At 31.8% G+C, this 132,611-nt stretch overlaps 10 protein-coding genes and 1 non-coding gene across 15 annotated transcripts; 3 read left to right on the forward strand and 8 right to left on the reverse strand.

Moving 5' to 3' along the window:
- Nucleotides 1-1,804: 1,804 nt before the first annotated feature.
- On the reverse strand, nucleotides 1,805-3,325 carry LOC145949414 (uncharacterized). The gene is made up of 3 exons (XM_083059376.1): nucleotides 2,858-3,325; nucleotides 2,304-2,725; nucleotides 1,805-2,192 (listed from the first exon to the last, which is right to left on the reverse strand). Exons 1-3 carry the CDS (start codon nucleotides 3,323-3,325, stop codon nucleotides 1,805-1,807), a joined length of 1,278 nt encoding a protein of 425 aa, XP_082915502.1.
- A 2,130-nt stretch (nucleotides 3,326-5,455) lies between these two features.
- Nucleotides 5,456-10,824, reverse strand: LOC109819364 (putative indole-3-pyruvate monooxygenase YUCCA10). Of its 2 annotated transcripts, XM_020385074.3 has the most exons (4): nucleotides 9,586-10,824; nucleotides 9,258-9,491; nucleotides 8,824-8,949; nucleotides 8,522-8,611 (listed from the first exon to the last, which is right to left on the reverse strand). In XM_020385074.3, exons 1-3 carry the CDS (start codon nucleotides 10,195-10,197, stop codon nucleotides 8,830-8,832), a joined length of 966 nt encoding a protein of 321 aa, XP_020240663.1. In that variant the 5' UTR covers nucleotides 10,198-10,824; the 3' UTR covers nucleotides 8,522-8,611; nucleotides 8,824-8,829. The 2 variants fall into 2 exon arrangements, with proteins under 2 accessions (XP_082932498.1, XP_020240663.1); XM_083076372.1 differs by lacking the exon at nucleotides 8,824-8,949 and having other exon boundaries at nucleotides 5,456-8,611.
- A 4,545-nt stretch (nucleotides 10,825-15,369) lies between these two features.
- LOC109809850 (nicotinate N-methyltransferase 1) lies at nucleotides 15,370-58,812 on the reverse strand. 3 transcript variants are annotated; one of them, XM_083076501.1, is made up of 4 exons: nucleotides 58,259-58,812; nucleotides 57,265-57,607; nucleotides 55,794-55,858; nucleotides 15,370-15,720 (listed from the first exon to the last, which is right to left on the reverse strand). In XM_083076501.1, the coding sequence occupies exons 1-4, from the start codon at nucleotides 58,805-58,807 to the stop codon at nucleotides 15,421-15,423; spliced, it is 1,257 nt and encodes a 418-aa protein (XP_082932627.1). In that variant the 5' UTR covers nucleotides 58,808-58,812; the 3' UTR covers nucleotides 15,370-15,420. The 3 variants fall into 3 exon arrangements, with proteins under 3 accessions (XP_082932627.1, XP_082932626.1, XP_029129469.1); XM_083076500.1 differs by lacking the exon at nucleotides 15,370-15,720 and adding an exon at nucleotides 41,437-43,466 and having other exon boundaries at nucleotides 58,259-58,793; XM_029273636.2 differs by lacking the exon at nucleotides 15,370-15,720 and adding an exon at nucleotides 54,956-55,440 and having other exon boundaries at nucleotides 58,259-58,799.
- LOC145958905 (histone H3.3-like) lies at nucleotides 31,781-32,681 on the forward strand (the record flags this gene model as incomplete). Its single annotated transcript, XM_083076499.1, has 4 exons — nucleotides 31,781-31,886; nucleotides 31,991-32,066; nucleotides 32,153-32,243; nucleotides 32,338-32,681. Coding segments are annotated over 4 exons (411 nt in total), but the record flags the coding sequence as incomplete, so codon positions are not given.
- Nucleotides 36,810-41,334, reverse strand: LOC145958906 (putative indole-3-pyruvate monooxygenase YUCCA10). Its single transcript, XM_083076502.1, has 4 exons — nucleotides 38,502-41,334; nucleotides 38,175-38,408; nucleotides 37,737-37,862; nucleotides 36,810-37,530 (listed from the first exon to the last, which is right to left on the reverse strand). Exons 1-4 carry the CDS (start codon nucleotides 39,111-39,113, stop codon nucleotides 37,357-37,359), a joined length of 1,146 nt encoding a protein of 381 aa, XP_082932628.1. The 5' UTR covers nucleotides 39,114-41,334; the 3' UTR covers nucleotides 36,810-37,356.
- Nucleotides 58,813-62,401: 3,589 nt separating the features above from the next.
- On the reverse strand, nucleotides 62,402-64,938 carry LOC109809715 (putative indole-3-pyruvate monooxygenase YUCCA10). The gene is made up of 4 exons (XM_020373099.3): nucleotides 64,225-64,938; nucleotides 63,898-64,131; nucleotides 63,465-63,590; nucleotides 62,402-63,258 (listed from the first exon to the last, which is right to left on the reverse strand). The coding sequence occupies exons 1-4, from the start codon at nucleotides 64,834-64,836 to the stop codon at nucleotides 63,085-63,087; spliced, it is 1,146 nt and encodes a 381-aa protein (XP_020228688.2). The 5' UTR covers nucleotides 64,837-64,938; the 3' UTR covers nucleotides 62,402-63,084.
- Nucleotides 64,939-72,558: 7,620 nt separating this feature from the next.
- LOC109807441 (phosphatidylinositol 4-kinase beta 1) lies at nucleotides 72,559-85,935 on the forward strand. The gene is made up of 16 exons (XM_020369956.3): nucleotides 72,559-74,629; nucleotides 75,115-75,303; nucleotides 75,437-75,485; nucleotides 77,480-77,612; nucleotides 77,719-78,205; nucleotides 79,784-79,864; nucleotides 79,943-80,062; nucleotides 81,640-81,709; nucleotides 82,681-82,778; nucleotides 82,860-82,964; nucleotides 83,677-83,730; nucleotides 83,842-83,985; nucleotides 84,105-84,158; nucleotides 84,460-84,534; nucleotides 84,959-85,042; nucleotides 85,127-85,935. The coding sequence occupies exons 1-16, from the start codon at nucleotides 73,151-73,153 to the stop codon at nucleotides 85,226-85,228; spliced, it is 3,324 nt and encodes a 1,107-aa protein (XP_020225545.1). The 5' UTR covers nucleotides 72,559-73,150; the 3' UTR covers nucleotides 85,229-85,935.
- Nucleotides 85,936-88,598: 2,663 nt separating this feature from the next.
- LOC109808119 (uncharacterized) lies at nucleotides 88,599-92,158 on the forward strand. Of its 2 annotated transcripts, none has more exons than XM_020370973.3 (5): nucleotides 88,599-88,719; nucleotides 88,809-89,230; nucleotides 89,314-89,591; nucleotides 89,987-90,895; nucleotides 91,684-92,158. In XM_020370973.3, exons 2-5 carry the CDS (start codon nucleotides 89,074-89,076, stop codon nucleotides 91,969-91,971), a joined length of 1,632 nt encoding a protein of 543 aa, XP_020226562.2. In that variant the 5' UTR covers nucleotides 88,599-88,719; nucleotides 88,809-89,073; the 3' UTR covers nucleotides 91,972-92,158. The 2 variants fall into 2 exon arrangements, with proteins under 2 accessions (XP_020226562.2, XP_020226563.2); XM_020370974.3 differs by having other exon boundaries at nucleotides 91,687-92,158.
- Nucleotides 92,159-95,257: 3,099 nt separating this feature from the next.
- On the reverse strand, nucleotides 95,258-97,877 carry LOC109807107 (BTB/POZ domain-containing protein At2g13690). Its single transcript, XM_020369634.3, has 2 exons — nucleotides 97,100-97,877; nucleotides 95,258-96,361 (listed from the first exon to the last, which is right to left on the reverse strand). Exons 1-2 carry the CDS (start codon nucleotides 97,664-97,666, stop codon nucleotides 95,414-95,416), a joined length of 1,515 nt encoding a protein of 504 aa, XP_020225223.1. The 5' UTR covers nucleotides 97,667-97,877; the 3' UTR covers nucleotides 95,258-95,413.
- Nucleotides 97,878-101,220: 3,343 nt separating this feature from the next.
- Nucleotides 101,221-117,379, reverse strand: LOC109807445 (callose synthase 5). The gene is made up of 43 exons (XM_083076503.1): nucleotides 117,246-117,379; nucleotides 116,913-117,144; nucleotides 116,727-116,827; nucleotides 113,734-113,855; nucleotides 113,549-113,645; nucleotides 113,300-113,410; nucleotides 113,081-113,209; nucleotides 112,883-112,975; nucleotides 112,623-112,714; nucleotides 112,378-112,504; nucleotides 112,126-112,263; nucleotides 111,962-112,038; nucleotides 111,777-111,855; nucleotides 111,573-111,698; nucleotides 111,373-111,487; nucleotides 110,879-111,213; nucleotides 109,800-109,852; nucleotides 109,648-109,708; nucleotides 109,480-109,561; nucleotides 109,353-109,402; nucleotides 109,162-109,248; nucleotides 108,696-108,818; nucleotides 108,519-108,614; nucleotides 108,301-108,384; nucleotides 108,064-108,224; nucleotides 107,452-107,575; nucleotides 107,249-107,343; nucleotides 107,032-107,149; nucleotides 106,776-106,927; nucleotides 106,295-106,404; nucleotides 106,087-106,212; nucleotides 105,931-105,999; nucleotides 105,513-105,702; nucleotides 105,290-105,401; nucleotides 105,093-105,212; nucleotides 104,894-105,009; nucleotides 104,731-104,814; nucleotides 104,197-104,309; nucleotides 103,839-104,068; nucleotides 102,792-103,589; nucleotides 102,424-102,474; nucleotides 102,154-102,339; nucleotides 101,221-101,738 (listed from the first exon to the last, which is right to left on the reverse strand). Exons 2-43 carry the CDS (start codon nucleotides 117,091-117,093, stop codon nucleotides 101,508-101,510), a joined length of 5,745 nt encoding a protein of 1,914 aa, XP_082932629.1. The 5' UTR covers nucleotides 117,094-117,144; nucleotides 117,246-117,379; the 3' UTR covers nucleotides 101,221-101,507.
- On the reverse strand, nucleotides 105,922-106,002 carry LOC114916586 (small nucleolar RNA J33). Its single transcript, XR_003805143.1, has one exon. It is a non-coding gene; the product is annotated as a small nucleolar RNA J33 (small nucleolar RNA).
- Nucleotides 117,380-132,611: the final 15,232 nt, after the last annotated feature.

Here is a 132,611-nt window from a genome sequence, read left to right on the forward strand (position 1 = left end):
TATCAATCCCTTGAGTACCCAATACCTACACCCGCATTACGGGCTAGGGTTTAAGACTACTAATGGGTCAAGCTCTATCCCTAGATACAATCTCCACTAGGCATATGTTCCAGAACTAATTTCAAAGGTATTTCCCAATACTCAATGGAACCTTAAATCATGCAAAGGGTGATCAATCCAAAGCAAGCATTAAGCAAAGAAACAAACACAACAATGAATGAAACAGCAAATATATATATCATTGAAAACGTAAGGATTACAATAGAGTATGTTGGCTACATCTAACCCCACAAAATGGGTGAAACCACTCAACAAATAGGGCAAATACAAAATAGAGATGAAAGGAGGATGAAGAACCGAAGGAAAGATCCGCACACGGACGATCCCAAGCCCTGGGAATCCCTTCCGCAGCTCCTGGAGGCGCCCAATGTGAGAATGGAGGTTTCTCCCCCGAAAATGGCTTCAAATACGAGCCTGGGAGATCAGATTAGGGTTCCGCGCCCGGCGCACAATTCTTCGCGCCCGGCACAAGTTCTTCCAGAGAAGTCAAGCACTCTCTGTCTCAACACAAGCCCGGTGCAATTCCTTTTGCGCCCGGCTTAATTCCTTTTGCGCCCGACTCAATTCCTTTTGCGCCTGGCGCAATATAACTGGCAGAGATGAAATACTCTGTTTTTGTCACACCCAGCGCGGGTTATATTGAGCCCGGCGCAGAACCTCTTCTCTGCTCCTTAGCTTCTTAGGTTTCCAATCCTAAGAGTCTTCAATCCTCAAGTCCCTAGCTCAATACCTGCACAAAAAATGAGGTGTATTAAGGTATTGTTAGCTAAATTTGGGTTAGTTATATCTGCACACAAAAAGAACCAAAAAGAGAACAATTATATTGCAATGGTTCAGAGGATGACCGGAATTTGTTTAATAAGTCTCATCCAAAAAGAAGTAAAATTGAGACTTAACAACTCCCCCAAACTTAGAACCTTGCTTGTCCTCAAGCAAAAGGTAATTAATCTAGCAGATAACAAGCAATGCAAGTGAGTCAATTTCTACATCCTAGTTCACTTGTATCTTCTTTTTGCAAGCATGAACCTCAGATGAATTTCCAATCACAATTATTACAATAGAACATGACAAGGTGCAAACAAAGGTTTCAAAAGAGATCAAAGAGCTGAGAAGAGTAATGACTATCTGTGTATGCATCCTCACTAGGAAAATGTTTCTCTCTATGCACACTAGTGTATCAGGGTGAGTGTTTCTTTCTAGTCTACTACTCACGCCACATAATTCAACTTTGCTCTTCGTTTCCAAATGAAACCAGTGGTAAAACAAATGCAGACACTTATCATAAGGTCTTTATTAGGGCAATCTGGGTCAAGCAGGGTCAAGCGGTAGCAGTTTTATGGTTTTTCAAGGATTGAAGGTGCTATAGCTTAAGAGAGCAAATAAGATTTTACAATGATGTCCCTCTCCATACCCCATTACAACAATTTGGCACATGCCCTTTACCTGATCCAAGCCATTAGCCTTTATGAGATGCATATTTACATTTTTGCATCTTAATATTTTTGTTTTTGTTTTGCTTTGTTTTTCTCTTTTTTTTATTATTTTGTTTTGTAATGGCTGACCACATACTTTCTTCTTCCCAAAATTCCCCATTCTTCAACTCCCCCAAACTTATTTGATGTCATCAGTTTGCTCTCTTAACCAAAGCAAGGGTTATGGTTAATTTTTCATGGTTTGGGACAAGTGGAAGGTGTGGTGTTTAGGCTTAGAAAGGTATGGGTCAAGTGAAGAGTGGAGATATGACTTACAGTCCGATCTCATAGTGAGCTCTAGAATGCATACCACAGATACCACGATGGATCTCATCCATTACATATTTGGCTTGGTCCGTGTCTAAGCATTTGAGGAGAGGTATAGAGAAGCCTCGCTTGAACAATTCATCAGATTCAATCGTGAAGTGGCATGATTTGGTTTTAATTTTGGAAGCTTCCACCTTATTATCTGGTAAAATCCCTTCTTTAAGGTATCTCCAGATATCGGCCATCCAACCTTGATGATAAGGACTGTTAGCAAGGACTGTTGTAACTTGGCAGCTAGGAGCAACTATTGTTTCTTGGATGATGGTCTTATGTTGGCCAGGGCGTTTAGTGCTAGCAAGCTTTGATAACAGATCAGCTCTAGAATTTTGTGCTCTTGGAATGTGTTCTATTTGAAAAACATCAAAAAAGGACGTTAGACGAGATACTAGGAGGTTATACCTTTGAAGTTGGGGTTCTTTGGTTTGGTAACTTCCTCCTACTTACTCAGTGATCAACTTGGAATCAGTGCAACACTTTAATCTTCTAACTCCAATGTCTTTGGCCAGCGTTAAACCTGCTAACAAAGCTTCATATTCAGCTTGATTATTGGTAGCTTTGAAATCAAACTTGATGGCAAGTTCAAGCATCATTTCGTTTAGCCCTTCAAGAATAATTCCATCACTGCTACCTTTCACATTAGACAATCCATCCACATGCAACGTCCAGATTTGTTCATCTAAAGCTGGGACAGGAGTAAGCTCAGCAACGAAGTCAGCAAGACATTGGGCTTTTAGTGGTACTTGGCTTTCATACTTTATCCCATATCCAGATAGTTCAATTGACCAAGCTATTATCCATCCAACCAAGTCAGGTTTTCTGAGTATTTGCTTAATAGGATAATCCGTCTTAACAACAACTTGGTGACTCTAAAAATAGGGACGAAGTCGGCGAGACGAGACCACTAAAGCCAAAACTATTGTCTGATATCTTCTTTCGATTTCTTGCAGCACCCGGCTGATGAAATAAACAAGAGTTTGCTTTTTGTCGTTCTCTTATACGAGTGCTGCGCTGAGGGCGTTGTCGGCCACTGCAAGATATAATAGGAGATCAGCTCGGCAATCTGGTTTGGACAAAATAGGAGGAGTTGACAAGAACTGTTTGAACTCGGTAAAAGCTTGCTTGTATTGGTCGCTCCAATGGAATTCCTTTGGCTTCTTAAGTAAGTTGAAGATTGGCCTAGCCTTCTCTACCAACTTGGGAATGAAGCGAGATAATGAGGCAAGCCTTCCTGTCAACCTCTGCACTTCTTTGTGATTTTTGAGACTTCTCATGTTAATCAATGCTCGACACTTGTCGGGGTTTGCTTCATATCCTCTACAAGTGATCATGAATCCTAAAAATTTGCCTTCGTGGACTCCAAAGACACATTTTTCCAGATTTAACCTCATGTTATGTTTTCGGATTTGCTTGAAAATCTCCTGCAGATCATGGACGTGATTTTTGGTGGATTTTGTCTTAATAACCATATCATCAACATACACTTCCAGATTACGGCCAATCTAGTTTGTGAAGACCTTGTCCATGAGTCTTTGATAAGTAGCTCCTGCATTCTTGAGTCCAAAGGGCATAACATGGTAATAGAAATTGGCTTGCTCTATGATAAAAGCAGTGTGTTCTTCATCTGGAGGGTACATCAAGATTTGATTGTAACCTGAGTAGGTGTCCAAGAAACTGAGCATGGCATATCCAGAGGCTCCGTCAACTAATCTGTCAATACTGGGAAGTGGGTACGCGTCTTTTGGGCAGGCTTTGTTCAAATCAGTGTAATCAACACACATGCGCCATTTACCATTGGATTTTTTGACCATTACCACGTTGGCTAGCCAAGTGGTATATTTGATTTCTCTGATAAACCCTGCACTCAAGAGTTTTTTCGTTTCAGCCTTGACAGCTTCTCTCATTTCACCACCGATTTTCTGTTGTTTTTGAGATACAGGCCTTGCTTCTTTGTGAATGGCTAATCGGTGGCAAATGAAGTTGGGATCTATTCCAGGCATATCTGCACTACTCCATGCAAAGAGGTCAACATTTTTAGTAAGAATTGACATGATTTTACCTTGAAGATTAGTTGCAATATGTTTTCTAATCTTGGTACAATGATTCGGTTTCTTGCCAATCTAAAAATAAATTAAATCGTCAATAGGATCAGGTCGGTGGTCATGCATATCGACTCGAGGATCCAGGTCGGCTATCTCCTCTGTGCCGATATGAGCCACGATAGTAGAGGTTGACATCTCGAGTTGAAGATTGGTAGGTGTGATCTTCAAGCTTTCCGCATAGCATTTTCTTACTATCTGTTGGTTGGCTTTTACAGCTATTATATGGCCATTTGTGCCTGGGAACTTCATAGTTAAATAGGGTGTTGACACAATTGCTCCTAATTGATTTAATGTTGGCCTCCTAATAAGAATATTGTAAGAAGTGACGACATCGACCAACAGGTACTTCACCAAGATTCTCCTTGAATTTTGACCTGTGCCAAACGAAGTTAATAATTCAATGAAACCACGAGTATGGACTCACTCACCTGCGAACCCAACAAGAGGTTCGGAATATGGTTGAATCTTGCTGTGAGGAATGTCATGTTTCAGGAAGGTGGGCCAATACAACACATCAGCAGAGCTACCTTGGTCGATCAACATTTTTTGAACCTCCCAATTAGCAACCTTGACTGAGATGACCATAGGATCATCCTGGTTTAGGCTTATGCCTTCATAGTCGTCATCGGTGAAAACAATGGGAGTAGTTGGTGTGGCTGGCTTAGATTCCGAGTTGTGACAATTGTTGACATTTTGGACATTGCATAAATGTCGCTTCCTGGCGGAATTTGAACTTCCTCCTCCGGCAAATCCTCCAACAATGGTATTGATGAATCCGCGTATGTTATTTCCTTCTGAAGATTTGTCTATGTGTTGCGGGTCGGTACTATTTGTACTCGGCTTGTTTTCTTCTCGTGCATTTGCTTGATCATAATTGCTTTGTTCAGATCGGCCTGGGTAACCTTGATGTCGTCCTTGATATCGATTCGAATATGTACCTCGTCCTCTGCCACGTCCTCGGAAACCTCCTCGAGAAGCTTGGCCACGTTGGATATATTGCCCAAGTTGACCAGCTTGAATCAACTCTTCGATCCTGTCTTTGAGACTCCAACATTCTTCTGTTGTGTGTCCGTAATTCCTGTGATAGCGATAATGTTTGCTCTTGTCGGCATTGGCCGAGTTATATGCCGGGGGGGTAAGGAGATCAGATCTGCATGGTTAGCTTCCTCTAAAATGTTAACTCGAGGAGCATTAAGGGGTGTGTAAAAATCATACCTGGGACCTCGTGCTTGACGAGGTCTTTTAGATCTTTGATCGAAGTGACTTTTTTGCTTCTCCTTACTACTCGATTCTCCCTTGACAGTGAGGCCATCTCGAATATGGTTACAGAATTCAGCATGTTCTTCCATTTGGATGTATCCGGCCGCGCGTGCTCTAAGTTCGTCCATACTTGCTGGCTGGTGTCAGCAAAGGCTATCAACAAAGGGTCCGGGCTTGAGTGCCATAAGCATAGAATGGAGGGTGACTTCAGGATTAAGGTTACGGATTTTGATGGAAACGCTAGCAAAATGTTCCATAAAATGCCTCAAAGATTCATCGTCTTGTTGTCGCAGGTTGGACAACGCGGCCGAAGTAATGTGATGAGGTCTGCTAGTGGCATATTGGGCAGAGAAAAGGCGAACCAAGGTGTCAAAATTATCAACAGATCTGAGTGGTAGTTGTGTGTACCAACTAAGGGCAGCCCCTTTGAGTGAGGTTGGAAATACATGGCACATGATGGCGTCATCATTCGTGTAAAGGTTGATCTAGGTAACATATGCGTCGATGTGCTCGTCGGGATTAGTGGTTCCGTCGTATCGGTCAATGTTTAACGGTTTCCAAGCAGGTGGAAGAGGGACTTCCATGATTCCATCAACGAAGGGATGTCGTCGAGTGGAATGAGGATCATACATAGGACGACTGATGTGAGTGTGTTCAGATCGATGAGTCCGACTGGGTTTTGGAGGGTATGTAGGATTGGGAGAAGATTAATGCTCTTCTGCAGTAGGAGGAACATGGCTGGCGTGGTGAGTGTATGGTGGCGGTTGATTTTGCTGCCATTGGGCTCTGAACGCGACATGTACGACACGTAACTGTTGCAAGTCGGCTTCATGCTATTTACGAAGATTTTCCATCGCCGCCGTATGTTGTTGTTGCATCAATTCTATCTGTTCAAGTAACCGTCGCAGGGCCGAATTATCTTCCATATTTGGTGTGTTTGGACGCGGTATACTTGTCGCTCTGTTGGTTTGACTTCAGGTTGAAACCATAAGGGTGAAGGAGGAAAAGTTTTACCAGGCCCTCCTTCTAGTGCCAAATGTTCTTACAAGAATCAGGTTGGTTCTTAGCTCGGGGAAATTACATCCTTCCTCTTCATCTCGGTTTTGCTCTTGTAAGGAATTGAATGAAGTTAGTCTCCAAGATTAGACTTCTCGGTTGATCTTTTCCTCATGCACCTTGGATGTACCTGCAAAAAGGACTCCGACGATCAAGTTAGTTATCTGAATATCCCTCATGTTTATCATTATATCCTTACCTATTCTTTGTGGTTATTCCTCAGGTAACTGCATAACTGCTTACGCGGTTATTTCCTTCTCGGCAGTTGAGCCGATTATCATAAATGATGTATTCAATGTCATTAACATATTGAGATATATTGCCCTTCTTTATGCCTAGTGTAACACATATAATCTTTACGTCAACTCAGCTCGGCATGTATTATCATCAACTTGCCCGAGCTATGATCTCGGTCAAGCCGTGCTATGAGCTCGGTTAAACTCGGCTTTAAGTCAGGTTGGTACAGAAAGGATTTTATCAATAATTTTGGACACTTAATTTTGTGTCATTATTTCTCTATTTTTACTTCTGTGTCAATTATTTTTTCTCCTATCTCACATAATTTGATGACTTTGAATCAGCAAGTCCAACATAAAAATCTATGTGTTTGCTACAATACTGCAATTTGCTGTGAGTGAATCTATGTATTTGCTATTCTTTGACATTACAGTATTGAAATGTGGATTCAATGATACTATTGTACTTATCTCAATTGGCACTTCTTGTGCGCAATTGACTTTATTTAATAAAATTGTTGCTTTCCAAAAAAAAAAAGTCCAACATAAAAATGAATAAAAGAGAAACAAGCAAAAATGTTATTTTGCGTATGCTATTTTTATGTTTCCACACCCGTTGCTTTTATATTTTAGGTTTCTTCGTTCATCGCTTGTATGTTTTGGATCCTCACACTAGTATATGTTTTGTGTCGATTTTTCTACTATTTTTATCTTTTGGCTTGGTTCAATACACATTGCTTTTATGTTTTGAGTCTTTATACTTGTTACTTTTGTATTTAGGGCTCTTGCGCGCCTACTATCTTTATATTTCGAGTTCCTACTCTCTATCTTTCATATTGTTGGGTCTCTATATTTATTATCATAATTTTATTTTAGAATTCATAGATGTACTTATCTTTACAACAATAATTTGAAAACATAATTTTTTTTTTCATATTTATTATTTATATTTATAAGAAAACTCATTCTCAGCTTGAAATGTGTGTTGCATTTGACCATTTTCTTCTCCCAATTCTTGCCCTTTTTGCCACAATTATTTCTCACAATTTCCTTTCAAGTATGCTTTTTTAAACAAATCTTATCTATAAAAGAACTATCTTTTTGTGTCATTCAATTCTTCCTAGATACATGAATGTATAAATACATAAGTCATATTTCAAAGAATCTTGCAAGAAATTTATTCTAATTAAGTAATATCTCATCAAAGAATATTTTTAAAAATTTCTAAAAATCTCTTTAGAAATCTCTCTTAAAAATTTATCTTATACACTAATTGATTATATACATAAAGATAGTATCATTAGTCAAATAATTAAAGATAAATTTAATTTTACATGTTTGGACATTGTTAAGACAACATCCAAACTAATCACAAACATAAAATATTGTGACAAACTTAAAAGTGGAGGTAGTGTTTTTTACATCGATTTCATGTCAGGTAGAAAAAATAATTTTCGTTCTACAAGAGTATGATCAACATCAACAATTCTATAACCAATATAAAATTTTCATTTTAAGTAATATTAAATATTGTTACTTTAATAATGAATATTTATTGCAGAAAATTTTCGAACCACTAATTTCCTCAATCTATATCCATTGTTACCCCACTACATCTCACTGTTTAATGGTTATGGTAAAGATATAAACAATGTTAATCATCGAAATAAGTTGTTATGTAGCTATGGAGTGAATGAAAGATGAATTTAATGAGATGCATTCTTTTAGAACTTTTAAGCACATTGAAAGAAAATTTTGAAACATTTTATTCAACTTCACTATTATATGATGAATTTACATATCATGGGTCCTTTAGTTTTCATGTAGTACTACAATACATGAAATTAAAAATATATTCATCATAACTAATATATTGTAATCTCATTTATGAAAATTATGTGCAAGAGACTCGTAGGAAAGACACTTTCTAATGTAAGTTAAGAGTTTGATTGATATCATCGACAATAGCTTCAGCATCCATTTTAACTCCAAATAAACCTCTTTTTGACAGTCCTGTGCAATACAATCCATATTCACCTTTCCAGTGATTTGGAAATTCATTTTTTGGCATCCCCTCATCGTTTAGAATATATTTGTAATCCTGCAATATAAATTAACACCAATCAATTAATTAAAATCATTCTTAATTACTATATATTATCTTTTTGCTTGACTAAATGGGTAAATATATTCTTTACTATTTGGCAATGTAGATAAGGAGTGGAATATTAGAATTTGTTTAAGAGATTTGAAAAAAATAAAACTTTTGCTAAAAAATTACATATTAATAACTACAACTTATATATCTCATACCTTAAGTCACATATTAACTATGCTTCTATAGCCAGTAGCAAAAACGATCGCATCAAACTCTTTTGTTTCATTATTTCCAAAAATGACTTTCTTGTTCTCAATTCCCGCTATAGGAGAAGGAATTACCTGTTGAGAGTTCATAAGAAAAATCTTGAATTAGGAGATCCCAATACTAAAGTGAAATTTAATATTGTAATTAAAGAAAAGTTCCAATCTCAACTATTAATTATAAATTTTGCTTTGATTCAATTAAAAAATTTCTTAAGAATAATATATTTATATCGTCAATTATTAAGATAAAAAGTTGAAGAAATTTGTACTTAAATATCATCACTGAAAAAATGTTTTCGATTGCTGAGAAGGTATGCATTCTAAGAATCTTTTATTTTTAAAACTACATAACAATTGCATGCATGGTTGTGACTTGTGAGTACCTTAATTGCCCCATCCTTAATCTTTGCAATGGTTCCGACATCGATAACTGGAGACCTTCCAATAACACCCTTAAGATAGAATGGTCCCTTTTTGGGGCGATAAATTCCATACTCAGAGAGATCGCCATATTCCATGTCTGCCAAAAAGGTAACCATAGTGTCCACAACATCAACCGATAAATGCTTCAGCGCACACATACCTTGATGAATCAATTCTTTGGTGAGGACATGAACCTACAAATTATATTAATCATAAACATTTTAATTTTATGTAGAAGGAAATTAATCTATACTATATACGGGAATAAAATAAATAAATATTTTTTACCGGGTTTCGGATAACAATAGAAGTTCTTGCACCAAAATCTTGGAGATCATAAGCAATCTCCATGCCAGAGTTACCACAACCAACTACTAAAACCTCTTTGGATTCATATTTTGAACCTGATTTGTAGTATTTGGAGTGCACTATCTCTCCTTCAAAGCTTCCTAGTCCTGGCACATTAGGAATATAGCCTTCACTGTTTTCACCTGTGGCAATCACAAGAAACTTAGCCACGTAAACTTCCACCTTGTCTTCTTGAGTGTTCTTTGCTTCTACCCTCCACTTGTTCCCAACTTGATCGTACTTGGCAGACTCAACAAAACGAGAGTAAAGAGGGTTTATGTTGAAACGTGCAATGTATGTGTCTATGTATTGAAGAAAGTCTGCTTTGGATAGGAATGTTGGGGCTGAAGGTGGGTGAGGCATGAGAGGCAAAGAGCAAAACTCGCTAGCCAAATGAAGGTTTACTCTATCATAAGCATTTTTTCTCCAAAGAGAGACACTACAATCCTCTTTCTCAAGTATTATGTGAGAGATACACTTTTCTGATAGGCATGCTGAAATTGCAAGCCCACCAGGACCTCCACCCACAATTACCACTGTTGCTTCCTCCATTTTCTTAACTTTCTTGATCGATATTACTCACAATTACTTGTTTATGTTCAAAGGCTTCCAAAGTTTATATTATATACATTTGGCATTGCTAATTTGCGTGCAGTAGTTCATGAACCAAGGAAATTTTTTTGTTCCGGTGGGATTCATTATTTTAAATGAATTTCTATTTATGATTTACTAAAAAAAACCTACCATAAGGAGATACGTATAGTCAATGTTAAGGGTTGTAAAATTAATGAATAATATTAGCCTTTGGACTTTAGAGCTAAATGCATATAATTTAGTTAATCACATTTAATATATATATTAAAAATATTAAAAGTATACATGACCCTTTTTTATAATAATTGATTAAGTATCTTATATTGCATATTTTCTTAAAAATAACTTATTTTTCTTGCATTTGATATCTCGGTCAATGGAATGAATCTTATCATCATTAATCTTGACTACATACAGAACTATAGATGAATATTCATATAATTGAATTAATCTTATTTATATTTTGAAAAATGTTGTGTTTGATACAAAACCAGTGTTTTCTAAACAATGACCATGTTCTTTTGCTTTGTATAGAAATTAAATAAGACTCCTATTAATCATCTAATATTAAATATACTTTCTAGTAAAAATTTAATAAGATTCCTTATGTAGTATATTAAATTAGGATATATATATTTTCTAAGAAAGTGACTTATTTTTGTTGAAAAATATGAGGAAATGAAATATTAGAGACAACTTATTTAATGGATTGCAAATTTACGGTGGAAGTAAACTTAGGTATATTATTATGGCAATCACCTTTTATGATGGGTATTTTGGATATTTTTTGTTGATCAGGAATGTAATAGATCTTGATAACATAAAATGTTTGCACATTCTATATATGACGGATCAATATCTAACATAAAAAGTTCACTTTCTATGTTGTATGGTTAGTGTCTCTCATAGTAAGTGTAGGTCAAGATGAATATTAATACATTAACACCTATATTCTATGACGGGTATGCTATTACCTGTCATAGAAGGTGCACTTTCTATGTCAGAAAACGTTACATCCATCATAGAATGTGTAATTTTTTTAATATCCTATTCATTTTTTAAACTTTTCAAAACTTGCACAACAGAAATACATTTCAGATAGTTCAAAACAACATATTATTGTCCAATTCAATACAAGTATAAAATATAATATCTATTATTTAAATTAAAAATGTACAAATTAAACTACATAGCAAACTAATTAAGAGAGTTAACAAGAAAGTTAAATTTAACAATAATTGTCATTAATTAATAATAATGACAATTTGATGGAAAACTTGTTGGAGAATCCGGATTGATGTGAATCCTCTTCAAGTTCCTCCCTAGATCTTTGGCTCCTTGATTCTTCCTAAGCTTTGCTAAGGTCTCCAATGGAGGAGGAGACCTTAGAACCACCATGGTTTGGTGGAGAAATCTCCCAAGAGACGCCACTCCTTGATGAAGAGATAAGTCTCTTCAATTCTCACCACACTCTTCTAGTGAAGGGATAAGAGAATTGGATGAATATCAAAGAGGTTTAGGGACTTTTAGAAGAGAGAAATCTGAACAATTATTCAGAAATGAAATCTCAATATCTCCAAAATTGTTTTATAATGAAGGAAAAACGAAAATATAGGAGTAGGAAGCTTGGAGAGCAAGCTAGCCTTAACCGTGGTTCACTAGGAACCATGGTAAGGTCTAGCTAACCATCCATGGTCTAGAGGCTTGGAGAGCAAGCTACTCACTTAGCTTGCTTGGTAAGCAAGCTAAGGAGAAGCTTGTGCTTCAAGCTTCTAAGCTTGAGTGTGAACAAGCAATGTGAACACAAATCAAGGTGGGCGGCTCATGGACTTTATTTTACTCCAACCGGTTTTGAAAAAATGTTGATTTGGTTTAGTTAGATTCATCCAATGTGAATGAAACCTAGCTAAATCAAATCTATGAAAAATTAGGAGTAAAATGAGTCTAATATGTAAAATTTTGCCTAGGCCCATCTCTAGGTCCAATTGCTAGTAACACTCTCTAGCTTGCTAGTTACACTCTCTAGCTTACTAATGTCACTCCCAATCCTACTACTAGAAAACTAAGAAAAGAGTGTATTTCTAGATTAGGTTAAATGGAGTCAAAGTGTCCAAGTAACCTACCCTAGAAACAATATACAATAGCTAATAAAAAGAAATAAAGTGCCTCACAAATACAAAGGCAAAAATACACCTATACAAGTATATACTATATACAAGGTACAAGAAATCAAACTATACAATGTATGTACAATAGAGACTATGAGACTAAAAAGAGGAATCATACTCAATACTCATATTGAGCATAGGTCTAAGAAGCACCTCCTCTCTAGATGCCTCCTTTAGCCTCCTAACCATGGACCTAGTTAAAGGCCCAATGGTCTTCAAGTGTGAGCCTCCTTGGATCAACCTTCACCCTTCTTGGTCTTACCTCTTCCAAAGGGATCTTTGGGGATTAGATTTCCATCACAATTACTATAACATAATACAAATATTATCAAATAACAATGAATCTAAACTAAACTAGTCAATGTACAAAAAGAAAACTAAAAGAATTTAGAAAAACATAAATCAACCTTCAATTGCCTCAAGAAAAAAAAAAGTCCATCTTCTGTGGATATCTTTCATGTCTTCATAAGCAAATGGAGTTGAATTTTTGAATATCTACACAATTAATTCAAAATAGAGATAAGTTAAACATTAATTGATCATTAAACTTTTGCATAATCATTTAATGTAATTAATTTAATTTAAAAATATATTACCTTTCTCCATGACTTTGTAATGTTGTCAGTAATGATGGTGAGCATGTGCATTTATCATGTAATAGTCACACTTATGATTACCAACTTGACGTACTTACTATAATTTAGTGAATATAAAACATAAATAAATCATATTTAAAATATATTTTAATTGAACTTTGACTATACTATTTGGTTGATAGTTGACTTATTTTAGGGGCAATATATTGAGTCTTCTTCCTAACTTTCAAAGGAAGCCCCTACAATATCAAGCTTGCTTCCAAAGACTTATGAAAATAAATGATAAATAGAAAATAGTTAAAGAATACAATTTTTGTTTCATAAAATTATATATATATATTATAATAATTATTAATATTAATAGTCGCACTTATGATTACTAACTTGACGTGCTTACTATAATTTAGTGAATATAAAACATAAATAAATCATACGTAAAATATATTTTAATTGAACTTTGACTACTATATGGTTGATAGTTGACTTATTTTAGGGGCAATATATTGGAGCTTCTTCCTAACTTTCAAAGGAAGTCCCTGCAACATCAAGCTTGCTTCTAAAGACCTATAAAATGATAAATAGAAAATAGTTAAAGGATACAATTTTTATTTGTTTCATAAAATTATATATAATAATAATAATAATAATAATAATTGAGAACCCAATTAATATTAATAACTAGTTTATAAGTTTAAGATCTGTGTATGAGTGTACATCAATATACATAAGTATACATGAATTATTCTTTCAATAGAAAATGATTCAAAATTTCTCCTATATTTCTTTTAAAATTTAAATTTTAATAATATTGAGTAGATTTTAAAAATAATTTTATTTATTTTTAAAAATTAATTTTATTGACATAATTAATATTAATAATTTAAATAAGTTAATAGGTTAAATCAAACTTTAAAAAAGTTAGCTTAGACTTATAAATAAAATTTATGATAAATATTAATAGACCGAATTTAGACTAATTTTATATAACGAGTCTAAGCTATATATTTGAAATTTAGCCTAATTTAACATATTCACATCCCTAACTATCATTTGGTGGACATGAAGATCCCGAAATGCCCAAGTTTTTTCCAATGAGAACCCCTCATTGTTTAATACTGCCCTTATCCAACAAATGAGATAGGTCGCTACTATGCCACAAATTCTCCTAAATGTTGGGTCCATTGACGATGTGACATACTTTCCAGGATGACATAATGGTGGAGAATGTCGACAACAGTTTCACTGACAATCTTGATCAAGTTGGTTTCGGTGGACTTATGAAGAGCACAAATCGGGTATGGCATTTCATTTCTATCCTATTACAAGTTTTAGAAGACTCCCTCCTAGTATTAGTTTTGCACTTCATGTCGATGAAGTAGACACCAAGTTCTTGCGCATGTAATCTTGTTTTTCTGGTTGTTTTGTTTTATTTTTCTTCAATTACCAAAAAAAATGACAATGTAAAATACTTTCCAGGATGACATAATGGTGGAGAACGTCGACAGTAGTTACACTGGCAATCCTAATCAAGTTGGTTTCGGTGGACTTATGAAGAGCACAGACGGGGTATGGCATTTCATTTCTATCCCATTACAAGTTTTCGAAGACTCCCTCCTAGTATTAGTTTTGCGCTTCATGCCGATGAAGTAGACACCAGGTTCTTAGGCATGTAATCTTGTTTTTCTGGTTGTTTTGTTTTATTTTTCTTCAATTACCAAAAAAAAATGACAATATGACATACTTTCTAGGATGACATAATGGTGGAGAATGTCGACAACAATTACACTGGCAATCCTGATCAAGTTAGTTTCGATGGACTTATGAAGAGCACAAATGGGGTACGACATTTCATTTCTATCCCATTACAAGTTTTAGAAGACTCCCTCCTAGTATTAGTTTTGCGCTTCATGTGGATGAAGTAGACACTAGGTTCTTGCGCATGTAATCTTGTTTTTCTGGTTGTTTTGTTTTATTTTTCTTCAATTACCAAAAAAAATGACAATGTGACATGCTTTCCAGGATGACATAATGGTGGAGAATGTCGACAGTAGTTACACTAGTAATCATGATCAAGTTGGTTTCGGTGGAATTATGAAGAGCACAGATGGGGTATGACATTTCATTTCTATCCCATTACAAGTTTTAGAAGACTCCCTCCTAGTATTAGTTTTGCGCTTCATGTCGATGAAGTAGACACCAAGTTCTTGCGCATGTAATCTTGTTTTTCTGGTTGTTTTGTTTTATTTTTCTTCAATTACCCAAAAAAAAATGAGGGACTCAATTCCAAATTTATTATTAGGAGGAAGATTTATTCATATAATCATGGAGCAGTCTCATGATTTAATTTTTGCCCACCATTCATGGTGTTAGTAGACTTAATTAGTAACATCACATAGAGTTCAAAGGCTAGCTACTCCTCACTTGTGAAACTCGAGTATAGCAAAATAAGAATCAATATAGAAGGCACGAAATCGAGAAAAACCAGCAGAAAGACCAAGCTGTTTGAATTGTTGTTCAGTTCTATGCTTTCCCTTAGTTATGTACATTATCATTACGAATATGTCACCACTCAGTAATGCTCTTGTTCGGTGACTCTCGTCTATTAGCTCCGGTAGCACGGGTTCGCAAACTATTATTTTTCCCTCATCTGGAAGTGCCTTGTAACAATTCTGCAGCACTAGCTTAGATTCCTCGTCTGTCCATCCTAAAAATACCCACTGCATGTTCAATCAACACAAAAAATAATCGATATACGTGAATTAAATTAATTGGAAATTCCACTGATTTTAATTATGAAGACTTAAAAACCATTGTTAAGATGGTATTTGTAACGAGAAATTACAGTAAGAGAAAGGAAGAATAGAAGGCTGAAATCAAATTATTATTGAGTTAATGAAATATAAGAGGATGAGAGTATTTAAAGGGTTGTAATATTACAACTAACTGAAACATATATATCTCCTAAAATATGGGAGTAAGAAAATTAACTCTTAATTCACATTTGGTTTCCTTATACCTCCTTTCAAACTCAGTAGGTTTCTGATATACATTATAAGAAAGACGCAAATTTCCAACGAGAATAATCCGTCGGTAAATTATTATTCAACTTAATATATTTATTTATCTTAAATATAAGATATAAAATTCAAAAGATGTATTTATCCCTGTTTTATTTTCTAATTATTAACCATTAATAAAATACTAATTTAAAATCTTATCTAATTATATCATATTATGTTTATATCAAATTAAAAACCAGATATTAGTTATACAAAATTATTAAGATCATATTATAAATTATCAATAAGATTCAAGTTAAATAATTTAAAATAATTAATCTTTTAATTATATTATTAGCAAATAATTTATTCCAAAGCTAATCAATTTTTTCTATATTAATTATTAGTAAAATTTAATAACTTTTAATTTAATAGTTGAATCAATGAAATTCAACATGTACCATGAGTTATTGAGCGAAGTAACTTTACAAAGAGTTACTTTGTAAGTCATTTGATTCCTTTTCTCTCTCTCTCTCTCTATATATATATATATTTAAAATTTTATTGATCTTTTTTAATATATGATTGTCAATTATCGTCAAAAAATTATTACATTTTTTTGACAAATATAAATTAGTCAAAAATATTTCATGAGTAGTATAACTTTTCTTACGAATTTTTTTCATTAGAAATATAAGTTTTCTAATAGATTTATATCTGTCAGAAATTATCGACGAATAAATCCATTGGAAATTATCGATAGATATATCTGTTGGAAATATAAATTTTTTGACAGATTTGTATCCGTCAAAAATATAAATTCTTTGACAGATTTGTATTTGGCAGAAATTATCCGTCAGTAATATAACTTTTCCTACGAATTTTTTTTGTCAGTAAAATCTATCGAAAATATAAATTTTTTGACAGATTTATATCCGTCGATAATTTGCATTTTTCTTGTAGTGATACTTTGAGTTTGGGTCGCAAATCCAAAAAATAGTTGTTGTAGGAGCCTTTGTTAATAAATCTGCAATTTGAAATTTGGAAAGAATGTATTTTATTATCAATTTGCCTGTAGCAACTCTTTCTCTAATGAACCAAATATCCAATTCAAAATGTTTAATTTTTATTGTGAAGGACAGAATTAGCTATTAATAGCACTGCTCACATATTGTCACACCATACAATAGGTGTTCTTTTTAGAGGAATTTGTAGTTCATTGAGTAAGGATTGTATGTAGGAAATTTTTGCAGATAGGGATGCCAAACTGCTGAATTCTTCTTCTGTACTACTTTGGGATAGCACCTTTTGTTTATTAGGTTGCCATGAAATAATGTTTGATCCAAGATAGAGACAATAACATGTGGTTGATTTCATATTTGTTGGGTCTGCAGCCCAATCAAAGTCACTATATCCACTTATATCTAGAGGTTGTGAAGCTTTGAAATGAAGACCATAATCAAGTGTTCCTGCCAAATATCTTAAAACTCTTTTAGTAGATTTCCAGTGCTCCTCCAAGGGTTTGTGCATGAAATGGTAGAGCTTATTCATAGTGTAAGCTATATCTGGACGAGTGATTGTTGTATATTGTAAAGCACCTACCACACTTTTGTATAGAGCTGGATCAAAAGCTTTTATGGTTCCATTTGACACAAGTTTGCAGCTAGAGGCAAGAGGAGTTTTAACAGGTTTGGTAGTTAACATGTTTTGTCTGGTTAAAAGGTTAGCAATGTATTTTGTCTGATTGAGATGCAGGTTTCCATCTATGTCCCTTTGAACTTGTATGCCAAGGAAATAGTGTAGAGGTCTTAGATCTTTAAGGGAAAATTTAGTCTTTAGTTTAGAAATTAAGTAATCAATGGAAATTTTAGAGTTGTTGGTGATGATTATATCATCAACATATTTAAGGGAGGTATAACATCTAGCTTGCTTGAATCAAAAGTATTTGAGAGTAGAGGCCAGTTTTTCAAACTAGGCTCTTGGAGCCTGTTTTAACCCGTAAATATCCTTCTTTAACTTGCATACAAGACTTGTATTATTTGATTGAAACATTGTAGGTTGCTGCATGTATATGTCTTCTTTTAGATCTCCATTAAGAAAAGCGTTATCAATATCAATTTGATGTATGGGCCACTTCTTGTAAATAACAATAGTCAACACAACTCTGAGTGTAATAGGTTTGATGATCGGACTAAACATGTCAAAATAATCAAAACCTTCTTGTTGACTGAATCATTAAGCTACAAGGCGAGCCTTCTTTTTCTAAACAGTTCCATCAAGATTATATTTGACCTTGAATATCCACTTGGATCCAATAATCCTTCTGTTTGCTAGAGTAGAAACATTAAATGAAGATTATATTTTTTTTATATTTGTTTACTACAAAAAAAATAACTTATGCCTACAGACACTTTTACCTATAGACCTGAATTAGTGTAGGTAAAACTAAAAAAAAAATTTACCTACAAATATTTAATGTAGGTATAACTCAAAAATCTATACCCACTTTTGATTAGTGTAGGCAAAACTCAATATAACTTAAAGTTCTTCTACCAACAAATTGTCAATGTAGGTAAAACCTTCAAAGACTTATTTCTACTACTATTTTAGGCATAAGTCTTTATTCCTTTAATCACCTCTTAAACTATATTTTTAAAATTATTCTCTATCTCTTTTATATTTTTCAAAAATTACCTTTACAAATTATAATTACATCTATTCAAAAATTTATTATTAATGACATTTTTACGCATTATTACAAAATTGACGATGAATAACTAATTTATGTTTTCAAAATATAATTTTGGTTCAGCAAATATTATTTTAAACTTTTAAAAAAATAATAAAAAGCAGAACAAATTCCCTCCAACTCCAAGTGATTGGGCAGAGGAAAGGAAAGCAGGGCAAGTCTACTAATCTCCTGGCTCCCCACACCTCTGTGCCCCGCCAAAAGGAATGCCTTGGTGACGATACTATGTCTGCCAAATGCGCACTCTCTCTCCCCTTTCCAATATAAACCCTTCGCTTTCTCTCTTCTTCTTAGTTCTCACATAACAAACCATCATATTTTCTCTCCCTCTCCGCGAATCGCTCAAACTTCTCCCTTTTCACTCCACCGAATAACCATTCCACTTTCCACAACTTCGCGCCATTCAGGTCAGATTTCTCTTCTCTCTCTCTCTCTCTCTCTCTCTCTCTCTCTATATATATATATATATATATATATATATATATATATATATATATATATATTCTTCGAACGAAGCGTTGTTTCTAATTTTTCTCGTTCCAATTTTCGGCGACGATTTCACTGCGACTTTAATGAATTCTGATAAGTTGCTTCTGTTTGATTGGCGATAAATTTTGACCAAAATCGAAAACGACCTCTATTTTTTTGCATGCGTTCTTCAGTTCGATTTTATTGACCGAGTAAAATGCAATTTGCATGTGAAAATCCAATGTTTGTTGTTTTCGGTTATAATTTTTTGTTTGTTTGTGAAATTAAGTCATCCTTGCGCCACCATAATTACTTCTAGAAATGTGACATATTCTAATAGAAATGTGAAATGTGAAATGTGAAATCTCTCCGTGAAGTGAAGGATGGATGAAAAATCCAGAACCAGTTATTTCATATTTGAGCCTTTGAAATGAAGGATGAAAAATCCAGAACTTAATATGGCGAAAATTATTCCGAATTGTTTATAGGAGTTTCTCCTGGTAGGTTGGACCTATAGAAAGCAACCTTGCATAAGGTTGATCTCAAGACTTGAATCTGTGGTGTCCAGCTCACTTTGTGATAACTCTAATTGAATAAAATTGGTTTGTTATTTGTAAAATATATAAATGATCTTTGTGAATCACGTTCTGTAAATAAAAAATCAAAGGTTTAATATTTCTTTCTCCCAGTTGAATAAATTATCTTGATATATTTTATGTCTGATAATGGTTTTCACATTTTCTTGTTTTTAATTGGTGTTTTTTTTTGGTTCAGGACATTGATTTCATGCCTTTGAATCCATTAGATAATATGCCAGAAGCTCTGAGGACGCAGGTTGGTGCCGGAAAAGCCTCTTTTATGACTAAAGAGCCACCGATTAATGGAAATTCAAATTTTGGGGGGTGTGAAACACATTCTTCACCGGTGAAGGTACATATCTCAAGTGCTTTTGTAATTTGAAATGTTAGATTGCTAACAAGTATCAATGTACTAATATTATGCCTCAATGGCTTGATTTGGTGCATAAACTTTTATTTTTTACATTCCATCTATAGTATATACTTGACATTGTACTATCTATCATGTATTGTCACTTCATTAAAGGAGTTTGACTATAATAATAGTTACTTGAAAAGTTAAACTTTTAAATTTTAATGTGTTAACATATGATTTGACTAGTGTTAAAATCATTTAAATCAACAATACGTCAAAATTAAATTCTTAATTTTTTCATTGCAAGTCAAATATTTTTGTGTTCTTTTATGCTTGCATAAAATAATCTTGAACAATTAATAGTAGAACTTTATAGTTATTACTTCTAATGGTTGACTAGTGGACAAACCTTCACCATCTCATATCTTACAGATGTAGTAGTGATTCTGTTGTATCTTGCATCATTTTTGCTTGGATTTGCAATCCAAATTTCTACTACCAGTGGAGAAATGTTGATGCTAGAAGCACTAAAACATTATGTGCTCTAAAAGTTATTACCTCATAATTCCATTGAAATAATACATGGCCGTGTTAACTTTGTTGTTGCCCAGGAAAAGGTTGCTACAGTCGGCAACCTCTGTGCACCAGCAGGTTGTGCTCAATCGTGTAAAATGACACACCATCAAGCTAAGGAAGCTGATATACAGGCACTCTCTGAACTAAAGCGTGTGTTAGATAAAAAGGTTTATACTTTTCATGCACACAAATTAATTATTTTGTGCGGTTCTTTTTGAAACTGATTAACTTATTTTTCATGTTTTCTAAATATTGCATTCATCTATCTCTATATGTAAATTTTCCTTGTTATTGGTGATCTTGCTCCAACTTTTGGGCCTGCTCTTACAGGAGACATTGTTGATGGAGCTTCAAAGTGCGAACAGTAACATAATTGAAAACCAAAGTGGCATAGAATGCTTAAAATATTCTGAGGTTTTCAAGAAACATTACGCCACGGTACTGGTAGAGCTTAAGGAAGCCAGTGGACAGGCATCTGGCTTCCAATGGATTATTTCTTTAATTACAAAATTCTTCATTAATCTTGAAGCAACATCTGAGTATTTGTATTTTTCAGGTTTCTGATGCTATGTTACAACTGAGGCAACAAAATACTTACAAAGGAAACTCCTTGCCACCATGGATGAAGCCCCAAGCAAGTTCCAATGTTTATGACAACCTTACCAATATGTTGGATAGTTCTCTGACACAAGAGTTAGGGTCAACTATTTTTCAAATTAAGGATCCAGGCTAAGGGCACATGCAATGGTAGATGCCACATTTCAGGTACAAATGGTCTATGGATCTTCTTTGCCCCCCTGCATTATTAATTTATTATGAATTGTATATAAAATCGTTTTTTACTTGATTTTCTCTCCCCACTGTTCTCGATCCAACATTGCATCCCCTCTCTGTATATAAATTAGGATAACTATATTGAAGAACATTTTTATCAGCCATTCTTCATCTAGCGTTTTTAGGAATTTATTTGTTGTTGGTTTAGCCACAAATCTTAAAATGGTCATGGTGGATTTAGGTCACATGTAATGGTAGCTCTAGATTGTCGTGAAACATGTTATTCATCAGAGCATCATTTAAGTACTATATCAAGCTCTGACTTTCGTTAAAAAATTTTGACACTTTGATGCTACAATTCAGGCATTGTCTTTAACAAAGAAGGTGAAGATGCATTCATGAAGATTGGGCAGGCATTGGATTCTATTAATCACCAACAATTGGCCTCTGTGTCTAGATTACCTGTGATCAGATCTCAAGAACAAGTGAATGTGAATGGAAGTTTTTATCATAATAATCATTCACAAACTGCATAATATGTGTACTGGTTAATCACTGTTTACTGCACTTGTACACATTTTTATTGGTACACCATTGCTATATTTTGAGTTGTATTGGCTAATGAAATATTATTGTCCATATTTAACCTGCTGTGAATTGTGATTATATGTTGAATTGAACAGATTTTTAGCACTTTCTTACACTCGGAATATGGAGGTCCTGCTACACTCTTGGTCCTTCCTTTCGTTGACATGGCTGATGCCATAAATGAACGAGGATTGCCTGGTGGGCCACAAGCTGCACAAATGGCATCTTTCATATTTTTTTTAGGATTGGTGAAGGATGTACATGCAGTGGATCGACATAGATGGAAATACTTATAGGATGACATTTATCAATGCAATATGTTTTCCTTTTTTATTTCTAATTAGCAACTTTAGCATCATGAATTTGTCATTTTTTTAACATATTTTGGATACTTATATGTCTAGCTCTATGAACAATGATACTTGAAATATAATACAAACATGATGTTTATAATAACATGATAACAATTACTAGTTGTTGACACTGATACTTATCTTTTCCTCTTTTTTATGTTTTGTATATATAGTTTTTATTATTTAATGAAATTTAGCAAGAACAAAATATTAAATTAAATATATTAGTTAATGAAATTTGACTTTTTTTTATACTTTAATGTCATTTTTTGTATACAAGATAATAATAAAATTTGAACTACACTTCATATAGAGTACACATATTCTCTACAAGAGATATTATATATATATATATATATATATATATTTATTTATTTATAGGTACAATAATGATAATAATAATAATAATAATAAATAAATAAAAATATTTTTACCTATAGTCAGAGCATGTAAGAATAAGTTAATGACTTTTACCTATAGTCATGACATGTAAGTACAACTTAATAGTGTTTACCTATAGTAGGGAGTGTAAATATAAGTCAATGACTTTTACCCCCGCATATTGCAAATTGTAGGTAGCTCTTATAGTGACAGTCAAATGTAGTTGTAGGTAAAATTATGTTTGTAGGTAAAACTTATAGTGATAGACTATTAGTTATAGCTATATGCCCCCTCAAAGTTGACAACTTCAATGTCTGTAGGTCAAAGTTCATGATACCTTTACCTATGGAATTTATATTTTTTGTGACATTTTTTGTGTGTAGGCATAAGTCATTTTTCTTGTAGTAATTTAAAATAATTATTATGTTATTAGTTAAAATATCTATATATGAAATCAATTTTTTTTTTTACTTGTAATAGAAAACAAAGAAAGTAATTTCTAATTTGTGTGTAAAAACTATAAACCGCAACTATATATTGTGGGAAGGAAAAAGTATTATAAAGTTGTCTCTATATATATTTTTTTTCGTACGTGTTAATGTCTTTATGTAAAATGTTATCCAATGTCCTAAAAGCATTGATTAAAAAATATTATAAAAAAAGTTCTATGGAGAACTATATATCTGTACATTAATTCTTTAAAATAACTTTATTATAATTTTTAATAAAATTATAAAAACCTTTTACTTATTGATTTCTTAAACATTGTTTTTAGGACACAGGTTGATAAAATCCTTTCTTTAGAAGGTACATGACTTTTACACATAGCACCCAAATACTACAATAACTCTGACTTTAATTGAAGTCCCTTTTGTAGTTACAATTGTCACTTGCAATCTTGAAGACTAAGAATCGGATACTAAAGATCAAGGACCAAGGAATTAGAGTTTGAGATTCTCTATGTACATTTGGCGCCTATCATGGAGTCGTAGAAAAATTATTCCTACAAACTCTATTGACTATAGAACATAGATGGCTAGAGTTGGAGAATCACCCAATAGGAATCTTGATATGCTAGGTAACATCCATATGTTGGCTGATTTTTAAAAGGAGTTACAGAAATGGGGTAAATTAAGTGGGTAGCAAAAAAAGCGACATAAGGAGGAGATGACCCTCCTCAGGCAATAGAATTTTGAGTTGTGATAGTTGATCAAGTAGTCACAATCTAACACCAAGATTATTACTCCTAGACCAATCCCACTTGGCAACCAAGTTCATCTGACTCTTCAGGTGATTCTTTTTTCCCTTTTCGGAATGCTAGTAACTTAGGTGTTGTAAACTATGAGAACTTGAGTTGCCCAAGCCTCTCAGTAAGATAGAACATTGGCACCAATGTCTCGGCTAGTTGGGACATTGGTGCCTCACTTTGTTGCTATATCGAAAGAGTTCCGCAAGCACCCCTTTATTGATGAAATCATGAAGGTCCCTTTTCCAAGGAGATGGAAGAACTTGGGACTGGACAAGTATGACAAAAACTCTAATCTTGATGATCATGTTAACCTATATGTATCTCATGTTAGCATGCTTACTAGTACTGATGCAGTCATGTGCCAACTATTCTTTATTTTCCTAAAGGGAGTTGCGTTAAGGTGGTTCATTCGTATGCCATCATGTTCACTTAACTTTTTTCACGTACTGGTCACCCAATTTACTATGCAATTATGATATAACCTTGACTACCCTTATTAGTGTCAAGCAAGGTAAGGATGAGTCTTTGAGGGCCTTCATGGACAGGTTTGAAAAAGTAGCTTTCAAAATTTCCAATTTGGCCATGGAAGTTGCCCAACACCTTTAAGGCTAGGTCCTTTTTTAGATAGCTTGTATAAAAAGTAGACTTTTTTTAATGGAGGAACTTCATAGAAGGGTTACAAAATATATGCAAATGGAAGAACTTATTGAGTTTCAAGAACATTCCAACGAGGAATGAAACAAGTAGAAAATCAAATCTCAAGGTGACAAGATAGAGAAAGACTGCTCTAAATGTGCATGAGAACACAAACAACCTTGATTTTCTCACTACACTCACTACTAGAAAAATTAATATTTGTGACGAATTTTGTGACGGAAAAAATAGCATCGCAAATAGTGACGGATTTTGTGAGAGATTTTTAAGTTTTGTGACGGACAAGAATTTAATGACTTTTGTGACGGATTTTGTGACGGAATATATTCTGTCTCTAAAAATCCGTCACAAATTTCGTCACTGAATCAAAAAAAAAATATTTGTGACGGATTTTGTGACGGAAAAATTTCCGTCTCTAAAAATCCGTCACAAATTTCATCACTAAATTAAAAAAAATGTTTGTGACGAATTTTGTGACGGAATGAACTTCGTCTCTAAAAAATCCGTCACAAATTCCGTCACTAAAATGAAAAAATTTAGTGACGGATTTTTCCCTCTCAAAATTCCGTCACAAATAGGTAAAAATATTTTGTGAAAAAATTTGTGACAAATTGTTCCCTCTCAAAATATTAAATTTTATTTATGAAACTTTTATATTTAAGAATTATGCATAATTAAAGAAAATATGTTAATTTTTTTTAAAAAAAATAATAAAATTAAGAATATTTTATTTCATTAAAGGACTGAAAAAATTATAAAATTCATTTAATTAAATAAAAAAATTGTCAATTTTAAACATAAGAGACTAAGACATTCATTAAAAATATTTTAAAAAAAACTTGTGAAAAAAAAAATATTAATTTAATTTTGGCTTAATTATATTTTTGATCCCTCAAGTATTGTAATTGTGCAATTTTGATCCCTAAGATTTTAATTGGATAATTTTAGTCCCTAAAGAATTGTAACTGTGCAATTTTAGTCCTTTAATTTTTAATTGAACAATTTTAGTCTCTCAAAAATCATAATTGTGCAATTTGAATCTGTCTCATTAAAAATTTAATAATTTTAAATTTTTAATATATATATATATAATAATTTAAAATTATACCATTATTTGCTTATTTAAGTTAACATATACTATAATTTTTATTAATGTAACAAATGATATATATTTATTGTTACTAAATAAATAAAATTTATATATTATTAATAATTTAATATTGCTAATAAATTAATATCAATAATATTTTTAGTATATTTATAGATAAATTGATAATTTGATAAATATAACTTAGTACATATTAATATACTTTTACAAAAATATAAATATAGTAGATAAGATATGTATATTTATATTTTTGTAAAACTATATTAATATATAATAAGTTATATTTATCAAATTATTAGTTTATGTATAAATATACTAATAATATTATTGATATTAATTTATGAATAATATTATAAAAATATAATATATATGAATATGAATAAAAAAACTAAGAAAACATAATATCTTGAAACCCTTCATTGAGTCATATCAGAATATTTATTATAATTTTAATTATGATTTTTATAATCTTTTGATTTAATACTGGATTTCTTTCGATTATAATATTTTAATGTATTTTATTTGAAGTATCAGTTAAAATATTTTATTATCTTTTCATTTTAATTTATTGTAAAATAATTAGAATATTTAATTTAGTATCATAAAAAAATAATCATTTTAAGATTTAATTTATTTAATTTCATTATTTATTATAATACTTTTATTTATTGTATTGATAATTTTTTTAATTAAAATATATTTTAAAATTTTAGTTAATTCATTATCATTCACTTATTTTATTAAAAAGTGATCAAATATAATTTATTTTCAATTAATTTAATAAAATAAAAACTTTAAAATATATATTTAAAATCTGTAACAATTTCTTAAATACTAATATTTAATTAATTTTAATATAGACTAAATTTAATATTAGAAAATTTATTGTGATTTTAGTTATAATTTTTATTATGTTTTGATTTAATATTGGATTTCTTTTGATTATAAAACATAGTAAATAAATGAGTGATGAGTATCCTCGATTTGTTTTGATTTGTTTCTAGATTTGTTTTGATTTCAATTTCAATGTTTACTTAAATGAGTGATGAGTATCCTCGATTTCCATATTTCTTTTAGAATTAGGCTATAAATATAACAAAAAATTTAGAATTAGATTGATTTTCTGGATTTTATCTTCTGAATTTATTTATCTTGATTTTGTTTTCAATTTTTATATAATCGGGTGATAAATATGAATAAAAAATTATATATAGTTAGCTTTAATTTTTCTAAATTTATGTGTTGTTATATATATATATATATATCATAATTTTTCTATAATTTATGATATATTATATATATATACATACTAAATCAATTATTCATCTTTCGATATAAGATTGATTTCTTTTGGTTATGATATTTTAATATATTTTATTTAAAATATCAATTAACATATTTTATTATTATTATTATTTAATTTATTGTAAAATAATTAAAATATTTAATTTAACATCATTTAAAAAATAACCATTATAAAATTTAATTTTTTTTTAGTTTAATTATTTATTATAATACTTTTTAGTTACCGTATTAACCAAAAAATTATTTTTAATTAAAATATATTTTTGAATTTTAGTTAATTCATTATCATTCACTCACTTTATTAAAAAGTGATAAAATTTAATTAATTTAATAAAATAAAAACTTTAAAATAAATATCTAAAATCTTTAACAATTTCTTAAATACAAATATTTAATTAATTAATTTTAATATATACTAAATTTAATATTAGAAAATTTATAAATATTTTAGTTAGAATTTTTATTATCTTTTGAATTAATATTGGATTTCTTTTGATTATGAAAGATAGTAAATAAAATTTAAAATCTGAATGAGTTTGTTTGATAAAAATATTTAATTAATTTTAATATAATAAATTTAATATCAAAATATTTACCTATATTTGAGTTATGATTTTTATAATGTTTTGATTTAATATTGGATTTTATTTATTATAAAACATAATAAATAAAATCTAAAATCTGTTAAACGAATCCACACTCCCTCTTGCCCTTGCAGACCTCTTTCTCTTCTCTGTTAAACCAATCCACACTCCCTCGCCGGCCACCACAGCTCCTTCTCCGTTTAACCATTATAACAGTTCCTCACCCGACCACCACACCTCTTATACTAATAATACTAATAATAAAGAAGATTGTTTCATTTGGTGTCCACATATTTCTTTACTTATTTTATTCTTAATTGGTATTTCAGTGTGTGTATTACACATGCTAAATATTTACCATATATAACATAAATTTATAATAAATTATATATACCAATCAATATTAGATTTGAATATGTAAAACATAATAAATAAAACCTAAAATCTATAGCAATTTCTTTGATACAAATATGTAATTAATTTTAATATATAATAAATTTAATATCAGAATATTTATTATAAATTTAGTTATGATTTATATAATCTTTTGATTTAATATTAAATTTCTTTTGATTATAATATTTTAATGTATTTTATTTGAAATATCAGTTAATATATTTTATTATATTTTTATTTTAATTTATTATAAAATAATTAGAACATTTAATTTAACATTATGAAAAAAATAACTATTATAATCTCCTCTAATTAAAAAATATTTTTCCACTTAAATGTTTTTTCTCTAAAAGATAAAACAAAAAGAAATTAGTATGTGACTCTACAAGTACTTCCCTCTCAAAAGATAAAAAAATCTTTTCATTTCCCTCTTAAAAGAATCAGAAAAAGAAATCCCTAAACCCTCTTTATCAATCTTTTCATTTCCCTCTTAAAAGAATCAGAAAAAGACCCTCTTTATCAGTACATGGCTCCTTAATGTTTCCTAAATCCTGTGATGATTCCTGTGCCTCCAAAGTGAACCCTAAATCCCGTTTGCATCATTTTGATTCCTTTTGACGCTTAAGATTCCGGTGAGGGTGAGGGAGGACGAACGAGAATGCCCGTTACGTGACTGAAACGTGTCTCGACACCGACTGGATGGGCCGCGAGGTCTACGGAGGAACGGTTGGGGACTAAAATTGCACAATTGTAATCTAAAATTACCCAATTAAAATCTTAGGGATCAAAATTGCACAATTGCAATACTTGAAAGATCAAAAATACAATTAAGCATATAATTTTTTAGCTAAAAAAGTTAAAAATGAATGTGTAATTAGAAAAGTTTAAAATATTTATTTTTTAATTTAATAATTTAATTATAATATAATAAATTTTAAAAAAACTTATAAATTAAAGTAAAGAAATCAGAAGTGTCAATTAATTTTTCTAAGTTATTGATTTGTTATTTTTTAGTTTAGCTGTTTATTGAAAAATGTCTTTCTAATGTCATAATTTTATAATTTTAAAGTGTAAATTTTTAGTTAAAAAATTAAAAGTTTCTTATTTTATGTTAATAAAATAATATCTTTTAATTTCTTTATTTTTATGTTTAAAAACAAACTATAAATTAATGTAATTTAAATTTAAAAGTGACAAGGATAATTTACAAGTTTTTAATAATTTTTTTTAACTTTAATTGCTTCTAAATGAAGGAAAAAAAGTAAGAAAACAAGATAACTTGAAACCCTTCATTGAGTCATATCAGAATATTTATTATAATTTTAATTATGATTTTTATAATCTTTTGATTTAATACTGGATTTCTTTTGATTATAATATTTTAATGTATTTTATTTAAAGTATCAGTTAAAATATTTTATTATCTTTTCATTTTAATTTATTGTAAAATAATTAGAATATTTAATTTAGTATCATAAAAAAAATAATCATTTTAAGATTTAATTTATTTAATTTCATTATTTATTATAATACTTTTAGTCATTGTATTGATAATTTTTTTTTAATTAAAATATATTTCAAAATTTTAGTTAATTCATTATCATTCACTTATTTTATTAAAAAGTGATCAAATATAATTTATTTTCAATTAATTTAATAAAATAAAAACTTTAAAATATATATTTAAAATCTGTAACAATTTCTTAAATACTAATATCTAATTAATTTTAATATAGACTAAATTTAATATTAGAAAATTTATTATGATTTTAGTTATAATTTTTATTATGTTTTGATTTAATATTGGATTTATTTTGATTATAAAACATAGTAAATAAAATCTAAAATCTGTATCAATATCTTTGATAAAAATATTTAATTAATTTTTAGTTTCCCTCTAAAACCCTAGGTGAAATTGGAGAAGATCAGCAGCGGTGTGCCTGTAGCTCATCCCTGACAGTGGATATTATCCGTAGATAAATTCTGTAGGTAAAACATATTTTTATTATCTTTTCATTTTTATTTATTATAAAATAATTAGAATATTTAATTTAACATCATTAAAAAAATAATCATTATAAAATTTATTTATTTTTAGTTTAATTATTTATTATAATACTTTTTAGTTACCATATTTATCAAAAAATTATTTTAATTAAATATAGTTTAGAATTTTAGTTAATTCATTATCATTCACTCACTTTATTAAAAAGTGATAAAATATAATTTATTTTTAATTAATTTAAATATAAAAACTTTAAAATATATATCTAAAATTTGTAATAATTTGTTAAATACAAATATTTAATTAATTAATTTTAATATATAGTAAATTTAATATTAGAAAATTTATAAATATTTTAGTTATAATTTTTATTATCTTTTGATTTAATATTGGATTTCTTTTGATTATGAAAGATAGTAAATAAAATCTAAAATCTGTATGAGTTTATTTAAATCAGTGATTAAGTTTGATTTCTTTCACTAGATGATTACCCTCTATAGTGTTTTTTGTTTTGACAAGATTACCCTCTATAGATTAGAATAGAATAGTATGTTAATTACTATATGAAGTGATTTCTTGTAGATTTATTTGACATATCAGTTAACATATTTCCCTTAAAATTACAAAATCATTTCAACAAAACTATATTACAAAATCATTTCAACAAATTTATAACAATATAAAACTACTCCACAAACCCGTGTTTTATAGCATTTACTTTAGATGAGGCTTTCTCCTTGTTGGTTTTAGTTGGAGAGTTGAGTGATTTCCAAATTTTTTTGCATCCATTGTGTTTGTATGAGAGTTTTGATGGATGTTACGGCCAATGCGAGAGGTTATCTAATAGAGGTTATGGTTATGATTTTTCATGATTGGAAGTGCAAGGTTTTTCTGAACTTCAGCCATGTTGTTGTAATTGTAGTAATTGTGTATGAAAAAGCTTATTAGTGCAGTTGTGACTATTAGGGTAGAAAGAAAATTGATTTCAAGATAGTTTGATTGGCTAGGAACTAAAATTTGTAGTCCTTTTTCTTATATACTGATTGATGAGCCGTAATTTAGTGCTTCAATTCATATCATCAAGACATTGATTACTTCTCACATTTAGGGTTAATTTCGTAGTTTTATCATGTTTGCTAATTGTCATTTGAATTATGGGCCTAATTGCAAAACTAATCAAATTTTTGTTTCTGGACAGTTTGACCTTCGCTCGGTTTTTTGGCCATATCTGGAGCTACAGGACTCTGAATTGAGCAATCTTGGTGGCGTTGGAAAGCTAAGAGAAAAAGCTACAAATGTCTCACTAATGTGCATCTCCTAATTCGAAGCCTAAGATGGTCAAAATGGAGCGCGAAAATGACCCACGGAATCTGGAAACGTTTTGGGCCTTGTTTTACAATGTTCAAATCAGTTTGGGCCCAATTTGACCCAAGCCTTCTAGAAGGGCAAAAGAAACACAAAAGAAACACAAATGATCCACGCTGGCAATCCTCTCATGGACGAAGCAACCAATTAGAAAGAAGCACACGGATTAGCATAATTTATCAAATCCAAATTACCTTTGAATTTGAAGTCTTCAAAGTCCACGGTCTCGGACCCTGTTCCCTTCTTTTCATTATTCTTCCTTCTCACTTTCCAAAATTTAATCTTCCAAATTTCTAATCTTTCAATTTTCCTCTCTCTTCATCCATGGCTCGTACCAAGCAAACAGCTCGCAAGTCCACCGGTGGAAAGGCTCCAAGGAAGCAACTCGCCACCAAGGTATTAGGGTTTTCAATTTTTCAATTACCACTTTTTCTCAATTCCCAATTATTCAATTCACAATTTTTTCTTCAACCCTAATTGAATAAATGTGATATGTGTAGGCTGCGAGAAAATTGCGCCAACAACCGGTGGAGTCAAGAAGCCCCATCATTATCGCCCCGGAACCGTTGCTCTTCGGTAATTAGCTATTTTCTTCAATGGTTTTTATTCTTGTTTTTCAACACTTTTTGCTAAAAATTGAATTTTTAATATCGTGATTTCAGTGAGATCCGAAAGTACCAAAAGAGCACGGAGCTTCTGATCCGCAAGCTCCCCTTCCAACGTCTCGTTCGTGAAATTGCACAAGACTTCAAGGTATGTTCAAATCTGTGAAGAACCCTAATTTTTCATTTTTCTTTTGTTGTTTGGTTTTGTGACTAAGCTTTGTTTGTTTGAATTGTATTTGCAGACTGATTTGAGGTTCCAGAGTCACGCGGTTCTTGCTCTTCAGGAGGCTGCAGAGGCTTATTTGGTGGGTTTGTTTGAGGACACCAACTTGTGTGTCATCCACGCCAAGAGGGTCACCATCATGCCCAAGGACATTTAACTTGCACGCCGCATCCGTGGAGAATGTGCTTAGGCTTATAGGATAGTTTTTACCTTTCCGTTTTGCAATACTTTTATTGTTTTTAGGTTTTTAGTTAAATTTCAGTTTGCTATGCGATGTATAGATAGATATATGGAGACAGCATTTTACCTATTGTAGTTCCTAGACACCAACATTTGGATAATTGGATTCTGCTCATTTTATAAGTTTTGTGTGGATTTAGCTTGGTCATTTTCAACTGTTTGCATTTTGGTTATTTGGTTATCATATATACTGGGGACTTAAGTTTTCATTGAATCTGGCACGACTGGTAGAGAACCTTTTAATAAGTAAATTTCGAATATATGATTTTCCATTGTCTGGTAATCGATTACATGTATAGGTAATCGATTACCAGACTCTTAAAAACAAATGGTTCCCTCAAATTTAGTGATCAACAGTTAGTGAGGGATTCATCCCAGTTAGTGACGGATAAAATCCGTCGCAAATTGTGACGGATTTAATCCCTCACAATTTGTGAGGGATTTAATCCCTCACAAACTGCGAGGGATTAAATTCCTCGCAAATTGTGACGGATTCTACTTAATTAAAGTCATCACAGTTTGTGACGGATTTAATCCCTCACAAATTGCGAGGGATTTAATCCCTCACAAATTGCGACGGATTTTTATTAATTTCTAAACATTTATTATTAGAAATTAGTGACGGAAATTATACTATTTGTGATGCCTTAATTCCGTCACTAATTGTGACGGAAAAAATAATCCGTCACTAAATATTTTGTGACGCCAAATTTTGTGACGGAATATTTTTCGTCACAAATTCCGTCACTAATTGATTTGTGACGGATTTTAACAAAATTAGTGACGGATTTGTTCCCTCTCTAATTTTAATTTTTCTAGTAGTGACTCTTTTGAATGATAGTCGGTCAAGGCTTTTGGATGAAGCGTTGAGTAGTGACTTTAGTCCATATATATATAAGAAAATCTTTGTGTTCCCGTGCACATCTAGACCAGTCTCTCTTTATCTTGTCACTTTGAGACTCAATTTTCTCCTTACTCCGTTCCTTACCAAGACATTCTTGAAACTCAATTAATTCTTCCATTTACATATACTTTACAACCCTCCTATGAAGTTCCTCCATTGAAAGAGCTGACTTCTTATATAGGTTATCCAAAAAAGGACCTAACCTTGAAATTTTGTTTATATGGAATTAAAACATAATAATAACTTAGTTTATAAAATTTAATAGGCAAAATAGTTAAAATAATGAAGAGAATAGTAGATAACACCATTATAATAGTTATATATACTACATACATTGATAATCATTGTCACACACTCATCCATATATATATATATATATATATATATAAAAGAAAGGATTAATTTACTCTAAGAGTAGGTTTATTTAAGCTTACTTCATTGAATAATTCATATTTTATATTAAATTTTATGATCCAATTGGTAAATAAAAAATTCATAATGCATAGATCAAGTTAACAAAATTAAAAAAAAAATAAAAATTATTTGATATTTTGTTTCATTAATTCAAATTAACAAATAAAATACTTTTATGATTAACCGTTAATTTGAATTAATGAAACAAAGTATCAAATAACTTTCAGTGTTTTTTTAAAACTTTACAAACTTGATCTAAGCATTAAAATATTTAATTCAATGGTTGAATTGTTAAAATTTGATGTAGAACATGAGTTGTTGAGTGAAATAAGTTTCAGTAGACTTACTTTTAAAATAAGTAGATTCCCTTTCTCTCTCTCTCTCTCTCCATATATATATATATATATATATATATATATATATATATATATATACATATATATATATATACATATATATATATATATATATATATATATATTAACTTTAATGATTATATTATTACTTTTATTATCTTTTTATGATATATTTATAACTATGCATAGATAATATTTTTAATAGGATTTCAATTAGAATTTAATTAAAATACACTCATAATGCAAAAATATTCTTCTACTATTGTTTAATCACAAATTATCATATATCATAAAATTGTTGATTTGGTAATAAATATTTTTCAAAGTTGTATTTAGGATAATTTTAATTATTTGTATTGAAAAAATAAATTACACTGATAATATATAATATTACATTGAAAATTGCATTCATCGTTTAACTAAAATGTAGGAAATGTGTTTCTCTTAAAGGCACAAAGTGTCTTATTTTCATGCTAGTTACTAATAAATTAAGGTGATATCACTTTTGATAATTATCTTTCATGTTTACTTTTATATGAAAATATTTGTTTTTATGTAATTAAGTTCAAGTTATTACACTCATATGTAATTCATTTGAACTTCAATTTTATAAGTCTTTTGTCACTTTGACGAAAAAGTTGTGATATAATATTTTTTATTTTTATTTTAAATAAAATATATAAGAAGGTAAGAAATGTCTCTTTTATACTATTATGTAAGAAAAACAATAAAGACTCAAATAATAATTTTCACTAAGCTCCTGTTTTAAATAAAATCCTTTAGTTGAAGAGGGTTTAGGTCTTCCTTTTAGGCATGCTTGGAACTAGAGTTGTCAAAGTGAGTTAAAATCTGTGAGTCATCCTGGCCCATCACGAGTTTGAGCTGGGTCGTGCCAGAAAATTTTGTCTTGTTTTAGTTATAGAGAAAATTCGGCCCGACTCACCACAAGTCAACCCGTGGTGAGTTGAGTTGGCTCACGGGTTAGCTCACCTAATAATATATTTACTTTTTATGGCCCCAAATATTAATTTATGTTATTATATATTTATACCATTGACTAAATTTTGTACATACTAGTTATCAATTATGATAATTAGTGTCACTTTGATATTATTTGCTAATATTTTATGTAATAACTTTGATTTTGTAAGTTGGTTGTGAATGATATCTAATTCTTTTTTGACATTTTATTTGTCTGATTTATTAACATAGTTGTAATTCTAAAATATGAGATTATAATATATATTTTTTTATAAAGTTCAATAGTATTTTAATTTTTTTAATTTAAGTGAGCCAACTCATTTAATCCACCAACCTGTGGTGAGCCGGGCATGGTTGATTTTTTTGTCACCTAAAGGTGAGTAGAGCCAAATTGGCTCACTTATAGCTCAACCTGTGGTGGATTGGGTCGGGCTAGGCCGAGCCAAATTATCCACTTTGACAAATCTACTTAGAACATGATATTTTTCATTGGGCTTCAACAATCTCAACCCTTAGGACTACTATTATCCAGAGCCTATACAATGAAATTAGGATATGATTGGTTCCTCAAAGTAAAAAAAATGTCTATTGCTTAGTGTACCAACCTAGTAGAGTTAATGAGCTTGGGCAAGGACATAAGACATCAATACCATGAGCCAAGTAACATTGATATATCACATCGGCTCAACAAGGCCACGACATTTAAAGATCCTATTAACGAATATATGGTATGGTTACAGGCCCATACCATAAAGATCGTAACACCCGCAAAAAATCATATATCTAAAATGGTACGTGCATTATAAATAAAAGACATCTCCATCATCATAAACTAACTTAAGCATCAGAATCTTTTTTGCAGGTACTTCCTCCCATTGAAAACCAAGATACTAGGCAGAAGAGACTCGGGGATCTCGCTAGGAAAGGTTGGCATCTAGATCGTTCCAGGTGAGAGCACCTAATATCACAATCTTAAATGGAATGAGAAACTTGTCTTGAAATATTTTATATACCTATATAATTTTTTTATTCACATTAAAATACATCAAGACACTAATATCGTGAAGGATGGAATTTGTTCAATATGATTGTATCCATATTTATACAATGAGATGTTTTGGTTTTACATAGACTACATGGCAATTATAATTTTCTTTTAAGAGAAAGAATCTTATATCTTTGCATATATTTTATAGTATGTTGTCTGAATCCTTATCCTTTTGTCTCAATTATTTCTTAGAATTTCCTTTAAAGTATGCATTTTTTAAAGAACTCTTATTTGGAACAGATATATCTTGTTATGCCATTCATTTCTTTCCGAGATGTATGAATATGTAGATACATAAGTAATATTTTGAAGAATCTTGTAAAAAATTTGTCCTAAAGTAATAAATCAAAAAATCTCATTAGAAATTTGTACTAGAATCTTTTAAGAATTTCTTTAGAAATTTATTCTAAAATATGCTTAATACATAATTGATAATGTACATAAAGATACTCTCATTAGTCAAATAATTAAAGATAAATTTAATTTTACATGTTCGAACAATGCTAAGACAATAATCACTTGTCTTATCCAAATTGATCACAAACATGAAATATTCTGACAAACTTAAAAGTGGAGGTAATATTTTTTTTACATCAATTTCATGTCCAATATAAAAAGTTCTTTGTGTTTTGCATCAATATGATTAACTTCAACAATTTTATTACCAATATAAAACTTTCATTTTAAGTAATATCAAATGTTGTTTTAATAATGAATCTCAATTGTAAGAAATTTTCAAACCACTAATTCGTTTGGCCTATATCTATTGTTTCCCCCACTATGCCTCACTGTTTAATGGTTATGGTAAAGATATAAACAATGTTAATCATCGAAATAAGTTGCTATGTAGCTATGAAGTGAATGAAAGATGAATTTAACGAGATGCATTCTCTTAGAACTTTTAAGCTTATTGAAAGAAAATTTTGAAACATTTTATTCAACTTCACCATTAAATGATGAATTTACATATCATGGGTCCTTTAGTTTTCATGAAGTACTATAATACATGAAATTAAAAATATATTCATCATAACTAATATATTGTAATTCCATTTATGAAAATTATATGTATGAAACTCCTAGGAAAGATACTTTCTAATGTAAGTTAAGAGTTTGATTGATATCGTCGACAATAACTTCAGCATCCATTTTAACTCCAAATAAACCTCTTTTTGACAGTCCTGTGCAATACAATCCATATTCACCTTTCCAGTGATTTGGAAATTCATTTTTTGGCATCCCCTCATCGTTTAGAACATATTTGTAATCCTGCAATATAAATTAACACCAATCAATTAAAATCATTCTTAATTACTATATACTATCTTTTTGCTTGACTAAATGGGTATATATATTCTTTACTTTGGCAATGTAGATAAGGAGTGGAATATTAGAATTTGTTTGGGAGATTTGAAAAAAATAAAACTTTTGCTAAAAAATTACATATTAATAACTACAACTTATATATCTCATACCTTAAGCCACATATTAACTATGCTTCTATAGCCAGTAGCAAACACGATCACATCAAACTCTTTTGTTTCATTATTTCCAAAGCTGACTTTCTTGTTCTCAATTCCAGCTATATGAGAAGGAATTACCTGTTGAGAGTACAAATTTATAAGAAAAATCTTGAATTAAGCGATCCCAATGCTAAAGTGAAATTTAATATTGTAAAGAAAAGTTTCATTCTCAACTATTAATTATAAATTTTGCTTTGATTCAATTAAAAACTTTCTTAAGGATAATTTATTTATATATCGTCAATTATTAAGATAAAAAGTTGAAGAAATTTGTACTTAAATATCGTGAGTGAAAAAATGTTTTCGATTGTTGAGAAGGTATGTATTCTAAGAATCTTTTATTTTTAAAACTACATAACAATTGCATGCATGGTTGTGACTTGTGAGTACCTTAATTGCCCCATCCTTAATCTTTGCAATGGTTCCGACATCAATAACTGGAGACCTTCCAATAACACCCTTAAGATAGAATGGTCCCTTTTTGGGGCGATAAATTCCATACTCAGAGAGATCGCCATATTCCTTCTCTGCCAAAAAGGTAACCATAGTGTCCACAACATCAACCGATAAATGCTTCAACGCACACATACCTTGATGAATCAATTCTTTGGTGAGGACATGAACCTACAAATTATATTAATCATAAACATTTTAATTTTATATAGAAGGAAATTAATCTATACTATATACGGTAATAAAAAAAAAAAAAAAATTTACCGGGTTTCGGATAACAATAGAAGTTCTTGCACCAAAATCTTGGAGATCATAAGCAATCTCCATGCCAGAGTTACCACAACCAACTACTAAAACCTCTTTGGATTCATATTTTGAACCTGATTTGTAGTATTTGGAGTGCACTATCTCTCCTTCAAAGCTTCCTAGTCCTGGCACATTAGGAATATAGCCTTCACTGTTTTCACCTGTGGCAATCACAAGAAACTTAGCCACGTAAACTTCCACCTTGTCTTCTTGAGTGTTCTTTGCTTCTACCCTCCACTTGTTCCCAACTTGATCGTACTTGGCAGACTCAACAAAACGAGAGTAAAGAGGGTTTATGTTGAAACGTGCAATGTATGTGTCTATGTATTGAAGAAAGTCTGCTTTGGATAGGAATGTTGGGGCTGAAGGTGGGTGAGGCATGAGAGGCAAAGAGCAAAACTCGCTAGCCAAATGAAGGTTTACTCTATCATAAGCATTTTTTCTCCAAAGAGAGACACTACAATCCTCTTTCTCAAGTATTATGTGAGAGATACACTTTTCTGATAGGCATGCTGAAATTGCAAGCCCACCAGGACCTCCACCCACAATTACCACTGTTGCTTCCTCCATTTTCTTAACTTTCTTGATCGATATTACTCACAATTACTTGTTTATGTTCAAAGGCTTCCAAAGTTTATATTATATACATTTGGCATTGCTAATTTGCGTGCAGTAGTTCATGAACCAAGGAAATTTTTTTGTTCCGGTGGGATTCATTATTTTAAATGAATTTCTATTTATGATTTACTAAAAAAAACCTACCATAAGGAGATACGTATAGTCAATGTTAAGGGTTGTAAAATTAATGAATAATATTAGCCTTTGGACTTTAGAGCTAAATGCATATAATTTAGTTAATCACATTTAATATATATATTAAAAATATTAAAAGTATACATGACCCTTTTTTATAATAATTGATTAAGTATCTTATATTGCATATTTTCTTAAAAATAACTTATTTTTCTTGCATTTGATATCTCGGTCAATGGAATGAATCTTATCATCATTAATCTTGACTACATACAGAACTATAGATGAATATTCATATAATTGAATTAATCTTATTTATATTTTGAAAAATGTTGTGTTTGATACAAAACCAGTGTTTTCTAAACAATGACCATGTTCTTTTGCTTTGTATAGAAATTAAATAAGACTCCTATTAATCATCTAATATTAAATATACTTTCTAGTAAAAATTTAATAAGATTCCTTATGTAGTATATTAAATTAGGATATATATATTTTCTAAGAAAGTGACTTATTTTTGTTGAAAAATATGAGGAAATGAAATATTAGAGACAACTTATTTAATGGATTGCAAATTTACGGTGTAAGTAAACTTAGGTATATTATTATGGCAATCACCTTTTATGATGGGTATTTTGGATATTTTTTGTTGATCAGGAATGTAATAGATCTTGATAACATAAAATGTTTGCACATTCTATATATGACGGATCAATATCTAACATAAAAAGTTCACTTTCTATGTTGTATGGTTAGTGTCTCTCATAGTAAGTGTAGGTCAAGATGAATATTAATACATTAACACCTATATTCTATGACGGGTATGCTATTACCTGTCATAGAAGGTGCACTTTCTATGTCAGAAAACGTTACATCCATCATAGAATGTGTAATTTTTTTAATATCCTATTCATTTTTTAAACTTTTCAAAACTTGCACAACAGAAATACATTTCAGATAGTTCAAAACAAAATATTATTGTCCAATTCAATACAAGTATAAAATATAATCTCTATTATTTAAATTAAAAAATGTACAAATTAAACTACATAGCGAACTAAGAGATTTAACAAGAAAGTTAAATTTAACAATAATTGTCATTAATTAATAATAATGACAATTACTATAACATAATACAAATATTATCAAATAATAATGAATCTAAACTAAACTAGTCAATGTACAAAAAGAAAACTAAAAGAATTTAGAAAAAGATAAATCAACCCTCAATTGCCTCAAGAAAAAAAAATGTCCATCTTCTGTGGATATCTTTCATGTCTTCATGAGCAAATGGAGTTGAATTTTTGAATATCTACACAATTAATTCAAAATAGAGATAAGTTAAACATTAATTGATCATTAAACTTTTGCATAATTATTTAATGTAATTAATTTGATTTAAAAATGTATTACCTTTCTCCATGACTTTGTAATGTTGTCAGTAATGATGGTGAACACGTGCATTCATCATGTAATAGTGACACTTATGATTACCAACTTGACGTACTTACTATAATTTAGTGAATATAAAACATAAATAAATCATATTTAAAATATATTTTAACTGAAGTTTGACTACTATTTGGTTGATAGTTGACTTATTTTGAGGGCAATATATTGAATCTTCTTCCTAACTTTCAAAGGAAGCCCCTACAATATCAAGCTTGCTTCCAAAGACCTATGAAAATAAATGATAAATAGAAAATAGTTAAAGGATTCAATTTTTATGTTTCATAAAATTATATATATATATATATATATATATATATATATATTAATTATTATTAATATTAATAGTCACACTTATGATTACTAACTTGACGTGCTTACTATAATTTAGTGAATATAAAACATAAATAAATCATACGTAAAATATATTTTAATTGAACTTTGACTACTATTTAGTTGATAGTTGACTTATTTTAGGGGCAATATATTGGAGCTTCTTCCTAACTTTCAAAGGAAGTACTTGCAACATCAAGCTTGCTTCTAAAGACCTATGAAATGATAAATACAAAATAGTTAAAGGATACAATTTTTATTTGTTTCATAAAATTATATATATATATATATATATATATATATATATATAATAATAAAAATAATAATAATAATAATAATACTTGAGAACCCAATTAATATTAATAACTAGTTTATAAGTTTAAGACCTGTGTATGAGTATACATCAACATACATAAGTATACATGAATTATTCTTTCAATAGAAAATGATTCAAAATTTCTCCTATATTTCTTTTAAAATTTAAATTTTAATAATATTGAGTATATTATATTTTTAAAATAATTTTATTGACATAATTAATATTAATAATTTAAATAAGTTAATAGGTTAAATCAAACTTTAAAAAAGTTAGCTTAGACTTATAAATAAAATTTATGATAGATATTAATAGATCGAATTTAGACTTTAATTTTATATAACGAGTCTAAGCTATATATTCAAAATTTAGCCTAATTTAACTTATTCACATCCCTAACAATCATTTGGTAGACATGGAGATCCCGAAATGCCCAAGTTTTTTCCAATGAGAACCCCTCATTGTTTAATACTGGCCTTATCCATCAAATGAGATAGGTCGCTACTACACCACAAACTCTCCTAAATGTTGGGTCCATTGACAATGTGACATGCTTTCCAGGATGACATAATGGTGGAGAATGTCGACAGCAGTTTCACTGACAATCCTGATCAAGTTGGTTTTGGTGGACTTATGAAGAGCACAGATGGGGTATGGCATTTCATTTCTATCCTATTACAAGTTTTAGAAGACTCCCTCCTAGTATTAGTTTTGCGCTTCATGTCGATGAAGTACACACCAAGTTCTTGCACATGTAATCTTGTTTTTCTGGTTGTTTTGTTTTATTTTTCTTCAATTACCAAAAAAAATGACAATGTGACATACTTTCCAGGATGACATAATGGTGGAGAATGTCGATAGTAGTTACACTGGCAATCCTAATCAAGTTGGTTTTGGTGGACTTATGAAGAGCACAGACGGGGTATGGCATTTCATTTCTATCCCATTACAAGTTTTCGAAGACTCCCTCCTAGTATTAGTTTTGCGCTTCATGCTGATGAAGTAGACACCAGGTTCTTGCGCATGTAATCTTGTTTTTCTGGTTGTTTTGTTTTATTTTTCTTCAATTACCAAAAACAATGACAATATGACATACTTTCTAAGATGACATAATGGTGGAGAATGTCGACAACAATTACACTGGCAATCTTGGTCAAGTTGGTTTCGATGGACTTATGAAGAGCATAGATGGGGTATGGCATTTCATTTCTATCCTATTACAAGTTTTAGAAGACTCCCTCCTAGTATTAGTTTTGCACTTCATGTCAATGAAGTAGACACTAGGTTCTTGCGCATGTAATCTTGTTTTTCTGGTTGTTTTGTTTTATTTTTCTTCAATTACCAAAAAAAATGACAATGTGACATACTTTCCAGGATGACATAATGGAGGAGAATGTCGACAGTAGTTACACTGGTAATCCTGATCAAGTTGGTTTCGGTGTACTTATGAAGAGCACAAATGGGGTATGACATTTCATTTCTATCCCATTACAAGTTTTAGAAGACTCCCTCCTCGTATTAGTTTTGCACTTCATGTCGATGAAGTAGACACCAGGTTCTTACACATGTAATCTTGTTTTTATGGTTGTTTTGTTTTATTTTTCTTCAATTACCCAAAAAAAAATGAGGAACTCAATACCAAATTTATTATTAGGATGAAGATTTATTCATATAATCATGGAGCAGTCTCATGATTTAATTTTTCCCCACCATTCATGGTGTTAATAGACTTAATTAGTAACATCACATAGAGTTCAGAGGCTAGCTACTCCTCACTTGTGAAACTCGAGTACAGCGAAATAAGAATCAATATAGAAGGCACGGAATCGAGAAAAACCAGCAGAAAGGCCAAGTTGTTTGAATTGTTGTTCAGTTCTATGCTTTCCCTTAGTTCTGTACATTGTCATTACGAATATGTCACCACTTAGTAATGCTCTTGTTCGGTGACTCTCATCTGTTAGGTCCGGTAGCACGGGTTCGCAAACTATTATTTTTCCCTCATCTGGAAGTGCCTTGTAACAATTCTGCAACACTAGCTTAGATTCCTCGTCTGTCCATCCTAAAAATACCCACTGCATGTCCAATCAACACAAAAAATAATCGATATACGTGAATTAAATTAATTGGAAATTCCACTGATTTTAATTATGAAGACTTAAAAACCATTGTTAAGATGGTATTTGTAAAGAGAAATTACAGTAAGAGAAAAGAAGAATAGAAGGCTGAAATTAGATTATTATTGAGTTAATGAAATATAAGAGGATGAGAGTATTTAAAGGGTCGTAATATTACGACTAACTGAAACATATATATCTCCTAAAATATATGAATAAGAAAATTAACTCTTAATTCACATTTGGTTTCCTTATACCTCCTTTCAAACTCAGTAGGTTTCTGATATACACTATAAGAAAGACGCAAATTTCTAACGAGAAAAATTCGTCGGAAAAAGAAATATCCTTCAAAAAAAGAGAGCTCGGAAAAAAAATCCATCGAAAACAATGTAATTCGTCAGAAATTTTTGACAGATATATTTGTTAGTAATTATCCTTCAGAAATTTTTGACGGATATATCTGTTGAAAATTACTGACTGATAAATTTGTCAAAAAATTTCTGTTTAATTTTAATAAATTTATTAATGTAACACCCATTATATTTGACTTCTCAAGGTTTCCATTTCATGATAATTCACTTTTTAGCATGCTTTGTCTTTACTTGCACAATTTCTGGGAAACATCCCAGAAAGTCATCCATTCTTATATTACTCCAAGTCAATGACGCTTAACTATGGAGTTTTGATGAGATAAACTACCAAAAAGTAGATGCATGTTGTTAGTATAGATAGTACAAATTAATTCAATTAAGTCATCTTCAACTATACAATCTTATATTTGCACTATATCTAGATCCCTCTCATTCAGGTGTATTCGGACTGTTATAAAAATAAAATAATATATATAATAATTATATTACCAATAATAATAATTATATTATATTTAATTAATCTTTATTTGTATATATTCTTACTTTTATAATTAACAATCTACTTATTTATATTTAAAATTAATATTATGATACAATTTTAATTATTTATTATAAATTAAAAGTTTAAATAATAATTTATATATTTTAAAATATTATTTTTTATAATTTATAATGATACTATAATTTATAAATTATAAATATTTATTTATTACACATTTATAAATTAAATTTTAACATTTTAAATAAATTATTAATTAACTTAATATATTGATGTATCTTAAATCTAAGATATAAAATTCAAAAAATGTATTTATTCCTGTTTTATTTTCTAATTATCAATCATTAATAAAATACTAATTTAAAATTTTATCTAATTATATCATATTATGTTTATATCAAATTAAAAACCAGATATTAATTATACAAAATTATTAAGATCATATTGTAAATTATCAATAAGATTCAAGTTAAATAATTTAAAATAATTAATCTTTTAATTATATTATAAGCAAATAATTTATTCCAAAGCTAATTAATTTTTTCTATATTAATTATTAGTAAAATTTAATAATTTTTAATTTAACAGTTGGATCAATGAAATTCAACATGCACCATGAGCTATTACGCGAAGTAACTTTACCAAGAGTTACTATGTGAGTCATTTGATTCCTTCTCTCTCTCTCTCTATATATATATATATTTAAAATTTTATCGATATTTTTTAATATATGATTGTCAATTATTGTCAAAAAATTATTACATTTTTTGACAAATATAAATTAGTCAAAAATATTTCATGAGTAATATAACTTTTCTTACGAATTTTTTTCATTAAAAATATAAATTTTCTGATAGATTTATATCTGTCAGAAATTACTGATGAATAAATCCATTGGAAATTATCGACAGATATATCCGTCGGAAATATAAATTTTTTGACAGATTTGTATTCGTCGAAAATATAAATTCTTTGACAGATTTGTATCCGTCAGTAATATAACTTTTCCTACGAATTTTTTTTGTCAGTAAAATCTATTGAAAATATAAATTTTTTGACAGATTTATATCCGTCGGTAATTTGCATTTTTCTTGTAGTGATACTTTGAGTTTGGGTCGCAAATCCAAAAAAAATAGTTGTTGCAGGAGCCTTTATTAATAAATCTGCAATTTGAAATTTGGAAAGAATGTATTTTATTATCAATTGGCCTATAGCAACTCTTTCTCTAATGAACCAAATATCCAATTCAAAATGTTTAATTTTATTGTGAAGGACAGGATTAGCTATTAATAGCACTGCTCACATATTGTCGCACCATACAATAGGTGTTCTTTTTAGAGGAATTTGTAGTTCATTAAGGATTGTATGTAGGAAATTTCTGCAGATAGGGATGCCAAACTCCTGAATTCTTCTTCTGTACTACTTTAGGATACCACCTTTTGTTTATTAGGTTTCCATGAAATAATGTTTCATCCAAGATAGAGACAATAACGTGTAGTAGATTTCATATCTTTTGGGTCTGCAGCCCAATCAAAGTCACTATATCCACTTATATATAGAGGTTGTGAAGCTTTGAAATGAAGACCATAATCAAGTGTTCCTACCAAATATCTTAAAACTCTTTTAGTAGATTTCCAGTGCTCCTCCAAGGGTTTGTGCATGAATTGGTAGAGCTTATTCATAGTGTAAGCTATATCTGGACACACTAAAATGAGAGGGATCCAAAGATAGTATAAGTATGAGATTTTATATTTGAGGATGACTTAAATGAATTAATTTGTATTACTTATACTAATAACATGCATATGCTTTTCGGTAGCTTATCTCATCAGAACTCCACAGTTAAGTGCGCTTAACTTGGAGTAATATTGGAATGGGTGATCTTTTAGAAAGTTTCCCAGAAATTGTGCAGTAAGGACAAAACACGTTGAAAAGTGAAGTGTCATGAAATAGCATCCTTGAGAGATCAAATACGAGGGTAGTTACATTAATAAATTTATTAAAATTAAACAAAAAAATTTCGAAGGTTATCTACGGATAAAATCCATAGGTAACAACTTTCGTGGGTTATCTACGGAAAACTTTTCGTAGATAACATTATCTACGACCCTATTACCTATGGATTTTTGGCTGTAGATAATCCGTAGATAATTAAGACTTATCTACGGGTTTTCATGCTTATCTACGGATTTTTTTCTTAGATAATTCTGATTTTTAGTGTTCCTAATTTTCATACGCCTATGTGATCTTTTCAATGATCTTATCTCCTTCTTTCTAGAATTTCTTTGGAATTGATTTCGCACCAAGAATGTATTTTGTAACACCCCAGTTTTTATTTCATTATTTATTTATTTTTAATTGAGGGTATTTTGGTAATTTTATAAAGGTATAGGGGTGATTTAGTAGCTTGGAACGGGCTGTTCCAGAATTGGGACGGGCCGTTCCAAACTACCAAAATATATGTGATTTAGTAGCTTGGAACGGGCTGTTCCGGAATTGGAACGGGTCGTTCCAAACTACCAAATTGTATGAGAGTTAATAGCCCAGAACGGGTCGTTCTAAAGTTGGAACGGGCCGTTCCAGACTATTAAAAGCTACCTTAAACTTTAAGTGGGAACGGGCCTGGAACGGGCTATGGCAGTTGAGTAATAAATGCACACCAGAACGGGCCATTCTGGTTTGGGAACGGGCCGTTCTGGGTGTAATTTTTACCCATGATTTTGGGGTCCATAACGGGCCGTTCTGAAATTGGAATGGGCCGTTCTGGTGAAGTCTAAGGCCTATAAATTGAGCTCTCTGCCACTCTGAAAAAGCACACCTCTCATTTCTGGTTTCTTTTCTTCTGCTCTCTCTCTTCTTTCCTCCACTTTCTGCTTCAGACCGAGGGGAACCCAACGAGGGAGATCAACCAGATCTAGTGTAGATTCAGCTTCTACATATTTAGATTCAGCTTCTACATATCCAGGTACGGGGGAAAAGGGAATTATTTATATGTAGAGTTACATAAGAGAATTGGGTAGAAGAAGAACCCTTAGGATTATGAGCAATTTTATAATTATTTCTGTTAGGAGAATTATTGGTCTTACGTGATTTTGTATGTATTTAGGACTATGAATATATGATTAATTTGTAAAAATGATGCTCTGGGAGAGAGAACGAAATCATAGAAAAGTGTCTGTTAGTTAGGTTGTGAAAAATTGGATGATTTCTATTTGAGGAATTGATGATCCCATTAGATTCTGTATGTGTTGAGGATTATAAATATGCTAATAATTTGTAAGAATGATGATCTGGGAGAGAGAACGAAATTGTAGAAAAGTGCCTGTGAGCTAGGTTTTGGAACAATTAGGGGTTTTACTGTTTATGTTGAAATTATATTAAATTGGTAATTCCATTAAGTATTATATTAACTTATGAATGTTATTGCTATATTGCTTGATAAAAATTGGTGATTTAGATGTGAATTGCTCAAGGTGTATGAAACCCATTATTTTGGGCTTATTTGATATGTGTATGGAATTGAACTATGAGATGTTGTGTGAAATGTGAATGAGATGTGGTTGTGGTTCTTCACACCTATGACCAGGGGTGAGCACGGCCCGAGATTATTACATGATCGAGTATCGTGACCTTGGTTAACATGTCAGGGGTGGGCACAGCCCTAAGTTAGGGGTAACGTGACCTTGGCACAGTGTTATATCAGGGGTGAGCACGACTCTGGATTGTTACGTGGGTATCGTGACCTTGGTTAACATGTCAGGGGTGAGCACGACCCTAGGATAGGGATAACGTGACCTTGGCACAGTGTTATATCAGGGGTGAGCACGTCCCGAGATTGTTAAATAGGTAGCGTGACCTTGGCATAGTGTGAAGTGCAAGATTTGTGATGATTGGTGTGATTGAGAATTATGACGTGATGACAATGCATGATTGATTGAAATACGATATGTTGAAATATTTATGAATATTAAATTATAATGAGATAATATGTTGTGTTTTCTTATGTGTTATATATATAGATGTTTTCTTTTCTCACCGTGCGATTTGTGGATATTTTAGGTGAGGAAGATCTGGCTACGAGTGGTATCTAGAATGCCAACGGTTGAATTGTCGGGATGCTCTGATATTGTGACATCGTGGCAAAAGATTTTTTTTAGAACATAGGTTTTTATTGTAAATGTTATTTTTGAAAACAATTTGAAAACTCTTGCGTTTCATTTTTGTTATTGTGGTTAATGAAGGATAATTTTGAAGATTCTCATGTCAACCCTTTTACCGATATTGAAAAAAATTATTTATAAGTTTTTATTGTTACAATATATATGTTGGGGTAGTAAGGGTGTCACATTTAGTGGTATCAGAGCAGGTCGATCCAATCGGCCGCGAGTTATGAGTCTACTATGCTTGTTTAGTAGATAATTGATGGAATGAATTGATTGTGGAATTTGTTGATATGTTAGTGCTATGATTGATTAAGTTTGTTGGTTACTTATAGTATAATTGTTAACTTTTCTGGTGATCCATAAAAGTAATGGCAGGAGGTAGGAACGATCGTGCAATCGCTGATGCTTTACAAGCGATGGCTCAGGCTCTTGGTAATATGAACCAACAACCAGAGATAGATTGGTTGGAGAGATTCTAGCAAAATAATCCGCCAAGCTTTCATGGGGGTTATAATCCTAATGGAGCTGCTGACTGGATATTCGAAGTTGAAAAGATATTCCAAGCTATGGGATGTCCTTTGATACAGAAGGTGACTTTGGCTGCCTTCATGCTTTCTGGAGAGGCTGGCATCTGGTGGCAAGGTGCTTTACAAAGAATGATAGCTGCAGGTACCCAAGTGAATTGGGAGAATTTCAAGCGGCTATTCTTGGAGAAATACTTTCCCCGGGATGTGAGACATAAGAAACAGGTGGAATTCCTTGAATTGAAGCAAGGAGAGGATTCAGTGGCTGAGTGTGTGACTAAGTTTGAAGACTTGGTCAGATTTTGTCCTATGTATGATGGTGTGGGCAATGAGGAGGACAAATGTGTGAAGTTTGTGAGTGGTCTTCGCCCTGAGATTAAACAAGTTTTCAATTATCAAGGGATCACTCACTATCATGAATTGGTAAACAAGTGCCGAGTATATGATGAGGACAACCGTGCTAGGGTAACTCATTATAAGAGTGGAGGACCCATGAGGAATAATAAGTTTGGTTCATCTAGTAAGAGTAAACCTTACACCAAGTCTGCTAGGGACTCAAGTTCGAAGGTGAATAATCAAGGTTCTGTGCAACAAAGGAGCCAAGTTCCCACGGCTAGCCAAACTTCTAGAGGGGGAAGTGTGGGTTCTGTTCCACACAACAACTGCTACAACTGTGGGAAGCCAGGTCATAGGGCATATAAATGTTCGTTTCCCAGAGTAATAACGTGCTTCAAATGTCAAGAGAAGGGACACAGAGCTCGTGATTGCCCCAAGAATAAGACAACAGAGGTTGGAGGGAGTGCTAGCAAACCTCGAGCGTCAGGAAGGGTGTTTGCCTTGAGTGGTGTTGAAGCTTCACAATCCAAAGACTTAATCCAGGGTATGTGTTTCATCAATAGAACTCCTCTAATTGTGTTGTATGACTCTGGTGCGACTCACTCTTTTATATCACATGCGTGTGTGTCCAAATTAAAATTACCTGTTTCTTCCTTGTCTTTTGAATTAATAGTAGAGACACCAACTAGTGGTTCAGTGTCTACTTCTGATGTCTGTTTAAAATGTCCTTTGATTATTGAGGGTAGAGATTTCATGGTTGACTTAATTTGTTTGCCTCTAATTCAGCTAGATGTTATTCTGGGTATGGACTGGTTATCTTCCAATCATGTCCTTTTGAATTGTGCTGATAAATCTATTATTTTTGGTGAGCCTGTTGAAAAAGTGAGTAAGGATTATTTGACTACCAACCAAGTTAAGATATCTTTACAAGAAGATGTCCAAGTGTACATGTTGTTAGCTTCTTTGAATTCTGAGAGTAATGTTTTGGTGAATGAACTGCCTGTTGTGTATAACTTTTCGGATGTCTTCTCTGATGATATGTCTAGCTTACCACCTAGAAGAGAAGTAGAATTTTCCATAGACTTAGTACTAGGAACAGGACCTATTTTTATCGCACCTTATAGGATGTCACCCGTAGAGTTAGTGGAGCTTAAGAAACAAATAGAAGACTTGTTGGAGAAGGGGTTTGTGAGGCCTAGTGTATCACCTTGGGGAGCACCCGTACTATTAGTTAAGAAGAAGGATGGTAGCATGAGATTGTGTGTAGATTATCGCCAGTTGAACAAGGTGACCATTAAGAATAAATATTCATTGCCTAGGATAGATGATCTTATGGACTAGTTGGTGGGTGCTTGTGTATTTAGTAAAATTGATCTTAGATCGGGGTACCATCAGATTAGAGTTAAGGGTGAGGATGTACATAAGACAGCATTTAGGACTCGTTATGGACACTATGAGTATCAAGTAATGCCTTTTGGTGTGACGAATGCTCCTGCAGTTTTTATGGATTACATGAACCGAATCTTTCATCCGTACTTGGATAAATTTGTAGTTGTCTTCATAGATGACATACTAGTTTATTCCAAGACTAAAAAGAAACATGAGGAACACTTAAAGGTAGTACTTCAAACCCTTAGGGAGAGACAACTTTATGCCAAGTTGTCTAAGTGTGACTTTTGGCTAGAGGAAGTGAGTTTCTTAGGACATGTGATTTCAAGTGGGGGTATAGCAGTAGATCCATCTAAAGTTGAGGCGGTACTTAAATGGGAGACACCTAAGTCAGTTAGTGAGATTAGGAGCTTCCTTGGATTGGCTGGATACTATAGAAGACTCATAGAGGGATTCTCTATATTAGCGTTACCCTTGAAAAGTTTAACTAGGAAAGGAGTTGTGTTTGTATGGGATAGTAAATGCGAGAATAGTTTCCGAACCCTTAAGGAGAAGTTGACTAGTGCACCTGTTTTAGTGTTGTCTGACCTTAGTAAGACTTTTGTGGTTTATTGTGACGCTTCTAAGATGGGTTTGGGTGGAGTGTTAATGCAAAAGGGAAAGGTCGTATCTTATGCGTCTAGGCAATTGAAAATACATGAGAAAAATTACCCCAGCCATGATCTTGAATTAGCAGCTGTGGTATTCACACTTAAGATTTGGAGACATTATTTGTATGGTTCAAAATTTGAGGTGTTTAGTGATCATAAGAGTCTTAGGTATTTGTTTGACCAAAAGGAATTAAATATGAGGCAAAGGAGATGGTTATAGTTCCTTAAGGATTATGATTTTGATCTTAGTTATCATCCGGGCAAAGCCAATGTGGTGGTTGATGCTTTAAGTAGGAAATCTTTGCATTTGTCTTCTCTTATGATTAGGGAGATGGACCTTTTGGCTCAATTTAGAGACTTGAGTTTGACTTGTGAGGTGACCCCTAGTAGTGTGAGACTAGGTATGACTCGGGTGACTAGTGAGTTGTTGAGGGAAATTGGAGAAGCACAGTTAGTGGATTCATTTCTAGAGGCTAGACGTGATGCTATAGGACAAGGTAGTGGAGGAGAGTTTACCTTGGGTGTAGATGGAGTGTTAAGATTTAAAGACCGAGTGTGCGTGCCTAGTGACCCTACACTTAGACGTTTGATCCTAGAGGAAGGTCATACGAGCAAGCTTAGTTTTCACCCAGGAGCAACTAAGATGTATCAAGACCTTAGGAAGATATTTTGGTGGCCTAGGTTGAAGAAAGATATAGTTGAATTTGTGAGTGCCTGTTTAGTGTGTCAGAAGGCTAAGATAGAACATCAGAAACCTTCAGGACTACTTCAGCCTTTGAGTATACCCGAGTGGAAGTGGGATAGCATTTCTATGGATTTTGTAGTTGCTTTGCCTAGGACTAGGAGAGGGCATGATTCCATTTGGGTTATAGTTGATAGGTTGACTAAGAGTGCACATTTCTTACCTATTAACATTAGGTATTCTCTCGAGAGATTGGCTGGACTATATATTGATGAGATTGTGAGATTGCATGGGATACCATCTAGCATAGTTTCAGACAGAGACCCTAGATTCACCTCTAGGTTTTGGGGGAGCCTACAACAAGCTTTGGGAACCCAACTTAGACTTAGTTCAGCTTACCACCCTCAAACTGATGGTCAGACTGAGAGGACTATTCAATCTTTAGAGGATTTGCTTAGAGCCTGTGTGTTGGATCAAGGGGGTAGTTGGGATAGTCTTTTACCTTTGATAGAGTTTACCTATAATAATAGTTACCACTCTAGTATAGGTATGGCACTTTATGAAGCCCTGTATGGTAGGAGATGTAGGACCCCTTTGTGTTGGTGCGAGCCTGGTGATAAGGTTATCTTAGGACCTGAGATTGTGCAAAAAACCACTGATAAGGTTAGATTGATACAAGAGAGGATGAGGACAGCTCAGAGTAGACAGAAAAGTTATGCTGACAGGAGAAGGAAGGACTTGGAATTTCAAGAAGGTGACCATGTGTTTTTGAAAGTCACTTCGTGGACTGGGGTTGGCAGGCCATTGAAATCCAGAAAACTTACTCCTCAATTTATTGGTCCTTTCCAAATTCTAAAAAGAGTCGGTAGTGTTGCCTACCAAATTGCTTTGCCTCCTAATCTGTCAAATCTCCATGATGTTTTCCACATTTCCCAACTTCGTAAATACATCCATGATCCTTCGCATGTGATTGAGTCGGATCATCTTGAGGTTAAGGAGAACCTAACTATGGAAGCTAACCCGGTGAGAGTCGAGGATCGAATGGTGAAGCAACTTAGGGGAAAGGAAATTCCTTTGGTGAAAGTTATTTGGGGAGGATCTACACCTGAAAGTGCTACTTGGGAGCTATAGGAGAAGATGAAAGCGTCATATCCATTTTTATTTGCTTCAGGTAATTTCGAGGACGAAATTTCTAAAAGGAGGGGAGAATTGTAACACCCCATTTTTTATTTCATTATTTATTTATTTTTAATTGAGGGTAATTTTATAAAGGTATAGGGGTGATTTAGTAGCTTGGAACAGGCTGTTCCAGAATTGGAACGGGCCGTTCCAAACTACCAAATTGTATGAGAGTTAATAGCCCAGAACGGGCCGTTCTAAAGTTGGAACGGGCCGTTCCGGACTATTAAAAGCTACCTTAAACTTTAAGTGGGAACGGGCCTGGAACGGGCTATGGCAGTTGAGTAATAAATGCATACCAGAACGGGTTGTTCTGGTTTGGGAACGGGCCGTTCTGGGTGTGATTTTTACCCATGATTTTGGGGTCCAAAACGGGCCGTTCTGAAATTGGAACGGGCCGTTCTGGCGAAGTCTGAGGCCTATAAATTGAGCTCTCTGCCACTCTGAAAAAGCACACCTCTCATTTCTAATTTCTTTTCTTCTGCTCTCTCTCTTCTTTCCTCCACTTTCTGCTTCAGACCGAGGGGAACCCAACGAGGGAGATCAACCAGATCTAGTGTAGATTCAGCTTCTACATATTTAGATTCAGCTTCTACATATCCAGGTACGGGGAAAAAGGGAATTATTTATATGTAGAGTTACATAAGAGAATTGGGTAGAAGAAGAACCCTTAGGATTATGAGCAATTTTATAATTATTTATGTTAGGAGAATTATTGGTCTTACGTGATTTTGTATGTATTTAGTACTATGAATATATGATTAATTTGTAAAAATGATGCTTTGGGAGAGAGAACGAAATCATAGAAAAGTGCTTCTTAGTTAGGTTGTGAAAAATTGGATGATTTTTGTTTGAGGAATTGATGATCCCATTAGATTCTGTATGTGTTGAGGATTATAAATATGCTAATAATTTGTAAGAATGATGATCTGGGAGAGAGAACGAAATTGTAGAAAAGTGTCTATGAGCTAGGTTTTGGAACAATTAGGGGTTTTACTGTTTATGTTGAAATTATATTAAATTGGTAATTCCGTTGAGTATTATATTAATTTATGAATGTTATTGCTATATTACTTGATAAAAATTGGTGATTTAGATGTGAATTGCTCGAGGTGTATGAAACCTATTATTTTGGGCTTATCTGATATGTGTATGGCATTGAACTATGAGATGTTGTGTGGAATGTGAATGAGATGTGGTTGTGGTTCTTCACACCTATGACCAGGGGTGAGCACGGCCCGAGATTATTACATGAGTATCGTGACCTTGGTTAACATGTCAGGGGTGGGCACGACCCTAAGTTAGAGGTAACGTGACCTTGGCACAGTGTTATATCAGGGGTGAGCATGGCTCTGGATTGTTACATGGGTATCGTGACCTTGGTTAACATGTCAGGGGTGAGCACGGCCATAGGATAGGGATAACGTGACCTTGGCACAGTGTTATATCAGGGGTGAGCACGGCCTGAGATTATTAAATGGGTAGCGTGACCTTGGCATAGTGTGAAGTGCAAGATTTGTGATGATTGGTGTGATTGAGAATTATGACGTAATGACAATGCATGATTGATTGAAATACGATATGTTGAAATATTTATGAATATTAAATTATAATGAGATAATATGTTGTGTTTTCTTATGTGTTATATATATAGATGTTTTCTTTTCTCACCGTGCGATTTGTGGATATTTTAGGTGAGGAAGATCTGGCTACGAGTGGTATCTAGAATGCCAACGGTTGAATTGTCGGGATGCTCTGATATTGTGACATCGGGGCAAAAGATTTTTTTTAGAACATAGGTTTTTATTGTAAATGTTATTTTTGAAAACAATTTGAAAACTCTTGCGTTTCATTTTTGTTATTGTGGTTAATGAAGGATAATTTTGAAGATTCTCATGTGAACCTTTTTACTGAAATTGAAAAAATTTATTTATAAGTTTTTATTGTTACAATATATATGTTGGGGTAGTAAGGGTGTCACATATTTCTTCAATCGAAACCCCCTGAAACCCCCTGATGGTTGCTTCAACTTGATGACACCAAGTGAGGAAATTATCCTCACTAACACATGACAAAATGGGATTAGAGAAAGTTTAGGGCACGAAAGTTGGTGTTGCGGAAGTCATGGATCTTTGAGCTCTGGATACCATGTAAAGAGAAATTACAGCAAGAGAAAGGAAGAATAGAAGGCTAAAATCAGATAATTATTAAGTCAAGGAAATATAAGAGGATGAGACTATTTAAAGGGCTGCAATATTATAACTAATTGAAACATATATATCTCCTAAAATATATGGGTGAGAAAATTAACTCTTAATTCGCATTTGTATCCCTTATAGTATTTAGTATCTATTCTTCTAGTAACAATTTTTAGAGGTTTCCTGAAAAAAATGTTGCATATATTAATTTTTAATAAAAAAACATTTAATTTTTATCAGCATATAACTGGTTAACAATATGCTCAAAATATTTTGAGATATGAATTGCTTTACCTTGATGAAGGTAGCATCCCCACGGGGAACAAATTCAAACGCGTCCCCAGCAACATGTGTTACACCTAGAATATGACATAGGAAAATGTTTCTTGATACACTACTAGAAAAGTGTCATTTTCTTGTAAATTTTCCTGCAAAAAAATATTCGCAGAATTTTTTTACAAATTTCGTTGCAAAAAAATATTCGCAAATTTTTTTGCGAATTTTCCAGCAAAAAAATATTTACAGAAATTTTTTGCGAATTTATTTGCAAAAAATAATTTACAGATATTTCTTAAAAACTTTGCTACAATTTTAATAATCATAGAAATTTTTTCTATGGTAAAAATTTACAAAAAATATTGTAAGAATTTTATTTTGTTTCTTGCATATTTTCTTGCAAAAATAAATTCGCAAGTAATGTTTACTAAATGATAGAAAAATTTTGCATGTAACTTTTCTTGCTGATTTTCCTGCAAATTTTAATCTGCAGGAAAAATAAAAAAAATTAAATTTATAAGTTTAATATTTTAAAAAAACTTAAAGTCCCACATCGATTGAAAATAAAGCAATTAAAGAGTATATAAGTTAGGGCAACACTTACCTTATAAGTTGATTTGTATGGTTGAGTGTTAGACTTATAATCTACAATCTTAGAATTTAAAAGATTATGTATCACATGTTGGAGGCATGGAAATAAATGTTTCGGATAAATTCATTATGAGCATTTGAAAGTTGAAAAATTATTGATAGAATTTATAATAATTTCTTTATTTTTTTCGTAAAAAATATTCCTACAAAATTTCTTGCGAAAAAATTCGCAGGAAACTTTCTTGCGAAATTTATTTTGCAGGAAACTTTCCTGCAAATTTTTTTTTTGTAGGAAACTTTCTTGCGAATTTTTTTCGCAAGAAAATTTCCTGAGAATTTTAAAATTCACAAAAAAAATATTATCCACGAAGGTATTACTTGCAGATAAAATTTTGCAGAAAAGTTTGCAAGACGTTTCTTGCGAATTTTTATGAAAAATTCGCAGGAAAAGTCGCATGTCTCTATATATATTGTGTACATTAATTAAATCTATATATGAAATCAATTTTTTTTTACTTGTAATAGAAAACAAAGAAAATAATTTCTAATTTGTGTGTAAAAACTATAAACCGCAACTATATATTGTGGGAAGGAAAAAGTATTATAAGGTTGTCTCTATATTTTTTTTTTTTCGTACGTGTTAATGTCTTTATGTAAAATGTTATCCAATGTCCTAAAAGCATTGATTAAAAAATATTTTAAAAAAAAGTTATATGGAGAACTATATATCTGTACATTAATTCTTTAAAATAACTTTATTATAATTTTTAATAAAATTATAAAAACCTTTTACTTATTGATTTTTTAAACATTGTTTTTAGGACACAGGTTGATAAAATCCTTTCTTTATTTGTATCCTAAAATGAAAATGATCGAGAATATAAATATACGTATATACCTGGGATGTTAGGTGCACGAGCCACCATGTCAGGTAGGTCAAAGTTGATGCCCTTGCGTACATTAGGGTAATTGTCCATGATCATACGAAGGGTGATACCAGAATTGCCACCAACATCAACTAGTGTTTCCACTCCTTTAAAGCCATCGTAGACTTGAAGCATTTCCATCATGAAGGGTACACACATTCCAGCGAAGGACTTATAAATTGAGGGCATAACATTATCATCTGGCTTCTTCGTGTGGTATTCTATCGCTGACACTCCGTTCGCCTTCACAAATGGTTCCACACTTGGATCTTCCACTGCTTCTCCCACCAATGGCCAAGCTCGCATCAATGCATCCTGTAATAGAAAAAACATGATCAAGAAGATAATTATCATTAAATTAAGCTGGTTAATCTAACTTTAATAGAATTACTCATTAACAAAATAGATAAATACTTCATAATAATATATAATAGAGAGAAGCATCAAAACAAATAATAACAATAGTAGACGGTTAAAAATACTCTCTGGGCTAAAAAGAAAATACTCTTCATGCATCTTTTATTATTGGTTAGTATTTTTTTTAAAAAAAAATCATTTACTGTTAACAAAAATTAATCCAATTGATAAAAAAAACAAACTCAAACCACAAAAGAACACGAATTTGATTCTTATCATGTGAAAAAACCATGTTTGTAAGTAATTTTTATGAAGAAAAGTCAATGGAACTCATTACGATCGATCAACTTAATGATAAGAGCTTGAAATAATATACAAAAGATTTTAAATTTGAATCCTCATACAAATATTGTAATTCCAATAGATAAAAATAAATAAATCTTATATACAATTAAATATGAGTTTTCGGAAAAGAATACAGTAGAAATTAACATTGCTCTAATATTTTCGTTGTTCTTTAACAATTAATATTATATTGGCGTATTATTTTGGTTGTTATTTATTTAAGAAACATGAAAAGTAAGAAAAAAAATAAAAACAGAAACTAACCTCATGGTGCTGGAGCATATAATATGCATAGGATAGACCTTGGTCATCGTCGGCGAGAGATTTTCCGATGTGAGTGAGTGAGTATTTCCTTTGGCCACTGCAGCTTAAGTGCTCATCAAAGATGTCATAGCTAGTCAGCAAGCGGAGGAGGCGCTGGAGGTTCTCGGCGTCGGCGCCGCCGTGGGGACGAATGCGAGCGAGAATTTGGGCGGCGGATAGGGGAGTGTTGGAACCATCTTGCATTATGGCCTCGGGGACCTTAAGGTTAAGCACAGCAATGAGGGACATAGGAACACTCATCATGTGGGCTAGTTCCAAAATGGCAAGCCTTGCTTCGTTTTCAGACTTTCCAATGGTATTGCTAACGTCCTTCTTCATCTCAACTATTTGCGGCACCTCTCCCATTATTATTGCCTGCTTCTTTCTGAACTCAATCGTCTTGTTTACTCTTGACTGTTTTTGGAAGATAAGAGACGACACGAAATTTATAGAAATACTAATACCTACTATTACCGATTGCAAAATTATCCACAATTGAATTAACGTCATTTTTCTAGAGCTATTTGTTTATTGAAAATATTACTTTAATATGGCTTTGGCTTTTCTGAGATGGAAAGGATAATTTCTTCTTGCGTGTTGATTAATTAATCATCTGTGCGTTAAGGATAATTTCTTCTTTCGTGTTGATTAATTAATCATTATAGTGCGTTATACATATATATCCACGGAAACAAGGTGTATCGAGTAAGTATTACACTCCCATGTCGGTAACTTATTGACTTAGTTAAACATTAAGGATACGTTTGCAACTACAAGACAAGGATTTGCATAGCATTCGCCTAGTCTCAATAGAATATTCCCATAGGTTGAAGTTCTTGGCCTATCGAATACCTTCCTCTACGATCAAGTTTGAGTAAAAAATAACGTTCGATCATTACATGGTAATTAAAAGCTTTGAATGCACTTAAATAATTAGATCTTTAATGGTAACACTTTCTCACTTATATATACATGCATTTCACCTTTAGAAGGTACATGACTTTTACACATAGCACCCGAATACTACAATAACTCTGACTTTAATTGAAATCCCTTTTGTAGTTACAATTGTCACTTGCAATCTTGAAGACTAAGAATCGGGTACTAAAATCAAGGACCAAGGAATTAGAGTTTGAGATTCTCTATGTACATTTGGCGCCTACCATGGAGTTGTAGAAAAATTATTCCTACAAACTCTATCAACTATAGAACATATAGATGGCTAGAGTTGGAGAATCACCCAATAGGAATCTTGATATGCTAGGTAACATCCATATGTTGGCTGATTTTTAAAAGGAGTTACAGAAATGGGGCAAATTAAGTGGGTAGCAACAAAAGCGACATAAGGAGGAGATAACCCTCCTCAGGCAATAGAATTTTGAGTTGTGATAGTTGATCAAGTAGTCACAATCTAGCACCAAGATTATTACTCCTAGACCAATCCTACTTGGCAACCAAGTTCATCTAACTCTTCATGTGATTCTTTTTTCCCTTTTCGAAATGCTAGTAACTGAGGTGTTGTAAACTATGAACTTGAGTTGCCTAAGCCTCTCAGTAAGATAAAACATTGGCACCAATGTCTCGGCTAGTTGGGACTTCGGTGCCTCACTTTGTTGCTATATCGAAGGAGTTCCGCAAGCACCCTTTTATTGATGAAATCATGAAGGTCCCTTTTCCAAGGAGATGGAAGAACTTGGGACTGGACAAGTATGACAGAAACTCTAATCTTGATGATCATGTTAACCTATATGTATCTCATGTTAGCATGCTTACTAGTACCGATGCAGTCATGTGCCAACTATTCTTTATTTTTCTAAAGGGAGTTGCGTTAAGGTGGTTCATTCGTATGCTATCATGTTCAGTTAACTTTTTCACGTACTGGTCTCCCAATTTACTATGCAATTCAGTATTAGTTGACCTTATGATATAACCTCGGCTACCCTTATCAGTGTCAAGCAAGGTAAGGATGAGTCTTTGAGGGCCTTCACGGACAGGTTTGAAAAAGTAGCTTTCAAAATTTCCAATCTGGCCAAGGAAGTTGCCCAACACCTTTAACGCTAGGTCCTTTTTTAGATAGCTTGTATAAGAAGTAGACTCTTTTTAATGGAGGAACTTCATAGAAGGGTTACAAAGTATATGCAAATGGAAGAACTTATTGAGTTTCAAGAACATTCCAACGAGGAATGAAACAAGTAGAAAATCAAATCTCAAGGTGACAAGATAGAGAAAGATTGCTCTAAATGTGCATGAGAATACAAACAACCTTGATTTTCTCACTACACTCTTTTGAATGATAGTCGGTCAAGGCTTTTGGATGAAGCGTTGAGTAGTGACTTTAGTCCATATATATATAAGAAAATCGAGGTTGTTTGTGTTCTTGTGCACATCTAGACCAGTCTCTCTTTATCTTGTCACTTTGAGACTCAATTTTCTCCTTACTCCGTTCTTTATCAAGACATTCTTGAAATCAATTAATTCTTCCATTTGCATATACTTTACAACCCTCCTATGAAGTTCCTCCATTGAAAGAGCTGACTTCTTATATAGGTTATCCAAAAAAGGACCTAGCCTTGAAATTTTGTTTATATGGAATTAAAACATAATAATAACTTAGTTTATAAAATTTAATAGGAAAAATAGTTAAAATAATGAAGAGAATAGTAGATAACACCATTATAATAGTTATATATACTACATACATTGATAATCATTGTCACACACACATCCATATATATATATATATATATATATATATATATATATATATATATATATGAGAAAGGATTAATTTATTCTAAAAGTAGGTTTATTTAAGCTTACTTCATTGAATAATTCATATTCTATATTAAATTTTATGATCCAACTGGTAAATTAAAAATTCATAATGCATAGATCAAGTCAACAAAATTTTAAAAAAAAATTAAAAATTATTTGATATTTTGTTTCATTAATTCAAATTAACAAATAAAATACTTTTATGATTAACCGTTAATTTGAATTAATGAAACAAAGTATCAAATAACTTTTAGTGTTTTTTTAAAACTTTACAAACTTGATCTAAGCATTAAAATTTTTAATTCAATGGTTGAATTGTTAAAATTTGATGTAGAACATGAGTTATTGAGTGAAATAAGTTTCAGTAAACTTACTTTTAAAATAAGTAGATCCCCCTTCTCTCTCTCTCCATATATATATATATATATATATATATATATATATATATATATATTTAATAATGATTATATTATTACTTTTATTATCTTTTTATGATATATTTATAATTATGCATAGATAATATTTTCAATAGGATTTCAATTTAATTAAAATACACTCATAATGCAAAAATATTCTTCTACTATTGTTTAATCATAAAATTGTTGATTTGGTAATAAATATTTTTCAAAGTTGTATTTAGGATAATTTTAATTAGTTGTATTGAAAAAAATAAATTACACTGATAATATATAATATTACATTAAAAATTACATTCATCGTTTAACTAAAATGTAGGAAATGTGTTTCTCTTAAAGGCACAAAGTGTCTTATTTTCATGTTAGTTACTAATAAATTAAGGTGATATCACTTTTGATAATTATCTTCCATGTTTACTTTTATATGAAAATATTTGTTTTTATGTAATTAAATTTGAGTTATTACACTTATATGTAATTCATTTGAACTTCAATTTTATAAGTCTTTTGTAACTTTGACGAAAAAGTTGTGATATAATATTTTTTATTTTAAATAAAATATATAAGAAGGTAAGAAATGTCTCTTTTATATTATTATGTAAGAAAAACAATAAAGACTCAAATAATAATTTTTACTAAACTCATGTTTTAAATAAAATTCTTTAGCTGAAGAGGGTTTAGGTCTTCCTTTTAGGCATGCTTGGAACTAGAGCTGTCAAAGTGAGTTAAAATCTCTGAGTCATCCTGGCCCATCACGAGTTTGAGCTGGGTCAAGCCAGAAAATTTTGTCTTGTTTTAGTTATAAAGAAAATTTGGCCCGACTCACCACGAGTCAACCCGTGGTGAGTTGAGTTGGCTCATGGGTTAGCTCACCTAATAATATGTTTACTTTTTATGTTCTAAATGTTAATTTATGTGATTATACATTCATACCATTGACTAAATTTTGTACATACTAGTTATGAATTATGATAATTAGTGTCACTTTGATATTATTTGCTAATATTTTATGTAATAACTGATTTTGTAAGTTGGTTGTGAATGATATCTAATTCTTTTTTGACATTTTATTTGTCCGATTTATTAACATAGTTGTAATTCTAAAATATGAGATTATAATATATATTTTTTTATAAAGTTCAATAGTATTTTGATTTTTTTTAAGTTAAGTGAGCCAACTCATTTAATCCACCAACCTGTGGTGAGCCGAGCAGGGTTGATTTTTTTTAAGTCACCTAAAGGTGAGTAGAGCCAAATTGACTCACTTATAGCTCAACCTATCGTGGATTGAGCCTATATCTATTGTTTCCCCCACTATGCCTCACTGTTTAATGGTTATGGTAAAGATATAAACAATGTTAATCATCGAAATAAGTTGCTATGTAGCTATGAAGTGAATGAAAGATGAATTTAAGGAGATGCATTCTTTTAGAACTTTTAAGCATATTGAAAGAAAATTTTGAAACATTTTATTCGACTTCACCATTAAATGATGAATTTACAATACATGAAATTAAAAATATATTCATCATAACTAATATATTGTAATCCTATTTATGAAAATTATATGTAAGAGACTCGTAGAAAAGACACTTTCTAATGTAAGTTAAGAGTTTGATTGATATCATCGACAATAGCTTCAGCATCCATTTTAACTCCAAATAAACCTCTTTTTGACAGTCCTGTGCAATACAATCCATATTCACCTTTCCAGTGATTTGGAAATTCATTTTTTGGCATCCCCTCATCATTTAGAACATATTTGTAATCCTGCAATATAAATTAACACCAATCAATTAAAATCATTCTTAATTACTATATGTTATCTTTTTACTTGACTAAATGGGTATATATATTCTTTACTTTGGCAATGTAGATAAGGAGTGGAATATTAGAGTTTGTTTGAGAGATTTGAAAAAAATAAAACTTTTGCTCAAAAATTACATATTAATAACTACAACTTATATATCTCATACCTTAAGCCACGTATTAACTATGCTTCTATAGCCAGTAGCAAACACGATCGCATCAAACTCTTTTATTTCATTGTTTCCAAAGATGACTTTCTTGTTCTCAATTCCTGCTATATGAGAAGGAATTACCTGTTGAGAGTTCATAAGAAAAATCTTGAATTAAGCGATCCCAATACTAAAGTGAAATTTAATATTTTAAAGAAAAGTTCCATTCTCAACTATTAATTATAAATTTTGCTTTTGATTCAATTAAAAACTTTCTTAAGAATAATATATTTATATATCGTCAATTATTAAGATAAAAAGTTGAAGAAATTTGTACTTAAATATCGTGAGTGAAAAAATATTTTTGATTGTTGAGAAGGTATGCATTCTAAGAATCTTTTATTTTTAAAACTACATAACAATTGCATGCATGGTTGCGACTTGTGAGTACCTTAATTGCCCCATCCTTAATCTTTGCAATGGTTCCGACATCGATAACTGGAGATCTTCCAATAACACCCTTAAGATAGAATGGTCCCTTTTTGGGGCGATAAATTCCATACTCAGAGAGATCGCCATATTCCGCGTCTGCCAAAAAGGTAACCATAGTGTCCACAACATCAACCGATAAATGCTTCAACGCACACATACCTTGATGAATCAATTCTTTGGTGAGGACATGAACCTACAAATTATATTAATCATAAACATTTTAATTTTATATAAAAGGAAATTAATCTATACTATATACGGTAATAAAAATAATAAATTTTTTTACCGGGTTTCGAATAACAATAGAAGTTCTTGCACCAAAATCTTGGAGATCATAAGCAATCTCCATGCCAGAGTTACCACAACCAACTACTAAAACCTCTTTGGATTCATATTTTGAACCTGATTTGTAGTATTTGGAGTGCACTATCTCTCCTTCAAAGCTTCCTAGTCCTGGCACATTAGGAATATAGCTTTCACTATTTTCACCTGTGGCAATCACAAGAAACTTAGCCACGTAAACTTCCACCTTGTCTTCTTGAGTGTTCTTTGCTTCTACCCTCCACTTGTTCCCAACTTGATCGTACTTGGCAGACTCAACAAAACGAGAGTAAAGAGGGTTTATGTTGAAATGTGCAATGTATGTGTCTATGTATTGAAGAAAATCTGCTTTTGATAGGAATGTTGGGGCTGAAGGTGGGTGAGGCATGAGAGGCAAAGAGCAAAACTCGCTAGCCAAATGAAGGTTTACTCTATCATAAGCATTTTTTCTCCAAAGAGAGACACTACAATCCTCTTTCTCAAGTATTATGTGAGAGATACACTTTTCTGATAGGCATGCTGAAATTGCAAGCCCACCAGGACCTCCACCCACAATTACCACTGTTGCTTCCTCCATTTCCTTAACTTTCTTGATCGATATTACTCACAATAACTACTTGTTTATGTTCAAAGGCTTCCAAAGTTTATATTATATACATTTGGCATTGCTCATTTGCATGCAGCAGTTCATGAACCAAGGCAATTTTTTTGTTCCGGTGGGATTCATTATATTAAATGAATTTCTATTTACGATTTACTAAAAAAAACTTACCATAAGGAGATACGTATAGTCATGTTAAGGGTTGTAAAATTAATTAATAATATTAGCCTTTGGACTTTAGAGCTAAATGCATATAATTCAGTTAATCACATTTAATATATATATTAAAAATATAAAAAGTATACATAACCCTTTTTTATAATAATTAATTAAATATCTTATATTGCATATTTTCTGAAAAATAACTTATTTTTCTTGCATTAGATATCACGGTCAATGGAATGAATCATTAATCTTGACTACATACAGAACTAGCTGAATTCATATAATTGAATTAATTACATTCATATTTTGAAAAATATGATGTTTGATACAGAGACTGATTTCTATACAATGTACATGTTCTTCTCGTTTTTATAGAAATTAAATAAAACATCTTTTATTCATCTATTATTAAAAAGACATGCTAGTAAACATTTAACAAGACTCTTTTTATACATCTATATAATGTTGTATATTAAATAAGAATACTCTTTTGTTTTTTATATGTGAAATTTTTAGTAAAATTTTGTTTATAATTTACTTGTTTACATTTCAAGATAACATTAATTGTTATGTTATCAATTATATTCCTATGTATCATCTAAATTGTAATTAATTTATTCATGACAACTAATATGTATTTATGATGAAACAAAAATGAAAGAGACTATCATAGGAAACATAAAATCATTCTATGAAAAATAAAAAAATTATTATATTTTTTAATTTATGTGAAATAACTTTAAAGGACTATTATAAAAAAAATGTAGTATTTTCTTAGAAAGTGACTTATATTTGTTGGAAAATATGAAGAAGAAAAAAATATTCGAGACAACATATTCAATTGATCACAAATTTACAATACAAGTAAACTTAAATTTTAGGTACTACTTTTTCTCACTTATATATTTACTAAACTTGCATATTTTATGTAGGACTTTTTTCTTCTCGCATGTCATTTTGGCATGCTCTGATGTTTTACTGTATTCTCTTTTAAAAAATTACACACGTCTTATTTATTACTTTTTTTTGTCAAAGTTTTGAATTGATTATAAACATCCATGAATATAAATTTTTCAATTTTAAATATTTTCTTTATAGTTTATTTAATTTATTTATGTATTTTTTTTATATTCTAGTTTTAACTTTCAAATATTTTTTTATTGTTTTATTTAGATTTTAAAATAGTTTCTGCTTTCGTCGTAAATGTTTGATTATTTCGTTCCTGATTTGTTAAATTAATAATTTATATATTTATGGCTTCATCTTTTTTATTTTGATTCAATGTTCCATCTTTCCTTATCTTCACTACTATTTGAATTTCTTGTAATTTTTTAGTCAACTAATCTTCCATTTTATCTATGCTTTCTTTGAACAAAATTTATTCAAATTTTATATATTATTTTAACTTTTACGACTTGAATTATGGTTCAACAATTTATTTACCCTTTATTTTATATTTGAATCATGTTATGAAAAATTAGATTAATTAAATCCAATCCGAAATCGAGATATAATCGATCTGAGGTTAATTTTGGATTGAAAAATGGGTTGAATCAATATATAACCTTTTGTGACTCACTCGATCGATATTGTTTTCTTTATCAAGCTGGTGACAAATAGTCAATAGCGTTGGTCCAAATGAACCGAGAGGATTGATGAGTGGATTTTCAGGTTAAGAAATGTATGTGATTTTTTTTTTAAATTAAAAAACTATTTAAGCCTTTTTAAAATTAAAATTTTCTTATTTTACATGACTAAAAGGTTATTTAATTTTTTTTAAAATTAAAATTTGATGTTATGACAAACGACAGGAAAGAACGATGAAACTAATTTATACCAATATGTTTATAAAAGCAAGAGATAAATGAGAAACTTAATTCCAAATTTATTACGTGAAAAGTAATCAAGGAACAATCTCGTGTCAGTGTACCTTTTATTAGTTGATTTTTTTTTAATTTATTATTTTATAAATTATTTAACTACAACTTAAATATAATTATTTATTAACCCCAAGCGTGTGGTTCAGCGGTAGGGGTTGATCCACGCTTAAGTAAGGTCAGGGGTTCGAATCCTGTCTTGTGTATGTAGTCGCGTTAAATCTTGGGGTCAGTTATCCCACCCTTTAAGGTGTCTCCCTCCTAGCGAAGGAGATTAGTCACTGCTATCGGCGGTGGATACTCCATGAACGAACAAAAAAAAATATTGGATACTCCATGAACGAACAAAAAAAAATATAATGTATTTATTGGTAGAGTACAATTATTATTTTAGTAAAATTATAAAAATAAAAAAAAAGTAATAAATTTGTTGTATTCTCTCGGTTCACTATTATAAATAAAAAAATACCTACTTTTTTTTAAAATATAATAATATTTCAATTACTTCTTCCTCGTTTAATACCTTTTGTTCTTTATTATAATTACTTCTTCATCGTTTAACATTTTTTGTTCTTTATTATATGAAAAAAAATAATTCTACTTTTATTAAGAAAAATAGTTATCTTTATTAAATGTTACCAATCTTATAACATTTTTATTAAATTTTCCTTGTTACAACAGAAAAAATAACCCCGTGTGGTTCAGCAGTAGGTACGGGTTGATTCATGCTTAAACAAGGTCAAGTCTTATGTATGTAACTGCGTTAAATCTTGGAACTAACTATTCCATCCTTTGAAGTGTCTCCAATGTAGCGAGGAGATTAGTAACTATTATCGTGATTGACGGGTACCTTAAATCTAAGGACAGTAACAGGGACATAGGGACACTCATTATGTGGGCAAGTTCCAAAACGGCAAGTCTGGCTTTGGCTTCAGACCTTCCTATGGTATTTTTGGTAAAGTCCTTCTTCATCTCACCTATTTCCTGCACCTCACCCATTATGGATCTTTTTATTCTACTCTTCAATGTTTCTACAAGATAAGAGACCACACTAATTATAGAATTACTAATACATACTATAACCGATTGCTAAATTAAATATTGAGAATGGAATAAAAATAAAGTCATTTTTTCTGGAGCTATTTTTTTATTAAAAAGATTACTTAATTTAATATGGGTTTAGCTTTTCTTAGATGGAAAGGATGATTTCTTCTTGTGTATTGATTAATGATTTGTACCAAGTACACAAGTAAAGTTTTGATGACGCTGGAGAAGATCTTTTCTCAAATATGGTTATTGATTTTTATATGTTTTGTTCTCTGATGAAAAACTAAATTAGATGAGATATATTTAATTATCACACATTGGCTCTATAAACTATTACCCACAGCTTTTTATACGTCGATTAAAAAATGGGCATTCAACATCAACTACAAAATCAACTATATTTCTACCCTGCCTTAAGACAAGATTTCCAGCCATGAAAGCACAACAATATGAAGTGGGGTGTTGCATTACCTGCCCAATTTGTATACAATACCCAACAATTAATGTTAGTGTCTTCTCTATCAATGCAAACGGATCCTTTCATTAAGGAATGAAGTTAAGGATTTGGCATACAACATATATAAAAAATGATATATCAAGTTTAATCATGATCAAATAATCTAATCTTCCTACCAATCTTTGACATATTCTTCGATCAGAATAAGGTCCCCTATAATTGGGAGGAAAATCTAGTTTAGGATCCATATAAGAGTGTCAAGTAGCTTGCGATCTATAAGGCATACTTTCTGAGAAATAATTTAGTGAAATTGAGTGTGATTTAGGAAGGGATTAGTCCCCCAATTACATGGCAAACCAAGGTTCAAATTCTCGCTGGGGAGATATTCACATTTACACTATGTTCGGTGTTAGGAAAAAAGAGAAAGAAAAAAAAAATAGTGAAAAGTGAAATGAATTTTTAGGTTATTCAATTTGATAAAAAGTAAAAGGAAAGAAAAGTATGTATGTTGAAAATTAATAACAATAAAAAATTATATAAAAATTGATATTTTTGTCTTTATACTTTTTTAGAGCTTCTTTCTCTATTTTCTTTTCAATTTGGGATCATTAACTTTTTTTTGGCGGTCCCATTAAAATATATTTTTTTTCGAGTGCATTTTAACATTACAACACAAGAGAAAGATTATAATTTAAGATGTTTTCTTTTCATCATCAATCATCTCCCATCCCTTTTAGATTATATTTGGTGCTTAACCTCGCATTGAACAATAACCTTCTTTTTAAGGAACATACATGCGGAAAAAAAAAATTAAAGATCAATGAGTTACTAACACTTATCTTTTAAATACAATTTGTTTTTTTTTTTATCAACAGATTACGACATACGACATAGTTATGTAAATAACGTTGTCATTTAAATACGTGGTCATGGTTTGATTCTTGAGTTTAAGTATATAGACAAATATTAGTTAAAGAATGTTAGATCCTTAAATGAATTTTTTTTTAGGGATTAGCCTTTGTCTTCCAAACATAAATACCATAGATTCAACATCAACAAAAATTCAACTACATCCACATTGTAAAATTAGTTGTTTAGATTAAGTAATAAGTCACAATAGTCCACTTATAAGTGTTGTTGAAAGGTATTAATAACATTTATTCAATGCTTCAGAGAATATATAAATGATTATTTGTTTAAAGAGAGAAAGTGATGTGTGCCAAAAGGATCTATAAGAGAATTGCTTGTAAAAGAGGTGCATGAAGGGGGTTTAATGGGACACTTTAGGGTACAAAAGAGTTTAGAAATATTACATGAACATTTCTATCGACCACACATGAAACATAATGTGTGTAAGTTTTTGTGACCAATGCATTGTTTGTAGGAAGTCTAAGTTTAATTAATGTCTCATGAGCTTTTTCTCCTTTGTCTATTCTAAATTTTCCTTGTATTGACTTGTCTATGAAATTTTTTTAGGATTGTGTCGAACAAGGAATGACAAGGATTCCATCTTTGTGGTGGTTAGCAGATTCTTTAAGATGGCACATTACATACCATGTAAGAAAGTTGATGATGATTGCCATGTTGTTGACTTGTTCTTTAAGGAAGTGGCGCGCCTCCATGGATTACCAAGAAACGTTATTTTAAATTGTGACACAAAATTTCTTGGTCACTTTTGGAGAACCTTATGGGGTAAGCTAGGCACAAAGCTTCTTTTCTCCATGCACTACATGTCATTCCTGAACCGATGGACAAATTGAGGTAGTAAATAAAACTCTTTCTTTTCTCCTTAGAGTAGTGATATATTAAAAAAAATATAAAGACTTGGGAAGAATATTTATCTCATGTAAAGTTTGCATATAATAAGGTTGTCCATAACGCTACTCAATATTCACCATTTGAATTTGTTTATGGGTTCAATCCCTTAACTCCTCTTCATTTGTTATCATTATGAAACACTTTTGCCTTAAGGCATAGAGATGGTAAAGCTAAGGTTAAATGTGTGAGGAGGTTACATGAACAAGTGAAAGCTGAGAAGAAAATAGAAAGTTTTGCTAAACAAACAAAAAAAGGCAGAAGAGAGGTTGTATTTGAACCTGGTGATTAAGTTTGGGTGCATATGAGAAAATAAAGGTTTCCTTCACCAAGAAAATTCAAGCTTCAACCTTGAAAAAATGGTCTATTCCAAGTTTTGTCTATAATTAATGATAATGCCTACAAAATAGACCTCTTTAGTGAGTATTGTGTAAATGTTACTTTTAATATGATTGATTTGTTCTTATTCGATGTAAGAGATGAGAAACACAACTTGACGACAAATTCCTTTCAAAAAGGAGGGAATAATGAGGACATATGAGGTGACACAACCAAAAAAGACAATCTTAAAGACATAAGATCCAAGGAAATGACAATACCAAAAGATAAAAAGACTAAAGAGACCCTAAGTCACTTAGTAGCCACTTTGAGACAAATTCAAATATAAATTATTATAGTCAAATTGAAGGCCATGAGAATTACATAGGGTTGCAATTTTAATTTGTTCACTTTGGACCCATTTCTAAAGCTAAATAAACATGTATTTTGTTTTAGTTTCTATTCTACTTTGATTTAAGCATTTTTTTATTATTTTAAATACTAACTTCAATTTATAATTGGACTGATTGGATAAATACATTTGGGCTTTTACTAAACCTAGTAGCTTAGGTTGTGACCACATAAAAACACTTCCAAACATATTTTGAAGTAAAGGCATATTGGTTGTGAGATTTTGTTTTCTAGGATTTTTTTTAGAGAATTGACTAGAACTTATCAAGGAAGCTAATCCTTGCAGTATTCAATCTTGACTTATCAATTTTTGATTGTGGTGTCTCTCCTTTCTTTCCATTGTTTCTCTGTTTTTCTTCCTTTTCGCTTAAATCTTACATTTCAGCCAATTTTCTTTGGTTTATATCTCATATTTTATTAATTCTTTTGGGTGATTTATATGCTTAATTTACGTTTCAAAACGAGATATTTCACCATCTATGAAATATAATATTATATATTCAGTGAATAATAGAATGTTCCAAGAAAATTAATATAATCTGATTCATAAAGTTATTTTAAAGTCATATTGCTTTTAAAGTAAATAAGTGTATATTCAATTTTAATTATAGTAAAAACTATAACATGTTTTAAATTAAATCAAAAATACATATACTTATAATTGTTTATTTTAAAGAGCATTCACTTTTTCTTAAAAAAAATTCATAGGTTGAAAAACAAACTAAAATAAATCAATTCAAATTTCAAAATAAAATGACAAATAAATTATGACCCAAGAACTTTTAAACTTCAAGAAAACCTATAAACACGTTGACATATAATAGTAATTTTAAAAAAGATTAACATAAAGTGAATCATTAGAATTTTAGTTTAAGGAAGTAATTTGCCAGTGGTATAAATTTCTTAACTTTTGAATCTTATCAAACACAAGCAATAGTAGGCCAAATGTGGAATTAGTTACTACTTTTAATCTTTATTTTTGGTAATTTCTATTCAATGATAGCAACACCACTACTAATAGAAAACAGAGAGCTATGAATTGTGTCTTGTGAACACAAATGGCAAGCACCCGATATGATTCCTTAAATCGATAGGTACAGTTCCATATGCGTTGTTCCAGTTATGTATCATCTTGTGGACCAACAAAATATAATATATAGTAACAATTTGTCTTGGCGTTTAATGAAGAAAAGAAACAACGGCTAACCTAACATTTCCACTTTCTTTGTTTTATTTTTCCTTAAAGTATATGTCATGTTACTCGTCAATTATCAATCATGCATATACACGTCACCGTGTTTTTTTTTTTCACCGTTACATAACATAATTAATAAGTAGTAAAATATAGAATTTTTTGTTATTATTTTTAAAATTTAAGAAAATAAAATATGTTATACATTTTCATGTTTCAACCTTAAGGTACTAATAAATATTTTCACACTTTTTTTTGGTGGAATAAATAAATGGTTTCACACTTAACTTATGAACATAGAGACCCCCCTTTTTTTCGTAAACTTCACTTTAATTGGGAATGGAGGGAAATAATTTAGTGCCCCACGACCTTAGGACTAGGAGTGTGCATGTTACTGTTAAGCGCAACTTAGCATTTTTTTTTTTTTTTTTTTTGGTTTTCATTTTTATTCTTTTAATTAATTAACTCGTACCCCGCTTTGTCGTTCTCTCTATAAAGAGCGACGACAACCACCGCCACCGCAGCATTGCCACCGTAATCGCCACGATCAAAACGGCGTCGTTTTGGACAAGGCGTGGAGATTCATTGCGGCATTCAATTCAATTCCACGCACTCGTGCAGTTAGCGCCAGATTCACATTTCACGCAACTTAGGTACCTTCATTTCCTCCAATTGAAGCTTCGTTGCAATTTTAGAGGGAAAATTCCCTATTGTACCTGCTACAGCTTCAATTTTCGGTGCCTTAATTAACTTTTCTCGAGACAAAGCGCGGATTGTCGTTTTCATGATTGATGCGAGGCTTTTCTTCTGCTCACTTTCCCCGTTCTCGGAATTTGCACTAGACGCCCGAATCGGATAACCGATGAGGGTGGGGATTTCGATTCGGGTGAGGATTAGGGTTTTCGGGGAAGGTTTTAGGGATTTGTAGGGTTTAAGTATGTTATAGCTGGTGATCTAATTCAAATCAAGGTGTTTCCCCTTCGGGGGATTGATGATGGTAGGTTGAGGATGGTGAGGCTTTTAGGATTGACTCGTGGGGAGGTTGAAGAACCCAGGGAAATTGCTTCCAGGTCCAATTTGACAAGTGAGTCCAGTGAAAATGGGTGGCTCATTAGGTTCTTTGACTCGTCATTCTTCTGTGAGTGGATTGCTGTTAGCTACTTGTACAAGCATGATCACTCCGGGGTGCGTGATTATCTCTGTAATAGAATGTACACCCTTCCCTTGCAGGGGATTGAGAGTTATTTGTTCCAAGTGTGTTACATGATGATACACAAGCCCAGCCCGTCTTTGGATAAGTTTGTTATAGACGTGTGCTCAAAGTCGCTTAAGATTGCTTTGAAGGTGCATTGGTTTGTGTTGGCCGAGCTCGAGGACTCTGATGATAATGAAGGGATTAGTAGGATTCAGGAGAAGTGCCAGATTGCAGCCACCTTGATGGGTGAGTGGCCACCCTTGATACGGCCTCAAAATCCGCCTTCGAGCCCAGGAGGCAAGAACCAAGTTTTGAATAAGATATTTTCCTCGAAACAGCGATTGTTGTCATTAACGTCTTCTCCCACTCCTCAGAAGTCTTTGTCATTCTCACCTTCTTCGGGAAACAATTTGCAAGAAGATGGTAGTCCACAGTCTCCAGAGGAAAATAAATTATTTAAGAAATTTAGGCCAGGTCCAAAGGTTAGAGATGCTTTACTTTTTAGGAAGTCAGTGGAGAAAGATGATGATGAGTCTGAGAAGGATGGTTTTTTCAAGAGGTTTTTAAGAGATAACAAAGGAGATGAAGAGTTGGGCCAGAAAATTCGCGATGCTTTTCTCTTCCGAAAGTCATCTGAGAAATATGACGAAGATTCTGAAAAGGATAATTTCTTTAAAAGGCTCTTAAGGGATGGTAAAGGGGATGATGAAGAATCTGAAAAGGATGGTTTCTTTAGAAGACTCTTAAGAGACAGTAAAGCTGAGGATGAGGATTTGGCCTCAAGTTCAGAGGGATTCTTTAAGAGATTGTTTCGAGATAGCAAGAATGATTCCGATGATAAAACACACATCAAGACATCAGAGGATGAAGAAAAAGAGGGGTTTTTCCGAAAGTTCTTTAGAGAAAAATTTGAGGAAAAGAAGGATGGGAATGACGAAGGAGATATTGCAAATTCTGAAGAGAAATGTGCAAAGCCTGCTGAAGAGGATGAAAAAGAAGGGTTTTTCAAGAAATTCTTTAAGGATAAATTTGATGATAAGAAAGATCTAAATGATAAAATTGAAGATGGTATAACCAATGTTGAGGAAGAAGAGCCTTCTGATTTTTCTTTGTTCAAAAGAATTTTCCGTGTGCACCCTGAAGATGGTAAAAGTAGTTCTGCCAATGAAAACAATGGTGGGTTGTTTGAAAGTAGTAGTCCAGGTACAGAGAATTTTTTCCGCAAATTGTTTAGAGACCGTGACCGATCAATTGAAGATTCAGAGCTATTGGGGTCAAAAAAACAGAAAGAGGTGTGTTAAATATTTGTTAACAATTAATATTTAATTATTTGTGAATGTAATACATGTTCAGGCACATCAAACATATATATATATATATATATATATATATATATATATTATATATTTTAATAATACAAATGGCTTAATGCCACTATGACATCATAATACAGATCTAATATTTTACAGTATCTGTCTAGATTTCAACATTGATTACTTTTTTAACAATCACATTATTACCTGCACCCTCCTTATCAATAACTGTCATATGGGCATGGGTGCATGAGATATTGCACACATGATAGTTGCTTGAGACTTGAGAGATGAGTGTATTTGTGGGTTAGAGTTAGAACTTAGGAAGAATAATGCTAGTATTAATGCATTCCGAACTCTGTTTTCATATTCTTCATATTTCTGCTGGTTTAATATTAGATACATGGCAATTTTGGACATATATCATTATGCCTACACTGGATTTTATCATGTTACTCTGGCAGAAGCATCCTGGATCACCAAAACAGCGAAATGAGAAATTAGGAACAAAGCCCCCACTTCCAAGTAATCCATCGCAGTTCCGGAAAGGAGCTTACCATGAGTCATTGGATTTTGTGCTGTCATTATGTGAGACATCATTTGGGTTAGTGGATGTATTTCCTGTTGAAGATCGCAAAAGTGCTCTGCACGAGGTTTATGTCCTTACATTTTTCTTTGATGTTTTCTTTATCTAATTGCCATAGTTAGAGATGGAAATATGTATGTGTTTATAACCTGGTAATGCTTCTGACACATACATATTGTTTGTTATTCTTGTGTTTCAAGTCGCTTGCAGAGATAAATTTACATTTAACAGAGTCTCAGAATACTGGAGGTACTTCTTAACTCCTAATGGTATTATTTTAGTGATGTTAGTTGGACACAATGGATTCACTATTTTGTCATGTTTTTCATCTGAGCATATTTACATGTTGTTGCCAAAGAGTTCTATGAAAATTTTTGGTGGCAGTAATGCCACCTTTTGTGGTGATGGATTAAAGAGCTTACATGTTTATTTTTCTTCCTTGATTGGAATATTAACGTGATAAAATCAAGCAGATAGACTTTTATTATTATTATTTTATCTACTAGAGAAAATGGTGAAATTTTCCATACATCTATCATTGCTTGTTTTTCATTTCTCTCGTAGGATTTCATGTATAAAATCTATCATTTTGGTGTTTACTAGGAGCGTATTAGAGGAGCTGGTGATATACATTTATTATGTAGTGAAAATAGTTGTCTCTCTTGTGTGGTGAGCTATGAAGCACCTAGACATTTATGAAATACACATTTACAGAATGTCATGTCAGCATGTCCAAGTTTGACACGACATTTGTCATTTTGGTGTTTACTAGGAGCCTATTAGAGGAGCTGGTGATATACATTTATTATGTAGTGAAAATAGTTGTCTCTCTTGTGTGGTGAGCTATGAAGCACCTAGACATTTACGAAATACACATTTACAGAATGTCATGTCAGCATGTCCGAGTTTGACACGACATTTGTCAAACACGCCATGACATGCGTTCAATACATTTACATCATATTGCAATTAAAAATGATTATTTTTTTTGGTTTGGACACCTCTTTGTCACAACTTTAAAACCTTTTTTACACGAATTGAACACATACTAAGAGAGAGAGTTGACTCTTGCTCTTAGCTAAACACATATCTAACACTCCTATTGTAAGAAAATTTAAAAAGTCAACTTATTTATAAATATTGCAAGGCTCGTAGCATTTTTTTTATCTATCGTGGGGCTCATTTTTATAAGAATTACTCAATATTTTAACTTTAAAGTGATATGCTTCATTTTCTAAGAGTTATCATATAAAAATTGTTAAACTTATAGTCTTATCCCGGTGTCCATGTCGTGTCAAGTATCCGTGTTGGAGTCAGTGCTTCATAGGTGGTGAGCCCATTTGGATTGTTGGAAAGGAGTGAAATGGATTGATACCTAATTCCATTGTTAGAATTGCTTAAAATAGGATGAAATGGAGCAGAACATGATGAACGCATTCCATTTTATTCCATTAAATATCCCTTTTTATCCTTTCCTTCTAATTTATGGGATATCGAGTGAATGCCTTCCCTTTTTCTTTTTCACCATGAAAATATCTTAACAATGGAATAATAACTTTTTTTGTTCCTCAGCCATAGAGGCTGTAATGACCCCTTGAGAGGCTTAAAAGACCCTTTTCCCTATTTTTGCCATTTTATAATATCAACTTTGCAACCTTAGTGCTGTAGCACTTTATTCCCATGCTGATTCTAGGTGTTCAGAGAGAGATTTTGTGCCCAGTTTCCAGTGTCATGGCCTCACAATTCCAGCACCATGGCATTGGATATTAAAAGAGTAATCCAGGCTTTAATCCAATCCTATGAATCTTCATTGCTATTGCCTATGGCATTGAATCATGCTTCTTCCCTTTTCTTTGATAATGAGCTTTCTTGAACACCTGGAGCAAGTAATAAATTCAAAGCATTGAAGATCTAACTTATGACAATGAAAATATTAACAAAAGAACTATAGCTTAAAAATTAGACAAATCAAACAACTACAATAAGTCAATAACTAATGAAAACATGCCCAAAATCTGATTACTAAGCATGAATTGTCATCTTTGAACCTAATTCTCATATGCAAAATGACCAAAAGTTATAACTTAACATATTCCATTCCAGTCATCATTAGATATCCAAACATTACCTAAAAATATGCACGTTTTGGACTATCCATTATGTTCACTGCATTCCCCCCTTTGCTTATAGCTTTCATTTATTCCCTTGCTTGTATATGAGTCTTGCTTTTCCTATATTCCTAGGAGTTTGTTTTCCATTGGGAAAGGGCATGTATCGTGTGATTCATATACCTGAAGATGAAGCTGTTCTCTTGAATTCTAGGGAGAAGGCACCTTACCTGATTTGTGTTGAAGTTTTGAGATGTGAAATGCCAAGGTATTACTTGGATAATAATCCTTGCATGTTGAAGAAAATAGTGCACTTAGTAAAATGCAAACCATATTTCTGATATATTGCCCTTCCTGCAAAACATTTATTATAGCAATTCCAAGGAGACATCTAGTTCTCAGAAACTTTCTAAAGGTGGGATTCCTTTGGCAAATGGAGATGCTTTCTTGCAAAAACCGCCCCCTTGGGCATATCCATTATGGACTGCACAAGAAGCATATCGCAATAGCAATGACAGAATGTCCAGATCAACTGCTGAGGCTATTGACCAGGCAATGACTCATGTGCCTGATGCAAAAGTCAAATTTGTTAGTGTGAATCTTTCTGTTGAAGCACAACTACATGGTCGGCCAGAGAAGGCCAAAGCAGATCTACATGGTGGCAATTGGCATCCTGCTTCAGTTTACAGAGATGGTATACAAGAAGTGGCAAGGCCAGGACATGACAGTGATATGGAGTGGGTAAGGGTAGTGTTGAAAGTTGATCCTGGGGTTAAAATGGAAGATATTGAGGATCAAGCACCAAGGCGGCGGAAGGAACATCGTCGTGTTCCAAGTACAGTGGCAATAGAGGAAGTAAAGGTGAGTTTTTGAATGTTGTTTAGGGAATATAGATGCTGCTATTCCATTACATGGTAATATAATCAAGAACATGAAACATTAATCTATGCATACAAGCAGAACATAGGTTGTTGGTAAAAGTATGGGTTATGTAAAGTCATTCTGTTTGGTAAAAGATTCTGCTTTTCACACCATTACATGTAGTATGTGTTTGGATTGTGGACTATTTTTTGAGATTATTTCAATGATTGATTATAAATATAATATTGTTATAACTTATAATCAATTATGTGAAAATTTTCTATGTTTAAATGTGTTGGTGAAGAGTAGTTTTAGAATAATCTATTTTGTTTGTTGTCTATAATAATTGATAATTGATTTTTATAGTAAAATTACCAACAAAAAAAAAGGGTATGAAGTTTTTTATCATAAAGGGTATGAAGTTATTTGTCTGCAGAGACACATCCACCTCTACTAGTGTCAGGGCAAATGCACCCCGCTAACGTTTTGATATTCAATCTTTTTATATAAATATTTTAATAAAGTGTAACAACTTAACATCTTAAAAATTAAGTGTCCCCACTATTGTCTATTCTTGTGTTTTAATTTTGTAAAAAAAGTCAAAGTTAATATATTTATATTTTTTATAGTATCTATACTGTTAATAAGGGGATATCTCTTTTTATTATACACAAATTTTAAACTAATTTACTCATATAATTACCTCTTAGCCACTTTTTTTTATTATCTTTTATTTATTTATCCTCTCCTTTTTTTTTTTACTTCAATGACATTCAATTTTCAAACCTTTCACCCTTTAAGTAATTATTCATTATCTTTTTATTTTTAAATAGAGAGACACAAAGTGTCTTTTTTCTCCCTAGTATGTATAATATGCAATATTAATTATTTTTAAGTAAAGGAGTGATGGATGGCCCAACCAAACCCATGTACTATTTTTGAAAGGAAAAAAAAGGTCAAAACTTTGATATGGAAGATGAATGGTTAAATGATTATTTACTTATTTATATAGAGAGATAATTTTGAAAGTTTGAAAATGAGAAAATTATTAAATGTTTTCAAAATATGAAATCTAGTAGAAAGAAATTGTAATGTATATTTATATTTAAAGAAAATGTGAAGTTATATGTTTAATGTGACAAGTTTGAGTATGATTATTGCCTCCACTACTTAAAATTTTTGGATACGTCATTGATTTATATATTTAAGTTAATCAATTGTTAGCGATAAAGTGAGAAAGCAAAAATTAAACAATAATCCGATAGCTTTTAATCAGAATCTCCAAAATCTTGCTCATTTGAAAAAACTTTTTTTCCTTTGTAATTGAAATAATCTTAGATTATTTATAATTTTCACCAGTACTATCAAACAAGAGAGAACAAGATTATATATATATATATATATTGAAATAGATCATAATCTCTACAACTAATCCAATCTAAACATATACATAATATAAATATATGATAGGTGTGAATTGGAATTATATCTTATGACAAATTGATTGTTCATGTTTTCATTTGGCATTTCCTGGTTCATAATACTTTTTCTTTTTTGCTAACATTTCAAATATGCTAGGCTGCTGCAGCAAAAGGAGAAGCACCCCTTGGACTCCCTTTGAAAGGTGCCGGCCAAGATTCATCTGAAGCACCACCAAGGGTAAGACAATATTGTTACTAAATTTGTTTAGCCTTAGAAATATGAAGCTGTTATACATGACATGATTCCTCCAAACAGGCTAATGGAATTATCCCCAAAGCTAGTGATGCGTTGTCTGGTGAACTTTGGGAGGTAAAGAAAGAGAGGATACGCCAGGCCTCTATCCATGGGAATTTACCTGGTTGGGACTTGCGATCTGTAAGTATATTTATCAATCTAAATAATATGTTTTGACATTATTTTGGAATGTCATAAAGACCTGAATTTAATATATGTATATATATATATATATATAAAGGAGGCATCAATTTACTTCTAGAGTAGCTTTAAAGAGTTACTCCCCATCCTCACCCATCATCTTTTTTAGGAAGTGTTCGGGAGAAGTTAAGTTTTTTCATGCCCCGGAATTATGATTCCCAAAATGATAAAAATTTGTTTGGTTAGTTATAAATATTCTTGGGAATATTTATATATGTTTCTAAGGAATCAAATATTTTTATGTTTAGTTTTAATAGAACTTGCCTAAATACTTTAATTATGTACCACAATAAATGAGTTAAGGTAATTTGATATTTTTACTACAATAAAAAAAAAAGTTCAACTTGAAAAAGTTGGATTCCCGCCTCTTCTACGAGAACAATTTTGTGGGAAACATAGGTAAAATGATTTCCAGGAAATAATGTTATCTAAGAATGTTATTTTTTAAAATAATAAACTTATCATAGGAAACTAACATTCCCAACTTTAGAAAATAATGTTCTGCAATTGTAAATAACTAAATATGTATGGGTTATAATTTCTAGCAAGATTGAGTATTTTCATATTTTGCACTGTTATACATCATTACATCATATCTTTATAACTCTGTACTGCTTTTAATCCTTTTCTGAAAAATATTGCAGTCAAAGTAATTTCTAAAATATTGAATTCTTTTTCTAAATTTTTTGATTTCCCTTAAGCAAAGAATTATATTCTAGTCTTGTGTATAGAATAATCTCCACTTGGAGAGCCAACCTCCACCATGCTGTGAATGTTCTCAGCTTGAACTGATAGCTTTGCATCGAAGATAATTGTTGTCCTAGACCAAAAAAATGGTTTATAAATTTTGATTTATCCTTGTAAGAATAATCTGAAAAAATTCTACGGCTGTGCAACTGTAAGAAAGTTTGACACCACATTTTGGACAAGCTTGCCTTTTGGATAATACATCATGTTTTGGATTTAGAATTTGGCTCCTCTTCAGTAAAACCATGCAGTATTCAGTGTGATAACCTATTTATTGGTCCCTACAAACAAATAAGCATGCATCTTATCACACTAAATCCAACCTTTGAAATTTACTTTACCAATTTGGCGTGATAACATGATTATTTACTTATATGGACCAATAAATGATTTACTGCAACAAATACTGCATGGTTTTCACTACAAAGGAGTTAGTTTGGCATTGAAGTCTTTTGCTTAGTACAATGGGCCATCCATGAAAAATGTTGTCTATATTGCCAATTGCCATAAATGAAATATTTCTTTCATTCTTTGTGTTTTGTTAGAGATCATGACATACGTCTGTTTAAACAAAACAAAACCTTGATGTTTCCAATTTGATGAAAGCTGCACTATCATATTCATGTCTTTATATATCATTATGGTTTTGGAAAATGTAAATTATGGTTAGTGTTTGTTCTAGACAAGTTATTTGATTATTCTTTTGAGGATGTGTGCTTTAAGATCATAAATCTTTTGATTATGATAGCATAATTTCCCCTTTGACATAGGTTATTGTAAAGAGTGGGGATGATTGTAGGCAGGAGCATCTGGCAGTTCAACTTATTTCACACTTCTATGGTAGGTGGTGGTCTCATTAAGATTTTTCCTTTGTTCCCTCATATTCAGAACTTACCAATTTCTGTTCCAATGTTGTTCATGGTGGTGCAAATAATTTTGACTTTTGCATTCATTTTGTCTTTTGGTGTTTGTTTTCCATAACAATAATATTTATTTATGAATATGGTCAAATAAGATGAATCTTATATTTCCTTGGACCCTGCATAGTGATTGCTTTATGGCACCTGGCTTTTTTAAGATTAATTTTTTTTTTTAATAAATGTTGGTTTATAATTTGCTTATTCATTCATATTATTGAGTGTGCTCTGAATGACTGAAGTGATATTTGTGTACAGTTAAGAACTGGGTTCACGTGTGTGTTCTTCAGACTGATAACCTAGTATTTCGTATCGTTGGTTAGTTATGCTTTCTGCATTCACTATGAGCATAGTATGAATGATGATTTGGGCCTTGTGTAGGGAAGAGAAAGAAACTTATTTTGAGCTATTCTTTCATTTCCTTTCTATTCACTTGCCTTTCAGAATCCAAACAAAGCCTTTTTTATTTTATTTTTTACTTTTAGTAAAGCAGCTGAGCAGGTTTTAATTCAGAAATTTCATTCGCTTTCCATTTGACTGTTTCTTAAATGGGAAATCAGGCCAACACAAGTCATGATCATGAAAGATCCTATTCTTCTAAGAACAAATGTATGTTTTTATGATCTCTGTTTAAGTTCCATCTTGAATGTGCACATTGAGACTCGTTAAATCTACTTGATTACAGTTTTCAATGCAGTAGTTGTAAATTGAAATGGAACTGGAAGCATGTAAAAGCAAGAATGGAATTATCTTGTGAACAGATGCACCTAAGATTTGTTGATGATGCATGATTGAATCTTATTTTATATTCTGATATCAAATTACCCTAGTAGGATGCAGCAGACTCTTCTGTGTTTCTTGTCATGTTGCTTACTATCTACATTTTGATGGCAGATATTTTCCAAGAAGCTGGCCTACCTCTCTGGCTGCGCCCTTATGAAGTGTTATGTACTTCTTCTTACACTGCTCTTATTGAAACAATTCCAGATACGGTGATTCCATGGTTACATATTTCAAATTTATTAAAAATCTACATTTTTTTTTATTAATTATTAAATATATATGATTTCTAGGCTTCTCTACATTCTATCAAGAGTAGATACCCCAACATCTCAAGTTTACGTGAATTTTTCATTGCCAAATATCAAGAAGATTCTCCAAGTTTTAAACTTGCCCAGGTAATGTAGAGATGCAATGATGCATTGCATTACTGTGGACTGACCTTGTTCATCTTACAAGAAAATAGCTGAATAGAAATATGTTTATCTTGGTTGCTTCTTTTCCTATTTGTTTATCTGAGGTTATCTTATCTTTCTGTATCCCTTCTTTGTCCCCAATCCACCTCGTGATCCATGACCAATGCATAGGCTTCTAAACCAGCCTAGCAAACCTGGCCACATAAGTTGATTCCAAAGTCATAATTTTGCATAAATACGTAGTTTTAACATATGTACACCCAAGTTCAAAAATGTTTCTATTAACAAATAACAATTCAGCATAATCTTCTCTGAAATCCCATATTTATGATTGTGACACCTGACAAGCATCCCAAGACAAAATCAAATTTATGTTATTAAGCAATCATATTCCTTTTTTTTCTCTTCTCCTAGGTATTCCTGTCTGGGATGTACTGTAGTTAGTTTTCTTTCAGCACATTCACTAGTTGCAGTGTACTGTAAATTGCTACTTCTGCCCCACCTCCCCTTCCTTTTGTTCTTGTTTTCTAGCGTAGTTTCAAGTGTGATTTCTTGCAGGTTTTAATTTAAAGGGTTATTCCCCAACTAAATCTATTATATGGTGAAAATCTTTATTCTATGTTAAAAATAGAGAAGATAATGCCATTTGGTATATTTTTTGATTTATTTGTATTTTTTATTTTTGTTGTTTCAGAGGAACTTTGTTGAAAGTATGGCTGGATATTCCCTGGTTTGCTATCTTCTGCAGGTGTGAAACATCTTATTCTGCACATGCATGCATTTTCTATAACTGGTGCTTAAATTGTTATTGAAGGTTTTCTACCCACTTCTCATTTTTGCTGTTTTTTATTTAATCCAGGTGAAGGATAGGCATAATGGGAACCTCTTAATGGATGAAGAAGGTCATATTATACATATTGATTTTGGCTTCATGCTTTCCAATTCACCTGGTGGTGTTAATTTTGAAAGTGCACCTTTCAAATTAACCCGAGAGCTTCTTGAGGTAAAACAGAGACTGTTTTGCTGGTTATTGGTTAATACTATATACCTATTTTTGAGTGTCCATTTGATCATTTACTGGCTTTTCTCTATACAATAACAGAGATAATGTGATTTTGCCAGGTCATGGATTCTGATGCAGAGGGCATTCCAAGCGAGTTTTTTGATTATTTCAAGGTAATACATACACACACCCACGGAGGGAGGCGGGGGGGCGGGGAGGAGGATAAGAAGAGTTATATTGGCCGTATACATGGTTGATTAAGATTATTTTAGTTATATCGAATAACCATCCATTTTAATTGTATGACCACTATTTTCACCTCATGCTCTCGTCTCTCACCTGATACAAGTCATATATATATATATACATATATATATATATATATATATATGTATATATATATATATATATATATATAATATCTTTTGCTTGTATTGTCTCTAAATTTGTCTGTTTCTGTCTCCTGTAATCCAGGTTTTATGCATTCAAGGCTTCCTTACTTGCCGTAAGCATGCTGAGCGTATTATTCTTCTTGTTGAGATGTTGCAGGTAACGTAAATGATAGCTCCCTACTGTGACCCACTGTTGTCTAATATGTACCCTGCCTGTGTTCACTGTTCAGTAGTGATTAGTTCCAATTTCTCACAATAGAATAATAGGCTTTGTTATGGTCTAATACTGAGTGTTAGACTGTTAGTCCAAACCTAGGGCTTTCTGTTTCCTACTTTCATATGCCACCTCCATTTTTAGTTATTGGCCACCATTGCAAGCTGTTTAATGTTCAATGACCAGTCCAACTTAGCCAATGCATATAATGAAGGAAAAGGCATAAACTTCCATCACTAAATAGGTCTAACATTAGGTTAAAACTGAATATTAAACCATAACAGCCTGTGGAGGAGTAAATCAGGAAATACTCTCCCATTCATGTGGAATTTTCTTTGAGCTAATAGTTTTCTAATGTTGGTATCAGGACTCTGGTTTCCCCTGCTTTAAAGGTGGTCCACGGACAATACAGAACCTACGAAAACGTTTCCATCTCAATTTAACAGAAGAGGTTTCAATACTAAATATTAGTTACTCTCTTAACTGTATTTTTTTTTTTTTTGCCTGTTAACTACATCCTTTTCTCTCCTGGCAGCAATGTGTATCTTTGGTGCTTTCCCTCATTAGCAGCAGCCTGGATGCATGGCGGACACGGCAGTATGATTATTACCAGAGGGTTTTGAACGGGATATTGTGAGATAGTTTGTCAATGGTGATCGTTTTCTTGCTTCCTTTTGACTAAGCTTGCACGGTGATTGTTCATCAATTAATATTTGCATTTATAAGTCGTTGGAGGGTGGTTGGTTCACTGTGTTATGGCTTTAGAGTTTTTGTGAGAAGTAAGAATTGATAGGTGGCAGTGTGCAGCCTCTTTTCTCCTGGTGATAGTGGGAGGAGGATTCTGACTTTCCAAAGTACTTCAACAGTGTGAGGCTAAATTTACTTGAGCCGAGTACTTTTGATTTTTCCATTCTTGTTTCTTGTGAATGAAGCTCTGCTACCTGGAGAAATTGCATAAATGCTGAGATGGTGCAAATTGTACAGTAATTTTAGCGGGAGTTCGGACCAGATTTATATTGGATGTGGATTGAGTACTGAGTAAACTGTTTGATTCATCAAAGCCTTGGGGTTGAGTTGCACTGCTGACTGCTGAGCATATACTGGCCTGGTGCGTTTTTGGGTATCCGTTATCATAATGGGCAGAACTGCTCTGTTATTCTTTCTGATCACAGCTGATCTATGGCGTCTGTCTTACCAGAGCCGATTCTTCAATGCTTAAACTGGAAAATTGTTATCAAAATTATTTGATGATGTTTGATTGTATCATGTGTAATTGATCCTGTTTGCGTTTACGGTGAAATTTGTTCACCATCATATCTATCATATAAAGTTTTGGTGGCATCATTGCAAGGTTGTTCAACATTTATGCGTTCGGCTGATTCAGTCACTATTTAGAAGTAAAACTCAATTAGAGGTTTAACAACATCCAAATAATTGCTTGTCATCCATATATTTGAGGCTGATGTCGCAATTCAATACTAATTAATTTTGAAAATTTTCATTTTAATTAATTAAATTTGTCTGAATGGCAAACAGATCACATTTAAGAACTCGTGAAACGATTTAATCATTTTTTAAAATTAATAAAGTTTAATTTGCAGAAAGAGATATAGAAGGGAGTAACTTTACTCAAAATTATTTGTATGTGTAGGGGTGTATCATATAAGCATGATTAAGATTAAAATTTATTTAATGATCACTTTGTTAATTAAAAATACGTGATTTTATGATTTAATCTTAATAATTCATGATTGGATGGTTCAAATTCGCACCATCTGTGGATATGGTTGTGAATATACTAAGAACTTGGGATTAAAAATTATTTAATTGTGGCATGATCACTTTAAAAAGCCACCTTTTTTATTATTTAATCCTAATCATTTAATTCTAATTATTCATATATGATTGTATGTTTAAATTTGCTTTTCCTATCATATAAATTATATTCTTACTTGATACGCTCTTTGTGTTTGTATATTAGAAACTATATCCAAAAATTTAATTAAAAATCTAAAAGACAATGATGGTGACTGTTGTTAAATAGAATTTCAATAATTTTCCTGAATCTACCAAAAAAAATAGAATTTCAATTAAAACAGATAAAAAATTTTAACAAAATTAATCCACATTATATCTCAAACTACTCATTTACTTTTACATTATTTGATAAAGAAGAAGGAAATAGGAGAGAGAGAAGAGAATAGAGAAAAGAGAAAAGAGAAGAAAGGAAGAGAAGGAAGGCAAAAAAGTAAGTAAGAAATAAAAATAAATAAATGTTGTTTGGTAGAAAGAAAATAAAAAAAAAGGTATTTAATTTTAAAATAATAAATATTTTATTATTTTAGGGATCAAACTATATGTGTAACTTTTACCAATTATTATATTATTAATGATTCATATTAAAGGTAAATTTTATTAATTTAACCATTAAATTATAATTTTAAATTATTTTGAATGTTTATGTTAAACTTTGTTAAAATTTAATAACAATAAAAAAAATAATCAAATTTTTTTATATTTAAGTTTAAAACATGTATATTACATCATTTTTTATCTATATGAACAAAGTATTAAATAACTTTTAATTTATCAATAAATTTTGAAAAATTGATTTAAATTAAATTATAAAATAGTGTAATACATTTTTATAATTTGATTTTATATATATATAATATTCAACAAAAGTATGTCTTATTAAAAGAGATGAGAAAAGTAAATCATAAATTATAGATAAAAATAATTAATAATTAAAATTAAAACTCAACTATAAATATACCTTTACAAAAATATTACTATTATTCCTCTCTATATTATTAACATCACAACTACCTCCTATTAGTAAACTTAGTTATGTGATAACATGACCATAGCATCTTTGCTGGTATATAAGATTCTTACTTTTATCAACAAGAAGTTTAGTAACTACAACAAATCTGATTTCTCACATAATATGTATACAAGATTATTTATATTATCAACGAGAAGTTTGCATTTGTGATTGTGCCATATGCATCTTTATCAACCCTTTGTTCCAAATCCAAATTAATATTCATGAGAGTGGTATATACTTACGGAGATCTATTTCATGTTTATACTAACTAAAACACTATATTACATGTTAAAGAATGCTATAAATCCAGTATAAAATCTATAGTAAAACAATATGTTTTTTTTTTATTTATAATTTTTAGACTCGTTCAATATCCTACAATCAATGTTAATGATAATAAACTAAAAACTACTCTATATTCATTTGAAGTAAAATGGTAGGTGAAATACTTTAACAAAGAGTGCACGAGGAAGATATCCATATGTAATAGTAACAAGTTTGTCAAATTGCTTCACCATATTACCCTATTATAGTATTGTGCATGACCATCAACCTTCTTGATAAATTTAGTTATGTGAGAGCATGATCCAATGAAAACTTAGTCCTTTACAAGACAAATGCTTCAATCTCTTCAAGTGAATGGTAGAATTCTAAACCATAATGGCATTACGGAATGTTTGCTTCTCAAACCTTTTACCTGTTAAACCTTTTTTTTTATTTTATCATTTTTCACCATGTCAACACTCGCAATAATTTTAATAATATATAAGACAACAAAGTCATATTGGTTGTAATTAAAAACATTTTCAACCAAATTCAATAAATTAATTTAAAAAATAATCAACAACTTACACTAACATCGAAATAATCACGATATCTCAAATTTAAGAACTTAAATCTAGAAAAAAATGAAAAAATAATAAATAAAAATATAAAATCTTTTTATATATCAATATTGGTTGATACAATGTTATTTATATTCTTTAATTAAGATATTTAGAATTCAAATCCTGATTTTTTTTATGAAATAGATTATGTTAAGAAGGAAAAATCTATCTTCTATATATTTATTATATTCAATGGAGATTGATTAATTCATATCCATACTAATATTATGAATAAAAAAAAAAAAAAGTCTTCTTCGATCCATTTCTTAAATAAATAAAAAATAAAATAAAAAATAAACTACTGAAGTGTAGTAGTATAAATGTTTTGGTGGATATAAGTTGTGAGTGTACAAGTTCACATTCGCCAAGGTTTGAAATCTCGTGTCGCGCTTTGTTCTTCCAGCGTCCCCGGTAAGAATGCCGTAGTAGCAATCACTGCGAAGCCCTAACCCTTATTTTCTGTGCATGATTTCTGAGATGAACTGAATTCGGTGTGTTAGGGTTCCACTGTGCCGATGACTTTTCTTCTGAGCAAGGGGTCGTCATCCACCGTGTGCCTCCGTTTCACCTCCATGAACCGAGGCAGGCTTTGGCGATCCTGGAACTTCTTCTTCCGCCACTGGACTTGACCCTCTTTCACTCTCTTCTTCTCTTCAATTCGTTCGCGTTTCTACATTCCCAAGCGCTTAGTATTTCCATTTTAATTTTTATTCTTTATTGTTATTATTGTTATTATTATTATTATTATTATTTATTTGGATTTGGATGGCCGAAAGATATCCGGTTCCGGGGTTTCGGTTTTTTCCCACTGACGTTGAGCTGGTTCAGTTTTATCTGAAATGGAAAGTCATGGGTAAGAAAATGCCTATGGAAGTAATGGCTGAACTTGACTTGTACAAGTATGCTCCATGGGATCTCCCAGGTTTGCATTGTACTCTTGTTGGTTTATGTTCTTGTGTTGCACTCTACTGTGTTGTGTTTTTCTAATGAGGTTTTGTTTTGCAGACATGTCTTTGCTCAAGACTGGGGATTTGGTGTGGTTCTTCTTTTGCCCTAAGGGAAAGAAGTATTTGTCTGGAGAGAGGTTGAATAGGGCCACGGAGATTGGATACTGGAAGACTACCGGGAAGGATAGAGAAATTGAACACAATAATCGAGTTGTGGGGATGATTAAAACACTGGTTTTTCACACAGGGAAAGCCCCTAAAGGAGATAGAACTGATTGGGTTATGCATGAGTTTAGAATTGTTGACAAGGAATTGGCGGACAAAGGGGTTTCACTGGTAAGCAACTTTGACCAAGCAAATATATTGTTGGATATATGTGCATTTTCTAGGGTTTATGGCTTGGATACTTGCTACTGTTATTGCCCTCTGTTACACTAGAAATGATTCATAAATATATTACTGGTTTTGTTGGATTTGGCATCTAAGTAGAATCATGTCTTTGCATGGTAAACCTTAGTCCTTAAGCTTTGCATTTGCTTCACTTATATGGCATGGAATGGCAACCATTGTATGCTATCTTGTTATTGTGCATTTGGCTAATCTAGCATCCCTTCCCGCATTCTGAGTTTGGTTTGTTGACCTTTTTGTATACTTCTAGGTTTGTGGTTGTTCTTCTAGTGAATTATTCTTGTAAAATTGTTTAATTGTTCTACTGATTTGTATTATTGCAGGACTCCTGTGTGATTTGTAAGGTGTTCCAAAAGGAAGGTCTTGGTCCCAGGAATGGTGCACAGTATGGTAAACCATTTAACGAGAAAGACTGGGATACAGAAAAGGAAATTGATCCTGTACAATCTGCTGCTGTGTCTGCACCTGTTTTTATACAACCTAATGCAAGTCATATTTCTGCCCAAAACAATGATGTTGGTTCTGTATCAGAATTGATGGCCTGTTCCTCTTCCTCGGCTCATCCTTCCGCCCCAAACAATGAAGTTGGATCTGTATCAGAGTTGATGACCTCGTGCTCAGCACATCCTTCCGCCCCAAACAATGAAGTTGGAACTGTATCAGAGTTGATGACCTCTTGCTCAGCACATCCTTCCACCCCAAACAATGAAGTTGGATCTGTATCAGAGATGATGACCTCTTGCTCGGCACATCCTTCCACCCCAAACATTGAAGTTGGATCTGTATCAGAGATGATGACCTCTTGCTCGGCACATCCTTCCACCCCAAACATTGAAGTTGGATCTGTATCAGAGATGATGACCTCTTGCTCGGCACATCCTTCCACCCCAAACATTGAAGTTGGATCTGTATCAGAGTTGATGACCTCTTGCTCGGCATATCCTTCCACCCCAAACAATAAAGTTGGCTCTGTATCAGAATTGATGGCCTCTTGCTTGGCACATCCTTCTGCCCCAAACAATGAAGTTGGATCTGTATCAAAGTTGATGACCTCGTGCTCTGCACAACCTTTCGCCTCAAACAGTGAAGTTGGATATGTATCAGAGTTGATGCCCTCTTGCTCAGAACATCCTTTGGATCCTAACAATCAAGTTGATGATGACGTTATATCTTTGCTTGATTGGTTCACAGAGGGTGACATATCAGCCATGAATGAAAACAATGGAATTAAGGTGTGCAATCTTATTTTTATTTTGTATTTATGCATTTGTTGAGTAATTTTGCATGGTTGTTTCTCTTTTTAAGGATGATGTCTGGAGCTCCCCAATATTGATAGCCTTGGAATTTATCTGTCAACTGTTTTTTTTTATCCTTTTTGTTTGCAATTAGCTCCTCATAATCTTGTTCTTGGTAGATATACATATACTTGTTATTACTGTGTATATAACATCCTGCTCGGGCTTTCTTTGTCTTTAATTTACCAACTATGTTGCTATGGTGTTGTATTTTGTTCAATACAAGTCTGAGCTTAAATGTGTAGTTTAGAAAAGGACTGAAGGAAATGATACATTCTATTGTTGTCGACTTTGGACTAGTTGATAGTTTCATTTGAGGGTCTTGCCCTCACCTCTTCCTTTCAAAAGACTTGCAAATTAGTGATAAAGAAATAAGCTAAGCAGACAATGCTCTGCAATTTTACCTGCTTTTTGGTTCAGGGAGAGCAGGGATTTAGTTTTTATTACATTTTAGTCTAGTAGTTTGCCAGTTTTATTTAGCTCAATTTTGTAGCTTCCTGTGAGGCATTGAAGCATGTTTGACAATCCTTTTAAAACTTGTTGAACAGTTGAGGCTACAAATCATGGTTTGGAGTATATAATGTAAAATGTTATTTTCCATTTTATCTATTCGTAAATTTATTGCTAGGCTTTTTCGTTAGATTTTAACCTACAAGCAATCCGTTCTATGCTTGGTTTATTCTCTCTCTTCTATTTATGCTAATTTTGTGATTATTGGATGACAGAAGGTTGATGATCCGGATCAGGCAAACGATGCTGAATGCGCACCATGTTCAGATCCAAATGAGATTTTTGAGAACTTAGGAGACCTTGACAGCTTCTTTGGATTGGGTGAAGGCAGTCTTTCCAGTGGCCAGAAAAATAAATATACTACTACAAGCGAAGTGCTTTCTGTAGGTGGTGATATATTCAGCTCTTGTGACCCCGTGGGCTACTTGGAGTTGTTTGACCTAGAGGAACTACAGCTCTTGCAGAATAAACACGGAAGTTGTAGCCAAGATAAGGAGGGTTAGAAAATTGAAGGAATTATCATAGAAAATTGATAGAACTGCAGAAGCTATAATGGATTAGAAAAAACTATAGATTCTCTTCCTGTTTTTCATCTATAAAAACTACCATGGCACCAGTTGTGTATTTCATCAATTTCTGGAATTATTTTGCCTTGAAGATTAAGTAATGGTTTAATTATTTTGCCTTTTAGTTTCTATATCTAAAAACTATTTGTTTTACACATGCTTTTTAATCTGTTTTAGTTATCACAAAATTTCAGAGACAAATGGATTAAAAGGTATATTTCTAGGAACTAAAGCGGGTTAAAAAGGATGAGTATGGACTACAACAAAATAATGAATAGTCTTTAAGTGTACAGACTAAAACTTAAAAAACATACTCGTGGATTAAATGAGTAATTAAATTGAATTTAATATATATTGCAATGTGAAAATAATGGTAGTTAGGGGCATTTTAATTTTGTTTTTTGGTGGGGGGTGGGCAGGGGCATTGAAAGAATAAAAAAAATCAAGTTGATAAAAGAAGTTTGATTTTCCTTCTAGTTTTTTTTTTTTTAGGTTCAAAGATAACGAGCATATGCAATAAAAAGTTAAAACTACTATTAGGCAATTTCTTCGCCTTGTTTTTTGTCGTACACTCATCAATTTTATAAAGTTCTCAAATTATCCTCATTTTGGTAACAGAACCTTTAATTTAGATGTTACATTTCAGAACACTTAATCAGGAATCATGTAATTTCAGAATGCACAATTTGAAACACTTCGTATCAGAAAAATGCTTATCTAAAATACCTCATTTAAAAGATATATACTTATTTGAAAGACCCAATCCGGAACAATGCTTTTTAAGAACATCCATTTTGAATCAACATCGTCCAAATTGGCTGTTTTGAAAAAATAATGATCCGGATTTAGTGCATAATATCTAACCGTCCAAAATACCTATTCTGGAGAAATAAAAATTCATCCAAACTGTGTTCCAAAGAGGTAAAATACATCTGAAATATGTGTTTTGAAGAGAAAGCGGCGATTAAGAGTTTTTATAATATGATGGATGTATTGTATTGTACAGGGCAATTGACAGGGTGGTGGGATCAATTTCCCAACTATTACTCACAAGGCACAAGGGACATCGCCCTATAAAGGAGCCCTTTTAAAATATGTGGTCATTTTTACTTTATAAAAAATAATAATTAATAATTTTTTTACTGGCGAACCTAAAACTACTAAGTCTTGTTGGCCGGTTCTGTTATAAATAGAGTAAGGTTTAGGGATGGCAAATATACCCGTACCCGTGGGTAATACCCGAACCTGTTCTGACTTTGACGGGGAATACCCGGTTTGACCGGGTACGGGTACGGGTACGGGTAAAACCCGATATATTGAATCGGGTACGGGTACGGGTATGTACTTACCCGCCCCGTACCCGTCCCCGTTCTCATTTTTAATTTAATATTCACTTTTAATTTAATTATATTAAAAAAATTTAATATTTTTTTACGTATGATTATTTATTATAATGCGAGATAAAAAAATAACCTAATTATAATTATAATATAATAAAAAAAAATTTAAAAATATTATTTTTAAAAAAAAAATAAAAAATAAAAAAATTGACGGGTACGGGTACGGGTACGGGTATACCCGATACCCGACGGGGACGGGGATGGGATGAAAATCCATACCCGACGGGTATGGAGACGGGGATGGGGATGAGTTTTACTTGCGGGGACGGGGACGGGTATCATGAAACCCGTACCCGCCCCGCCCCGTTGCCATCCCTACTAAGGTTTTGATATTCTTCTTATTTTAAATTTCTTTTAAAAAAATAGAGAAAATTTGATATTTTATAATTACTATTAAGATGTTTCCTTAAATCGAACACGTATTGTAATTATATCTTAGTTACGAGTTTTGGAATCAAATCAACCTGAGGGGCTAAATGCAAACATCGTATATTTCTTTTAGAAATGACATAATTAAAGCTTTGTACAATTCATGAATTCATGCTGTTAACAAAGGATAAAGACAACAAAAAAACAGAAATTATAAGTTGTTTCGTTGAAGAAACATGTTGATCAGTTTTCCGAACAAATGAAAAAAGAAAATACGTCAAGCACCAAATAATATAGGTTACTTCAAAGTAGAGATGTACCTCAGGTGTTACATTACCGTAAAGCCAAGTTTGAGAGTAAGGACGTCTTCCCTTAAAGCAAAGACCTCTTAACAATTTCGACTAAAATTATATGCTTACGTAATTCTTTTTGCTCTTTTCATTGAAGTAAATAATTATAAAAAGAATTTGCATATAAAGGCTTTGCATGATTAACACTCAATAAATGCTTTACTCAAACACACTTCAAAAGATCTTCCATTTTCTTTTATTTCTTCATCGTTGAAGTCTAAAAAAAGAAACTTAAAATTAGGTTTAATCATACTTTTTAGCACCCATGTTTTAATAATTTTATTTACTGATCGTGTGATGATATTGGTTGATAATTAACATAACATATTATGTCACACATTATCAACAATCAATGTAATACATTAATAACCACTTAATGCGCTAGATGATTTACTGATGAGCTCACAAAAATATATAAAATTTTGAAAATTGAATAGCAAAATTGTGAAAAATGGTAGGAAATAGTGCGATTAAACCTTAAAATTTTGTTTTATCCAAACATTATCCTTAGGTGTAAAAGAATATGACAGGTAGAACCAATTATCGTTTCATAATTATGATATGACAATCCAATGTCATAGATTTATTTCAAATTTTATTTTAATCTTCGTATTCCCACATTTTTTTTTCCATCTTTCTACTTTAATTCCCGTTATTAATTCGATCTAAATAATGTGGACCTATCAGCTTAATACAACCACTAAAAGTTTAGTATTCCTTCTTTTCCGCTGGAGCATCCATCTAGCAATAAGGGCAATCAAATTCTTGCCAAAACCAGCAGTGTGGTGATTTGATTTTCTTGTTTTGACAGCACAAGTGAAGTGACTCAAATTAAATCACATAGGCCTGGTCCCAAGAAGCATAACAACAATACATACGTGTCATGACTTCTGGCTACTCAGTAATGCGATAATGCATTCAATTCATAAAACCTAAACTAAATTGGACAGCAGAATCACGAGGGTCGACTGGTGGTAGGAAGACTGAAGTAGTATGTTCAGAATCTTAAGTCTGAACTATATTATAGTCATTGTAATTTCGATAAAAAAAAAATTTAATTGGACGCCATGGAGCCTCTTGCAGTAACCAAGCAAAGCAAACATATAGAGGAAAAATTCTCCTACCATTTGGGCATGAAATAATCTCACAATCTATGGAGTTTATCTACGTTATTCAGTGTACAAAGTCCAGAATCCCTCACCTAGTTGCAACTCTTTACACACTACACAAACAGTTAAAATGACAAATAGTGTCACAGTTTTACCTTGATTCAATGGCAAAAGTTTCAGACCCTCTTAAGAACGATCTGCGCCACCAAATCTGGAATGCCTTGCTTAGATTTGGACATTCAGTGCCATGGCTTGAGAAGTGCCGAAACCATTCCATGAAGAGCAAGTATTGTTGATTCAAAGGTAGAGTAAGAAGTGTCTGTCCCATAGCCTCTTGCAATACCTTTATATCAAGCCCTCTTCTGCATCTTTGCAACCAACCAAAGTCCAACAGCATAGGCCTAAACCATGCTTGGAGAAGCCCCCATCTAGCTTCCACCTTGCATTGCAATTTTCTTGTAGCCATTGCAACAAAGAGAATCGCTGAGATGCGGCTAAGTTCATATCTAATCATGGGGGAAACATCATCATGCATTTTAACAAGTTGGTGCTGTTCCGCCCATATGTTCACAAAATCCTCTGCTATTTGACCATCAAGCATGATCTCTAGCAACCAGTTGATGTTATCAACTTGCCTCGAGATGCGTTCAATTAGAGGCTTATTCTTATCTTTCTTTGTTAATAGCTTTTCAGGAGTGATGGTATCTGATGCTTCCTCAAAGAGGCTTACAAGTGAGTCCAAGCATGAGTGGCACACAGAATACAGATCCTCCTTGCTGAGGTCAAGGTGATTCTTCTCATACACTGAGCTTTTGCAAAGAAGACCCTTCATTAGTGACTTAAGTTCATTTCTTGCTTTGGCATCCACACAAGTGGTGATAGACCAAACTAATTGTCTAGCTACATTTGGCTGGGAAGAGGAATCTACTGAATCTTGCAAGTAAAGCCTTCCTAGAATGTCTCTTGTTGTTGCTTCATCAAACTTGAATCTTGTGAATAGGTTCCTCAGTTTTTCTTCCTCTTCTTCAGTCCAAGGCACGGCTTCAAGGTATTGTAAACACGACAAAACACCCTTGGTGAACATGATACCTGCTGAAACCTAGTAATGCAACACCGGATAAACTTGTAAGAGATTGAAGAGGCACCAATGTGCAGGCTCAAGTACTCAACACAGAAAAAAATATATAGTTTCTTCGATACCAAAATTATCAAAAGGTTCATTTTCAAGCTTAGTGTCTCTTAATTTTTTCTTTTAATTTCACGCGACTCTTGCTATTTTTCCTAACAAAACAGTACTTCCCTCAAACAAAAAACCTTCCAGGAATTATGAGGGCAAGAATCCACACAAAAATAAAAAATAAAAAATACACAAGGGTGTGTTTGAAACACAGATCAATCATGTTCAACCCAATCCACAGTGAGAGAAGGACTGACAATGAACATGCATTGGAAAGTGAATTGTGGATAAAGCAAACACACTCTAACACGTCTTGACCATTTACAAAAAATAATAATAATAAAACTTATAACAATTATTTAGATAGTTTTCATGTTGTAAGTTTAGTTCTATTACATGAATTATGAGATCAAACTCTAATTTTAATAAATTTGAAAATAACACTGCATCTAATTTTTGTTCTTAAAATATTTATCTACCATCAAATGCATATGCATTAAAAAACCCTCAATCAGAAAATCACAATAATGAAGGCTTTTTGCGTTCAAATAAGAACAAGAAAAGGTAAAAACAACAGTGACTGATACCAATAATCAAAGACCCGAAGAAAAAAATTCAATTTTTTGTTTAATATTAAAAAAGTAAAAGTTAAGTGGGAACCTCCAAAACGTCAATGGATCGAAAAACGCCAATGTTAAGGAGGCGTTTGGTAAGCCCATCCTCGTTCTCAAACATGAGTTCAATGGTTTCTCTGAACACTCCCAAGTTCTCAACTTCAGGAACCTCTATTCTACACATTTTGTTGCTACCACTGAAACTCGAAACCCCTTTGTTGTAATCCGCAATCAACCCCGCAAACACTTCGGAATTCGCACACAGAACCCCCGAATTCACCTCCAGAACCATGCACCCGCCGTTCTTCCCTCTCAGGCTCATTCTCACATCCCTGTCGCCGGCCACCGGAGATGGCGGAGCCGGCGAGGGTGAGGGTGAGGGCGAGGGAACGGCGGCTCCGGCGACGGGATCGGAGTCGATGGGCGAGACTCTTCCCGGAGAGAGGATCCGGCGAGGGTCGATGCGGGCGGCGATTCGGGATTTGGGGGAGGTCGGGAGGGAGAATGTAGGTTTGGAGTGAGGTTCGGGTTTGCGGGGGCCAGGCTTGGAGTTGTCGGGGCTGGCGGCGAAGGTGCAGCACCACGTGCGGCGGCGCCGGCGATGAGGGTCCATTTTATGTGTGGTGTGTGCGAGGTGTGAAGTGATGGGTTTTTTTTTTTTTTAAAAAAAAAAACAGTTTTTTAAGGGTTTGGTTGGGGTTTGTGGGAAGTGGGAAGTGGGAAGTGGAGGGTTACTTTGTTTTGTTGGGAATGGTGGGGAAAATGAGGAAAAGGTTGTGTTTTGAGATAAGACAGTTGGGTGGTGCTTTTCTGTTAATTTAATTTGGGGTTTTGCTTTGGGGACATCAAACAAACCACATGCACTATGTGTCACAGCTGTGCACTTTCATTTCTTACTATTTCTACCTCCTTTCATTTGTTTTAACTCTTCAATTATGAGAGGGATGCAATTAGAGAGCCTGAATAGTATGTGAGGAAAGAATTTAATGAATGCTATGTTAAACCTTACAATTATACTTATATCATATAAACAAATTATATTTATTTTTTTTATATAAGATTTAGTATATTTTACTTTTATATTAATGCTAAGTCATTGCAAAGTAAGTTTTTAAACATGTTTATAGATTAGGCCATATTTTTATGTAAATCAAGTTCACGCCATGTATATTCTAATAAGATAAAACTCTAGTTAGGCTTAACATATGGTAGATCCTACAACAACTAATAATTAAAAAATAATGAATTTCACTCGCCAGAATGAATTATAACAAAATAGCAATAGAAAGTTATGGAAGGAAAAATGAGATAATAATACAAGTAACTGTGTAGGAATAAAATTTGAATAAGGAATGATGAAAAGAAATTTACTGAGGTAGGCCACCACCAACAGCATCATTCTTGGAACTAGGAAAGTATAATAATAAATATAGGGGTGGTAGAATATCTAAGCTTTTTTACTTTGCTTGTTGGCCAGGGAAGGCATACTTTTGGACTCCATTCCAATCATTCATTCCATTAAATTAAAGGATGTTGTTTGCTTCCACTTTCAATGTCTTGTTTTCTTTTTACAGTATTTTTTTGCTTCACTCTCAATCTAATTAAGCAAACACCATTTGGGGATGGCTTCTGATTTGTGTGTTGCGCGGGAACGAGCATTAATTGTTAAATAGGAAATGAAATTATTGTGTTGCTTGGTGAATAAGTGTTTTATTGATTTAACTAAGTATTTTGTATTTAATCGAATATATATATATTATGAACAAAGAGTATCTTTTAATTGATAATTAGAAACTATTTTTTTTAAAACATAAAGATCATCAAAGTGAATTTTATCTCCCTCATTAAAATCTTTTTTATATACAATAAGAGAACCAAATTATTGTCGATACATTTAAAAAATTCAACTATCTATCAATTATATAAGAATTTGTTAGCTTTTAAGTGCACATGAATTTATATATTGAAGTCTCACGAACAAGTGCTTAATTAGGAGTCAGTTAAAAAAAATATTAAACATATGCTCAAGGTGGTGAACATGAGGAAGTCTTTAATGTCAATTATAATGAAACAGCATTGCAAGTAGTGAGAGGATAATCACATGCGAGCACTCTAATGCTTAGGTCACTAAGAATTTCAATAACGTAACAATAAGAGTATTAGTAAGCACGTATACCAAACTTGTGATATCAAGCTTATAGGTGATCAAGATGAGAGGTAAAAAAAAATATTATCTTACATAGACATATTCTTATTAAATTAGATTTCCGTTATTAAAGTATTTTATTTGAAAGTCAAATGATACAATGAATGAGATTGTCATTAAAGGAATCTTCAAAACACTAACTCCCAAGTTAGTATAAGGTTTAAAACTAAGTCAATTTTTGCCTTAGTTGTAATTCTCATAAAATTTTCTAAAACACATGAAGTATTTTGAATTACTTAAAAAAATATTAAATGAATATTTTAAGTCACTAGAATGAAGAAGATACTAGTAACCTTAAATTTGATTTAAATTAACTTTTGTTATTGAGCAACCTTAAATTTAGGGTTTAGGGTTTAAGATTTAGTGTTTTTTATGTGAATTAAGTTTGACAGACGTGAAACCAACTATGTTTTTGACTTTTGGGGTTTAGGGATTAAAAACAAGAGTTTATGTGTTAAAATCTTAAACGTAAATTCAGACACGCCGACAATCTGGAGGGGCCATGTTGGCATTGGCAGCCTACCGGTGTTAGGCTTGGAATCTTAGATGGTGACTGAGAAATGTGACGATCGAGACTCGAGATCAGAGAATCCTAATTGAAAATATTTTTTGGGATAAAATGTTTATATAAAAGAAACATAAAAAAAAAAAAAAAAAAAAAATTGGTAGACCCTGCGTTTCTTGTAGTTCATAACTCATTCATTTTCTAGGTTGTCGGGCATATCAAACAGAAATCTAAGGAACCTTATCTCATTCCACAATTCTCTTGAGTTAGAATTATTACATACAAATTTATGCAATTCATATTCATAGGAATCATAAAATACCATGTGGGGCTTAATTTTTGTTTTTATTTTCAACAAAAGAACAAGAAATGAGGACAATGAGCCCCACATAGAGGCATGATTAGTGATATAGGTTTATGTTGTGTTGTGAGTTATAAGTAAGAGGTGTGCATGTAGAGGTTAGGATAATACTCAATAGGTTATGGGAAGAGAATTTCAGAGACACGAAGCGACATGACATAACATGAGTTCCCTGCGCTTCAAATAATTCATTACGTGACTCGACCATACACATACATGGCTCAGAAGAAGTCAGAACGCGGAAGAGTCATCACTTGGCCCACGGGTTTTAATTATTAGGGCTCCACAACACTTATCCCACTAATTCAAATTACTTGAGATTGATTTTAATGACTACTTTTTTTGATAAATTCTATTTTCTTTGTATGAAATAACCGAATTTTTAATAGACATATGTTAACTGATTTTACTGTAACGTATTCATTTAATTTTAAATTTTAGAATTTTATCTCTTTCCAATCTTACCCTTCTTGCATGATACCAGTTACTGCACAAACTTACTCTATGTCCCACATCACATGCTTGACACGCTGGTGAAAGAGGTTTTCTTGCTGAATCACATCGTAGTAAAATCATAATAAATAAATATTTTTAAACATGTAAATTATAATATAATTAAACTTTACAATAAATAAATATATTTATATTTGTAAATTACATTTTCAAATTTTAATGAATAATTTAAATTGTGCAATTATTTTTAACTATTTACAATTTTTGTAAAAAAAGATAAAACTGATAATTTGAGACGACTATTTTTTTTAGTCTAGTTACAAGAATAATGTGTGAAATATAATATGTTGAAGACCCTATATTAGTGATAAGACTAAAAAAAGTGTATGACTCAATTTTGTGACTCATTCTAAAATGATGTCAAATCTACTATCGAGCCATTATTTGCAGATATTTATTTAGTAATGTAAATTTTATATTCAAAAGTCTAATCTAGAATGAAAAGATGTGTTGGATAAATAACTAGTGGGAATAATCCTCATCTTGCAAGTTTTATGGGCTTGACTTAAGCTCAAACACATTCTAAAACACCTAGCAAGAGTGAGATTCACTATTTTATTCTACAGCGTGGAGAGAGGAGAATGAAAACAAGGGAAGTAATATACAATTTGATAACTATGGAATTTGGGTATAGTTCTCTCAACCGTTTACAAGATTTTACGATCAGACTCGTAGAATTCTTCCACTAATAAACATGCAGAGCCAGAGTTAGGAGTGATGATGGTATACTGATATACTACATACACAGTTGACAGTACATATGCAGTATGCGCTCCATAACATAATCATGCCTTGAATCTCTCAGTATGCCTGAACTTTTATCTCCACTTGTCTGTGTGACAAATAGCTGCAGAGGTTTTGATTCAGTCCTACTTATGCTTCTTGCCGCCAGCCAGAATGCGCTGGATTTGAAGCCCTCGGCTGAATGCTTGGTTGAACAGCAGCCTAGTTTGGAATTCTGAAACAAATGGGAACCAAGCCAATATGGCCACTGGTGCAAAAATAACCACTCCCATAAGGTATTCAAAGCCCCTTGCTACAGCTTTGACAGACCCCCACATTCCAATGCCCTTCACGAATGGCCTGCATGCTTGTGCTATCTGCACATATATAACACCACACCAATCAGAAATAAGTGATTTTACACTCACTGTATCAAAAGGAATCATGAGAGGAACTAATCTAATTCCAATAATGAAGACACACGAGTTACTTGATTTTTATATCTTAATCTTATACATAACTCGTAATCTAGTATTTTAAAACGTTTAATTGGATTAGACATTGGCATGATGAGTGAACCATGATACTCGACTCAGAATGACGAAACAAACCTAAAATAATGATTGAGCCAGAAGATGGCGACTGATGACTATTGACTACTAAAAATAGGTACGTAGGTAACATATGATCAAATGTACCTCGGACACAAATTAAAGTCTAGTGTATATTCGGCATGATCAAATGAGACAAAAAAACACCAAAGCCGGAGGGCGATGACCACTAAACACATACCTGTACAAGTGCCCATGCTGTTGGCAAAAAGGCTAGGAGGCTCGCAAAGATGTCTCCAACTGTGAGATTCAGCAGTGTAAACATTAAGCCTAGAGCAACAATGGCTCCAATGAACAGAAACAATTTGAGAAGACGAAACATCAGCTGGAAATCTGCGCTGAACTGCTTTCTACCCATGGACACAATCTGCAGTTTCAGATGTCACTAATTAACAAGATCATTACCAAGCACAAACAGAAAGAACTAACTTTTTGATCACTGAATACCGACCTTAAAGATAACCATGAGAGCTACTATCACTATCCAAGACAGAGCATAAACCTGAAGAGAAAATGTATGTCAGAAAACACCTCCCTATATGTACAGTCATTTCTGTTATTTCTTTTATTTTATTTATTTTTAGGGGAGGGGAGGGGGAGTCAGTGATCTGTAATGACATCATGGTAATTGGAAAAGGACTAAATTCTCCTACATGCGAGGGATTACTCTGTCTCAACCCTGTTAACAGCACCTTGCTCACTCTCAATTACTGGAGTTAGTAGTATGGACATTGGTGTTAAATAAGTTGAACCCTGTTGTGTGGTTCCAGAGTTTGACATGAAAACATTAAATGTAATTAAATTAGCAAGCACAATTACCAGGATGCTCTTGTCACCTCTGGCTACACGGAGATGATACACAATTCCATATTGATAGATAAAGAAACGCAGGGCAAGAATAGCTTCACATGTCCGCCCCAGAAACCCAGTGTGCTGCAGATGCTCTTGTTCCTCATCCCACCATGATTCCCAACTCTTGTTTGCAGGAACACCAATACCACCTCGACTACTTATCCACTTTTTCCAATCATCCCAGTCCTCAACTATCTTCTGCCATTCAAACCCTGATGGATTGAAAAGGAAAGGAGCAAACAACCAAGAACAGACCAAAAACCACATTGACCATGAGAGAAAGCCATATGATGTTGAATCAGGTGTTGCCGCTCCATAAATCTTATAACATATGAGCAACATTGTGAGCTCAAGCCCTTTTACAAAGTGACTCCTAGAGTACAACCTGTAATTTTCACCAAACTTCTCATGGCGAACAACAAAACCACGCCCAGTTGCTCTGTACTTTGCCCCTCCATGCAGAAGAGTGCGCCCAAAATAGTGAAGCTTTGTCCCTAGTGAGAAAGTGAAGAAAACAGGTGCTAGCTGCAACTGCATTATTATAAGTTCACCTATAGCAGTTCTGAACCCTCTCTCTAGTCCAATTTCCATGAACATGGGCAAAGTCATTAGAAGTCCTATTTGAACAAGAGATTGTGAAGTTAATGCTGCCTCTAGTGCTTCATCTCCCTTTCTCTTAGCCAACTTTACTATTGCAGCCTCAGATCCACTCAAAGATAGGTACAGTTTGCCATACAGGAATACATAACAAGTGAGAGCCACAATCTGTGAATCGGCAAAAGAAAGATTTATTGCCATATGCAGAATTTACAAATACAGAAAAGAAAAGAAAAAAGACATTTAAGAACATATATAGATAAACATAGTGGGATTGATTTGTTTATAGATACACTGTTAGTGATAGTTTAATTTTCATGACAAAGTTGAGCAAAATAATAATAAAAATAAACATAATTGGATCAATAAACAGAAAGTACTGCTTTTGCTCTATATCCTAAATGCAGTAAACGTTACCATTGAGCTTATATAAAATCCAATGGTCGTGGAATAAAATGATAGCATGCGGAAAAAGTCAAAACGATGCCCCAGCCTGTAGATATCTCTGCTTAATATCTGCTCTCCGTTACCACAAGCCACTTTTGCTTCAAAAAGTGAGATTTGATTGAGCCCCACGTCTCTACCCTTTCCACATTGGATATATTCATGATGAGTAACATTTCCACGTCTTAGTGTTGAGTTGAATCCTACATAGGCAAAGGCATATCATGCAAAGTATCAAAAAAGGCATATGATGCAATGAATCAAAAAAAGGCACATGATGCAGAAGAAATATCAAATATCACTGCAAAGAAAGATGTTTCAAAAATGGTACCAGCAAAAATATCCTCGCTCAAATTGATGCCACGAGAAGCCTTGCTAATTCCTCCACGAGTTATGTGGAAAATTCTATCAAAAACATCTGGATGACCATAGTGGAATCGCACCCTAGAATTGAACAAATATCCATCATAAGATAACATGTATACTCTGCCTTGTATCCATTCTAATAATTTATTTCTAGCAACAGTAGTAGAAAAGATACAAAAGGGAAATTTGAGAGTTCATTAATTATTGTCTCTAAAAATTGAAGCAGCATGGGAGATGAATCTCCAACAAGAACAGTGAATAAGATGGAAAAAAGGAGAAATAACCAAATATCAGATGAGTATCGTTTGGATACAATGTTAATATTTGAAAGCAATTTTATATATATGACATGCATTTCTCTTTTACATAAAATCACTTCTTTAACTTTGGATGAGATCTTGTAATAGAAAATTGTCAGCTGGAGGCTCCTGATTTATCCTAAAAGTTAAATGAGTACTTACAACTCAATCATGTCATCAAATCACTAGAGGAAACTTACTTCAGGGGTCTTGCAAGAACTCTTTGACCAATTGTGACAAAGCTTGTTTCTTGATTTGACATAAACCAAGCCAAGGAAGAGACACTGTAGCAAGTGATAGAATAAGTAACATGGTAACTTAACATGACAGTGCCTCAGTATATGTGGATAAAATTCATCAGACCTGCCAGTAAAGATGTGCTCACGGACACCTAATATTGTAGGTCGTCGCACCCCATGATCTTCACTAAACTCTTCCAAAAGGTTCCGCATTTTTAAAGCTTCTTCCAAGTAATTATCCTAGAAGAAATTTGCAGGTACACCATTTTAACTGGTCATAGTTTATAATGTTTTCACCTAAAAAATAGTTTATAATGCTTTACCTGGTTCATGTCTATAGTCTGAAGAGCTTCACCTCTTGTAAAAACAATGGCATGATTTTGATTTTCAGGCTTCCCTTCTCCTAACTTTGCTGGACCCGGCAGTTTTATTCGAAATATTTCCTTCAAAGAAAATAATAAAACCATAAGTTCCATGTTAACCATGAGTTAACTTTCTTTCTAACATCAATATGCATTACCTGGTCAAGATTGTCCACAGCTTTGATCAGTACAGAATAATAAACTTTCTGTACTCTTCCTCCTTCTCTTTCTTCGACTTCATCAATATAAGCCACACGAAGTGAAGGATTGCTACAAATGAAGAACCAGACGATATATTCTTAAATCAAGTGGATTTCAGAAACTAAAAGCCAAATATTATTGCATTTGAACCAAGTTCAATTCATTAATTGGAGAACATACTTAACCATCAAATTAAGGATGTCTGTTGCATGGCGGTCTCCGCTACGCTTCTGATTCCCATAGTTCTGACAGGTAGCGACATATGTGAATTTCATGTCAGCAATGGCCTCTAAATTGGCATACAAGGATCTATGGCTCTTTTTATCTTCCTCAGATGGGACGGTAACAGCTTTATAACCCCCAAGTATCTCTGCCCACAATATAGAAAAAAACCATACAATCATCTATTCTTGGCAGATAACTACTCTTTTGCCAATAACCATGAAGAATATGAATACATAGTTAATTTCATAAAAGTCACAGCTATGTATAAACCAAGACTTGTGTTTTGAGAAAGCTATAGATTACATGCCTGCCATTGCCACAGTAGCAACTAGACTAAGCTAAATAGCTCAGAATAAAAGGAAATTATACGTACCCTTTTCATTTGCCATATCAAGAAAAGCCTGAAGCTTAATAGCCCGCCGGTAGTACATCATTCCCCTAACTGCATTAATGTACAGGTACAAGAGGGGAAACTATTAATCCACCAAACCCTGTCCCTGGGGATGGAGAGAGTGGAAGTCACTGTTACCTGTCCTGCTAAGAGTTTGTCCTCGTAATGAGGCCCAGTGACGTAGCTGTAATATGTTCTCATCATTCTCCCATATCTCACTATCTTTCTTACAATCAAGTCGTTCCATGAAGTTATTCCATTCATCTGGTAAAATTACTACAATTTAGCCACTCCTCTTATTGCTAGCAAATTACAGTCAAGATATATAGTGTTAGTTATTACAGACCAGGGAAGATCTTTTGCAGGTAATATATGATTGACACACCATCTTCGTTTTCAACCTCAAGGTCATTCTTCGAATAGACAGTCTCTTCACTGTAGTATGGAGTCAAGACACTGCAAACAAAAACAATGCTATTTATAAACACTAGACAACTTCAGAATACACCAGATGCAACATATGCATCATAAATTTCTTTAGAAATAAAATATTAAATAAAGCAGAAAAAGATAATTTGTGTGTAATATTTAAGAATTAATATATGAAACGTGAAGAGAAAGATAGTAATATTTGTCATCTCAATTTAAGAAAAACACTATAACCCTGACAGTAACAGCTTCTATAAACTCTGGAAGGATTTCAACACTTGATATGAATTAGTTTAATGTCCACGCTAATAGGACGATGTTCCTGCAGTTTAGTATACAAAACATGGCATCTGCATATATCTTCCCGGCCACAAGTTCTGTACAAAAAAGCATTGGACCTGAATGATCGCATTTTACAGACTCGTGGAGCACGCGGCATATCCATGAACAATGAATTAGTAAAGAATGCAATCCTTCTACGTGCTTCAAGGTTAGTTGGAATCTCAATGGCAGATTCCTTCACCGTCAAAAGTAAATAAAGATGTCTAATCTGAAACATCCATAATTATTCATAAGTTATAGAAGTGCCTGGAACTCAATAATAATGAAAAGTATATAAAAGTAATTATTGTAATTAATAATAATAGTAATTACCTGTTCCTCCCATTGTGCTGTAACCACTGGAGGGAATAGTACAGCCGGTTTTGCATCTGTACCAGCAAAAAGTTGCCTTCCAGAGTCCTTACTACTATGATTAAGTTCTGCCAATTCACTGGTGAACATCCCATTGTGAAAAGCGAACATTATTATTTTTAATGGAAGATCCAGAAGAACTATATATTCCAAATCCAATGTAATTAAGTTAACCTACCTGATCTCATTTACCATCATATCACGTGTAAAAACTTCTAACATGTCTTGCAATAATACCACAACTGTACCTTGCTTGGATGAATCTGCACCTTTCTGTAACCAGAAAGGAATATGTAAGCTTCCAAATAGGATTGTCAGAGACAAGAAACCATTTAAGACTCCAAAGGTTATATATGATTAGTTTTCCTTTAAATGACTCACCAATATTTCCACAAGCTCCACAAACTTCTTACAAAGGGAAGGCAAAAACCCCATTCGGAAATTTGCAAGAAGTGTATTCTTAGAGATGCTGTTTTCAACTTCCTTAATGATGACAGAGATTGTCCTGTTCCATCACAATGAATTCATAACTAACGATAGTGACATAATTCTAATGAAATGTCTATAACTTTTTCTGCAATAGTTGTGAAAAATCAACACAAGCAGCTGATATAAAATTTTGATAGACCATTGTAATGCAATATGCAATTTTGAATTAATAAAGTTAACACTATATTCCTTTTATATTTTTGAGTTAAATAATCTAGAATGACATTTAAAATATAAATAGATAAATACAAAGCTAATTGCTCTTCATGAAATAGAAACAGCAAGAGCCAAATTTGGAGTCTTCTTAAAATAAAATAAAATAAATAAATAAATAAAAACTTGGGAAAAGAAATTTGGATAGAATGCTAATAGAACTGGATCAAGGTTTTGCCACCTAAAAAAAACATTGCTAGGGTTATTTATAATCTTATGGTGATAGTACTTCAAGTATGAACTGTAAACTAAAATGGACAAACATCAACAGAAAAGAATACGGAAAGCTACCTTTTTTCAGCTTCTCCTACTACCAAAGCATGCAGAACATTTTTAAAAGATTCATAGCATTCAATCACAGCACACTTCATATATTCATCTGCGCATATGCGCTTCCAAAGATCAGAGTCCTTTCCTCGAAATTGAGCTGCCATATCCACTGCTACAGGAATCTGCAAATGTAGACAGCGAGTCAATTATATGAACTGATAACAAATACAAGCATATTATAAATTGAATTACTCAAACCTTGCTTGCAAGCAAAAATGGTGGCCACTGAATAATTTTCAAGCTGGGATCCGATGAGTATGGAACCATCAAAAGATCCATCTCCCTGGAGTGATGCAAGCATAGTTTAGTCCTTAGTATGTGATGGATCACAAATCAAAAGATGAAGGTGAAAGAATAGAAGATAAGGATTTAGGACAAAAAACAAAGCAACTAAAGAGTTTGGCTCTGAGGCCTTTCCTATCACTTATGATATCTTCCTCACGGAAACTGCAAATAATTTCATTCCATAGTTGAGCAAATTTAGCAGCTTCACTTCTTTTGCTTGCAGAAATCTACATAAATATGGAAACCTAAGTGAAGATCTTATATTTAGCTTACTCTAGTTAGCAACAAAATGAAAATGTGATAGAAACCTCGGCAAAGCGCTTCGAGAGAGAGAATTTTTTCTTATGTCTCTTGTCAGTAGGAACCAAGTATGTGTTGAATGCACCAGGCAATGACTGGAACCGTGATCTTAGCATGGTTAGTGTGCGTATCTGTGTAAGCAAATAAATAACAACATTAACTGGCCATTAAAACACTGTAAAGTATTATATCGTTTTGGTTCCATTAGTTATCCAATCTGGTGTTGTTCCATGAAATGGAAAGAGAAATTCAAGTGCACTTACTCCTTGGAAACTTTAAAATTTCATTAAAAAAAATACATGAAAATCACAATATAGTACTTTATGCATCTAAAAGGGTCTCATGAGTTTCTTGATTAAATAGGTTCATTTTTTGTATCCGTACATATTTTACAAAAATGAAAGAAAAAAAAACCAATAAAATAGTTTCCTAACTTCTCTCCAGATATAGAAATAAGATAAAATTGAAAATGACCTCTCCTAGACGATCAAAGGCACCGATAACACCACCACAAATAGTTGAGAAGATGGAATACCAAATTTGAGTGTCCATGAAATAAACCTGAATTCAAAATGTAAACTGTTATGTTTACACTGGAAAATTGATCCCAAACAAATGAAAAGATTAATATATGTGAACATAACAATAAAATATAGCATACACACCATAAGTACAGGGGCCCAAAGTGCAATAACTGCACCATAGTTATGTTGAGCTGCATAGACCATAAATACCAGATCAATAAAATTAACAGAAAGTTACAATGGACTCATAAAATTGTGAAGAAATTACCATTGGGGAAAACTTCATGCCAACCAAAATCAACATGCCGAATGCTCATTATGTCCTTAGTTGGCTGAACTAGAGGTTTGATCTGAAGAATGAGACAACAGTTAAAAGAGGCTCAACGAATTCACAAGACATTATAAAGAAACTAACTACTGCACTTGTAATAATTACCTGGAAAAAAAAGCTGAATGAAAATTTAGCAGCCAAAAGAATCACCCAGAAAAGAGTGTATCTGAAATTTAAAAAAGAAATAGATGATGAAAAAATCTCAAATGAATTACAGGAGCACAAACCTTGAGTAACTTGAATTCTGCAAAACTCACTTTAGGAGAGCAAATTGACTCTCATGCATTCCTCTTCCAACATAGATTCTTGGCTGCATAGTGATTATCCATGTTAGAAAAATAACAAATGATTCTAAAAGGTTCAATGTTATTTAAAAGAGAGACATTTCTCAACAATATAGATAGGTTTTTCAAAGATTAAAGGTCACAAACTCATATTGTCCATGCATATTTGAACATTGAAAAAAGAGTAGTTTAGAAACAGAAGTCAGTTTCAACACTCCTCTTGTTGGGTGGTCACCCACTTGATAAGTAGGTGTTTCCCCTCCCCTGATTTGAGTTTGAAAGTTTGAGCTTTGATCCACACTTGCATAAAAAGGACTCTGATCATTAATAAAATATCATTTTTATGGCCAAAGTTTTGCTTAATGAATATAAAGTTCTCATCTAAACTTTTTTTACAAAAAAATATTACAGCAAAATATACAGAAATGGAAAGATTTAGGGTAAATAAAAAGTTTCTGAAAATACAAAGAGAACAATGATAAAATTTTTAGTTTTGAAATTTGCAGAAGTCATTAGACAATTTTTACCATAAATAATTAGTATTCCTGTAACGGTTGCTTAGTAAAGAGGAAGAAAACCTTGGTCAGACAAGTTAAATAATATCAAACTGCAGATTTGATTCTTGAAAATTATAATATATTTATTCCACGAAGATATGTTACAAAAACAGACTGAGGCAAAATATTTCAGAACAAAGTGCTTCTGTATTGGTCCCTGCCAGTTATGGAATGTGCTGTGTACATACACACGTGTCTGTACATGTATTGATGCATTAACTAATAGCTTTAAGGCATTTAGGTCTATAAGGATTTTGCTGACCACAAAAGCCTTTGCCAAGTATATTATTATCTGTATGCTATTTGAACAAAAGAGGCCAGAGTATTCAAAGGAAAAAATAGACAAAAAATTGCTTCCTATTGATTTCTGTAATCAGGTGGATATATGCATCAATTTCACATTGAAACAATCATCATAGCAATATAATAATTTCAATTTATAATAAAGAGAAATATTTAAATGCACAAGTGAATGAAATAAGATGATGGAAGTACCTGTGACCACCATAAGAAAAATCTAACAATGTGCCAGTCTGAGTTTTCAATCCAACGCCTAAGCATTGGGAAAAGAAAGAGAACAGCTGCTAATATATTTGGAAGCAGATACACTGCAACTGCCAACATATAGAATGCTGGAATCCCCTTTATTTGATGAAGAAAGGAAAGCAGATTCTTGACAAACTCAGGGGCACCCTTGAAGGAATGCACATAGAAGAGTGGAAGAACAATAACCCAAAAAAGACTAACAATGACTTTGAGAATATTTCGTAGCACATCAGTGAATCTCCAACGGTGATAGCCTGGAAAGTTCAAAGCCAGGTCCAAGATACCTAAATCAAAATATAAAGGAACAAATGAGATGTCACTTTGTTTTGTTCTTCAACTACTAGCTTAAACAAATATCAGCAAGAAAAATCTTTTAACTAGTGCTTCTGATAGTTGCATGATAAATTTACATATACAAAGCTACTTAAGTCAACATATCATACTTTGAAGTAAGCGCAGAATGGCTGCTGTAATGAATATGCTAGAGAGATTATACAAGACATGTTTCTGAAAGATATCCAACACTGAAATCCCTTCCCAGGCAATAATGAACATCACCTGTAATGAGAATTTTCCTGTCTTGTCAGAGCAACAATCAAGGGAGATAATGACATAAGAATTTCTTTCTGTTGAAAACAAATACCTGCAAACCCAGTAGATAGAATGTCCAAAGACGATCAAAACTGCGGAAGATGTTCCAGAATGACCGGGTCTCAACAAAATTTGATTTTCCAGTTCTTCCAGATGTTCTCTGAGCACCATTTCTTCCCTGATATGGAATTTATATAAAAATTGGACTAAATAAGTGTTTTACATTCAAGCAAGTAACTCCTAAGAGAATAAATACCTGTGTTAAATTAAATGTTGATCTAAAAAATTCACCATCATCACGCATGGGCCATCCAAGAGAAAAACAATCAGATGACCTGAAACCAAATGCAACAGAAGTTAAAACAAATTGTCAACAACTGAAAGATAAAAGGCAAAGGAAATCACTTTCAATTAGAAATAAGAAAGTAAAGCCAAACTAACCAGAAATACTCATTTAGATCATCATAGTTGCACCAGGATGAATGAGGAGCTGTTCCATTTCTGCTCTTCTTGGCTTCCTGTATTAATTAGCATGATCATAACTCGTCATTGAGAAGAAAGGTACCTGAAGTAAGTTGATGATTTCCATATCAAAAAAACCATACCTTTTCAATTACTCGGTATATGGGAGTTATAACCTTGCGCAAGAATGCCTCATCATCACCACCATAAGAAGGTTTGATGTTTTCACCGGTAACTATGCTGACATTTCCAGCCAATAAACCATGAAGTTCATGTGCCATCTAAAATAGTTTATTATTGTTAATACATGCAGAAAATAACTATAAAAAGTTACATTTCATCTGCAAACATATAATGGCACAAGATAGTTCAACACATGAAAAACCCATACTCACGTTATGAAATATGTAACATAGACACTCTGGCATGAAGCGAACATTGGATGCTTCACCCCATATAAGAAGATACAGGCCCATATAAAGTAACTTCCTTTGTTGTATCTCTTGCTTACCTTGAGGGAGTCTGCATGAAAGAATACCATTAGTCACTTTGAGCATAAATATTTTCAGATTTATTGTTAGAAATATGATGGGAAAAAGTAGGAAAATTGTTTGGTGATGGAGAAATTGTTATTTCTTACCGTAAACTATGTTTTCGTCCCAAAAATTTGCACCATGTTTTGTAATTCTTAAACAGATCACTCATCACTGCATCAATGGCACGATCATCAAGCTGCAATTGTAAAAAAAAAATGAAATTTAACTATGGGTCAAAAGCAAAGCAGGCTACCCTGACAGCTAAATGAAATTTTGATGGGAGTTCTCCTGATTTCTGGTTTAGCTCCATTAAATCTATAATTTTTTTGCCAAGTACAGTAAAATGCAAGAGATAGCTACATGCCTTGTTAAGAGGCTCGGGTTTGGGGTGTAGCCTTATGTGAGAGTTGGCAAGAAGCAGAATCAAATGCTCTCTCTGGTTCCTGACGTTGTCCCTCTGAGCCAAAATAAACCAAATAAATTAACAATTTGTGGCGGCTATATGAAAGAAGTTAGTTATAACCTTCTTCTATCCCTTTCTATTTCGGAGCAAAAGACATGCCTGGAACCCAAACATGGCTCTAAGCCAATCAAGCAAATCCAAATCTCCAGTTCCCTGCCTTGATGGCTCAAATGAACTTGGCCAATTCAGGCCACGAGTATTCCAGAATGCAGAAACGGCTGCCTTAATCTACAACGTGGAAAGATAGCCAAGGAACTCAGTGCCAAGCCAAACAAAACACAAACTCTGAAGTAACATCAATCGGGGCAGAAGGGGTACCTCTTCAAGCTGCATAATAGGCTGAGAAGCCCCGGCAGAGTCCAATGGAAGAATGTTAAAAGGTGCATAAATCTCCGTCTTTTCCTGGACATCTCTAGCAGCTGCAATGATCTGAATGCACAAAAATTACTGTTGTCACTTGTCACTCACCCCCCTCCAAGCCATGAATGCTGAAAGGAAATTATGCTGCAAGCAACCTTTTTCACAAGATGAAAATGAAATGTATTGAGCATATAAATGAAGACTGACCTCAGGAGCTACTTCTTCGACCTTCTCAGTCTTGTTAACGGCACAAAGCACTTCAAAAAGCACCCCGGCGGTCTGGTAAGCTTTCCCGAGCTGTGCTCTAAATTTGAGGGGGGAAAAAGGAATTAGTTAAGCATGGAGGGAGGAGTCCTTATCTCAACAAGGAACATAGCATCAAGGGTGTGTACCTGTCTGCCCGCTCTCCTTGGTCAAGAGTTCTGACATAATGCTCATAGTATTGCTGATAATAAGCCTGGATTTCCCTTGCGTCTGTCTTCTTAACACGCGCGGCAAGACTGGCTCCATTGTCCTAGAGTTCGAGAAATCATGTAAGAAGTTGAAGGAGGAGGAATCAAAGTGCAACCCTTCCCTAACTCTCTTATGTAACAGGGAAAATAAAAATAATAATAATAATTAATAAATAAATTATTATTATTATTATTTAATTTTTGCGGATTCGTTATTGAGTCCATCTCACTCAGAATTCCATAGTCTTTCAGTCATTGGGGACGAACCAAATGATTTCCTCAACTCGTTAGAAGACCACGCGCACCAATTACAACTTTGCCTAACCAATTCCAGTCCCCACTGCTCCTATCCGAAACAATGTCCCAAAGAACTCGACAGAGTTCTTGAAACCCATGACCACTGGGGTGGGGAATAAACTAAACTACAGCATCACCGGAGTCCATTACAGTTGGCCGGTCAAGGTAACGAGTAAAAGAGAAATTTGGTATATCTGTGCTAAGAAGGATCGAGATTGTGTGCGAACCGTGAAGGTTGGCGGTGCATGCGGTGTGATTTGCGAGGCAGAGTGATATAAATAGTACTAAACTACTAATACATCTGAGAAGTCTATAGGCATGAGTTTAGAATTTTTTTTTTTTTCAGCTTCTTATTATTTAAAAAATAATAAATTGAACAGAAAAAAAAATATGATTGTATAATGTTTATTTTAGACACTTTGTAATTCAGTTAAGCATTTTTATTGTTAATAAAAATAATAAAAAATTATTTAAAATTACAATAAATGTATAAGAAAATTTTTAAAAACAATTACCTATAATCAGGTGACAAATAATAAATTAGATAATTTTTTAAACAAATTTTTTTAAAACAAATTATAATGAATCAAATAAAAAATATTAATTAATTTATTAAAATTTAATTAAAATATAATTTATTTAATTCATTTAAAAAATTCATTCGATTTATTCATTAACAAATTTATAAATAGATATTTAATTATGAAAATAATATTTTAAAAATTAAATAATTTTTATTTAAAAATTATTTTTTTTCTTTTTTATAAATTGTTAGATTTTTAAATAATCTTTTAATATTTGTAAAAAAAAATTCATATCAAAATAATCTTTCAAAACTTTAGTTCAAATTATAATCTAATAAATTGTAAAAAAAATAATTGATGAACCAGTAATCATTCATAAAATTAATAGATAGATTTAAATTTAATTTATTATTTATTTTTATTGTAGAATTATAATAAATAGATCTAATTTAAGTACAATTTTTAAATATAATTAATATTGTTTTTTAATAAAAAATTAAAATTTGACTTTGATAATATTAATATATATAAATATATATTAATAAGATTTATATTAAATATAAATACATATTATTAAAATAAAACTTCAATTTTAATTAGTGAACATCATCAATCACTCTTAATAAATTTTTTTTTTCTTTCACTTATACCTATAACCTATAACCTATAATAACATCTAAAAAAAATATCTACCTTTTATCTCCACGTTTTGTTAAGACTATTTTACAATTTACTTACCAATTTTATTCAAAATTATCCATTACTTAGTCATACCTTCCATTTCTTTGTTATACCTCCTCCCATTTCTATATAAGCTCTGCTTTTTCTATCATCCAACTGTTAACCTAGCTCTTCTCTCTTTCTTTTAGTACTCTATAATTTTATATTTTATCACAATATATATATATATATATATATATATATATATAATACTCCTCTCTTTTTTTAGCATGGATAAAATACTCCCCTTTAGTATCTCATTGTATCAAGAATATTTTTCGCTTCAAAACTGCCCGCCACTATTTTCTTATATTCCTTCCCATTTTCTATGTGACGTCTACTTCCTACCCTACAACTATTACTCTTTTTTCCCTAGTTCAAGCCTAATAAATATTTATTGTATACATAATCAACCGATTAATTAAAAACTAATTTTAGTATAAATTTTAGAGTGATAATTATCAAAATCAAGAAACTTATCATAAATAATAGTTTGTAATTAGATTATGATGTAAAAAATTTATACTATCAATATACATATCCTTTTTCGTTTATTATATTTTTAAGATAATTATTCTTTTATAAAAAAACTATAATAAAAAGCTCAAATAATAATAATAAATTCTTCAACATTTTTAAATACATTCTTTCACATTGATTTTTCTTTTTGAAAAATCTTTCATATTGATTGATCTTCATGTGAATGTCAATAATATATAAATGAAACTCACATGATTTAGCTAGTGAGATTTATATAAATTTCATTAAAAAAATACAAAGTGATAAAAATATCAAAGAATAATAATAACATTTCTCCAATAACTAATTCACTTCAAAATTATATATAATCACTAATTACCGTCTAATTGAACATATATTTAACTATCACTTTTTTAGTCAATTACTCTAATTCTCTACTTTATTGTTTAAAGTTAATCTCTCACTTTATACTAGTTGAGTTGAAAATATTTAATAAAAAAACTAGTTAAGGACTTCAGGTGTTCTATTTGGAGTTAGTTAATTACTAATATATTCAAGTACTACATTATATTCTATTACAAAGGAGTAATAACAATGTTATGAATCACAGCACAAATAAAAACTAAGAAAAAGTCAAAAGCACTTTGCATGCAGAAAATACTTATTCCTTTTTGCTGGTCATTAGGTTATGCACTTAGGTCAGAGAGAAGTTGACTCCTCCGAAAAATAAGTTGTGAAGTTAAACTGATTAATAATCGGAAGCTTAATAAGGTATATATATATATATATATATTCAACTATAAAATTATAATTTCTTTTTTATCTTCAAGTAACTTTTAGTTTTGAAAACGAGGCCATGCATTTTTCACGTGAGCCAAATTCTGTTGGAGACGAAAAGAGTTGGTTACGTACCCTCTCCAATCGCTGCAGCAGCAGCGTCTTAAACTGCCTCACGCCGCGCCCGCTGGAGCTCTGATCCAACCGATGCGCCTTCTCGAAAGCATAGAACCGACCTTCAAAATACGAACAGGCCAATTTCAGCGTTGCAAAAACGCATCAAACAGTGAAGAAAACGACAATGTAGCGACAACAACTTACATAGATATGCAACCCTAGGGCGCTCGCTTTCGATCTCATTGGCGACTCGGAGAATCGGCGAGATGGAGGCGAGTGAAGATGGAACGACGTTGTTGTCGAAAACCTCCGTGGAGAAGGTCGTGGAGGCGCTCCTCGACGGCCTCCGACTCAGCGCGTGCGGCGCCGCATCCAGACTCGACATCACCGCCGACCACCGCCACGCTGCCTACGCCTTCAGCTCTCCCTCTCTCCCCTGTTCCAATATCAAAATCGCGTTGAAATTGAAATTAAAATTAAAATTAAGTAACTAATTGAAATGCGCGTGTAATGAAAATTATGCATGTACGTACGTACCTCTTTGATGTAAGAGATGAATTGATGTAAAAGCCTCGAGAGAGGAGAGAGGCGAGTTTCAGAAGGTGCAGGGTTACGGCGAGGGAAGGAGACAAGAGAAGAGCGCGCGGGAGGAGTAGAAGAATATGAGATTATGAGAGAGGAAGAAGGAGGTGACACGTGGCGGAGAGAATAAGGGGTGATTAGATGTCAGAGAGAGAAGAAAATGATTGGAAGAACGACTTTTACGGAAGCATGAAATGGCACCCAATTGTTGATACCAAAAATATGAACGTGGTATTTATACATCTAAAAAGTATATATAATAACATGAAATGAAACAATTCTTTTTAAAGGTTAAAATAATTTTTGTTCCGATATGCCTAAAAATTTCACTTCGTTTAGGAATTAAAACTAAGGGTAGTTTATAAACATTTTTTCTCCTTAACTCATTAAGACTCAATGAGTGACAAAACAAACAATATCTCCGATGCAATGACCCTAACAATGAGAGTAGATGCTAGGCCACTCTTATCTCTTAGATGCATGAATAACAAGAAAAAAAAATAAAGAAATAAAAAGAAAGGTATCATATGATATGAATAACAATGTTAGCATCTTGTCTATTTTTTCTATCTCATTACAATAGAATCTTAAAAAAATTAATACAAATCAAACCAGGCCTTTCTCCCTCTCAATGTTTTTCTCTTTTTGGCAGACCTCATTTGTAAATCTCTTTATAACTTCTGATCTGCACTTTTTGCTAGAGTGAGTTTATTAACGAAAGTGAACAAATTTCAGACCATGGTCAGATCAAGATGTTTCCCTTGAAGGGTCAGAGAAACATGCATGAGTAATATTTTCAAATTTAACATATAGTTTTTTTTTAAAAAATTTCTTGGGCCAGTGCTGGTCTTTAAAATTTAAAATCGAAGTGTGCATTCATTTTAAGCATTGGGCTTCTCTGTAACTTTGCAACCAGCCCGGTTTGAAGTAAAGGGGCGAAAGAAGCAAAAGGAGTGACAATGTCAATATATTTGATTTTTGGCTAATTGTTTATTTTAATTTAGTTCTATTTTTATTTTTGGTCTCCATTTGATTTCTAATAAATTAATTGGTTGCAATATCAGACTTTTGTCCAAATTATTTAGACGGAGTTAACTGTTGGCCACATGGATGTCACGTAGAAGCTACGTACATGCCACATGGAAGCTACGTACATGCCACGTGGAAGCTACGTACATACCACGTGGATGTCAAATTTTATCATGTATCTAGAACCAGAATGGCCAGTACTGAAATCGAAACGGCCTGTTTTGATTGCACTCATAGTGTGTAAATTTTGCATCCGGAACGACCAGTTCCAAATGTATTATTTAACACCAACACGTGCATCAAAACGAGCCGTTCTGGCATTCAAAACGGGTCGTTCTAGATTCAGAACGGGCCGTTCCAGAACGCCAACTAACATAGTGCACCAGTGTGGTTCAAAAATCGAAAGCAAACCATTTACACATACATAAATTTTTTTATCTAAAAAATAATATATTTTAAAAAATAAAAATTATATTCTTATATATATATATATATATATATATATTTAAATTATCGTATGTATAAAATATAAATTTCGAGGAGTTATTGATTTATCTTATATTTGTCAAACTTTTGTACTTTCTATTTATTGTTTATGTTGATAAAAAAAATTAAAATTGTAAAAAGGCTTAAATATGTTTTTAGTTCCTCAAATTTAAGATAAATTTGTTTTTGGTCCCTCAAATTTAAAACTGTTGTTTTTAGTCCTTGCAATTTTCAAAAATCTTATTTTAGTCCCTTAAGTCACCAATAACATATTTGAAAGTGACTAATTAAGACAGTTATGCAATATCAACCGGATTTAATGTGATATTTTCACTAATAGGGACACCAATAGGTAGATTTTATGCAATAATATTTGATAAATTTCTTAACAAAATTTGAATATAAGGACTAAATTAAGATATTTTGAAATTATAGGGACTAAAAACAATAATTTTAAATTTAAGGGACCAAAAATAGATTTACCCTAAATTTGAGGGACTAAAAACATATTTAAGCCTTGTAAAAATTTATATCACATATTAAAAACATCTTTATATGATAAATAAATTAAACTTAATTTTTATAAGATTTAACATATTTATTTATATGTTTTTATTATTATTAAATTATTATTAAGTAGGTTTTTAAGATTGTTATGTAACCAAACATTTTAAAAAATGTCTATGACAGATAAATATATAATATTTATAACATGTATTTTTAACAAAAATTAGGTTTAAATCTGTTAAATTATAATATAACATAATCTGACCTAGTTTATTTTCATCTTTAATCATAATTGTAGATATAAAAACTTTTAAAAAATAACTATAATATATATTTATACTTTAAAAAATTATATATATATAATTTTTAATATTACAAATATATGAATAAGTATTGTTATCACGATCTAAAATTTATGAATTTTGGAACTAGAACGGCCCGTTCTGGTTCCAGATGCATGACAAAAATTTGACATCCACGTGGCATCTACGTAGCTTTCACGTGGCATCCACATAGCATCCACGTGGCCAACAGTTAACTCCGTCTAAATAATTTGGACGGAAGTCCAACATTGCAACCAATTAATTTATTAGGGACCAAATTGAGACAAAAAATAAAAGTGGGACTAAATTGAAACAAATAATTATTATAAAGGAACAAAATAGGTTTTTAGCCTTGATTTTTTAGAGTTGACAACTTAACTATTCAATTTAATTATAAAAAGAAATAAAAAAATAACAAAATAACGTTTTATTTTTACATAATTAAATTAAATATTTAGTGCAACAATAAATACTAAAAGGCTACCAAAGGTAAAAAAAAATATCATCAATTACAAGGATAATAAGTAAATTTGTATATGTGAATAATGTCTGAAGTTACTCCAACTTTGATGAAAAATTCTTAATTTGATTGGGCACAAATATGAGTACAGGTATTACTCAATTTATTGAATCACGTACGAGGACGAAAATGGATATATATGTATTCATATTTATAGGCATACTTATTTTAAATTTTTTAAAATTTAATTTATTTTTTAAAAAATTTATGTAACATTTAGGGGTGTTTGGTATACAAAATAATTTTTTTTTTATAATCATGAATCAAGAATTTTAATTTTTCATATTTAGTAGCTATTTAAAAAAATCTAATAATATATTTTCCTAGAAATCATTTTTATTTTACTTTTCTATAAAAACATTCGGATGAGAGTCTAACTTTCCTAAGTGAAAGGAAAATTTTTATGTATTTAAAATTTTATTTCAAATGAAACTTAATTAATGTATTTTTATAATTGCTACTCTATATTAAAAAAAATTAATTTTTTATATTTTTACAGAAAAAATAGTTAATTTTTAAATAAATACAAAATAAATACAAGTATACCCGATGTCTAATAAAAACAAAAATAAGAATACAAATTTCACATCCAATAAATATGAAAATGAGAATAAGTATAAAATACGAAAACAAAGATAAAAACATAGATATTGAAATTTGTGCCCAACCCACCCGATTTCTTCCATAATCATTTATGCTCCTTCCTTAATCATTTATGCTCCTAAATGCCATGGGTCCATGGTAAAAGACAATATTCTGAATGCGCTTTATTTGAAGAAACCATCATTGGAAGTCAATTCAATCATATTTCCTTTTGGTCGTTTATTCATGGGATCAATGGGAATCAAACGTGACAAATATGATTCACACTAAAGGTGCAGAATGTTGAACTTAATTTTATCTGCTTTCAATGTATCTTGAAACAGGAAAATGATTCTTTAACACCTCCTTGGAGTGCATATAGTCATTGTCAATGAAAAGGTGAGGGTGGAAGGGAAGAGAGGAATTAGAAATGTAATTATTGATAGAATAAAAAAAATAAAATGGAAATATGTGATACAAAGAATAACAGGTGTGAGAGAAGAAAGTACAAAAATATTAGAGTTGTTTGAATTATAAAGGATAACCTAAAGTGATCATCATAGGTTGGCCCAATTTTCTTCAATTGTCTATCTTTTTCCATTTTTGCTTTCTGCCTCCATTATCTTTTATTTAATTCTTCTTTACACTTTCTCATCCGAAATCTCTCACACATTAACATAACGTCACAAATTTGCCTTGCATCACATGAAGAGAATTTTATGGTAGATATTATAATATAAATAATTGCATGCACAAATATATAACAAGATCCCATCTCAATCATTTCTAGTTGTCATGATAAGGTGATACCAACTTATTTCGACCACCTCACCTTCTACAAAAATGAAAAAGAAAAAAGCAATTCGTTCCAATTTCCAACCCTCTTCTCTGTGCAAAAGACGGTGAAGAATAAAGATAAAGGATCATCATATTCATATTCCAGCCCCTACATTAATTATTTTTTTGTTTAAAAAAATTTCTATCTAGGGATGGAGCAAACCAACAATCAAATCAAAACCCCATTTTTTTTTCCTTTAAAATATACAAACGCCATTGTCCTTGTGTGTGTTTGGAGCGTTTCATGGCTGAAAACAGAGAAGTAAGTACAATGGTGTATTGAAAAAAACCGTAGGTTATATCTCACCTAATGTGTTTTAAATACACCATTTATCTTGTAATAAAATTTATAATAAACTTAATCTCTCCAAGGAATTGGTCCAAATAGTACTAGACATATAATCTCTTTAAACAATATCTCATATTTAAATTTTATGTATGAAAAAAATATAATGAGATAAAAGTTTACTAAAAATGATAAACTAATAAAGTTAATATATATTTCTTACTATATTGACATGATTATAGAAAGAAAAAATAATAATTTACTGACGAATTAAGAAAGTGAGATAACTAATTAATAAATTATATATATATATATATATATATATAATAAGATTAAATAATTAAGTTGATGACAATGATATTAAATCGACTAAACAAAAGTTTTAAAAGACGACAATGATGACATTTTTTATCATTTTTAAATAAATTGTTGCATTTCTTTTTTCAAAAACCAGAGTAATGATGCTTGTATTTTTTAAGATGAAATTAGGATTTATTCCATGTATTATATTGAATGACTTAAAGACAAAAGTGGAACCTAGAAGGCAAATGATTTCGAAGCACACATGCAATCATGGACGCCCATGCTCATCTCCTTCTGTACTTGATAATATATACATTTGCTATGGGTCCATACACACACAAATAAATAAATAAATAAATATATATATATATATATATATATATATATATATATATATATAAAAGGTAGTAACTAGTAAGAAGGAGTTGGTGGAATTAACATAATTTAGATATGGAAATGGAATCTCTTGGCCAATTATACAAAAGGAAGAACTTTTTTCTATTTGAAAAATAATTATACAAAATTTTCAATAAACTGTGATGGTTATTACATTTACGAATCATTTACGAATTATTTATAATGGAATGACTAATATGAATATATATAATATAATATGTATATAAAAAATTAGTATAACTAAAAATAATTCTATAAATATATGTACAACCATCCAATAAAATATAATATAAATTCTAAGATATTAGTTGAATAATATCTATATAAAATTAAATTTGACTATATTGTTAACAAAATATGGTCTAATAGCAACTCCAAAAGCCTACTTCAGCTAGCCTTGTCCTGCTCTCATGAAGATCATGATCATCATAATCTAAATTACATGCAAAACATATAAGGACAAGCTAGATTTCAAAAAGAATACAAGTATAAAAAATAAAACATTTATACTACTCACCAACATGTTAATCATCTGATCACCAATTCATGGCTCACATCTTACAACAATTAACAAAACACCAATATGTTTGAAAAATAAACACAAAAGCAATTCAAACATTCCCTACAATCATACCATACCACAAGATATTCACACCATGCACATGAATATCATCAACTCACACAACATCATATACATACACCACAACAAATGTGTCGTCACACATTCCTCTACGAAGATATCTTAACATATTTTAGTAGTTTAAGAAGTTTGATCCTATTGAACCAACTAAATCATTTTCACACCTAATGCGTATGTTAGATTGACAACTAAAATGGAACACCAATCCCTCCTCTGATTTCTCAGATGTCGCCACTTACACTAGGAAAATCTTATTCCACCTTCAGGATTAATATAATTGGGTATAAGCATACCATGACTTTGGTACACATTACCAATTCACATATATATGAAATTAGTTCACTACCTATCCTCAAGGAACCACACAACCCTTTTAGTAAGTGGTTGAGGGTTATAGTCTTCGACTTCATACTTTACCCTAATATTGACTAAAAATTTAGAGGAGACTCAACAAAATCCACTCTAAGAGGTTCACACCTACTTAAAGAGGGTTTTCAATAACTGACCTCCTAGAGCGCCACAACAAGATTCTCTACATGGGATCTTCAACCTTTAAAAACAACATCTTTACTATAGTCCTAAGTCATTCCACATGTTTTAATGCCCATAACATTTTTAGCATCAACACCTCAACATACATCATATATATACATCATCCCAAGTTAATGCATATAGAGATCAAATCACACCAATCATGTATAGTATATCAATGCTCAACAACTCATCCAATAATAACATATCAATGCTCAATATCTCAACCAAGTATAACATGTCAATGCTTGACAACTTATTCAAGAATAACATATCAACGCCTATCAAAAGTTCAACCATAAGAATATGATCTTCCCTATCCTATATATAGCATGTCAATGCTCATCATCATCATACAATCATACAACATGCAATAGACTAAAAAATTCTATTAATGTTCACCATACAACTCACCAAACATCAATTACATGTAAAACAATCCATGTTAGGCACAACATGCCTTGCACTTGAAGCCATCAAGGTAGGGAGTTCTCTACCTCATCCATGCCCGACGCTACTCAACCCAATTCCGGCGTGGCTGAGGTGGAACTGCTAGGATCTCATGCCTAGCGTGACAAAATCTCACATCTAACCTCATGCCAACTTGAGAGATTCTCTCTCCTAAAGCTTATCGCCACTCCTTTACTGCTTAACACCAATCCAAACAAAGACAATTCTCTCACCTCATGCCTGATGCCACTCAAATCACGTCTAATGTTACTTCAATGCGAGACAACTCTCTCCCCTTGTGACATCCTTACTACCCCAACACATATATAAATATTAATCATATAAATAAACTAAAGAATAAAATTTTTAACGTTGGTAAAAGGGTTCACATAAAACCTTCATATTCATTTATTAATAACCAACATAATAATTGAAAATAAAACTTGAAAATTTACAAATTGTTTTCAAAATCATATTTACAATTCCAAATCCATATAAAATCTATGTCCTAAAAATCCTCTGCCCCGATGTCACAATATCAGAGCATACCCACAATTCAACTGTTGGCATTCTACTCGTAGCCGGATCTTCCTCACCTAAAACATCCACAATTTATACGGTGAGAAAAGAAAATATCTATATGCAAAATACATACAACCACATCATAATGAAATCTCATCATAATTCATATATATAAGCATGTATCATAATTTATCAATCCATCACCATCCACACAATTTTACGATTAACAATATCATTTCCACATCCATAATTCAAGCCAATCTTACAATTAACATTATGCCAAGACCTCGCCACATCTGACACAAGTGATACTGGTTAATTGCCTCACTCAACCCATACCATACTAGGGTTCGTATCATCCCTGATCATCCCGGAGTACGCTCGTCCCTGAAGCATCACCTACCCAGGGTTTGTATCATCCCTGATCATTCAGGAGTACGCTCGTCCCTGAAGCATGAGTGTGAGGAACCACAATCACATTACAATCCATACAGTCTCTTGCAAATAACCCTATGTCAGGGCTGCCATAATCGACATAAGTGGTGTGTGTTAACTGTCTTACTCATCCCACACCATGCTAGGGTCACGCCCTCCCTGTAGCACCACTTACCCAGGGGTCGTGCCATCCCTAGTCATTAGTGTGAGGAAACACATCGCAATCACATTCTTAATCATGTCCATACAACATCTCATCTCATATCACGATTCCATATCACATACACAATTCCATATCACATACACAATAGATAAGTCTAACAAAATAAGGATTTACACATCCCTCAAGCAATTCACATTTAAATCATCAATTCTTATTAAATAATATAATAACATTCATAAATTAATATAATAAACAATAGAATTATCAATTTAATATAATTTTAACATAAATAGTAAAATCTCCAATTGTCCCAAAACCTAGCTCACAGACACTTTTCTACAATTTCGTTCTCTTTCCCAGATCATCATTCTTACAAATTATTAGCATATTTATAATCCTCAACACATACAGAATCTAATGAGATCCTCAATTCCTCAAACAGAAATCATCCAATTTTCACAACCTAACTTACAAGCACTTTTCTATAATTTCGTTCTCTCTCCCAGAGCATCATTTTTACAAATAAATAATATATTCGTAGTCTTAAAGATATACAGAATCACATAAGACAATTAATTCTCCAAACAGAAATAATTATAAATTACTCATAACCCTAAGGGTTCTTCCTCTACCCAATTCCCTCATGTAACTCTACATATAAATAATCCATTTTTCTCCCGTACCTGGATAAATAGGAACTAGGGCAGAACCTCCTCCTCTTTTTTCTTAAACAGGGACCGGAACTAAAACTAGCGTAGAACCTCCTCCTCTAGATTCCTCTTGGTCTTCAGAAAGAAGGAGAGGGAAAGAAGAGAGAATAGAAGAGAAGAAAGAATGAGAATGAGAGGTGTGTGAAAAATGAGAAGTGAAGCCCCCTATTTATAGGAATTCTGGCTCACCTACCACTACGGCCCGTTTTAAAAGCAGAACGGCCCGTTCTGGGCCCTTCAAACCTACGTAAATTTCTCAACTAGAACGGCCCGTTCTAAAACTAGAACGGCCCGTTCTCAATCCCAACAGAACGGCCCGTTCCCGTTTCAGAACGACCCGTTCTCCAAACCAGAACAGCCCGTTCTCCAACTGAAACGGCCCGTTCTCAACTACATTTTTAGGCAAATTCTTTATTCCGGAACGGCCTGTTTCACTTTTGAAACGGCCCGTTCCGGGCAACAAATTGGGCCCAAGGCCCAGTGAAAATTGGGCTGTTACACCCCTCACACCCGATGCCAACAACCTTGTACCCGATGTGAGTAGAATAAAAGGCCTTTGTTGAAAGCATGTTTGACACCATGAAAAGCACATTCGACGCGACATTAGAATCTACATTTGCAAATCATGAAAATTGCGCTCAAAGACCTAAAACTCAACCCAAAATAAACATGCAACACACCAAAGCACATATAGACAACATCTACAACTCATTTCCATGTCCAAATCACACATGCAACACAAAAGACACCAATTCTACCAAAATCTTCTCTTGCATACCCAAAAACCTAAGGTCCAACACCCCAACCAAAATCATGCAATTTAGCCATGCAATTTCAACAACTCAACAGTCCATTCATGCTTTCAACTCATATTATACACAATAATAGAGTCCTAACTTTCTTTACCTTGATTTCGAGCTATCCAAAGGCAAAGACGAACGAGGAATAAGGAGATCGAGCTCTCTATCGAAACCACTCCGCATGACTCACCGAGAACAAATTATAAGCCACCAACTTCAAACAAAACACCAACAACGACCTCACTGGCTTGGGAAATCTATAAGAAAAGGAAAAAAAATCAAAATCCTCCAAAGTCCCTCTTTCTAGAATCTCTCTCTTTATATAGATTTTAAAGACTCAGTTTTTAACAAAAATCTTATATACATTTTCTTTTTAGGATCAACTAGACCTCAAACTATAAACTCCTTAAAACACCATAACACACACAACACTAATAAGTGGTATAGTGTTGGGTATTGGGCTCTTTTCCTATGTAGAGAAAAGGCCCAAAATTTAGAAGCCCAAATTTTGTGTCACTTAAAAACCAAGTGGAGAGGGGTCTCTAAAGGAATAAGAGAGAGAGAAAAATTACACAGCCGTCAGGGAGAGAAAGAAGAGAGAAAGAGAGCAGAAAATTTTGTCCGTATACACAGAGTAGTTTTAGTAAAATTGCGATCCTCACTTCGTTCACCGTTGGATCGGCCTGAAAATTTGACAGTAGGTTCTTAACACGGTGATCTTCGTTTTGACCGTTGGGATCGTGGATTGGAAGTTTGTGGTTGGAGAAATCAATTTCGTACAGTTACTCTAATTTGGGATTTCTTCTTCTTTATTCTTCGGTTGGAAGGCCTTGTTGCTTTAATATATCGTTTGGTTGTAAACATTTGTTTATGCATCTGATTAGACTCTCTTGTACCCTAATTTGATCATAGTGGAGCTTGATTGACTGGCTTATGTCTATGGATTTTTACTTCTCACATTGAGAGAGTTTTCCCATGTTAAAAATATTTGTATCTCTTTGTGATTATTTTCTGCCATTTATTTATTTTGTTGCTCCTGTTGGTTTTTGCAAGTTGGAGAAATTATTTCCGCTGCGTACTTTGGTACTCTTGATTATTCTGTTGTTGTTTTCCCTATCATATAGTGTTATAAAAAACATTATTCATTCACCAAAATATAAATATCCTTATCTTTCCTTTCCTTTAATGAAACTAGTTTTTGTTTATGCAATAAACTTAAATAAGCTCAGTTGATCATTGCATTGCATGATAAGAAGTCTACATGACTAACATATTTTGTACACTATTAAATTATGAGTTCTTAATTTATTGTTAAAATTAAATAATCTCAACGTATAAATTGTTGTTATAAATATCCATCAATAAAATAAAATATTAAATGTTTTTAAATTTTATAGACTTAATTTATATATTAAAAATTTTAATTTAATAGTTAAATCATTAAAATTTAATATATAATATAAATTATTGAAAAACAAATTTAGATACACTTATTACAATAAATGAAGGATTCCCTCTCTCTCTATGTATTCAAATTGGTTAAATGTTTAAATATATATACAGATCTTTTATTTTACCGCTTAAAAGTAAATTTTCAAGAATGTAGACGCGAGTATTGAAAAAAATATTTTAGACATTATTTATTAAGTTAATCACTTATATACTGCTAATGTATAATTTTTTTTTACACTGATAACCAATCATATCTTTTAACAGTATTATGTCAGTTATTTATTTAATGAAATAAAAATAAAATAAAATAATTTAAAAGATTTGATTAGTTACCAATATAAAAAATGTTATATTAACAATATATAGATGATTAACTCTTATTTATTATCGTAACATGTTTCCGGCATCTTTCTTCTCATGATGATGGTGTGAAAAAGTAAAATTTCCATAAAAATAGTAGAAGTTACATCTTCTTGTACTCGTGACTTTTTTTTTCTTCCTAATTATCTTTTCTTTATATTTTAAAAATATTTCAAGAAATGTTAAAACATAATCAAATATACTTTCTAAATATATTTGATAATAACATTTAGTTAAAATATTTATGAGAATCACATTTCTAAAAGTATGATAAGACACCTCGAAACAAACATCCTTAATATTTAAGTAATTAACATTAATTTATAAAAATTATAAATTATAAACTTCTTTTCAATATTAAAGTGTTGTGTAGCAAATATATGTTCCATGACCATCATAATATGATTAAATTATATGAAAGTTTAAATTTCATTAGTTAAATCTACAAATTTTGTTAAATTGTGTTCATGAAGTCATCCAATTTTATTGACCACCAATGGGACAAAGACTGGTTGATTTGTGATAGAAGTGAAAGTCGTAGGAGCTTCTAGAAACCAAATCATGGCTGCTCCATGGACCATGGTTAGTAATCAGCAGTCACGGGTAAAAAATTCCTAACACTACTCTGACAGATAAAATTAAGTGAGACTCTTTATAACTATAAATAAAATATCTTATTCTAGGTAGTCTTAAACAAGTTGACCAAATTAACTAATGACCATGTCATGTGAGTATATAATTAATCATCCAGTCACATATTTCAGTTTTGTGTCATCAATTCCCAGATTAAGTCATAAATATTTTATTTATTATTATGTAAAGGTGACTATAAATTAATTTTGACATACTAATTAATTTTTTTAAAATAAAATCTACAAAAAAAAAATGTTATCCATCAACAAAGATTAGTTTTTAAATTATTTTTTTTAATAAAAAGATATATAAATATCCCTATATTAATTTCTTTCAACACGCAAATATTTTTTAATTTCCTTTTTTTTATCAAGGTTTTCTTTTATACGGATAGTAAACAAAAATTATTAAAAATTTGTTTGCAGGTTTTCTAAAGTTGGATTATATTTCTTAACATTTTAGGTGATGACATTTTTCTTAATTTTTTAATTAAAATCTTTCACTCGTTATAATTTTTTTTATGAGTAATCCTTTTTTAAACATTCGATTATTTTTATCATTATTGATTATTTTTATAAATTAACACAAGATTTTTAAATGTACTTTATCTTCATTAATATATTTTTTTTTATAAATTTTTCAAAAGGTTATACATTTCTAAATTACTTTAAATTAAACACACTTAAAGTTCTCAAGTGATAAAATGTTAAAAAATAATTATATCTTATTATATAAGTAATACTAATTAATTTTTTAAGTCATTCATTATCAACCGCTACTAGAAAAATGTAATTTTTCTATAATTTTTTTTTTAAAAAATATTCGCATAATTTTTTTACAAATTTTCTTATAATAATAATTTCACAATTTTTTTTACGAATATATTTATGAAAAATAATTTACGAATATTTCTTACAAATTTTTTTATGAAAAATAATCTACAATAAATTTTTGCAAATTTTGCTACAATTTTAATGATCATAAATTTTTTTTTCATGGTAAAAATTTGTAAAAAATATTGTAAGAATTTTTTTTTTTGCAGATTTTCTTGTAAAAATAAATTCGTAAGTGATGTTTACTAAATGGTGAAAAAATTTCTCAGGTAACTTTTTCTGCGAATTTTTCTGTCAATTTTAATCCGCAAAAAAAAATATTTTTTTAAATTTATAAGTTTAATAATTAAAATATTTTTAATTAGAAAAATGTTATTTTACTAAATTATTTATAGATATATCATTATAATTAATTATAATTATAATTAAATTAAATTAAATATATAAAATTTTATAAATATGATAAATTAATGATAATGTATTTTAATTTAATGATAATTTATAAAATTTTAAAAGTAAAAGTATTTACTTGATAAAATATTATATCACTAAATTATTTATAAATATTTCATAAAAATTAGTTTTAATTAAAAATATTAATGAATTAAATATTTATTTTAATTAAATACTTCGGATGAATACAGTGTGTTCATTTGAAAGTTGAAGAATTATTGATAGAATTTGTAGTAATTTTTTTGATTTTTTTTGTAAGAAATTTTTCTGCAAAATTTCTTGCGAACAACTTTGCATGAAACTTTTTTGCGAATTTTTATTTGTAGGAAACTTTCCTGCGAGTTTTTTTCACATAAAATTTCACAGGAAATTTTTTTACGAGTTTTAAAATTCGTAAAAATATATTATCCACGAAGATATTACTTGTATATAAAATTTCGTAGAAAAATTCGTAAGAAAAGTCCCATATAATAAGAGAAATTCTAATAGTGAACTATATAGTTTCATATTTATAAATTCTTAATTTCTAAAGTTTTGATATGATTAGAATGTTACATATTTTTTAGAAATTTAATTATTTATCAATTATGTTAAATTTTATTGGTAATAAATGAACATTAATTTTAAATAATATTTTAATTTAAGATAATTTATTATATTAAAATATAAAATAACAAATGTTTTGTAAATAATTAAATAAAAAACGTTGCAAGTTGGGTAGTGAGGACCTACGTCTACTTCCATTGATGGTGCCGTACGACAGCTGACAAATTAAATTTAACGAGTCCAACCAAAAGGCGTCATTCATCAGGCCCAAAAAAAGCGAATTTAATGTTACACTTATTCAACACGCCTTGGACTCACGCAACAACATGTTTCATAGTAACTTAGTAGTAACAATGCCATCTTTTATAATGTTATGTTATTTTCACCTAGCCCACTTTTCAGTACCAAACTTTTTTTTTAGATTCCCATCAAAGATATCTCTATTAATATTCCTATTGAGAAGCATAGATTATTAAAGTGATGCTTGCTCTTTAAATGAGGTCTTTTTCTGTACATACAATTAGAAATTGAATATATGACATGTTAAAAAGTTTAATTATTTTTCAACTGTGTTAGATTATAATAATCACATAACCAAACAAATGATTGCAATAACCTGTTCTTATTAACGACTTTATTAATGTGATTTTTTCAAATGAGTTTTCAAAATTTAAGGTTTTTTAGTTGTTAGAATGTGACCAAAGAAAGGAACCAAACCAATGAGAGGAAATGAGAGAACCATCGAACAGAGAAGGGGAACAAAATTACATTGTTAGTAAATATATCAAATATACAAGTTAAATTATTTTTTCTTTTGTTTTTTTGGATAAACCAAGACTTTAAGTTGTGAGATACTTCTATGTTTTTAAAAGAAAATAAAAGAAACCAATTAGTGATCATAGAAGATTAAAGTCAATCAACTTAATTTGAGATGAGTGACGAAAGATTTACGTTTTTTAATTAATCAAGTAGTTGAGATTTAAATTCAACCTAAGAGAGATTGATTACTCATTTAAGTATCTATTAAAATTAAACTATATTAAGAGAAATTATTTGTGTGTTTGACAAAAATATTCCTTAAAAAAAAAAGAAAAAAAAAACTTAACACCTTAGGAGGCTAACTAACAACTTAACCTAACAAAATAATAGAATGACACAATTTGTAATTAATTAATCAATTCATACATTAGAGAGCATCCGGCTGCATGTGGTGCCGGCCGGTGCTGGGCTTCGGGTAGCATGTGGGATGATTTTTCTTATATATGTAAATTAAAACAAGATGAATAAATTACTAATTTGTTTAAAAGTAATTAAGTTTAATACTATTTTTTTTTACAAAATTGTAACAAACATGTGCTTCCGATGTTGTAATTTTATTTATTTTAAAATATAATATATCCTTGATTATTTATATTGAATTATTGCCTCTTAGCAATTAAGTTTAAATATGTTTGTATTTTATGTAAATGTTTTTTTTTTTTATCCTTATAAGAAATTATGTTTGATTTTTGGGTTCTTGAATGA

The sequence above is a fragment of the Cajanus cajan genome, chromosome 6 (assembly GCF_000230855.2).
Source record: "Cajanus cajan strain Asha chromosome 6, NIPB_CcT2T_4, whole genome shotgun sequence".
Taxonomy (NCBI): domain Eukaryota; kingdom Viridiplantae; phylum Streptophyta; class Magnoliopsida; order Fabales; family Fabaceae; genus Cajanus; species Cajanus cajan.

What these genes read in the sequence shown, in the direction of transcription:
- LOC109807441 (XM_020369956.3), top strand. Translation starts at nt 73,151, where the DNA reads ATGGTGAGGCTTTTAGGATTGACTCGTGGGGAGGTTGAAGAACCCAGG. An exon ending in GCAAAAGTGCTCTGCACGAG is followed by an intron (nt 75,304 to 75,436) that starts GTTTATGTCCTT and finishes TTGTGTTTCAAG; the next exon opens with TCGCTTGCAGAGATAAATTT. An exon ending in TTGAGATGTGAAATGCCAAG is followed by an intron (nt 77,613 to 77,718) that starts GTATTACTTGGA and finishes CATTTATTATAG; the next exon opens with CAATTCCAAGGAGACATCTA.
- LOC145949414 (XM_083059376.1), bottom strand. Translation starts at nt 3,325, where the DNA reads ATGGTTATTAAGACAAAATCCACCAAAAATCACGTCCATGATCTGCAG. An exon ending in ACGCCCTCAGCGCAGCACTC is followed by an intron (nt 2,726 to 2,857) that starts GTATAAGAGAAC and finishes CCCTATTTTTAG; the next exon opens with AGTCACCAAGTTGTTGTTAA. An exon ending in GATTCCAAGTTGATCACTGA is followed by an intron (nt 2,193 to 2,303) that starts GTAAGTAGGAGG and finishes ACACATTCCAAG; the next exon opens with AGCACAAAATTCTAGAGCTG.
- LOC109807445 (XM_083076503.1), bottom strand. Translation starts at nt 117,093, where the DNA reads ATGTCGAGTCTGGATGCGGCGCCGCACGCGCTGAGTCGGAGGCCGTCG. An exon ending in CATTTTTGCTTGCAAGCAAG is followed by an intron (nt 108,225 to 108,300) that starts GTTTGAGTAATT and finishes CTACATTTGCAG; the next exon opens with ATTCCTGTAGCAGTGGATAT. An exon ending in CCTGCAAAAGATCTTCCCTG is followed by an intron (nt 106,213 to 106,294) that starts GTCTGTAATAAC and finishes TAATTTTACCAG; the next exon opens with ATGAATGGAATAACTTCATG.
- LOC109808119 (XM_020370973.3), top strand. Translation starts at nt 89,074, where the DNA reads ATGGCCGAAAGATATCCGGTTCCGGGGTTTCGGTTTTTTCCCACTGAC. An exon ending in TGCTCCATGGGATCTCCCAG is followed by an intron (nt 89,231 to 89,313) that starts GTTTGCATTGTA and finishes TTTGTTTTGCAG; the next exon opens with ACATGTCTTTGCTCAAGACT. An exon ending in CGGACAAAGGGGTTTCACTG is followed by an intron (nt 89,592 to 89,986) that starts GTAAGCAACTTT and finishes GTATTATTGCAG; the next exon opens with GACTCCTGTGTGATTTGTAA.
- LOC109819364 (XM_083076372.1), bottom strand. Translation starts at nt 10,197, where the DNA reads ATGGAGGAAGCAACAGTGGTAATTGTGGGTGGAGGTCCTGGTGGGCTT. An exon ending in CTATTGTTATCCGAAACCCG is followed by an intron (nt 9,492 to 9,585) that starts GTAAAAAATATT and finishes TATAATTTGTAG; the next exon opens with GTTCATGTCCTCACCAAAGA. An exon ending in TTAAGGATGGGGCAATTAAG is followed by an intron (nt 8,612 to 9,257) that starts GTACTCACAAGT and finishes TTTATATTGCAG; the next exon opens with GATTACAAATATATTCTAAA.
- LOC109809715 (XM_020373099.3), bottom strand. Translation starts at nt 64,836, where the DNA reads ATGGAGGAAGCAACAGTGGTAATTGTGGGTGGAGGTCCTGGTGGGCTT. An exon ending in CTATTGTTATTCGAAACCCG is followed by an intron (nt 64,132 to 64,224) that starts GTAAAAAAATTT and finishes TATAATTTGTAG; the next exon opens with GTTCATGTCCTCACCAAAGA. An exon ending in TTAAGGATGGGGCAATTAAG is followed by an intron (nt 63,591 to 63,897) that starts GTACTCACAAGT and finishes AACTCTCAACAG; the next exon opens with GTAATTCCTTCTCATATAGC.
- LOC109807107 (XM_020369634.3), bottom strand. Translation starts at nt 97,666, where the DNA reads ATGGACCCTCATCGCCGGCGCCGCCGCACGTGGTGCTGCACCTTCGCC. An exon ending in GATCCATTGACGTTTTGGAG is followed by an intron (nt 96,362 to 97,099) that starts GTTCCCACTTAA and finishes TTGCATTACTAG; the next exon opens with GTTTCAGCAGGTATCATGTT.
- LOC109809850 (XM_083076501.1), bottom strand. Translation starts at nt 58,807, where the DNA reads ATGACGTTAATTCAATTGTGGATAATTTTGCAATCGGTAATAGTAGGT. An exon ending in ATATGCTCCAGCACCATGAG is followed by an intron (nt 57,608 to 58,258) that starts GTTAGTTTCTGT and finishes TTTCTATTACAG; the next exon opens with GATGCATTGATGCGAGCTTG. An exon ending in GGGATGCTACCTTCATCAAG is followed by an intron (nt 15,721 to 55,793) that starts GTAAAGCAATTC and finishes TTGAACATGCAG; the next exon opens with TGGGTATTTTTAGGATGGAC.
- LOC145958906 (XM_083076502.1), bottom strand. Translation starts at nt 39,113, where the DNA reads ATGGAGGAAGCAACAGTGGTAATTGTGGGTGGAGGTCCTGGTGGGCTT. An exon ending in CTATTGTTATCCGAAACCCG is followed by an intron (nt 38,409 to 38,501) that starts GTAAATTTTTTT and finishes TATAATTTGTAG; the next exon opens with GTTCATGTCCTCACCAAAGA. An exon ending in TAGTTAATATGTGGCTTAAG is followed by an intron (nt 37,531 to 37,736) that starts GTATGAGATATA and finishes TTTATATTGCAG; the next exon opens with GATTACAAATATGTTCTAAA.